Below are 144,179 nucleotides of genomic sequence, written 5' to 3'. Positions count from 1 at the left end.
GATTGGATTTCCAACAAATTTTTTACAACTTTTTAATTCCATTGGCTTAATGAGAAGATCCTGCTGGAACCAACCACTAGAGAACAAAAGAGGCTAGGCTTTATAAGGTGGCCTTACAATTCGGGGAATTTCATGAAAACTTCCTTTGTATGTTCTTAAGCTAAGTTCCTCCAGTCCAAAGACACACTCCACCTTCTCCAACAAGGGTGTTATGGTATTCCACCCCACAAGTCAGTCCCAGGATAAAGAAGAGAGAATCTTGGGGGAAAAAAGAATCCCGCATATTCTTTTCCTAACCTGGACACAAGAGGATTATTATCTGAACACTTCTTCAAGTCTTTCAGAGGCAAGAGGATATTACCAATGAGCATCTGAGCAGTGTCTAGGCACATGTGGAGGCCCCATGCACGGTGGGAAAGGATGCACTCATTCCCACAGACCTGCTTTGACTAACCAATGCTCCAACCAATGCTGCCTCCCCTGACCTCAGGGAGCAGAACCAAGTGGATTGGGAACTTTTTATCCACACTTAATTCCCTGTAGCTTCACCATTCCCAGCTGCTGACATCCCTCTCCTGTGGGGAGACTGTGTGCGTTTAACATAGCTAGAGGCAAAAAAGAAGCAATTACAACTGCCCAAATCTCTCATTCCACAAAATAGCCTTCCCAGACTTGGCTGGTGAAGTCTCAGTTTCTTTAATATCATCTCAACAATCTCCTTTCACAGCCCAACTGTGCTCAGCCACCCCCGCCCCACGCCTTTATCATTTTGTCTTGCCCCTTGACAGTGACAGAGCTTCACATGCTCTCTGCCGATGCCTGTCCATCCATTGCCATCTAGCGTTTGCACGCTGTCACATCTGCCTAACTCTCAGGGAGCTGCTGAGAGCCTGTCTTGGAGATATTTTATTCATTGCCCTGGAAATATAAACTAGGAGTGGGTTTGGCTCTGTCCGCCCTTGCAGGGAAATCTCTGTTTCTGATCCTGGGGACATGCTAACATAGAGGTTCTTGCTGTTATTTCTGTCCCAGGAGTTCTAAAAGAAGCCCCTTTCAACTAGATTTCTCAAGCTTTTCTGCTAGGAAAGACCTCTCTAAAGCAATGCCTCTCATATTTTTCTGTGCCTTCAAATCATAAGAGGGTCTTGTTAAAATGCAGGTTCTGGTCTGGCAGTGGGGGGAGAAGGAGGCTGGAGTCTTATTTCTAATAAGCTCCCAGGCAGCACCAAAGTTCCAAGGCCACACTTGGGGAGCAAAGAGCTAGAGGAGCAGCAGAGGCTCACCAAGCTTTAATTAGCAAATAAGTAATCAGAAGGATCCTGAGCTTGGCCTCTAACCAGCACAAGGACCCTGCACAGTCCATAAGTCAACCCTGCAACAGCTTGCTCCTGCTTCAAGTATGTGGCAAGCCCACTCCATAAGCAGGACAGGAACAGGTTAAGTGCTTGAGGTTTAAAGTCTGACCCTACCACTTTCAGTGTGACCTTGGGAAAGACATTGAAACTCTCTCATCCTCGTCTTTCTCCTCTATAAAATGGGGACAGTGTTATGACCCACTAAGAACAATCTGCCCGGTAGCCAGTTCTGAGTGGCTCACTGTTACCATTTACTGATAGGAAAGCACAAAGTGCCCCTTGACTGTTACTTTATTCTATGAGAGATGATGAATATTAGGATAGACAAGGGCTTCCCGAGGCCACCAGAGCAGACCCTTATGCTAAGAAAAGCTGGAAGGTGGAAAGGAAGAATGCATAGAGCAGACAAGGTAATAACTGCTGCTGCCTTTTGATCTCTGCTGAAGCCTCTGAAACCTGCTTGTCTGCTGTAAATTGCTCTCCTAGGGAACGTAACAACTGACATCCCAGTCTGGGGCTGTCATCGGGCCATGCACACACAACCCCTCCCCATCCCTTTACTTGATGGCAATGGTTTTTATTTCTGCAAGACCTTCCTTGTACCCATCTCCTGGGCATGAGCAGATGGTCATTGGTCCTGGTCCTGGGGGCTTTCTTTGTGCCCTCAGGTGGCAACAAAGGGATGGGTGTCATTTGGAACACAGGTTGATGATGGACAATTCTGATGGGTTCCCAAACTAAGTCCCCAAACAGATGACAATGTGAGGAGAAGGATTATTTTATTTACCCAAGATGGTGGTTTTACCCAGTCTAATTCTGTACTAAAGTTCCCACCTAGAGGAATGAAAATTATAAACATTTTCTAATAAAGTTTATTCCTAATTCTAACTTCCTCAATCTGATAGCTAAAAAGTGTTTCCTGCCTGCTAAATCCCTTTGTTATGTGAAGCCATAATCATCCACGAGAAGCAGCCATAAGCTAAAGCTTTAGAATCACCAAGAGCTGAATACATTTGAATTGTTCTAACGTCCCAAGGCCTATTCTGTTCTATTTTTCTACATTTGAATGGCAATTCTAGGGGAGAAAAAAAAAAAGATTTTATTTTTTAAACATTTTAAGAGGCAGCAAACCTTTGAAGGGTTGGGAATATTTTACAACAAATCTCCAGAAAAACCTTGGGGGAAAAAATGACTTTGGGGGTCTCAGATGAAAACCCTGAGGGAAGTGTTTTAAAGAGCTGGTGTCAGAACTTGCAGTAGAGGTAATCTCCGAGAAGGACGCTGTCACCTTGCTTCCTAGAAATGTCATAGAGCAGTCTTCTGCCTGGGAGCTTCTGAGTCACCTAGAGCCCCCCCCCCCCACCCTGTTTAAACTATACTTCTGCCAACTCTAAGACATCTTCCCCCATCCTTACCACCACTAAGAACCTTCTGAAGATACTACACTGGAAGATACTTCCATTTGTCCCTCCCCAGTGGCCCCATCTTGTGACCTGAGGGGCAAAACAAAACTCAGGCTCCTGACAATGAAGATAAGAGGAGACCCCTCTCCACCTCAAGGACTTTCTGAAGAGGAAAAGAAAAAGAGGTCACAGAGGTGCCAAGCACACGGCAGATGCTTAATAAATTTGTGTGGATTGAATGAATGCGTGAGTGAGCCAGGTTCAAGACCAAGCCCAAACCCTCAAATCACATCAATCGAAGTGCTGGGTGCTGTAAGGATGCACAGTCCCTGTTCCAAAATGCCCAGTTTTACTTGGAAAATAAATCATAAGTGTCAGGAAAAGCTAAGTAGTAACAAAAGATTTATCCCTTTATGCCCCATCTGAATTTTATGATCTGAGACAAGGTTCTTATGGCCTAGGATGCTAAACTCCTAGAGATTTGCTACCCACTGAAGAGTCCTCTACTCTCACTTCTCACAAAATGCCAAAAACCTCTTAATGAGTACATGAGGCACTTTCACATGATAGGACTAGTGCATCAGTCAAGCTGCCAAAACAAAGGAAAATACCCCAATAGTGCCGTCTAGGATGTGTTCAGTGAGAATTTAAAATCAGCATAAAAGAAACGCCATGAGTTAAGTACATTATATTATTAACCACGTGGATTCTAGAGAAGGTTATTACCAAAGGAGCCAAAGGAAGCAGAGGTCATTTAGAGTCACTAAAAACAGGACAGGTCAGAGAGGAAGCCTATTTGAGCCAGAGACTCAGTTTTCCAAGCCAACTCGAATACTGCCATGAAGAAACCTGCATGCTCTCTTTTGGAAGAAATGGAGGGATTTCCCAGAGAGGGAAGGAACCCCTCTGATCACCAAGGACTTCACTAAACTACAGAACACCATGCTCTGAAGGTTTGACCCACGAAAGTACCCGCCTCTCTCAGAAGTACCTTGATAACACATCTGCAAATTACAATCCACTTGGAACACCAATGCTGTGGTTGGTGTCAAGGAGATGCTTCGTTTCCTAGGAAACTTCCCTCTTGTCCTTGCACCTAAGAAATGCAAAGCCTCAGGGTGACTTTTAGGACTAATGCCTTACTTTCACCCACAGCTTCACTTACCATTTGTCATCTGTAAGTAGCTCCCACCCTCACTAACAGGCTCAAGCAGTCACTGCTTGGCGAGGTTTTGTTGTGTTGGAAGTCTACAGATGTGAGCAGGTGTCATACTCAAGGGAGAGGAGGAGACAATTATCTATTGAAATGTACAACCACCAAAATAGCAAAGCGGTGAGTCACTGACAAATGCCAACCTGGAAGATTATGACAATGATATCATCACATTCGAAGAGGGGGAAAAAATGAGGGGGAAAGAGGAAATAGTCTCAAATTCATCTTCTCCTTCAAAAAAGGAATCCGAATATAAAATGGGGGTGAAAGAGCAAGAAATCGCTCTCAGCAATGAAGATCACTCAGTAGAACATGACAGCCCTCCTCCCTCCCTAACGCCCCCTCCTGGGTCCTTGCAGCCCTGAGGGAAGTTCTTGAGATTGATTTGGCAGATATTTTCTGAGTACTTACTAATGTGCCTGACTTCGAGCTAGAATGAATCAAGAGAGCATCAGACCCATAAGAGCTCAAGTCTTTGTCAGGGACCCTGAGGTCTGAGTTCCAAATTCTTCCCTACAATCTCATCTCTGGCTGTTTTCATTTTCAAACTTGTCTAAGAAAGAGCTGCCACCTAAAAATCAATCCTACTCAACTCAGTATCCAAAGAGAGCAGCCTTATTGGCCCCTTTCGTGGGTCATAACCTATATATGACAACACAGAGCTGGGAGGGGAGAGAATGTTCCTTTTAAACCCAACTGAAAAGCTATGCCTGTGACAGCTCTTTGACCCTGCAGGCGGTAGATTCCACCTCCATCCAGCTGCCCCCTAGCTGTCCAAGGAGTAAGACAGCAGAAGACAAAGCAGTGGGAGAGTTAGGCCTGAGAGTCACCATCCCCCTTTCAGGAATATCCTGGAGGTCATCATCACCCTCTTGCTCTCTCATTACCTGATGAGTTAAATACATCTCTGATGCATTTTCATCTTATATTTCTAGGAGAACTACGTTTTCTTTGGATTTGAATCCTTTCACTTGAAGGGGCAGGGATCGGGGCAGTGATGATGATGCAGCAGAACTGCTTAGCTGGGTCACGGGGAGGGGTGTTGGGTGTTAACTTTGATTGTGGCAGCTACTTATAATTTGAGATTCATTCTTTGGGTCCTATTGAGCTCCAGTTATTTTCTGTCTTTTTTATTCCTTCCCACCCTGAAAACATCTCAATTTATCCTTTCTCACAAAGGAAAATTATTGTAAGGTCCTGCCTTTTTTTTTCACTGAGAAGAAAAGAAAAATAATATTGTTTCCTGCTTAGAGCTGTATCAGGAAAACCCAGAAGACAAAATTAAATCTGAAATCAATCAAAACCTCAAACAAAGAGAGGAGCCAGAATGCAGGACAAAGGCCTCACAGAGCCCTGCTTGCTGTCCCTCTGGGAGGAAAACATGGGACAGAGGAGACTCGGAGGCCAGGAAACTGGCCAGGTGACGCCCAGCTCTCTGCAGGGGTGTCCTGGGCTGCCCTTTCTGTCCCGGGGCCTTCCCTTCATGATGGTATTCATCTGTGTAAACTTGCTGGGATTCTGGGTTCCGATGTGTTTTCCTGGTCTTGACACCTTCCATTCTGCAGTGATGTCAGTGACAAAAACTAAGGAGGTGAGAACATGCTTATTTTAAATAAAGCTGAGGATAGTCTTCTTCGGGGCTTGTCAAAGAATAGCAATTAGCAGCTAAGTGTTGCGCCCTTCCTCTGTCATTTTCCTTAACTTGGTAAGGAATAAGTTAGGTTGATTTGGGATTTTCTTTTTTCATTTTAAATTGCAAGTAGCTAAAGCCTAAAATGTCACAAATACAAAAATAGCTTCCCTTTACACTTTGCAGCTTAAAAGCACTTCCCAGGGAGAGCTATATGTTCTGTTTCTCTGCATTTGTTTGGCTTACATCATTCCTTTCCTTCCATGTCCTGTTGATAAATCACTGATTTCTTTCTTATCCCTCTTTTTTTTTTTCCCCTGCTAGTTTCCTGATCTTCTGCAGTACTTTTCCTCTCTCAGCTTCCCTCTTGCCTCCTCTGACCTGCTCTTTGGTCTCCCCAGCATCCTGGGCATAGCCTTTGGCCTAGGAATGCCCTTCATCTTATACTCAGGACCCAGTTTCTTCAGATTATGGAGTCTTCCTCTCTGCTTTCAGATTGGACTTGTCTCTGTACTGATGCTCTTATAGGATAATCTTTGGAGCTGGGGCTCAGGTGACTGAAGACCTGAGCTCAGCTTCAACACCTTCATTTATCAATTAAATGATAAAAGCAAATCACTCATTGCCTGGCCTGTGCAGTGTGAGTGATGATCAGAGCCACATCCCAGGGCTGTCATGGGGACCGCTGAGATGATTTGTGAGAAGACACCAGGAAGGGTCTGGAAAGCGCTAAATAGATGCCAACTCTGATTTTCTTTCTCCAAATTCTTGACCACAACATCTCTCACTCAGAAATATTCTGTAAGGTTTTCCTAAAGCAGTGCAATAGGACACCTGCCCCCAGAGTAAGGAAGAGGGCCCTGACTGAGCCCTAGAGTACATAAGACTTAGCCTCTTAGCACCTCTGTGGCCTTAAACTAGTGTTGAATGTCCCACAGCCTCAGTTCCTCATCCATAAAGTAGGGATAACAAATGTCTCCCCAGTCTTTCTCAGAAGTGAACAGGAAGACATTTTTAAAAATATTTTTTTTAGTTGTTGATGGATCTTTATTTTATTTATTTATTTATATGTGGTGCTGAGAATTGAACTCAGTCCAGTGCCTCACACACGCTAGGCAAGTACTCTACCACTGAGCTACAACCACAACCCACATGAACATATTTTTGGTATCAATAAATTGTACAGAAATGAAAGACATTATCATTTCTTAATCTGGAGAAGAAGGGCAGTCTGTGACCTCTGATCAAACCTTTTTCTCATGACCTCCTGACTCTCCTTATAGGAAAATTTGACTCTCAGACAATTTTCTCCAAGAAAACTCATTCAGTCAGTCAGTCAGTCAATCCACTGACAAATATTCTCTGAGCACTTGCAGCAAAACAAGATCCTTTGCTAGTTACTAGGCACCAAAAATGAAGTAGTATGGTGTTTGCTACATAGATCAGAAGTTAGCAGGAGAGACAGACAAATACCTGGTGAGATGAGCTATAATTAAGTGGGACAGGGAGCTTCAAAAACATAGAGGAAAGGTAGTTATCTCCATAGGGGTTGATCAGGGAACCCTGAGCCCAGGTCCTTGGCTGACAGAGGCATAAAGGCATGGACTCAGGCCAGTTACTTCTTTCCCTCTTTGGGCTTCAGAGGAGCCCATGAAAAATGAGGAGCTGGAAGTCGACAATCTCTAAGGTTCTTAAGTCCTATTACCCAAAATCCTGTTACCAAAAAAAGTTACAGGGCAGGGGGTAGGGGGGATGGTTCTAACCTTCAGGAGGCCTGCCTACCTGCTCTAGTTGAGTTGAGATACCACACAAAAAGTTCCTCTCCCCACCCTCCTCCCGGACAGGACTCTCTCTCTCTCTCTCTCTCTCTCTCTCTCTCTCTCTCTCTCTCTCACACACACACACACACACACACACACACACACACAGCTCCCTCAACACTCACTCAAATGGGGACCTAGCACATAATTCATAATCAGTTAACCTTTCATCCTTTCCGACCCCCCCACACACACTTTCTCTCTCTTTCTTTCTGTCCGTCACTTTTTTGGTAATGGCTGAAAGATATTGCAGGGGTTCTTCTGGATGCAGCTTGAATAAATTCAAGTTGTAGCCTAGCCTAGCACAATGCTGCCAAAGTTAATATGGAAGATATCACAGCTTCGGGAGGCAGTTCAGGACTTTGAGCTATTTATAGAGTTTTCAATATGCAGAGCTGTTGCTTTACAATTTTCATTAACCCCTCAGAGGTTTTAACCATCAGATTAATTTCCTAGTTCCCTGAGGAATGCTGACCTTTATTAACCCCATTAGGCCACTTTCTTTTCGGGTTCAATTCTCTATATGTGAAAAATTCTCAACGTCTTGATAGTCCTGCTCAATTTACCTTGCAGTTCTTAGGCCAAAAGAGTAACAAAGAGTTTCAATAGTATAAAAATCCCAAGCATCCTTCCCCAGATACCTTTTGGAGCAAACAAAACTCAACTAGAAGACATTATCCATGATTTGTGAAAATGCATGGTATCTTATATACCTACAAAAATGGGTCTATGTTTTATAAGTATTTACTTATACATTATACTTCCTTTGAGTTCTAATTCCAGCTGTGCAATCAACTATCTGTCTGACCTTGAGTACAGATTTCTGTCTTTGGGCCCAAGCTGCCTTTTGTATAAGAGAGTGGAATGAAATCAGTGATTTTCAAAAATTTAAGCACCAGAATTATTTTTTTTGAATGTTATTGCAGAGGAAATGCTCCAATATATAAGGGAGATGCTCCATGGGCCTTGCAAGACCTGAGCCCTACCTGTTTGTCCTCCTTTCTCCCCATCTTGAATGCCCCAGGGCCTCCCATGGAACCCTCAAGAGTCCCTGAATCACAGACTGAGACTTCTTAAACTGAATGAGTTTTAAATCCTCACCAAGTCCCAAGTTCTGTTATTCTCATTGCCAAGTTCTTAGCTCCATCAGCCCAACCCTCATTCTGGGATACCCTGCTGTTTAAAACAGTTCTAAATCTACAAAAGAGAAATCTTCCTGATAATAATGGACACTTCACTTGGGTTAACAACACATGAGCCAGTTCTCCCACCCACAGCACCACAGCTTGAGTAAGAGAGGAGCAACAGAAGTGACTCCACATACTAGGAAGATACAGTAGAGTGAGGAAATTGAACAAATCACTCAGGAAGGCACTGGGGATGTGATAATCTAGATCCCCCGGCACACAGCAGAGCAGTTCTTAAACATATGGGCCCATTCCTTGTCCATCTACTGATAGTCACTGCAAGAGAAGGCAAAGAGCAAGATGAATCCTCAGGCGAATTCACCATCCCCTGGAAGACATTCAGTTGAGTTTAAGTAACCCCAGTGGCAGAGCAGGGAGGCTGGGACTTCAAACCCAATGGTCCTGGATGGGGAGAGGCCACTTTAATTTCCATCCTAAAGGCAAGATGCATGTAAGACAGCCTTCCAAACTCTGGAGACTTCTTAATCCCAAAGAGTCTTTACAGCTTCCATACTTACAGCTAAAAAATTAATTTGAGGAAGTGCCTGAAGTATTCCATCACCCTTTCCATCAGGCAGATAGTCTTCCAATGGATCTGATGAGGAAAGAGGGCAACTCATCATTCCTTCCTTCAATAGATATTGAATGCTACCATGTACCATGAAATGCAACAGGAGTTGATCAGTAAGCAAGACAAATGCATGCCTTCAAGCTACAGACATTTACCAGTCTTCATGTTAAGAACTTTTCAGCATTTGACACAATTGACCACCCTCTTCTTGAATCATATCCCAAGGTTTCTATAGACAAAGCTCTCCTCGTTTTCTACCTACCTCTTGGGCCTCTCTTCTGCCCTGTTGCAACCTTGTTCTCCTCTTTTTGGTCCAAAACTCCATGCTAGCATCCTACATTCTCTCTTGCTCTCCCTCAGTCCAGGGGCCTGACCCTGGGGTAGGATTCTCAGAGGGAGGAGCCTTAATGAACTTGGGTGAAAAACAAGCTATATCTGCATTTTCATTTACCCTTTAGTGAAATTTAGCAATTTCTTCAATTATGAATGAAGACCAAAAAAAGCACATAGGTATTAGCAGAAAGTATGACTTTGTCCCCAACAAAAATGCATGGTATCTTCATTCCACACAAGAGTTGTAGCAGAGGTCTAAAAATATACTTTCACTCTATTTTGAATGTAATTATTAGAACAGCCACTGGGTATTTAATGAATTAAGAAAGAATCATATATACTTTTATATCACAAATTAATTTTAATTTGGTTGACTAAATTTCAGTGTAACCAGTTTCCACTGCTATCTTATGCATTTTATTGTTCATTTACCATAGGCCAGGGAATATTCTGTTTTCTCTGCCTTAATTCTTTGCATTCTCATAACCAGGCTTAAGATATAAGAACTATTATCAACCCATTTCACAATTCAGGCTAATAATAGACACATCTGGGCTCCCAGAGCCCAGCACATAGCCTGAAACACAGTAGAGATCAGTAAATATAAGGCTGAACCAATCCAGCAAAAGCATATTCTTGATTCATAAAAGGGCTACAGCTGCAGAGTATACAACTCCTCAGACAAGGGTCCCTGAAAAAGGGAGGAGACCCTGAGACTTCAGGAGGTAGTACCTGTGCCATTGTCTTCTTCCCTCCAGCCCACCTACCCTCTTTCCTTGAGCCTCTTTGGGGAGCCACTCCAAATACATGCACCTGTAAGTCCTAATGCACCACTGGGATCTGAAAGATCACTGTAGTCTGGCGTGGTAGTGTCATGACTCGTGACTCAGGCTTTTCCCTCATTCAGATAACAAGGCGTGGCCCTAGGAGAAGGCAGCACCCAGAGGGGTTGAGCTACACTCACCTATTCCTTTGTAATCCTACCCCTTGCCTCATTTGAATGGCTTCTTCCCAATAAAAGGGTTCAGCACATGCTCCTTGCTCTCTTTCCGTGGACCTCTAAAGTCAGAGGAGCCATCACAGGACCCAAAGAAAAAAGGTATTTCTCTGTCTCTGTTTGATTATTTCGTGCCAGCCCTGTTCACCTGGAGTGACCTTAGTGTTTAGTCATGGAAGCGACAAGCCTCCTCTGTACCACTACCCAAAGAGAGCAAGAGGGAAGCTACAAAGAAGCAAGATGAGGAAATGTCTTCAGGCCTTTCCAACTAAGTGGCCTGTGTTTGCAGGTTTTCTGAGACTCCAGACCAATCCTTAATGAGTTGGCAAGAAAAGATTTCTCATCCCAGCTTGTAGCTCCTGCCTGAATCAAAAAATGCTAAATGGCATCTCTCTGCTCCAAAGGGAAGGAGGGTCACGCTGGGCCTGCTGTGTTAGATAACACTTCAGCAAGCTGGGATTTGTGTGAACCTGGGTGTACCTTGCTGTCACTTGCTCTCATGGTAATTGGCCAAGATTCTCCAAGCCCTGTCCCTTGTGCTAATATCCTCACAGCCTGGCAGTACCAACAGCTTTATGCACTTTACCCAGTGCTGCCCACACATGCTCTGAGGGCTCTCCTCAACCATTAATTCAAAGTTCCTCCTGTCCACACAGACCACAGGGGGTAGGCCTGTCCTATTAACGGTCTCTCAGGCAAAACTGCTGTGTAGAAGTGATAGGTAGGCCATGCAGGAAAGGGCAGAAAGGTGTTCTCTGTTTTCTTTTTAAAAACTTACACAAAACAGTAATTTATCATTTATTCATTTATTGTTTAAAAATTTACTGAGGCACCCACTATGTGAAGTGCTATAAGTGGTAGATCCACAGCGGTGAACAAATCAGATCTGATCCCTGTTTATTCCTGTGAAACTTACGCACTGGTGGCATGTAATCAAGGAAAGACAACCACAAGCTGAGAGTAAAAGGATAAAGAATGATATTCTATTCAAATGATCCTGAAAGAAAGTAGGAGTAACTACTCTCAGATCTGACAAAGCAGACTTCAGTAAAAACTAACCAGAAGAGACAAAAGCCACTTCATACTGGTAAAGAGAACAATCCAACAAGAAGATATAACAATAGTAAATATTTGTGTCTCGAAAGTTGGTGCACATCATATTTACATAAAACAAACCCTACTCAACATAAAGACTCAGAGAGACCCCCAGTACAATAATACCTGGCGATTTCAACACACCTCTCTCACCAATAGATAGGTCATCCAGACATAAAATCAACAAAGACTCTTCAGGCCTAAAAAAACAAATATTAAATGAAATGGAATATAGAATATTTTCATCGAATAACAGCTGAATTCATTTTCTCTTCAGCTGTTCATAGAACCTCCTGTTTTTTTTTTGGGGGGGGGGGTTCAGTTTACATATGGTTGTTTCTGCAATGCGGGTGTTTTTAATTTGTTTTTACTTTATGTGGTCAAATGCATCAATCTCATTCACTATGTCATCTGGGTTTATATAATTCTTAGAAAAGTCTTGCCCAAAAGTTAATAAATGGGATGGCATCAAAATAAAAAGCTTCTGCACAGCAAAGGAAACAATTAAGAATATGAATAGAGAAACTACAGAATGAAAAAAAAAAATACTTGCCGGCTACTCTTTTGACACAGGAGTAATATCCAAAATATATAAAGAACTCAAAAAACTTAACACCACCCTCCCACACACACACACACACACACACACACACAATAACCAAATTAATAAATGGGCAAATGAACTAAACAGACACTTCTCAAAAGAAAAAATATAAATGGCCAACAAATATATTAAAAACTGTTCAACATAATTTGCAAGTAGGAAAATGTAAATCAAAATTACACTGAGATTTCATCTAACTTCAGTCAAAATGACTGAAATTAATTATTTAAAATTAATTTTAAAGAGAGTAGCCACAAAGAAGCAAGATGGTTTGTATTCTTGTTGGAGAGAATATGGAGGGGAAAAGCACACTTTTACACTGTTGAGTTGTAAGTTAGTACAACTGCTGTGGAAATCAGAGTGGAGGTTCCTCAAAAGACCAGGCATGGAACCACCATTTGACCCAGTAATATACTGCTCCTCAGTATTTATCCTAAAGAATTAAAGACATCTGACTACAGTGATACATGCATACCCATATTTATAGCAGCACAATTTATAATAGTCAAACTATGGAACTAGCCTAGTTGTTCATCAATGGATGAACAGATAAAGCAAATGTGGTATGTATACAAAATGAAGCTTTATTCAGCCATAAAGATAAATGAAATTATGTCATTTGCAGGGAAATGGGTAGAACTTGAGAGCATTATGTTAAGCAAAATAAGACAAACTCAGAAGGTCAAGGGTGATATGTTTTCTCTCATATGTGGAAGCTAGAGATAAAAAAAGTAAAGAAAGGTGAGGGGGCAGGTCCTATGAAAATCAAAAGGATATCAGTACAGTCAAGGAAAGGGACCAGGAGAAAGGAGGAAGAGAGAGAAAGAAAAAATATTCGGGAATGCTATTATACAAATTACATCGTTATCTTGTGTGCCCATGTGAATACATAAGGAATCTCAATATTATGTACAACTATAGTGCACCAATAAAAAAATAGAAAAATATTCAAAAAACAAAAAGTCTTGCCCAATTTGAGATTAAAGTAATTCCCTCATTTTCTACTATTTTATGACTCCATTTTTAACACTTAAATCTTTGGTCTATCTGGAAATTATTTTGGTGAAAGAAAAGAAATACAACCAAGTTTACTTCTTGTTTACTGTGAAATAAGTGAACCAGAGCGTGTTCAGAAGAAAAAGCAACCCCCACCTCTGATTCTAGGACAAGAACCTGCTCCTGACTACAAGAAACAAACAGTCCACACTGGTCAGTACCCTCTCTTCAGTACCAACCTTGAGAACCTACACACAAACTGTGAGTCTCAGTGCTTCTCCCACTGCATTTAAGATAAAGGCCCAAAGCATGGGGCTGGGGTTGTGGCTCAGTGGTAGAGCCACATGTGTGAGGCACTGGGTTCGATTCTCAGTACCACATATAAATAAATGAATAAAATAAATGTCCATCAACATCTAAAAAACTTAAAAAAAAAAAAAAAGATAAAGGCCCAAAGCAGACTGAAGATCCTGCCCTGATTTTCATCCCAGTCTGGCTGGGACCCCAGAACATCCTAATAATAAGGATAAAATGCCTTATGGTTACTGAAATTCACTTTTTACCAGATTTTTGCATGTATTACTCATTTTTCAAAACTAAACCTTTCTATTAGCCCTAGAAAACTTGCCTTACACAACACACACACACACACACACACACACACACACACATATACACACATACTACTACACATTTATGCATGTTCCCAGACCCCTTTTTCACACATTATACCACCAAAGCAGGAACCACACTCCACATTATGTAATTCACTTTTGTATAATTTCCCTGCTAGTCTATGAACACATGTGCCTGATGCTTCTGCTATCCCTTCACTTAGAGCAGAGGGGCGTTGCATGAATGATTCCTGAGTAAGTGAAAAATTCCAACGCTTCTCTATTAGTACTTTTCTAATGCCAAGAATGGTAAAGTCCCCAAGAAGAATGTGATGTTCATAGCAGTGCTAAATGCAATGTCCAAAAAAAGAAAAATGCAAGTTATAAATGCTTAATTTGCAACAGAGCTTATATTCAGCCAGCCATTCTGGTATGCCACGGCATGGCAGATTTCTTACCAAAATGGAGTTCAAATTATTATCCTCCCTGTATGCATACTTCTTTTCAATGTGACTTTGCAGCTCCTCCCAACCAGAAGTGGAGTCCATGCTCTGACCCTTGTATATGACTTTAGGACTTTCTTTATCCATAAGAGTAGCAAAAGAAGCCACATGGAGAAGTACACACTGGTAAGCCCAGTTACTCAGGAGACTGAGGCAGGAGAATCTCAAATTTGAGGCCAGCCTGGGCAATTTAGCGAGACCCTATCTCCTGCAGATGTAGTTCAGTGAGAACCCATTCCTGGATTCAATTCAGTACCACAGGGGAGGAAAAAGAAAACAAGAGTAGCTGGAGAGAGATTATGACAAATTCAAGCCCATACCTCAAGAATCCTTCTATGTTTTCTTGGAACTATATTCCACCATGTGAAAAGTCCAAGCTAGCCTTCTAGAGAATGGAAACACATGACCAAGTCACTCCCACTCTCCAGTTGACCCTGCAGGAAGCTTACAGCTTAACTGGCCAGCATCAGACTACAAAAAAAAAAAAAAAAAACAGAAGAATCACCCAGCTGATCCCAGCACAAATTGCTAACCCACAGAATTATGGTTTAAATACATTGAACTGGTTTTATTTTGTTTTGGTTTTAAATCACTAAGTTACACAGCAAAAACCAATTGATAAAACTTATTATTACATGGTTATACTTCCTCCTTATCAGCAAATATTCACTCCCCAGACACTTACCACTATATTCTCCCCTACAATTCAGCAACAAGAAAGTTAATGTCAGGTCCGGCAGGGGTCTCCAGGACATGTTCTGTTTCTGTTGCCTAGCCTGTTTTGATTGATAAATGTCAATGAAATATAATTTATTAAGTATTTTTGAAATCACCTCTGATCAAAGGGATATGGCTAAGCCAATTATAGTGTATCAAAATATCATGAGGGGCTGAAGTTGTGGCTCAGTGTTAGAGCACTTGCCTAGCATGTGTGAGGCAATGGGTTTGATTCTCAGCAGCACATAGAAATAAATAAAGAAAGGTTCATCAACAACTAAAAATTTTTAAAAATATATCATATGGATACTAAAAATAATTATATGAACTGTCAGTCCATAGAATCATGCCTACAAAATAAGCTAAAGGGAAAAGAATAGATCCCTGCAAAATGATAAGCACTTATTATAATGAAATGCCTATGTGAACATTGACAAAGATGAGAATTAAAATTATAATATCAAGAGCTTGGTGGGATTTTTTTCTTGCATTTATTTTATTTTAATTCACAAAAAAGAGAAAAAACAACTATAATTTTTCCCAAGTAGAATGTAGTTGGAATTTTTCTTCTTGGAATTGAGATTACCTTAGAGTAAAGCCTTGATCTTGAGTATAAGGTATTACAAAAAAAAAAGTGTTCCATTTCCTATAGGCAATATGTCCTAAATGTCAATATAAATTTCTATTTTTAAAGGCTAAAAAGTTGCAGAGTAAAAACAAATCGACGTGTTCTAGAATTGATCCTACTCATTTAAGTTAATATTCATTCACTTATGAATAATTTTGCTTAATCAGCTTTTCTCCCTCACCCCAGCATGGAAAAGGGCACTGGGTTTTTTGTTGTTGTTGTTTTTGTTTTTGTTTTGCCATATCAGCCCCCTTCAAATCAGCTAGATTCTGAATCACAATCTAGCAGACAAGTATGGCAGACATTGATAACTACCCAATATCTGTTCTTCCCTGCTCTAGTCTGAGAACCCTGGGTTTTTTTTCCTCAAGGTTGCAAGATGATAAGTTATTGATAAAGGTTCAAGATGATAAGTTATTGATAAAGGTTCCCAGGCTCCCTTGCAACTAGTAATTTCATTTCTAGCCAATGAAATATAAGTGGAAATCTACTAGGTGGAAATCTATTCAGTGAGGCTTCCAGGAAAGCAATTGGTTTTCAGACAGAAAGAGACCAATCAGCAGACACGTGCTTATAACATTTAGCCATTCCCCTTCTTTTGGCCTGGAAGGAAAGCAGATACCTAATGGTGCCCTGGCCAACTATGGGAATAAAAAGGTTAGCCACCACAAAATCAGAGGAATTGCTCCACCGGCCATGGAGCACTTTCCTATGGACTTCTTCTTTGGGGAGATAAACCTTTTACTTTTGTTAGTCACCATATTGATGTTTCTGTAACTTGAAACCAGACACTACTGTGATTGACCTAGCCAGGAGATGGGTCCTGAGAAACAAGGAATCAGGTAGGCAGAGTATGGGCAGAGAGACCAGGTTCATCTATTTAATGAAGAACTAGAAGAGAGAAAAGAAAGGCCAGAGAAAACTTGGCCCCAGATTGTGGTTAGAGAAGCCACTTGGATATTCACACAAGAGAATATTGGGAGTGGCTGAGAGTAGAGCGGAGGAAAGGGTCTTTGAAAAATGTTAACTACAGTTCATGAGTCCTATTCCCTTACGGTTTAACAGAGTCATGAAATGAATGGAATTCTCAATGACTTCCAGCGGCTGGATTTTGCTCTCAAGTATGCGGGTCTCTTTAGAGACTGAACCTCATGCAGACTCAAGACATACCACGGTCATGTAAGAATTAATTTGGGAAAGGTAGTAAGAACGGGTACAAGGGTTGCTGTAGTACAAAGAGCAGAGACAAGGAGGACATCTGAGTTCAAGTGCTCATTCTTTCACAATCTACTGTGGGACACGAAGCAGGTACTTAGTGCTTCAAGGCCCCCTTTGTGAAAGGACAGAGAAGAGACAAACCAAATGTGCAGTAAGAACCCCAGGATTACAGTATTCCAAGAGTTACTGTTAAGAAAAGGATATCTGGATTCCTAGAAGAATATCACTCCCTTGCGTAGCTTTTACTTTTGACTTCGATTGGGAGGAATGTACAAGGAAAATTAGGTCCAATTCAATAAACAATATTTTAATTCAACAAATATTGGTTGATCAGCTACTCTGAGTTTAGTGTTCAGATAAGCATGGATAAATACAGCCAAGAAATTCAGCCAAAACTCCTTAGCCAGACTCCTAAACCCTTCAACATCTGGCCCTGTCTGGCTCCTTGGCCTTGCACCCCTTGGCTGCCCACACACACTACCCACACACACCCTTGCTCTTGGCATCCAGAGCCACTCACAGTGGCCACAACCTCCTGGGATACTCAATGCCTCCCTCGATCTACTCCAGCTATATCCTCTGCCTGTTTGAGATGCTTTCCCTGCTTGATCTTGAAAACTCCTACACATTCCTCAGTACCCAAGCCAAGCATTTTCACAGGGTTATAAAAAAAAAAAAAAAGCAGCCCTGAGACCTTTCCATTGGTAGTCAGCGTAGTTGCCTCCTGCTAAACTGCGATGCTCCCCTCATGGACGGGAATAATTTCACAGAATTTCAACATCAGTTGAGAACTCCCGTAAGTCAAAAACAAGGACACTCCAGAGTCACACCTGAAGAGAGATCGAAACAAAGACACTATACAACAAGAGGCACCAAACCTCTCCCTCCATATCTCATGTGAGTCACTATTGCCTCTTTCTGGGATATCTCTCCCCTACTCCAACCTCCCAGTCCCTGATCTACAGTGTTCAACTGAATACTATGACTTATAAGATGCTCACTTACTGAATTTCCCTACTTCATGAAGAAGCACAATCCAGAAGGAGCCCCACTTCATTATACACCCCCAACTACCAAACATGTGCCCACATCTTCTGATACGCTCCTCCCAATTCCCTCTTGCCCAGATGCTCCATGGTTCTCAGTGGGGTGCATTATCCTTTGGTGCAGCAAGTTCAGAACCAGAACCCAACCCTTACTACAGGTATATATTCCTGGTGGCCTCCGGTGGGTGGTCCTTGACAATCTCTTCCTTCTCCAAGTCAGCAGACCACAATCTACCTCTTACACATGTCCACAGTACTTGTGCAGAGGTCCAGCTTCCTCAAAACATTTCTGGAACAAAATTCTGCAGCAACACTTCCTACTCCGTCCTGCACTTTCTTTCACACTTAACCACTGAGCCACAACCCCAGCCCTTCTTATTTTTTATTTTGACAGACTCTCATTAAGTTGCTTAGAGCCTCACTAAGTTGCTGAAGCTGTCCCTGAACTTGTGATCCTCCTGCTTCAGCCTCCCAAGATGCTGGGATTACAGACAGGTGCCACCACGCTCGGCCCTCGTATTGTACTTCCTAGGACACATATGTCTCCACCCCTCTCCCCTAAAACTGTTTACTCCCTGATGACAGAGTCCATGTCCTCTTGTCCTTGTAGCTCCAGTATCTAGCCCAGGGATTGGCACAGAGCAGGCCCACAAGATGTCTCTGTTAAATAAACACCCCAAGATACTACACCACAAAGCAGCATGGACAGTCTCTTGAGAATCTCAATGCCAAGCACCAACTGGCTCATCCCTCTTCCTCCTCCACAGCCTACATTCATGTGGATGTATTCTCAGCTACAGGATGGGAACATTAGAAAGTTGCCCTCCATCAGCACTTCATATGGCTTCTCAGTTTTGCCTTATGTGCTGTTCTTAAATTTGCAAAGTTGCCATTACCATTGATCAACCACTGAGGCCACCTCTGTGACTTGGACATCCCCTGATGGTGCTCTGCCCCTTTATTGAAAGCAGAGGACTGCAACTCCAGGCAAATAATGGGAACACGAGTTAATGAGCTGATAACACCAAGATCCTTCACCAGAGGGAATAAAGGGAGAGCCCCAAGGTTTAAATCACCTCCATAAAACATCTACAAATAGGACACAGTGAGGCTGCTGGGAGCCGGTGGTTGCTGTTTAACATGCACAATTAGCATTTTTTTAGGAAGCAGCCTTTTGGAAATCAGTATGTCCTAAAGAGCACCATTTTATTCATTTTTCAGTTTAAACACATTGGCTCAAAGGCACACTCCATTTGTCCTGGCTCCTGCACCAACAAAACACTGTCTAGGACAGGAATGGTGGCAGCAAATGCAAAAGGAATTCTAGAAGAAACTGCAGCTGCTTTTACCAAGGAAAATGTGGTTTTTCTCAGCTTTACTGAATGAGAAGCAAATGGGTTTTGGGGGGTTTGTTTGTGTTTTTTTTTTTTTTGAGTGGTCATAAACAATAGAAGTTTTTGGGTTTGGGTTTGGGTTTTGTTTTGTTTTTCCCCTACTTTCCAAGATGCTTCCCAAGGGTGGTGAGGGCAATACAAACGCCCCTCATTCACCAAAGCTTCACACTCCACTCACATGCTCTGCAGCGCCAACCCCACTGACTCCTGCTCCTGTCAGCAAGGAAACAAGGTCACAGACACATGCATAGGGAGGAAGGCACCCAACCTGGCTCTCTAAAAAGAGAAAAGAGGCAGCCTTTCTTGTCATCTGCCTCTCCAGAGTAGAGGGGAAGTTGAAATGTAACAAAATGTCCTTTTTTCCCAACAAAAATTAATTCTGCCAGCCACGGGAAGGGTCTTAAAACCAGATGCCACCTCTCAATGGTTTAAGGAACATGTGACCTGGAGAATTACCTCAATTTTGTTACCTGTAAAGCGAGGTTCTTTTAGCTGACCCCAACATCAAAAGGATGTTATAAGAAATATTTGTAAAATATCTTTTAAAATGCCTGTGGTTTCTCAGAGAAACATCTGGGGCATGAGATGAAACTATAAAATAAAGTACGGGCATGTCCATAAATGAATGAAGCAAATTCTAGGACTATAAGCAGAAAACAGTATTGCTGCTGAGAATTCCAGCACAGCCGGAACTGACCCTGGCTGAGGAAACACTGGGGCCATTTGAAAAAAGAGTTGGAACCAAGGAATCACCCAGGCCTGAAATTTCCTACTGTGGTAGTCACAGCAAAGACGGCCTCCAAGTTTCCTCCAAAAACTAGGAATGGAACTCCCGAATGGCCCAGCTCTCCCACTGTTGGGTATTTAACTAAAAGAACTAAAATCAGCACACTAAAGTAATAAAACCTACTTCAATGTTTACAGCAGAACAATTCACAACAGCCAAATTATGGAACCAGCCCAGATGAATGGATTAAGAAACTGTGGTACATATATACATGATGGAGTTCTACACAGCCATAAAGAATGAAATTATGGCATTTGCTGGCAATTGGATGGAAATAGAGAACCGATTGCTAAATAAAATAAGCCAAACTCAGAAAATCAAGGGTCTAATATTTTCTCTCACATATGGAAGCTAGAATAAAATAAGGGAAATAAGGCAGAGAGGGGGGGATACACTATTATAAAGATATAGGGATGATCAGTAGAATAGAAGAAAGAGATAGGGAGGGAGGAGGGATTGGAAATGGGAGAAAACGTGGAATGACTTTAATAAAATCACTCACTGCATGTATAAATAGACCACATGAGCTGGGAATGTACAACTGTAATCCCAGCAGCTCAGGATGCTGAGGCAGAAGCCAGACTCAGCAAAAGCGAGGCACTAAGCAACTCAGTGAGACCCTGTCTCTAAATAAAATACACAAATAGGGCTGGGGATGTGGCTCAGTGGTTGAGCACCCCTGAGTTCAATCCCCAGTACCAAAAAAAAAAAAGTGTGTGTGTATGTGTTTATATATATATATAATGTGAATTTCACCTTTATGTATATGTATAAAGCACCAATCAAAGATACATAAATAAATTAGTAAAAAAAAAAAAAAAAAAGATCAGTAGAAAGAAAGGAGAATAAGGAGGAGGAGAAGGGAAAGGGACTAAAATGATATAAATCAAATTCCACACATGTATGATTTTTTCAAAATGAACCAACAATTATGTCTAACTATAATTATTTTTTTTGTACAAAGGATGCAGTTCTGGGTTCCAACTTACCAGTGGCTCCAAACTTACCGGTGGCTCAATAGTTAAGCACCAGGAGTGCTTAACCATTGAACCACATCCCCAGCCATTTTATATTTTTCACTTTGAGACAGGGTCTCACTAAGTTACTTAGGGCTTCACTAAGTTGCTGAGGCTGGCTTTGAACTCATGATCCTCCTGCTTCAGCCTCCCGAGCCACTAGGATTCCAAGTATGTACCACCATACCTGGCTCTATGATACTCTTAAAAAAAAAAAAAAAAAAAAACCTGCCTCTTTAAAAGAAAACAAAAACAAAAGGTATACAGAAAAGGGCCAGTCCTCCTACCTCACTGCCACTGCCAGGACCCACACCCCACAGTGTTGCCCCACAGCTCCATCACGTACCACCATCTACTCCATTATCACTCTCCACTGCACCACTACCACATTATCACTCCACCAACACCCACTATCATTCCATCAACCACACCAGCCTCACCTGACCATCACTTCATAACAAACAACAGCTGCCCCACCACCCGACATCACCCCATCAACCCAGTAGCAACTCTCCACCACCACCCCACAACATTCCATAAGCAACAACCATACCCACAACACTGCCCACCACCATCACCACCCATCTTCCCAACACTACGAGAACCAACCCTAACAGCACACCAACAACTCCACTGCCACCCCCTGGCCATCAACACCACCACCACCACCATGCCTATCACTCCACCTTCATCCCCACCACCATCCCACGATATCCCACAACAACTTCAGGTATGCTGGTATCCCACCCCAGATGCCTGATCCCCAGTCCACCCCCAATCCCACCAGCATTCCACCACCACCTCTACCATCACACCACAACTGCTCATCCACTATCCCATCCTCACCCCATCACCTGAGCACGGTCTCCCTGGACATAAGATCACTAGCCTACACTGACCAGTAGAGTCATGCAACCCTAATTTGTCATCAGAGAACACTTAACAAGTTGCCTAGGCCAATAACAGCAATAGTAACAGCTCATAATTTTGAGTCACCACAATACACCAGGGATAAAGTGCTTTTTATGTACCAACTCATAAGAATTTGATGCAATGACATTATTGCACTTATTTTAAAAGTTGGAAACTGAAGCACAGAGAACCTAAGTAACTTGCTCAAGGCCTTGCAGCTAATACCTGTCCTCCCTGGGACTGAGCCCAGGTCAATCAGCTCCAGAGTCCATGCTCTTAACCAATTTGTCATACTGTCATCTCACAAAATCAATCCTGGGCACCTTAATAAAGAGCATGTATAAAGATCAGCAGCCACTGGGGTGCTGGTGCCTGCAGTGAGGCAGATGCAGCAGCAACTCGTGCTCTTGGCTGCTAGCATTTGCCTGGCCCAGGCACACCACAGGCTCTAGGGACAAAGAAGCTCTTTCTCATAAGAAAAGCTAGGCACCCTGCTAACTACGTATACTGTCTGTTTTCTTAACTCACAATAATCTTGTGAGGTAGATTGTTCCCATTTCACATCTGAGTGAACAGAGGCTCAGAGAAAATCCACAATGTGCCTGGTAAGTATAGCTGAAGGGACCCCACTCAGAGGAATCACATTTACCTAACACGTGCCCTGCATCCTGAGCAGCACAGATCCACAGCCTTTACAGCTGCTTCTCTCCTAGGGCCCCAGCATCCAGGATGGAGTCTATAAAAGAGCAGCTGTCAATAGCAAGTTGTTGAATGAGTGAATCAATGAATGAATGAAACAACAATGCTCGTAATTAAAATTGGAGGGAAAAAAATCCTTAAAGTTCAGAGAAATGGACAGTGTAACAAATGTTAATTTTAGAGCCACTGGTAAGGTGGAACCCAGAACTGCATTTGGTGATAGGGACTCTGCCCCCATAAGCATTTTGCTGCATTTTCTCTAGCCTGACCTACTTCAGGGCAAGTGAGGGTGTGCAGAGCTATTCCTCCAAACAAATGATGCTGACTTGTAAAAGTGGCTGCTGCCCTTTGCAATTAGACACTCTTAAGACCTCTATTTTGTGCCCTAAAATATATCCAGTGACCTAAGTGCTGATGTGGCCAAAGGACTACAGAATGCATAAAGTTGTTCCCATTAAAATCAACCCTAGGGGCAATGGCTCCATAACCAAGAAGAAGGCCTGGCTAGGTCCTCAGAATTTTGTTATATGATCACAATTTCTCTCCACCTAGAAAGTTCTGAACTCCCTCCTTCCTGCACCCACTGTACCTCTGCACACTACCCCCCTATTCTCACACACAAACACAACATATCAGCTATGCTTCTATCTTGACAGAAGATCTATTCCTATCAGAATTACATAGCAGGTAACCTTTCTGCTCTACAAGGTTTTGGACAAGATGGGGTAACAACAGCAAACAAATGGTGGACAGTAAACCCAGTGTTCTCCTCCAGTGCCTGGAGACTCCCTTTTTCATATCACGCCTTTTTGGATTCACAAGACAAGGATATTTCAGCTCTTGGCCAGGTATCAGCTACAGAGCCTCATCACTGGCCCCAATTACACTGCTAACAGTAAAGAAAACTTCAACGAATTTTAAAAGAGCTAAGAGGGAATAACAAAAATGCTGCTGTGCTCTTTTAAAACATAAATTATGAAATACTTCCCTCTTGTGGTTAAGATTGAAATTGCGGTTCTTAATAGTAGGCTTTCCAATGTCCAGAGATTAATACTCGTTTCTGGGTCAAGAACCATCTTGAGGGGCTGGAGTTGTGGCTCAGTGGTAGAGCACTTGCCTAACATGTGTGAGGCACCAGGTTCAATTCTCAGCACCACATATAAATAAATTAAATAAAGGTCCACTGACAACAAAAAAAAAAATTTTAAGTACTACAATGATAATAAGGAAAAGCATGTGAACCTTTTCCCATATTTATAAGGTAAAACATATAGAATTATAAATAATGTCAATTACATTTCAATTTGTGTATCCAGTTATTAAGTGAGGGCCATACAAATATGTGGTGGGTGTGGGTGTGAACGTGTGGGGGGGTTGTTTTTGTTTTTGTTTTCTTGATTTGGTTTTGGTTTTTGTTTGTTTTGTTTTTTGCAGTGCTGGGGATGGAAGCAAGGACCTTGCACATGGTCGGCAAGTGCTCTACCACAGAGCTACACCCCCCCATCCCAGTGTTTGCTTTTGTTGTTGTTGTTGTTGAGGGACATGATACCTTTATTTATTTTTATGTGGTGCTGAGGAGCAAACCCAGTGCCTCACACATGCTAGGCAAAAGCTCTGCCACTGAGCTACACCTGCAGCCTTAGTGTTTGCTTTTTTAATATAGCAAATAGCAAGACCTAGAGGCAAGTCTAATTACCATAAATTCAATGTATTGAGGAACATAAATGAAATTTTAAGAAATGAGCGTCAATTATAATGAGACATGCAAATAGCAGGGAATCCAAGAAGTGATAAAGTCACAGGTTCTGGTAATACTACAAAGGTTAGTTCAGCGCCATGTATAACTGAAGGAAATTCTAAGTTTCAGTTAGAAATGAAGCGCTCAGCCGGATACAGTTGCTCCCAGTGGCTGGGGAGGCTGAGGCAAGAAGATGGCGAGTTCAAAGCCAGCCTCAGCAAAAGCGAGACACTAAGCAACTCAGTGAGACCCTGTCTCTAAATAAAATACAAAATAGGGCTGGGGATGTGGCTCAGTGGTCAAGTGCCCCTGTGTTCAATCCCTGGTGCCAAAAAGAAATGAAGCACTCATCGTTTCCACTGATCTCCTGATTTCTGTCTGTGGGTCTCTTGGGGTTCATGGAATCCAACTATTCTAATCCAGCTTCATCCATGCATTGAGCCGTCTCTCCTCAGGAGGCAAGGATGTTATCAACTTCACAATATTTCACGGAGGTGGGAAGTGCCATTGTTCTCTGCAGGGTGTGTGGAACTGGAGAAGGTGAATTAAACAGCCAGTCCAGTACATTGACTCTAAGGGGTCCCACCTCAGAAGACGCCACCGACAGCCAGCACCGGCGCTGACCAGTTGAAGGAGAAGCCGGTCCACAGCGCAAACCTCCGTCCTCCCACAGCCTCTGCGACAGGCGTGTGAGCAGGGCTGAGGGGGCCACCAAAGGCTCCTCAGCCACGGACAAAGACCTTCACAGCGTGACAACCCAGGACCCTGGGCTGGAGGGCCTGGCCCCCTGTCCACAGGCTCTAAACTGCCACGCGGTTCCGCCTCGAATCCAGAGGTGTCCCAGCTCCCTAAGGAGCGAAATCTGCCTCATCCCGCCACATGGCTACCCCGCTTAGAAGCTTTTGTCTTTTTATTGTGCACTGAGGTCTCCTACCTGCACTGCTTTCCCACCTCTGCAATACCCTGTATTTGTCTGAAACACTCCGCGTCCAACCAGCACCCCCACCACCTTGCCCACTTCACGCGCGCACGCGCACGCGCACATCCCATCCACATGCCGGCAGCCGCGGGACGGGGCAGGCTCCTCATCCGAGGGGTCAATCTGGGAAGGTACGCTGCTATCCCACCCCAGATCCCACCCCCAAACCCCCTCAGCCATTATCACCAACTGCAGATTCTCCCATGACTGAAAACTTAGCGAAGCTCTCCCATGCCCCCCCCCCCACCATGCTCACAGTGGCCTCCTCAGGACCACCCCCCTCTGAGGCGGTGTACACCTGGCTCACCTAGCTGCCTCTCCAAGCAGGTCGCTCCACCAAGGGCAGTTGAGGGTGGGCCTTTACTGATCCAGGATCCATAACCCACCTCCCAGGAGTTTAGGAGACTCCTTCAGGACATGTGTGTTGAAATGTCTGCAGTTGTTGGCCTGAGTGGCAAGACCTAGGCTGGAGCTAACCCCGCCCCCCCAAAAAAAACAATCAGCTGTTTTCTAGCTTCAGCTTCTAGTATCCATTCTTTACAGTGATAGGTTAGAAGTTGTAGGGAGGAGAGAGCGTCTGTCAGAGCTTGTCATGAGGCTAGCCACCCGGCTTGTCAACACCTGTGCTGGAGCCCAGGTCTTGCTTGTGAAGTCCAGAGCACTCTGATGAAGAACTCTGAGCATCTCTCTCCATGCAGGCTAAGTGGAGACACCTTGCTGCAGCCCCCTGTGTGCTCATGGTGGCCGCAGCTCCCTGAAAGTCTGCCCTGGAGCACTGAGGAGCTGGGCTCAGCTAAGATGCCTCCTTCTGTCTTTGCACCTTGAAACCTCTTGGGCTTAACCTTTAGGATGTTACTGAGTTCTGCAATATCTCATCCACCAATCTGCTGTATCCCAGGAACAGGCCACAAGACTCAAATGCTCTTATCTAAGGATCAAGTGAGAGTTTCATTTCCATCAAAACAGTTTCTTGTGTGTTCATTTCCACCATGTGAAAAATAGCTGTGACTTGAATGTGTTCCCCCAAAAGTTTACATGTTGGAAATCATCCCCAAATGCATGTTAATGGTATTTGGAAGTGGGGCCTTTGGGACATAATTAGAATTAGATGAAGTCATGAGGGTGGAGCCTCCAACATGGCACTAACAGCTTTAGAATGAGGGACACCCAACCTAGCACACTTGCTCTGTCTCACTATCTAATGCCCTCACGTTACAATCTAATGACTAAGCTTTCAGTCCTTTGGACTTCCCAGACTCTGAAAACATGAGGTACATAAATCTCTATTCCTTATAAATACCCAGTCTGTAGTATTCAGTAATAGCAACTGAAGATGGTCTATACAACTGCCTCCCAATAACTGAGACAACCCATTTACCTAGGTCTTATGTGGCATGACCAGGCCAGGGCCTTTGTAGCAATATTCTTGAATGCCACAATTCAGGCACTTCTCTCCCATATATGTGGTACTTTTTGATGGAAATAAAAAGTGAATTGCTTCAGCATTGTAGAATAAGTGATTCACCTCCTCTCCATTCTGGTGACCCTCCCATCTGACCAGTGGGTGGAAACATTCAGACTATTCATTCAAACTCAATCTCATTCCACAACCAACAGAAGCTTCTGAGAGACTATGACTTCTACTCACCAGTTCTCAAGCAGGGTATGAATCCATCAGAATGAATGCAACTGCAGCAGCAGTAGACCACAAGTGCATATTCGCACAACATAAACATCTCTGCCATTCCAGAGATGGCCCAAATGCAATGGGTGACATGACTTGAACCTCACCAATCTAGAGACCTTCTGTCAGAAGCAACAGGATGCAGAAACCTGAGCCCCAGCCCAACTGTTTGACAGCCATGTGACCTTGAAGCAGTAGCTCAACTTCTCAACAGTTGACTCTTCTCTTTAAAATGAGTATGAATACAAGTAATACCAACTTTGTAAAGTTCTTGTCAAACCTAAACATTTTATTATTCAAAGACTTGCCACAGTGCTGACAATTAGTGCATGGTCAAGGTTGATCAAGTCATATGAATGCAGTGGCTACCAGGATATCAATGAAACAGAGCAGCAGTTAACTACAGGGGGGGATTAGAGGTCAGTAAAGATTGCAAAATATTACAGTCACATTTTAAAAATGCTCTAGAGACATTGTGTGGCAGACTGAACACTGCAGGACTATGAATCTGAATTAGAAGATTATTTCAAGATACTCCTCAGAATCAAGAAAAAGATTAAAATAATAGGTAAAGGTGCTGGGGTTGTGGCTTGGTGGCAGAGCACTTACCTGGCACGTGTGAGGCACTAGGTTCAATTCTCAACATCACATAAATAAATAAATGAAGGTATTGTGTCTATCTACAACTAAAAATTTTTTTAAATAATAAGTGAATAGCTAACATTATGGAATGATTATTATACACTATCTACCAGATAATCTATGTCTCTACATAGAAAACTTAGAAAGATCTAGTATCTATAACAATAGAGATTCCAGAATCAAGAACACATTAGAGCGGGAATAAATTCTCCGAGCTTAATAAAAAGTTTCAGTATTTCTATCAAAACGTTTATCTGGACTTCTGATTTTACTGACCTGTGAAAAGCTTGGATGTCATCACTCCGTTTTTCTCACAAGAAAAAAAGTTAAACAAATTGAAAATCAACAACTCTTAGATCCATCAGAAAACTGAAGTCACAGGTTAACAGACACAAAACTAAAGGAACAAGAAAATATGGAACTACTGAATTCTGGGAGCAAGAGCTACTGGAACCAAGATTGGGGGGGGGGGCGGAGCTATAATGGATGAACTACTAAAAATTCACTGTGGACCACCTTAAGGGTGAAAAAACTCCAGCATCTGGATCTTAGGGAGTCCCTCACATTTTTATGATATTTACCCCCAGGCAGCTTACCAGGTTCTCCTGATGAAGATTTGAAAAAAAATTCTCTGAGCTTCCAACAGGGGAAGGTGAAAGTGACCACCTAAGTTGCTGCTGTCTGCCTCAAAGGAAACTACCAGAGCCTCAATCAAGCATCAGGGAAGGGAAATCAAACTCCAGCCCTCTCCAGCCTTGCTGTCAACCTAAGCAGAAGACTTAATGCTAGGAAGCACTTTTGAAGGTCACAGCCCCTTTAAAGACTAAGACCTTGTCATAAGATTATAGAACATTTCTGCCAACCCCACACCTCACTACCACAACAGAGCTTCTGAAAACGAAGGACTACATCTGGAATAACTGCAAGGTGCTTACGGAGTGTCCAGGGGAAACAAAGACACTACAGGGAACTGAAGTCTCAGACCCCATAGTTACACTGAACAGTAAACATGGAACACAGAATTTATGTACGTGATCCTAAAGACTTGTTTATCTGAGTTCCTTTTACCCAATATATCATATCTGTCTTTCGACAAAAAATAATGACAAGACATGCCAAAAGGCAAGAAGAGACAATGCAGGCAACAGAACCAAACCCACATACAGCAGAGACTAGAGAAATAATCAACCCAGAACTTCAAATAACTGTAATTAATGTGCTAAAAGTTCTAATATAAAAGTGAACATGCGGGGCTGGGTTGTGGCTCAGCGGTAGAGCGCTTGCCTAGCACATGCGAGGCCCTGGGTTCGACCCTCAGCATCACATAAAAAATAAATAAATAAAATACGGGTATTATGCCCAACTACAACTAAAAAATAAATTAAAAAAAAAAATTAAAAGTGAACATGCAAGAACAGATAAGCAAATGTAAGCAGAGAGACAAAATTCCAAAAAAAAAAAAAACAATCAAAAGGAAATGCCAGAAATCAAAAACCCTATTATAGAAATGAAGAATGCCTTTGATGGGCTCACTAGTAGAATAAATATGAATAAGGAAAACTCAGTGAGCTTTACGATAAGTCAATAGAAACTTTCCAAACTGAAACACAAAGAGGAAAAAATATGAAAAATTAGAATAAATTGTTTAAGAACCGTAAAACAACAGCATTAACAAGTAAAATATGAAACACCAAAGGTAAAGAAAAAGAAGAAGAAATATTTTAAATAATAATGCATTAGAATTTATGGCAGACATAAAATCATAGATTCAGGAAGCTCAGAGAACACTAATCAAAATAAATACAGAATCAAAGGAAGATGAATAGAAGAAAGGGAACAAGAGTGGGAGGTGGGGAAGAAAAAGAAATTGATATTGACCAAAGTGTACTGTATGCTGTGTGCATGAATGAATAAGTAACAAATGCCATCATTATGTATAATAATAATGCACCAATAAAAATGTGGAAAGAGAAAAATAAATACAGAGTTGGACAGGGTGGCACACCTGTAGTTCCAGCTATGTAGGAGACTGAGGCAGGAGGCCCACTTGAACCCAGGAGTTCAAGTCCAACTGGGTAACATAGCAAGACCAAAATAATCAAAATAAATATAGAAAAATCTGTTTCAATGTTTTATAATCAAACTTCAAAAAAACTAAAGAGAAAAAAATTAAGATTTTTTTAGTTACAGATGGACACAATATCTTTATTTATTTTTACATGGTGCTGAGGATTGAACCCAGCGCCCCACACATGTGAGGCAAGTGCTCTACCACTGAGCTACAGCCTCAGCCCTAAAGAGGAAATTATGAAAGAAGGCAGAGAAAATCCCACCCTATAGAGAAACAAGAATAAGAATTACATTGAAATTTTTTTCACAAGCCATACAAGCAAGAACAACGTGGAGTGAAATATTTAAGGTGCTGAAAGACAATAAACACAACCTAGAATTCTGCATTTGGTGAGATTATTCTTCACAATGAAGAAGAGGATCATAGACTTAAATGTAAAACACAAAATTATAAAACTTCTAGAGGATAAAATAGGAGAAAACCTAGCATTAACAAGTTATTAATTATGTCCACACAAACTCGCTCAAGAATGTTAACAATTGTCAAAAACTGGAAGCAAAAAAGATGAATGGATAATCAAACTGTGGTATACCCCATATACCCATAAAATGAAATATTAGCATCAAAAAAGAAATAGGCTATATCAAGCCATGAAAAGACATGGAAGAAACTTCAAAACTAGAAACAATTAAAAAATCAACCGTTGAAATGAGTTGAGGAGAAGGAGGGAGGAATGAATAGGTAAACACAGGGTTTTTTAGAACAATAAAACTATTCTGTATGATATTGTAATATTATATATTTGGCAAAACGCCATACAATGTACATCTTATAGAATGAATCTTAATGAGAACTATAGAGTCCAGTCAATAAAAATTAACTGTGTATTTGTTTATTAGTTGTAATCAATGAAATACACTAATGCAAGATGTTAACAAGAAAAACTGTAAAGGGGTGTGGCAGGAATATATGGGAATTCTGTGCTTTGTGCTCAATTTTCCTACAATTGCTCTAAGAAAAAGACTGTTGATGTTTTAAAAGTTCATATATCATCAGGTAATTTTACTAGATTAAAATATTAATGTTAATGGTTAAAATTTCTATTCATTACCTATATGGGGGAAAAAAAGATTTAGCAACAGACAACTCTTACACAACACCAGATCTACAAAATACCTGCCTTGTGCAGAGTCCCCCATTTCTACATGGTATTTCCATTCTGAAAATTCCAATAGTGAAGAAATGGATAAAAACCTTCTTTGAGAAGATAAAATATGAAGGAAGTGAATCTTCCTTTAGGAAGCAAATACTATTTCATTAAAGAGAATGATGAAGCTGATAGTTGGGCCTGTGTGTCCTTCGGGGAGTCACCACTGCAATGTAAATCTCTACACTTCTGTTGATGAGAAACCAGAGGATACATCCTATTCAGCACAACCCAGGGAGCAAAATGAGGAAACTATTTGTAAATATGGTTACATGGCAAAGGGAAATTAAGGTTCCAAATAGAATTAAAATTGCAAATTAGCTGACCTTAAAATAAGCAGATTGTTTTTGATTATGTAGCTGAGTCCAAGTGATCAAAAGTTTCCTTCTAAGTAGGAGAAAGAAAAAGGAAAAATAGAAAGATAGCAGCATGAGAAGGAAGGATATTAAGTGCTACAGAACTGATAGAAATAGGATCCCTTACAGGCAGGAGTGCCAACGAGCAAAAAAGGTGGACAACTTGAATTTGCCTTGGATTACTGCATACAAAGACAACTCCAGGCAAGTAGGCAGGGACACTGGGAGGCAGTAGCCCATGTCCTGTGGCTCATGGCCTGCAGCACACTAGGGCCCTAGTTAAATTCAGTCTGCTCACAGGTAGTTCCTAAACCAATCCTGCCCTGCAATAGTAAACAGTGGTAAATTCTAAAGCAGCCCCACCTTGCAGGCTTCTTAGCCACTTTTGTTGGGGGCACAGCAGAACTCAAGTCCCAGGGAAGGTTCCTTGGGTGCCCACTATTCCTTCACCTCACTCCAAGTTCCAAAACCCCTCAGTGTGAACTCTCTATATTTTCCAAACCATATGCTAAACAAGTGAAAAGAAAAACTGATTTAACAATGCTCAATTGTTATATGTTAGAATAGAAATAATAGGAACATCAGACTATTGATTCATTCCTAGAGATAACTTGTTCAACAGATTTTAAAGATACACATCATCAACACATTTTCTGATAAAAATTGTGTATACTTAACTACATAATAATATATTTTCAAATATGACCTTAAGATATGGGAGAAGAAGGAAGAAAATGTTTTTTAAAATGAGTACATTTCACCATTTACCCCTTCCAATCAACTGAATATTATGGTAACTTTGCTGATCATTTCCAAAAATTAGACTAAAAAATGGCTCTTAAATACCTATCTGAAAGAACTGGGGTAAATTATAAGTAATGAAAAACATGGTCCACCCATGACAGTTAAATTATAGAGTTCACAGCTGTTAAAAAAAAAAATTTAAACAACATTGTCTTTGTTTTGTAGTCTCAAGTTTTATCAAAGTGGGTGTTTTTTTATTTCCCAGCCCAGCATTTATCAAAGAAACTATGGAACTATAAAGCTGAAGGATAAACACTTTAAATAAGAATTCATACTCCAAGGAAGTAAGAATCTTTCAACTTTTATTTCTACGATACATTCATCTGGAACCTTTTTGTTTCTTTACAATTTTCCCCCTAAGAGAAATGAATACAATAAAAATATAATCCAACCACCAGCAATGTTTTTAACCAGAAAAGAATCTAAAATCTCTGGTGTGATAATATAGGATTTTTTTAAAAAATATAAACTTCATACCAGAAATAAAGCCTGAATATTCTCTTTCTTGAAAAATATAATTTCCTTCTTTGCTTTTCCATGTAAATCTTATAATCAACCACTTAGTTCTAAAGTCTATATTTAACCAGCAATTGTAACACTATAGCAGGTTTTTCCTGCTTTGTATCCTCTCTTATACTGAGAATCAACTAATTGCAGAAGTCTAAAAAAATGAGATGCCACTGGGTTGTAGCAAGACTATTCAAGGTATACCAATCATTAAAAAAAAAAAAAAATCCCAGAGCAAACTGAAGCCTACTTAACAAATTATATTTTATCCTGTTTATGAAATTAGAAAATGTGTACAAAGCACTTTTGCAAACTGTAAAGCTTTAATGGAAAACGTGTTTTAAAATTGGTTTTGATTAGAAAGGCTGCTGACTGGGATACAACATTAGGGACACCAGGCTCTGTGAAATCTGTTCTTTTTTTGTTGTTGTTACTCCTCAGATTTGTCAGGGGTGGGGCCAATTATAAATTGCAAAGATGATGGGGCATGGGTTCAGGGATAGCTTACAAAAAGACTGCTTTGCAGTGATAAATGATATTTTTCTTGACTGAGTATAAAGACCAAGGGGCATGAGAATTAGCTCTCTTTAAACCAATGTTTTGCACCAGACTGAGAAGTCAGGCCATCTGTCTCCAACCAGGAACAGGAAATAGAAGGAAGACAGTTTTACCCCTACTAGTTTCTCTGTGTAGAGCTTCACTGTTACAAGTATAATCCATTTTAAAACAGAATCCCAAAGCCAAATATAAATGGCTTGGGAATCACTCCTTTAGTTTAAGAATATAACAAAAAAGCCAAACTATTTACATGGGAACAACATACCTGAGCCACAGAGTGAAGCCCCCCTACCTGTAAATATACAGCATTATCCATTGCTTTTTAGGGTATTTTGTGGAACACAGGAAGCTAAGCAGCAAATTTAAAAGTTTCATAATAAAAACCAATCTGAGTGAGGGCTTTCTCTATGTTCGCTAGAATGTAAAATACATATAAGAGAAGGCTTCTTTTCACGTCACTTCAATGCAACTGTATCAGCCTATGAAGACAAACCCAGCACTCAAGGGCTACAAAGACAGTTTTTTGAACCTAAACATGGGTGACAAAAAGAAAGTATATTTAAAAACCTACAAGATAAGTGAACTGACAAGACAATGAGTTTGGGTCACTATATAAAAGAGGCTTTACTAACACAGCTGAGGAGTCAGGTGAGCAGAGAGAAGCGGCCACAAGGAGCCATGGAGGCTTCTTTCCTAGGGTTCCTACATCATCTTTCTGTGGCTTTCTGGGAGCAGGCCCAGCTTTGCATACAGAATGGGCTAACTGCCCTTATATTCCTTGTGGCCCTCTAATGCACTTACCCTTTCCTTTAGTGCCCTCTTTCCCCAAGAGAATATTCAGGCCAATTTTGTTTTTTCCTTGTTTCTACATTAATAAGAATTATAAACTAGCAATTTGGGATATCACTAACTCTCACTGGGTGTCTTATGTTAGTATAAGATACCTCAAGTGGTAAAAATGTAGAACTTAAAGCCATTTACAGAGGAGTCAAAAAAACCCATCTCACACTTTGGTAAACCCATAAAATTTAAAGATACGTTATAAAAAAAAAAAAAGCTATTTTTGCCAATGTTTAATTACTGGACTTTAACCCAATTTCAATATTCCATGTAATTGAAGGTCAGTGAATTAACATGTCTTTCTGTTTTCTACATACAACAAAGATTCTTTAAAATACACATATATTTTTAAGCCAGTATACTCCCTTTTACAATCATACCTTCAGTCCAACATTCAAAATATAAACCTAAATAGTCAATGAAAACAACAGTGGACCAAGTGACAGTATCATTAAATGAAACAATAATGCAAGAAAAAGTCACCATTAAAACTCAGAAAATAAACCCAAATTTGCTGGAATTCTGTTTGTAACCTAATGTGTTCAGAACAGCCCACACTGTGATGTTGCCCAACTCACACCTTTCTTCTTTTCTCTTTCCATGGTGCATCTTCATTATTTTACTGAAGTTTATACAATGACTATCCTAACAGCAGAGGCTAATGCTAAATATACAACCTATTTCAGAACTGGTACATGTTCCCAACAATTGTTTTGTGTTCCCTCCATATTATAAAATGGTCCAATCCTTCAGGAGAAAAAAAAGGGAAAGGGCTAAGTAAAATATATCCATACACACTATGCATTAAATATTACTAGGTTAAGACAGTAAGGTGGAAAAAAAGGAATAGAGGGGTACAGTAAATTTTCTCCAAACAATTCTATTACATTTGACAGAACTGTCCATGACTTGTATTTATTTTAACCATGTTAAGGAAAAAAACTAAAAGAATTATTACCAGAATTTGCATCAATTTCTTGGAGAAGCTAACAATAAAACATTATATAGATTTTTATATATAATACTTGTATATTTATTTGAAGAATCTTTGGTAACAATTGTGTTTCTTCCACATTATAGGACTTTTTAAACAAACGTCAAAAGTAATTTAATAATCAGCATATGAAAGATAAATTATGATACTATTCTTTCAGTCTTCCTATAAAAACATCCTTGAACCTGACTAGTAATCTGCACTACTTGTGCACTTAAACACAGCATCTGTTTTAACTTGTGAACATACAAAATGAGAGACTAATACCAGAAAGAAATTAGACAATAATAAGAATCAATGACAAACCATAACAATGACAACTGTTCTTAAGTAATTTATTTTTAAATTATAAGATTTACAATGCCTTGATTATGTAAAATATCATAATGGAAATTAAACCAAATCAACAAACCAAAAGAGAAAGGAGATTTCCTTGAATATCAATACTTAAACCATCTTTATAAGTATCTGATGTCCCAACCGCATCTTATGTAGAAAGTATACTAACTTCAAACGTTTCATTTGCAGGTTTAATTTCTCATTTTCAACTTTTATGAACTGTAATGTAATTTATTTCAAATCCTATTATACCTATTATTTATACTGCAATAGCAGCAAAATCTCACGTGTGCAATCAAATGTGGAACTGGGGCACAGCTTTTAGCTTTCAGCCACAGACAGAAATTATACACTGCATTCAGTACAGTAACATTATATTAACCGGAGCATAGAGTTTAGTATACTTATTGCAGGGTTGGTATTTCTCTCCCTCTGAACTGAACCAGCTGAGCTTCTGAGCAGACATTACTGCTGTGGATAGTAAGACTGCTGTGGGGGCTGAGGGAAGGGGTATGAAGGCTGCTGGGGTCCTGGGTATGGAGCCTGTCCAGGGCTCTGGTGATACACTGGTGGATATGGCATATTATACTGGCCGTATGCGTAAGGATTATAGCCCATGGGCATGGGCATTTGGCAATACCTGATGGGGAGAGGAAACAAACAAAAAAATGGGTTGGTAAATAAACACTAGAAAATGAAACACACAATAATTATTCTAAGCCCACTTTTTTTCATTTTATTTTAAGAAAGCCATTTTTCTCTATTATTTTTTTTCCTGTATATTAGAGAACAACAGAAATAAAAAGGAATTGTTTCAAGGTACATGTTAAAGAAAAGCATTCTTGGGATGGAGTGGTGGCTCAATGGTAGAGTGCTTGCCTGGCATGTGTGAGGCCCTGGGTTTAATCCTCAGTACCGAATGCATGCACATACATACATACATACATACATACATACATAAAAATAAAGGATCCATTGACAACTAAAAAATATTTTAAAAAAATAAAAGCAGGGCTGGGGTTGTGGCTCAGCGGTTGAGTGCTTGCCTAGCATGTGTGAGGAACTGGGTTCAAACCTCAGCACCACATAAAAATAAACAAAATAAAGGTATTTGTAAAAAAGTTAAAATAAAACAAAATTTAAAAAAAAAGAAAAGCATTTTTATCCTATTATTAAATAAAAGAATATCAAATATTTAATACTATTCAGAAAATAATACCATTAAAGGAAATAAGATCAAATATTCCACTATTATAAAAGGAATAAAAACAGAGTCCTTTCATTTTGATGTGGCAAAACTAATACTCTAAACACATTTCTGGAGGATGGAGATATAGCTCAGCGGTAGAAGCACTTGCCTAGAACACACAAGGTCCTGGGATCAGTCCCCAGTACCAGGAAAATATACATTCTTGTTCAACAAGAATCAATATTTACTATAATGGACAAATATTTACTATTTATAGTTTTTATAGTTTGAAGAGAGTGTACTTATTAAATAGAATTTAGACCATATTTTTTTAAAAGTAGTCAAGTGTCTGGATTTTTAAAATTAAGAAATTACCATAAGACAGCAGCAATGTAGCTCAGTGGTAGAGAGCTTGCCTGGCATGTACTGGGTTCCATCCCCAACCCTCCCCCCACCAAAAAAAAAGAAAGAAAAGAAACTGCCACAAAGAAGACTAACCTTTAAGTAAGCACATTCTTAACTATGTAAATTTCTACCTAATAGTTTATTAAATTCCAAGATTTCAAAATATAGATATAACAAGGCCTCATCAGTCTTGCTCAGAAAAGGCACCTAAATAAAGGCAGCCAATTCAACACATACTGAATTTGACACAGAAGAGATATGTTTAATGTAACATGCAAAAAAAAAAATAAAGTATGAATTTTTAAAACCTAGAAAATTACTGAAAACTACTCAAATAAGTATCTGTGATATTATTTTAATTTTTGGATAAGCTGCCTATTGTAGCTCATTCATTCATGACACCTCCATTTAGGAAAGTTAACCAGAGGTAGAAACAACATTAGCCACTTCAGTGTGATACATGATGCTACAGCCTTACCCAGGATATCCAGGATAGGTGGGGTAGGGTGGTCCCTGGGCCTGTGGAGGAGGAGCTGAGCCAGGGACTGGTGATGGAGCTGGGGCAGCAGTCCCAGTCCCCACTGGAGCTGGAGCAGTAGCAGAAGGAGTTCGATTTGCTGGAAGCACAGGAGGTGGAGGCCGGGCTGGTGGCTGGGGCTTAGCCGGCTATAAGAAAAAATAAGCACCGACTACAAAATGTTTCTTGTTTTTCTCAAACTGCTATTAATTAAAATAAATGAGAGCAAATGACAAATTCTAGCATCCAACCAAATATATGTCTAACTTCCACTCCTGACCCTAGAAATGTACCATAGGAGAAGAATAACTGTCCAATTTGTGAAAACTCCACAGCCACTGCTCTTTTCTTGATAACTAATATTTCATCATTTACTATTCCCAACAATGTTTAGACATTTGAGGTAGAAAAAAAGCAGCACAAGTATGATTTATTACTGTAAACTCCTTTCACTCCCCAAACTCTTTTTAGAAAAATTTGAAACATTGAAAACTTTAAAAAACAAAAGTATTTCAAAACAATCATATATCTACCAATGAAATTCAGTAGCTATTACCATATCTGCTTCATCTATAACTGCATCCAAATATTTACCTACATAACTGCAGAACCATTTGAATATAAATTGCAAACTTCATGATACCAGCCCTACAAATTTCGGCACTCAGTCCTAACAATGGTATTTTCCTACATAATCACAATTGCATTTTCACCCTAAAAATATTAACAATTATTCCCCTATATCAACAAATATCCACTCTAGATTCAAGTGAGAAATTGGCTAAAATGTGCAATAATTATTCTGATGTCACTATTCACCACAGAAAAGCTCTTATAGCTGTTTTTAGGAACCAAAATCATTCAAGGTCCATGAACTGCATCTGATTATAATGAATCTTTCAGCTCTTTTAATCTAGAATATACCCTCCCCTTGTTTTCTATTTTAGAAAAGACCAACTTAGTAGAATAATAAAATACTTCCAATTGTCCATTTTTTCTAAGTGGCACATTTTAGCTTCTTATTTAATCACTGTATTTGCTGTCAACACAAATTTAGTTCTAAAGACTTGATTAGACTTAGCTTACACATTTTTTTTGGCAAGAACTCACAAATGATGCCATGCTCTACACACTGCAAAACAACAGAAGTTTAATCACCTGACACAGGTAGTGACCACTAGAATCCCTCCAAAGCAAAGTGTGTTTTATCATTTAGAGCAAACAGGTTGTCACTAATGTAAACCTTCTACTTTAAGAATATACTTGGCTTACTAACCGGCATGGTTCTTGGAGCTGGAGTTGGAGGAGCTGGTGCATGTCCTCCTGCTGGAGAGGACTGATACGCAGGTGTAGGAATTGAAGGAGCACTAGGTTCTCTAGCAATGCTTTGTTGCAAGTCCCTTATTAAAGACAAGAGTATTATAATTTAACACAAAGAAGAAATTTTTAAAACCCACAAATAAAGTACCATGTATTTTCTCATTTTTCTTTTCTTCATATATGAAACAGAAAATGGTACCCAAACAGGGATGATATTTTAGAATATATGACATTTCTATTCTTGACTATAACATAAATCTTCTTTCTACTTCCTATTATTTAATAAAATTAAGTTAAATCATATTCTATTTCTGAAGACTAGGAAAAAAGGTAAACTTTTTAAGAAATCACACAGTCATGGCTCAGTAAAGAATGTATTAAACCAGGCAAGCAGTCCTAAAAGACTGCCCACTCTCAAATAAGTTATTCAGGAAATGAAAACTCCTACCATAATCTATCCAAAAGTTATCAAAAACCACAACCAGGGGCTGGGGCTGGGGCTTAGTGGCAGAGCGCTTGCCTAGCATGTGTGAGGCACTAGGTTCGACCCTCAGCACCACATAAAAATAAACAAACAAAGGTATTCTGTCCATCTACAACTAGAAAAAAAATTGGAGGGAAAAAAACCCACAACCATTCAGAGCTGCCTCATGAATATTTTAATCAGTGTATAATATCAATGTTTATATAGAAAATAAAACAACAGGTGTGAAAGCTAATGATGAAAATTTATGGATGAACAATTTCTAAAGATATTCAAAGAAATTTGACACTGGGATATTTTTATATTAAAAGACAACTCATGGGCTGGGGATATGGCTCAAGCGGTAATGCGTTGGCCTGGCATGCGTGGGGCGCTGGGTTCGATCCTCAGCACCACATAAAAATAAAAAAATAAAGATGTTGTGTCCACCGAAAACTAAAAGATAAATATTAAAAAATTCTCTCTCTCTCTCTCTCTCTCTCTCTCTCTCTCTCTCTCTCTCTCTCTCTATTTAAAAAAAAAAAAATGACAACTCATATCCTGGCACTAAAGTGAACTCACAAAAGATAAATTGTTGAAAAGACCATTTAAATATTATAAGAGCCAGGTGCAGTGGCGCAAACCTGTAATCCCAGAGACCCAGGAGATCTATACAGGAGGAATGAAAGTTTGAGGCTAGCCTCCTCAACAATTTAACAAAGCCCTAAGCAATTTGGTGAGACCCTGTCTCAAAACAAAGGGGGTTAAGGGTAGTCAGCTGAGGATGTATCCCAGTGGGTAAAGCACCCCAGGGTTAAATCCCCAGTACCTCCCCAAAAAAAGAAAAATTAGAAGAGAATTTCAAAATCTCCTCCTGAAATCTACCCGAAAAAACTCATTAAAACAATACCTAAGGTAAAAAGTACTCTAGTAATACATGGTATCAATCAACCTCTCCCAGCACTGATTAATATACACAAACAAGCAAATACATGTCCCAAAATGTTTGCAACAATACCTGCTGCCGGGATATAACAATTAACAGCCACCCTTCATATCTGTCACCCACACTTTCACCCTCAGAAAAAGCCCCATTTGGAAGATAAATTTGACACTGCAAACACAAAGAAAACTAATATACATTCCTTAAAAAAAAAAAAAAACTACTTGACATAAGTAAACAGTTGCTTGGAAGATAAAGTTTTTCATCAATATTAAAATTGTGAAAGGGGTCTGGGGTTATGGCTCAGTGGTAGTGCACTCGCCCAGCATGTATGAGACCCTGGGTTCAATCCTCAGCACCACATACAAAAGATAAAATGAAGGTATTATGTCCATCTACAACTAACGAAAATTTAAAAAATAAAATTGTGAAAGGTTAGATGATTTTGAAATATCTAAGAAATATGTGTATATTTTATAATATAAAATATAAAGCCCTAACACAAGACCTTTCTTTTCCTTTGATAAACACCAGAGATGATTGTAGCAAACAATACAGCAAATGAGCCCAACCACTTACTAATGATGTAAATCAAAGCTAATAAATCATAAGATCAATAATAAAAAAGTAAAAATAAAATGATACCAGAATTTATATTCCTGACATTAGTATTTAGACCCTTAATGAAAACAAAATATAGCTCAAAGTAAAACATTCTTTTTGTACTCTTTAAATTTCTGATAAAAGATTTCAATGAAAAGACATATTAAAAAATCAAAGTATCCAGCTAATAGAAATATAAAAAGGACATATTAGTTATCAGGGAAATAAAAATTAAACGACAATGCATTAACTCCACACACCCACCAGAATAGCTAATGGCAAAATATTTATCTTCTAAACCACTATTTACTTGCATTAAGTAGTGTTTTGTTGAGGTTTTGTTTTTTGTTTAAGGACTATATATTAGTTTTGTTTGAACAAGAACTCTTATATATTGCTAACAGAAATATAAATTAGAAAAACCACTTTGGAAAACTGGCAACATCAACTAAAGCTGAACATACACATACCCTATGACTCAGCAATTCAACTCCTAGATATGCATCCAACAACACTGCATACACATGCTCACCAAAAGCCCATACCATCCAATATAGCAACTGTCCAGCACATGTGGCTATTAAACATTTGAAATGTGGCTAGCCTGACTGAAAATGTCCTTAAGTTGAACTATATACTGCTTTTCTAAGACTTAGTGTGGGGAAAAAAATAAAACATTCATAATTTTTACATTGATGATATATTTAAATTATAAATTGGATATACTCAGTTAAATACATTTTTGAAATTAATTTTACTTATTTCTTTAAACTTTGTTACTGTGGCTACTAGGAAATTTTACAATTTTAATTGCATATGTCACTGCATGATAAGTATTTTACCCTACAAAAATGTACCTTTATTTTATTTATCTTTTTTTGAGGGTGCTACAGATTGAACCCAGAGCTTTGCACATACTAGGTAAACGTTATACCACTGAGCTACATCCCCGCACTTAAAAAAAAAAAAGACAGGGTCTTGCTAAACTGCCCCAGTGGCCTTCAGCTTGCAATCCTAAGTATCTGGGATTACAGGTATATGACACTGCATCTGGCTCAGAACTAGCTTTAATTAATTAACTAGTCCCAGACATTTGTTTCATAGTAAAACAGCTGTGTTCTACTATGCTCGTGCCAACACTATTATAACTAGAAAACTACTCAAATACTGGTAAAATAGAATAATTTATAGTATATTCACATGAGATAGATAGATAGATAGATAGATAGATATGGATATAAGGGTAAAACAATCTACAAATACACACAACTGATGAATCTCACAAATACAATGTTGAGTAAAAGCCAATCACAAAGGAGTACATATGATTCTATTTACATAATGTATAGAAAGAAGAAAAAGTAATCCATGCTCTCCTAAGCAATAGAGGTTGTCCTGGAGAAAGAGGATAACAATGGAGTAAATGCCTGAGTGATCAATTCTTGTGGTACTGAGAATTTCCTATGTTATGAATGTAATCGCTGGCTACCTGGGTAATATCAATTTGTAAAATGTACCGTACATGTACCTTTTCGGTGTACATTTTATTCAATAAAAAAAACTTTTAACGAATTTAGGTCTTGGGTATCAACAATGATTATTTTAACAAAATAAGCCCTCAGATTTTTTAAAATATTATGTTATTATATGGTCTACTTTTATATCATTCATTCATCTTTCAATCACTGAGCCGAAAACACTTGAAAAGTTTATGACCACCTCAGAACTAATTTTGTTTACAGTACAAACACAGAAATACATGTGCATATAATAACAAATCTAGTTTTCAAACCAGAAATTTGAAATAAGAAATACTTGAAAATAGCCAGGCACAGTATACACTGTAATCTCAACTCAGAAGACTGATCACAAAGTTCAAGGACAGACTCTACAATTCAGCAAGATCCCAAACAACGTAGCAAGACCTAGTCTAAAAATAAAAAATAAAAAGGGCTAAGGATGTAGCATGATGGTAAAGCATCCCAGAGTTCAATCTTAAGTACCAAAAAAAGAAATATTTGAAAATATTTCTTCCAAAGAATACCCAAAGCTTCCTTGTGCATAAACAGACCAATTTAAATATTTATTTCTTTTAAAAAAAAAATATATCTTAGTTGTAGATGAACACGGTGCCTTTATTTATTTATTTTTATGTGGTGCTGAGAATTGAACCCAGTGCCTCGCATGTGCTAGACAAGCTCTCTACCACTGAGCTACAACTCCGGCCCTTAAATATTTTTATTTTCTCCCTTCTTACACAAAAAGCATACTCTGTACTCTTATCCTATATATTACTTCTTCCTACCTATTTATCTCAGAGATCTTCCCATATCAGTAAATTGAAGATATCCCCCTTTTTAAAATTATTTGCATAGTATTTTGCTGTAGAGATCATAGTTTTATTTATTTCACCAACCCTAGACACTTGATTAATTTCTATTCCTTTACTTGCTGTAAGCAATGCAGAAATAAGCTCATAAATATATCATTTCTAGTACATATAGCCTCAGAAGCTTCAAAACCAGAATAGCAAGATTAAAGGATTGTTTGAATCTATAATTCTGACCTTTACAATTAAATTACCCTATACAAAGATTGCACTATTCTGTACTCTCACAGCAATATATGAGATCTATTTCAACAAAGCACATTATCAAACTCAGATTTTTGCCAAGAAAAAATGTTACCTACCCCAGAGTAATTTTAACTTTTATTTTATATTGGATAAATATTTAATTATAAGAGTAAAATGTATTCCCAGGTTTGCAAAACTTATGTTCACATCCTTTTCTTAGTTTCCTGTTTTTATTTTCTTCTCATTAATTTAGGAGTTCTTTATAAATAAGGCAAATTTATTTACTGACTGTGAATAAGTTTCAAATACTGTTTTCCCCCAGAGTTATATCTTGTCTTTGCTTATCAAGTTGCAGGATAGTTGTTTTAATCCATGATATCTTTGTTCAAATTTTTCATATATCCTGTGACAATTTTTTGGTGAATATTCTTCATCTATTAAGTTATGTTCAATTTTGTTCATTTTTTTTTCTTTTTTTCCTTTGTATCAATGCTGGGTCAACTCTATTTGATTATTCAGCACAAAATAAGTCCTATGTATCAGCCCACTTTCTCAGTAGTCTCCTTCAGAAGGGTATTTTGCTGTTATTTTCTGAGATGTTCACCCTGTCTTTTCCATGTTCTATACTTGCTGTCCTACATTAAGAAACCTATTTGCCACTTCAAGATAAACTTTCTATTCATTGGCACTTCCTAAAATCTGCCACACTGAATTGTTTTATTGTCACGTCTATGACCTTACTATACATTCCTACATTTAGTTTCTGATGGTTTTCATTCTTTCATCCCAGATTATGCAGCCATTGGCTTGGTGCTTTCTAAGGAGAAAAGAAGGGAAATTCCCATTTCACACTACCAAGTTCACCCTAAATGTTTTTATAATATTTTTAAGACAAAATATTTTAAATAAATTTGATGCACAAAACAAACTTACTTTAAGAGTTCATCTCTTTCTGTCTTCCGTGCAAACACTATGTCACTGCATTTGTTCTGGAACCTGACCAGGATTTCAGTCAACTCATTGTAAAACTATAAGTAAACAAGAAAACAAGTAATAAACAATAACAATTTTTTAATCTAGGGAGTAGCACCATCTAAAGCTAATTTGCCAATGATGGTACAAACTTAAGAACTGAATCCTCTGTACAAGACATATTCACAGCACTTATTAAGCAACAACCTAATCTTAAATATAACCTAAAACTTCATTAAAAAATAAAAACAGTAAAATCATTTTTAAAGAATACCATCATAAAAATTTAAGTGGCAATAAGTTAAATTTCATGATTATGAACATGTTCCCAATTCCTAGAGAAAACTCTACTACAACATAATGATGACACTAAAACTAGTTAAGAGGAAGGATTAAATGTATACATTCACTAGAGAAATGTAGGGATCATTTCAGATAATCTTCAAAGAATTTCTGAAGGCTCTCTGCTAAGTTTTCTCTGCTTATCTATTTGAACAAAGTATTTAAGTCAAACTAAGATGGCATTTTACTATCCTCTGTTTGGAAGGCAATGTAGTATTTTCCCTCTCTATTCAGAGGATTTTACATTATACCTTCTGTATCTCATCAAGACCACTTTATTATGTGATCTTTATGGAGTTGAGTATCAAAGGTTCTTATGCATATGAGAAATAAGTTATTGGGGGCAAAAAATAAAATAAAAATTTTTAAAAAGGCACTTTCTCAAACTTAAGATATAAGGCAAAGAAGTACTTAAAATATATTCAGTAAGCCAAGCACAGTGGCATGCCTGTAATCTCAGCAAATCGGGAGGCTGAGTCAGGAGGATTACAAGTTTGAAACCAACCTCAGCAACTAAATAAGGCCCTAAGGACTTAGCAAGATCCTGTCTCAAAACAAAATATTAAAACAGCAATGGGGATATGGTTCAGTGGTTAAGTACCCCTAGGTTCAATCCCTGGCACCAAAAAAACATACACACACACACACACACACACGTAAACCATATACATATTTTAGCACATTGATGCTCGTTTGTGTTTGTGTGTGTGTGTGTGTGTATTTTTTTTTAAGTGAGCACTCTGATGGTCAAGCAATCACAACTCTACCCTCACCAAATCACCATCACAAAATATAAAAGCCTCGTCTCCATTTCACACCATAGACCAGACTTCATTATTCTGTTCCCTCATAATTCACTCAAAATGCTCAACATCCTAACCCTTAAAAAGATATTTTGACATCTCTGTACTAACTCCTGCTACCTAGAATGATTATATCACTTTTTCTGCCAGGTAAAATATACAATCCATTCTTCCAAATTCCAGTGAAGGTATCAAAGCTAACAAATTCAAAGCAAAGAAATTTGGTCTAGCTACAAATACCAATTAACTTCCCAAACTATACTTTCATATCTATACTTGTTAGCTATTACTTCTTTTGTATTATTTCATACCTTTGTGCCTTCCTTCAAATTAGCTACAAGTTCAACGAAGTTGTCATATGCAGTAGCTAAATTCTTCAAAACCTCTTCTCTTAAGTTAGCTTCATTGTTAGATTGTTTCATTTTTGAAAATTCCTGGTGTGAGACCTTGTTAAAAGAAAGATACATGTACTTTATAATTGCTTACAAAATTAATGTACTTTATAATATGTTTAGATACCCTTTTCAGCCATAAAAAGCAGATATGATAATATATGCTTGCAGAATTACTTGAAATACCTAATAATATTTGTTTTTGAGGTAGTAAAATGCTTTAAAATCTTTTCTTAGGTAAAAATACCACAAATCCAAAGGATGTCAAAACATAACCAAAAATGATTATAGATTTCTATTAATACATATCACAAAAAATTATTAAGATGAAACTTTGAACTTTTCAGATTATATATAAATATTCAAAAGTGAAAAAACATAGTTTAATGCTGCATATTAACTACTAAAAGAGGAAATATTCAAATCTTACTAAACAGTTCAAACTATTTATTTATAAATAAAAATTCTGACTAACTTCTAACATTTAGTTTGGGATTATTTACAAAGCCTGACTAATGTCTGTATGTATTAGCCATATAATTGCAGGAATCAATAATTCCAACTAATTTTTATTTTTTCTCACATCTTTTAAAAATTTGGAAAAACCCAAAATATCTGATGCATCACAGCATTTCTAAATAGCATGTACCATCTTAGTAACAGAAGAATGGCTTTGTTTCATAGCTTTTTAAAATCATTGTGCCACATTAAATTTTACAAAATATAGTACATTGCACTCTGAAATTTGTTTCCAATTTCTTTTTCCTAAATGAATACAGGTATTGTGCATGGGTATCCTGTCTGTAATTTTTACAACATATGTCTTATTAAATAAACAAATTTTACCTGAATATTTTTTAGAAGTCCCTCCTGTTTCTTTAGGGATTCCTGAACCTTAGTTGTAAGACCTCCATAGATTCGATCCAGTTCAGTAACAGAAAGAGCTTCTTCATTTATCACACCATCTTGAGCCAGAGCTGTCAAAAACTTGCTTGTCATATCAAAATTCACTGACTTTAGGTCATTCTCAAGACTTTCTCTTTCCTTCTTTACTTCATCAAGATTTGTCAATAAGGATTTTAAGACATTTACAACCTAAATGATTTAAAAAAAAAAAAAAAAAGACACCTTCATTTAATTGCCAAAGAAAGAAAAAAGCAGCAGACAATGTCAGGAAGGAAACAATATACAAAGGTTAATTCATGGTCAGCGAAAGATGATTTCTCAGAGAGTAAAATATATATAAATTGAGCATCAAGTTTATTTAGATGTCATCATTATATACTTTCAGTTGCCTCCAGTTACAAAAACAGGGATAACAACAGTAGTAACCACTATAATGTACTCCACACCTACTATGTGCCAGACACTATTAAATGTTTCACAAATATAATGTAACACGTTTCTTATAATAGCCTATAGGGTATATATTTATTACCTCTATTCCGAAGGTAAAGAAACTGAAGCTCAGAAAAATTATTAGGATCAAGAGATAACATACTGAATCTTAAAGGAAACACCCCCACCAGCCACTAAGATGCAGAAAGCACAATTGTAAATCTTGAGGAACATGCCCTTGTAAAATGAAGGAAACACAAGCACAGGGAAATTGTGTAGCTCCACCCTGGCTCCACCTCTGGTCCAGCCTGATACAGCCCATCTATAAATGTTGGACCCCTAGCCCAAACCTCTAGCCCGCATTCTCCCTTCAATGTGTATCTTCCTTCCTAAATAAACCTTTGTCTGATTCAAGCTGAAATTCCTTTCTGTCACATATACCAAGAACCCTTCTGGTCCTGAGCTAAGTACCCTCTCTCCTCCAGGAACTCCTTGGACCTTTCTCCAGACACAGTTCTTCTCCCATGAAAGGACTTTATGTGAAATTTGAGACCTAACTATGCCTAACTCCAAAACCAATCCTCCCTTCTGTGAGAGTACTGGAGATTGAACCCAGTGCCACACATGTACTAAGCAAATGCTCTACCACTGAGCTACATCCCAGCCTTTTTTTTTCCCCCACCCCTCTTCTTTTTTGACAGGATCTCACTAATTGCCCAGGCTGGCCTCCAGCTTGCATTCCTCGTGCCTCAGCTCCCAAGTAGCTAGGATTATTGCTGCATGCCACACATCAGCAGCAAAACCCATCTCTTAACCACTCTATTCTACAGAGCCTCCCTGTAATGGCTTTGAGATAAGGTAAGATCTGACTTAATTAAGTAAAATACTCTATTTTGTCTACAGTGAGAGAGAGAAATATATAGAGACAGACGTGAAGACAGAAACAGAGATATGAAAAAAGTATGCAAGGTGGATAAAGGGGTTGAGGCTGGGAAACAGCACACAACCAAGGAGACTATGTACCATATATTTATTTTATATGAGGAGGGGAAAGATGGTTACATATATGTCTATTATTAAGAGTTTTACCTCTTCTATTCAATCCAAGCAACCTCTAACTTGCATCCATATAATTCACTGTATTAACTGTGTTCTAATACCACTTTCAAGCTTCCCTTTTTTCTCATATCTTGCTCTCTTTGCTAGGACTCCAAGGAAGATCACCAACCACAAGCCCTCTATTCTGCTCATCTCAAGAATGCTCGCAGAAAGAAAACATAAGGAAAAGAAAAGGAAAATGCCCATGAACTCTATTTCCACCCTTTTCTTCTCACCAGCAACAATCCAACTCTAATGGATCTCTCCAACTGCCTATTACTGAGAATTCCTGTCCTCCTCTTCCTTCCACAGTCCCAGCTAACTCCCTGACACTAATATCCAGAGTAACATTCCTTTGTAAAGGACAAAGACCTGAGGAAAAGTCCAAGTCTTCTTCTAAATGCAGATGAACTTCTTTTGGGCCTCTGTTTACCACCCATATCTCCTAAGTATCCTAATCTTAATTTTAAAAGTATTTAAGAAGAAAAAATAAGTTCAATTCTCAGCACCATAAGGGAAGAGAGGGGAGCAAAGAGGAGCCAGGGGAAGAGAGGATGGCTGCAAAAGCATATATACAGTGTACTCATTTTGAGTGACAGAAAAGGGAAATTAGGATATAAATATACACACATGTGTGTGTGGATATATATGTATTTTTTGCAAAAAGAAAATCAACAAGGACAAATCAGAAATTAATAAATATGGTTACTTCTAGGGAATATATGAGAATGAAGTAGAAGGAATTAATAGAAACGAGATTCCTTTGCACGCACCTTGGAATCAACATTTTTACATATTCAAAATACAAAATTAAACCAAAACAATACAGAAACAAATGAACCTAACTATCAAAATGAAATGTAGTTACATATAAAAAAATATTTCAACTACGACTATACTCCCTTAGTGGATATAATGGACTTAGTTATTACTATGTAACCCAGGACAGCTTGCTTCCTAGAAAACTTCCTTTTTGCATTTACAAAATAGGAATAGTACCTAGTACCTATTCCAGGACCACTGTGAAGACCAAGATAATCCATATAAAGTGTTCAACATAATTTGTAACATAGGGTAAGTGTTTAACCATATTAATATAATTTTTAATTTATTGAGTTTTATTATTTAATTCTATATATGTTGGGAACATATGGCTAAAGGGGATTAGACATATAAGCATTCAGATATGGATAAAAGATTTGTTATGGGGCTGGGGTTGTGGCTCAGCAGTAGAGCACTCGCCTCACACGTGCAAGACCCTGGGTTCGATCCTCAGCACCACATAAAAATAAACAAGTGAAATAAAGGTATTTTGTCCATCTACAACTAAAAAATAAAAAAAGTTTTGTATTCCCTGTCACTTTTATTTATTTATGGTTTTTAATTTGACTTAGTTTCTCCTGTGGTTGACTATTCCTTTAGTGAGATCCTCCCTTTGCTGGTTTTCACTCTTTTCTTTTCACTTCATCCTCATGGAATATTTTGTTGAGAATGATCTGATAAGCTTTCTAGTTGTGAACTCTTTTAATTTTTGTTTATCATGGAAGGTTTTAATTTCATCCTCAAATCTGAAACTTAATTTTGCTGGATATAAAATTCTTAGTTGAAATCCATTTTCTTTCAGAGCTTGAAATTTATTATCCTAAGACCTTCTAGCTTTGAGGGTCTGGGTTGAGAAATCAGTTCTGAGATCTGAATTGGTTTCCCCTTATACATAATTTGATTTTTTTTTTCCTCTCACGGCCTTAAACATTTTATCTTTATTCTCTGTGTTAGTCATTCTCATTATAATGTGTCTTGGTGTGGGTCTCCTGTAATTTTGTACATTTGGAATACTACTATCTTTAAACAGATGGTATACTTTTTTAAATATTTTAATATTTTTTTTAGTTGTCAATGGACCTTTATTTTATATGTTTATATGTGGTGCCGAGAATTGAAGCCAATGCCTCACATATGCTAGGCAGGGGCTCTACCACTGAGCCACCACCCCAGTCCCAGATGGTATACTCTTAGAATTATGGAAACTAAGATTCTCTCATCAAAGGATGGTCCAAAGTTGCTGTGGTAACACCCCAAAGTTAGCTAATCACAATAAATAGTATGAGAAGATAAAATGGTTCAGGCAGATACAACTTCCTCTTCAGTGAGGAACTAACTATACACAGGACAACAGAAATGAGGGACTAGAACCCCTAAGGATTTAAGAACCACAAGTTCTCCTACCAGCTCTAGTTACAAAGAAAAGCTAACCTCCCAACTTACACCATTTTCTTACCAGAGCAGTAAGGAACAAACCAGTATTATTAAATAAGTTCTGTGCTATTTCAAAATGCTATGATTTAACGTCTCTAAAAGAAATGCCATTTTAAACAACTAGTCTATAAATGAATTTTTTGGACAGCTACACAAAGATAGCAAGAGACCCCTTATATTAATATATTAATATACAGATCCTCTTTTTCTTTTTAATAATCATTTATTTACACTAGTTTAAATATATTTTAAGTTGTATGACTTCTGGCCTAATTTTAAGAGTGAATGATGTAGAAAATGAATAAAACTACTTTCACAAATAAATGACCATGATAACAAGAAAACTGCCACCTAAATTTTCTTATAAACTCAAATTTGAGACTTAAAATGTTACCAAATCAAAGTATATAAATAATTGGAAACCTATGGTATCTATTTCTGTGTTTTATAAACACTTTCAATTAGTTTTTAACTTCAATTAAATGTATCACTTATATACTTTCTGAACGATTATGTGTTGAGTACTGTTCTAGATGCTATCAACAGTCCTGCTGGGGATGTAGCTCAATGGTAGGATACCTGCCTAGCACGAGTATGTCCCTGGCTTGATTCCCAGCACTGCAAAATAATAAACAAAAGGAGGGGAAGGATTTAAAACAAATACACAACAACAGAGTAATGTGTTGACAGTTACAAAGATGGGGAAGATAAGCCATCTGAGATTAATGAAAAAGAGGTGGTCATAAAAAGGGAAGCTCCCCCACCCCCACCCCAAGAAAATATAAATATAAACATCTTGAGGCAAGAACAAACTTGACAGGGACAAAGGAAAGAAAAAAGAGCCAACTGTGTCTGAAGCACAGAAAGAACAAAAGGCAGAGTGGAGGGAGACAAGGTCAAACAGAACAGCAGGAATAAGATCACCTAGGGTGTCAATACTTCTGTTTCCAATCAGGGGCTGGAAAACTTTTTTGGGAAAGGGCCAAACAAAATATTTTTAGTTTAGCAGGTCACATTCAATGTTGCAGCTATTCAACTCTTGCATTTGTACATATGAACACAGCCATAGGTGATATGCAAATTAAGGGGCCTTGGCTACATTCCAACAAAAACTAATCTATGAATACTAAAGTCTGAATTTCATATAATGCCCACATCATGAAACATTTTTCTTTTAATCTTTTTCAACCATTTAAAAATGTAAAAACAAAACCAAGAGGCCTTCTTTATCTGGCCCTCTTTCTAGTTTGTTGTACAGAACTCTTTATGGCATTTAACAGTACCAAATACAATTAGGGACATAAGAAATGCTCTCAATGAAATGTTCAACTTTACCTTTAGACCTCTCCATTTTATTCTCAGAAAAGGCAAGCATGAGAATATCTCTACAATGAAATGTTCAACTTTACCTTTAGACCTCTCCATTTTATTCTCAGAAAAGGCAAACATGAGAATATCTCTACAATAACAGAAAAGCAGGAACCTGATTCAGTTTCCTGACACTAAAGCTAACAAAGAGGTGAAGACACCCCTTTATTAGAGACCACATGCTCAGATAGTTGCTGGCATGTAGTAGGCCTTCCACAAATGTGTAGTGAACCAAATGAATGGATTCCAGTCATTCTGAACACTTGCCTATAAGCTTTTTGATATGAAAAAAATCAAGATTAAAACCCATGTCTACAGATTCTCTACTCATCTACAAGATGCCTTTGTGTGATTTAGGAAAACAAAAATCCTCTCAGGGAAGGTGCACTGCTTTGGACAGTGCTCTTCATGCAATACCTCTCATGAAATGAAGGTTTTTTTAAATGCATCCCTCCATTACTCCTGGCCAATATTCTTATAAAGGGGGGTAAAATAAAAGATGCCCTTTACTCTGGCCAGGTTCAACTCCATGGTAGGGCCAAGGCTGTACATAGATGGTTTCAGACTCCAGTTGATCAGAGACCCACAATCACAAGCAGTGGTCCAAAGTATTTAATGTAAGAACATTTAAATATAAACTACCAATAATCTGCACTTTTTTCAGAATATCTCAATATTTAAAACTAGATGCCCAAAGAGATTTAAGATAAATAGTAGGCTTCTTCATAGTAAGATAATAAAATATCTCACCAACAAGCTTCGATTTCTTAATAAAACATTTATGCTGTATCACTTCAGGAAAATCTAGCTTCAATAAAATAACTTCATACTAATTATAAAAGTTTTCTCCCCTGTGAAATACCACTAAAAATTAACAAAAGCATCCATTTTTATAATTTAATAATATATAAACAAATCAGTGCACACTAATTCTGATTTTGCTCAGCACAAATCATTTTTGCTTTTTTATTAAAAATAGGAAAATCAAAGGACAAAAGCTGGATATATTCTGGGTCATATATGAGACACCAAAAAGAACCAAGAAGGGATACTTACAGATCTTTTTCTAAAATAGAAAAGGTTATCAGAATTTATTGCTATTCCCTGGGTCCACAGTCTCTTTTGGGGGTTTTTTGTTATTCACAAATTAATCTTCTAGTCATTTCCTTTTTTTCTCCCCCAGGTCAACCAAGGATCTAATTCCCTGTCTATCAGGTTTCCCCCTTAGATTCAGGTTCCTTGAATACCTAGCTTTCTTTTCTCTTAAGGAAGCTACCCAGCACCCGTGGCTGATTTTTACCGTACCTCTATAGAAACTACTCAGAACATACCCAATAACTCAGTCCTTCCAAGATCCTATATAAGTCCACTTTTCCTGCTTATTCACCCAGTTGTCATAATATGCCAAATTCTTAAGAAGCCTGCAAGAGGGGTGTTTCCAAATTGCTGAAAATGAAATCCTTGTAGCATACTTTCTATATTGTTCCTGTTGTATTTTTAAACTTCTACTCTTTGCTACAGTTATCTTTGTACACTGAACAATTTTCTACATTGAACCATAAATTGAAGTAAAGGTTTTGTATGTTTTGTCCATTAATTTTTCAAAGTACCTATTATCACAGTACCTTACAGAATAAGTCTTGTTCGAATAAGTATATGAAATTATTCTATATAAAGACCAATTTGATAACTTCTAAAATCTACTACCCAGGAAACTCATCTTTTTACAGAAGTTTTGAACAGTATTTCTTGCCCTTTGGCTTATTTTCCTATGTACTTTGGAGCCTCTATCTGATCCTAGTATATTACCCTATCTCATAGTGACCAGCCATTAATTACATCTGCACTTTTTCCTCTTTTTAGGACTTTTCAACCCAGATACTCTACTATTGATTTTCTCCTTCCTATTATCATTAGAAATACAATGATAATGTTATCCACTTATTAACATGCACACAGAGCTAATCCCAGTGGAATATGATATAAAACAATATAAAATCATGCAAAAAACAAAGAATTGTTGGTCAGAAAAGTATCTAATCAAACTCAGTTGTTTTGTTTTGGTTTTTTTTTATTTTGTTTTCATTTCAGGCACGTTTCTATATTTCTAAGTCTCTCCCTTTTATAAAACCTGAAATAAATACTGTGACCATATGTAGTACCTAGAATTTAGTACCTAGATTATAAAAGGCATTTGATAAATGAAAAATATTACAGGAAATTAATATTAGAACAATAAACTGTCACACAATGTGTATATGGGTATAACTTTAAATATAATGACCCCAACTAACTCCTCTGTGTGTGTGTGTTTGTCTCTCTCTCTCTCTCTCTCTTTTTATTTTTTATTTTTTTTTTTTTTGTGGTGCTGGGAATCAAATCCAGGGCCTTATGCATGCTAAGCAAGTACTGTGCCACTGAGCTATAGCTCAAATTTCTGCATTTTTTAAACTATGACAATAAGACATTATCAGTTCTTTGTATATAATAGCTCAAACACAGTTTTCTTAAGCAGATGACCACCCACAACAAAATGCACCCTCTCACCTCACTGCCCTGCATGGTCTTGGCTGGGTTAGCAGAGGGGATGGCAGCATTCAGCTCAGGCTCCGGCTTACACAGAAGAGCAATGATGTCACGATGAGACTGATAACGTTCTTTCACTTGCCCATCTGCTTGCACAGCTTTATCTAAAACTGTCCTGAAGTTGGTTCCCTCTGGGAAGCAGGGGGGAAAGTTTCCAGAGCTCAGTAATGATTGTAACAGCAATGTTTATGAGGTGGCTGTACTTTTAGTTCTGGTCTTCAACTTTACTTATGCTCCTTTATGACCCCAATTTACTAGATAATAAAAACTCAATTCCTATCAATCTTTGCATTTTTGTCTTTGGAAAACTGACAAAATCATTTGTAAAATCAAGGGCACAGCTACATTTTAAAATATATTTGGTGATCAGTGTCTGCCAAATATAACGCAAGAACATACAAAGAAATCAACAAAAACAAATCACTCCAAATATTTGTATAACTTATTCAACTAGTATTCTCTCAAAGAAACAACCTGACTAGAAAGAATAACACGTTTTTAGAAAAATTTCAATAGTATATACATCCATTTTGCAGAGAGAAATAAAACAAGTCTTGTTGAGTGAATGAAGACATCTACTCAACAAGCACAAAATCTTAATAATCAAAGTCTAATAAAAGTATAATTTTTACTTCAAAGTAACTCTTAAAACTCATTTTTTCAGCACCCAGGATTCACTACCAAGAGGGAAAAAAAAAATCATCATACATATAATATGAGTTCACACCATTTTAAAAGATACAGAGTTTGGAGAGTTGATAGATCATTTTAATTTTCACTTTATACCTTCTTAAGAATCTGAACTTAGGCTGGGGTTGTAGCTCAGTGGTAGAGCGCTTGCCTACCATGTGTGAGGCACTGAGTTTGATCCTCAGCAACACATATAAGTAAAATAAAGGTATTGTGTCCATCTACAACTATAAAAAAAAGAAAAAAAAGAATCCAACCTTTTAACAGTGAGCATGGATTACATTTGTTACTTTTTACCTTTATCCTAAACTGAGGGGAAAAAAAATCTGGTTTTACAAACTGTCAGTAAAAATGAGCTTACAACTGAGTCTAACTTAAGCAAAAAGGTGGGTCCAAATTCAGAGTTTGAGTAAAGGTCATTTATACCCATTTTTACCTGCTCTTAAAGGCTTATAGAGTTCATTAGATGGTGTCCTTTGCCAGCGTTCCTTGAATTTTGCTCTTAAATCATTATCAGTTGCTTCTTCTTCATCCAAAAATCTTAATGACTTAAAAAAGGGGGGAAAAAAATCAAGATATTATTTTCAGCATAAAAATTTTAAAGCAACTTTAAAATAATTACCCCCACTATAAATGAGTTTAGTGAGATTGAAATACTCCTATACTTCTGATTAGAAATAAACTAGTTTTTGTTGTTGCAGAAATCCAAGGTATATGTTTAACAAAAAGTAACAAAAATTTAAGATTTTTAGCCGTTTTCTCATTAAAATAAAAATGAAGAAAAAACAAGAGATTACTTATATCCAAATACAAGAGTACTTTAAAGAAAATTTTACGGTTAAAATAAAGAAACAGAAGCCATAATAAAAACCTTTCAATTTCAGAAGCCATAAATAAAGCAAAAGGGAAAAGTGATTAACTACATGAAAATAAAAGACTTAGACTTCCATCCCAGTACAAGAGACTGAACACTGTGTTTTTAACATATTTTTTAAAGTGTTCTTTTAATGTTTAGCTGAAAAGAAACACAAGGAAGTGCTAATTTATCAACGGACACAAATGCTAAAGTCAGTAGTATCTCACTATCCCTGATGGCTTAGGGCAGAGAACAACAAACTTTTCTGTCACACATCAGAAAGCAAATATTTTGGACTACATAAGTTACATACAATTTGTCACTTATTCTTGTTTTACAATCCTCTGAAAAACAGCAAAAATCATCCTCCAAAACAAAATCAAAATGAACCAAACAAAAATGGGCCAAAAATTGAAACTGGCCCACCATCTATGCTTTGCCAGATATGTAGTTCTTCACAACATAAAACAGGCACTGAACACAAAAGGAGGAAACACGAATAGGTGGAGTCAACAAAAGTGAGAGGTCAGATAAAAGGCACTCTCCTCCATCAAATCAGGACACTTCTAAACTCTCAGGAAATTAATTTCTAAAAAGCAAAACAGTCCAACAGAAGGAAACCTGACTGACCAGATTCTGGCTCTAAATAGAAAAGTGATATCACCTGAGAGTCTTAATCAAAAGCCTGCCCATCAGACTAGAAATTACACATCTTAATAGGAACTTCCTTCAAGAGGAATCAGATATATCAGTTATATCTCTGCAGCTTTTAGGTACCCATTAATGTCCTAATTTTATTATGTTTTTCATCTCTAGAAATTCTATTTGGCTCTTTTTCAGTGTTTTGCTTTTTTTTACAGCAAAATTAAACATAAATCCTATCTAAAAGAATTCACTTTAAACCCAGACCTCAAAGAATTCCCACCAGTTACAGCAAATGTGAATTCACAAATAAAAATCATTCAACACTAAATGTAATGTAATATTTTGTACTGAATCATGGAACAGAACATCAGTGAAAAACCAGTAAAATCTAAGTAATAATATTATGCCAATGCTTAATTTCTTAGTTGTAACAAATGTACCATGACTACGTAAGATTTTAACGTGGGAGGAACTGGGTGAAGAATACATAGGAACTCTGCACTAAATCTGTTAACTTTTCTGTAAGTCTAACACTATCACAAAATAAGTAGTTTTTAAAATTACAAAATATAGACAAAAAGAAATTGAATGAGAAAACAATCCCTATTTTTTTTAAAAAAAATAACAAATTAGAGTCAAACTCATAAAGATTGGAGATACTAGCATAATAAAATGAAAGAACATAAAATATACTTAATATATTTTAAGAAATTAGAAATAAAGGTATAACATAGGAGAAAGAGACTAGGAAACACTGAAAAAGAGCCAAATAGAATTTCTAGAGATGAAAAACATAATAAAATTAGGACATTAATGGGTACCTAAAAAATGCATTCTCTTCAGTTATATCTCTGCAGCAACTGGAAGATTCTTAGACCAAAACAATTGTGAATGAAAGAAGCACAATGAAGCAGAGTACACAAAGTGAGAGGTTAAGAGACATGGAAAATTAAGTGAAAAGATTCAACATACAAATAATCAGAGATCCAGAAAGTGAGAGAATAGGGGAAAAGCAATAGACAAGGAAGTGAAAACTAAAACTAAACATTTTCCAGGATAGATAAAAGATATAACTCCTTCAATTCAGTGCATCCAATGAAATAGCAAGCAACTTAAACGAAACTCAGACACATTATAATAAATTTCAAAGAAAAGAAATAACAGTGTGTAACTTCAATGCCACTTTCCAAAAAAAAAAAAAAAGGAATGAGCAACAATAAAACAAAAAAAAAGCAGGAGAATGGAATGGGAAAAGAGGCTAGAACAAAGAAAACCATAGAACTCTAAGTGAGACAAATATAAAATACAAACTATAGTAGAATGATTCTGAATGTATGGATATAAGCAGTTAATACAAATAGACTTAACCCTCCAGGTAGAGACAAAGATTTTCAAACTAAATTAGAAAGAAAAATACTGCTATGTGCTATTTACAAAACACATAACTATAGGTTGAGCATCCCTAATCCAAAAATCCAAAATCTGACATGCTCCAAAATTCAAAACTTTTGAGCACCAACATAATACCAGAAATGGAAAATTCCATAACTGATTTCATGTGACAGGTCAAAATAAAAACACAGTCACACTAAAAATATTGTGTTGAATTGCCTTCAGGATGTGTACACATTACATATTAAACAGATGAATTTCACATTTAGACTTTGGTCCACTCCCCACAATATCTCTTTATATATGTGAATATTCCTAAATCCAAAAAAAAATAAAAACACTTTCAGATAAGAGATACTCAATCTGTGTAAGGACACACAAGTTAAAAGCCGGACAAAGACACTACGAGAAAACTAAAGACCAACATCCCTCACAATATAGTGCAAAATCTTCAACAATATACTATCAAACCAAATCCAGCAGCACATCAAAGATTATATACCATGACCAAGAAGAATATCCCAGGAATGCAAGATGGTTCACATCTGAAAATCAATTAATGTAATATATCATATTAGTAGAATGAAGACAAAAACGTTATGATCATCTTAAGAGATGCAGAAAAAAGTATTTGACAAAATCCATCACTCTTTCATGATAAAAAAAACATTCCACAAACTACAAATAGAAAGGAACTCTCTCAACCTGATAAAGGCCATCTATGATAAAAACCCACAACTAACATCACACAGACATGTTCCATAAACCCATATTTTGGTCAATGACAGAATTACAATATACAATGGTAGTACCAGAAGGTTATTTCACCTAGTGATGTCCTAGCCATTTTAAGTTTGTGTAAGTAAATGCTATGATGTTTGCAAGATAACAGATTCACCTAGCAAGTATTTCTCAGAACATATCCCTGATATAAAGTGATACATGACTGTACTGAATAGTCAAACGCTAGAAGCTTTCCCCAGAAGATCAGGAACAAGACCAGGATGTTCATTCTCAATATTCATAACTTGCCAAGGAAATTAGGCAAGAAAAATAAAAGGCATCCAAATTAGTAAGAAAAAAGTAAAACTCTCTCTAGTTGCACCTCACTTAACCTTACACACAGAAAATCCCAAAGATTCCACAAAATAATTATTAAAGACAATAAATGAATCCAATAAACTCAAAGATAAATTCCACATACGAAAATCTGTTGTATTTCTAGCAATGAACAATCAAAATAGGAAATTAAAACTAATAGCACCAAAAGGAATAAAATATTTAGAAATAAATTTAACCGAAGAGGTGCAACATTTGTATACTGAAAACTATAAAACACTGGTGAAAAAATTAACGACATTTTTATAAATGGAAAAATATCCTATGTTCATGAATTTCAAGATTCAATATTAAGACTGGCAATACACCCCAAATTGATTTAAAGAATCAATGCAGCCAGGTGTGATAGCGCACACCTGTAATCCCAGCAACTCAGGATGCTGAGGCAGGAGGATCCAAAGTTCAAAGCCAGCCTCAGCAACTCAGCAAGGCCCTAAGCAACTCGGCAAGACCCTGTCTCAAAAAAAAAAAAAAAAGGATGAGAACGTGGCTCAATTTAAGCACCCCTGTGTTCAAAAAATAAAATTAAAAAAAGATTAAATGCAATCCTTATCAAAGTTCCAATCTTATTTTCCGTAGAACAAGTTGATCCTAAAATTCATTTGGAATTGCAAAAATTACCCAAATAGAGAAAACAATCTTTAAAAAGAGCAAAGTTGTACAACTTAAGATTCTCTCCCCCCCATTTCAAAAAATACGACAAAACTACAATAATAAAACAATGTGGCACAGGCTTAGACATACCAAGTGATTTTCCACAAAGGTGCCTAGGCCATTCTCTTCAATAAATGATGCTAGAACAGAATAACTATATGCAAAATATGATGTTGGACATTTACCTCACGTCACCATTCAAGATTTATTTCAAAACTGAGCAAACACCTAAACAGAAAAGCTAAAACCATGAGACTCTTAGAAGACCACATTAATGGTAAGTCTTCATGACCTTCAATTTTTTTCAATGGAATCCTAAATATGACACCAAAAACACAAGGAACAAAGGAACACTAGATAAACTGTAATTCATCAAAACTGAAAACTTTTCTGCATCAAAGAACAGTACCCAAAGACAGAAAAGACAATCCACAGAATAAAAGAAGGTACCTGTTAATCATACAGCTGATAAGGTCTAGCATCCAAACATGTGGATATAAAATTCACTATTAACTTCTATAAAGTATATGATTGAGTGGCTTTTAGTACATCTAAAAGTATGTTAAAGAATTCTTACAATTCAACAAAAAGACAACCCATTTTTTTAAAAAGGTCAAAGGTAAATAGACATTTTTCCAAAGATATACAAAGGGCAAATAATCACAGGGAAAGATGACCAATATCATTAGCCATTAGGAAAACGCAAATCAAAGCCACAATGAATATGTGAATGCATGACCAATGTGATTGTGCAACCTGTATACTGTATACTCAGAAAAATGAGAAATTATATCCCATCTGATTCAATGTATGATGTCAAGGTCATTGTACTGTCATGTGTAACTAAAACAAATTTTAAAAAATAATTTTTTAAAAAAGCCACAACGAGATACTTCATACACATTAGGTCAACTATAATTTTTTTTTCTTAAGAAAATTATGATTGGCAAGGATGTGGACAAACTGGAACCTTTATGTACTGCTGGTAAAAATGTAAAATGCTGCAGCTATTTGGGAGAGTGTTTAGCAGTTCCTCTAAAAATGAGACCATATGACCCAGCTACTCTGCTCCCAGGTATATATACCCAAGAGAAATGAAAAATAGTGGTTAGATAAAAACGTATCTTCATATAACAGTACTATTCAAAATAGATAAAAAAGTGGCAATAATTTAAACATTCATCAACTGAGGAATGGACTAACAAAATATGGTATATCCACATAATGGAATATTACATGGCCATAAAAAGAAATGAAATATTAACACATGCTATAATGTGGATGAACCTTGAAAACATTATGCTAAGTAAAAAAGAGCCAAACTCAAAAAAAGGGCCAAATATTGTAGGATTCCATTTATATGAAATGTCCAAAACAGGCAAATCTACAGGCAGAAATGGGATTAGTGTGGTTGCCAAAGGCAGAGAGAAAGGGAAAAAAGAGAGGTGACTGCAAATTCTCTGGGAGGAAGAAAAATGTTCTGGAATTAGGTATCAATTTTCACAGAACACTGTGAATGTACTAAAAGCCACTCAATTGTACACTTTAAAAGAGTTTAATAGTGAATTTTATGTTATATGAATTTAACCTAAAAAATAAAACAGAAAAACGAATATGGATGTAAAATAGAGGCTTTTTTTAAAAAAACAGAACCAATAAGGCATCTTGGAAATAAGATCAAATAAATCAAACACATACATAAACACACACACACACACACACACACACACACACAGACAATGGCTGAAGAACCAAAAAACACAGCTGATTTGTCCCTTAATGAATTAGAAGAATGACCTGAGATAGTCTCTCTGAAAGAACAACATAAAGAGAAAAAATAAAATATACAGTAAGGTCCAAAACCATCACCATCAGTCTACAAGGAACTCATAAGGAAATAATGGAAGGGATGGGAAAAAAGAATCTAAAGAAATAGAACCCCCAAACAGGAATCTAATGTGTAAAGAACCCAACAGGTCCCAAACATGATATATTATTTACAAAAGAAAAAATAGATAAACACCTCAAATTTTTGAAATTAAGATTAAACAAAATGATTAAAAGCTACCACTGACAAAAACAACTCAAATCAAGTACCAGCTTTACAACTTACTTCACAACTTATAGCTTACTTAAAATGAGATTCTTCGAGTACAAATGGCAAACAGTAACCCTAAGTCATAAGGCTGTTAGAAATGTCAAGATAAGTAAAAGCACTTCATTTTTATAGACAACATACATACAATATACACCAATGTCTGGGAGGAACAAAAATGTTCTGGAATTAGGTATCTAATGTCTGTATAAGATAAACTTTTTTTCACACAGTATTTTTTTTTTTTTTTTTTTTTTTTAATTTTTAATATTTTATTTTATTTTTTTTAGTTTTCGGCGGACACAACATCTTTGTTTGTATGTGGTGCTGAGGATCGAACCCGGGGCACACACATGCCAGGCGAGCACGCTACCGCTTGAGCCACATCCCCAACCCACACACAGTATTTTTTAAGGAGATGCTTCTCACAACTAATATATATTTCATCAGGCAATGTCCTTATCAAAAAAAAAAAAACTTATTACAAAATCAAACACATCTTCCAATAAATGACATCTCAAAATCAAGGAAATACAATAGTATTTAATATTTATATAATTACTAAGTAGCAGACATGTGTGTTATCCCACTTTACAACTCTACAGGCTAAATAAACACTATTATTATTACTATTTTCTGGGTGAGTCAGCTGAGACATGAAGATGTTAAACACTTTGCTCAGAGTCACAGCTAGATGTAAGAGGTAAGAATCAAATCCAAATATAATTCCACACTGAGACTTTAACCACTGACTGAACTATGTGCAAATTATGAAGTATCAAATAAAAATTTATTCTTATAACTTCTATTTACTAAATGCTCCTGGAATACTTTCTATTTGACTCACCATGTCTGCTATTTTTCAGGGTTTGTCTGCCCCACACACAAATAATTTGATGCCATCACTTACATGTGATTTCTAACAACTCTTCACTTTCTTTTCCCTATGTCTACCTGCTATTTCTAGTGTCCATTCAATTGCAACACAAGATGACAGCTTGCTTGGCCCACAAATCAGCAGTACTGAAAGGACTGTAAGGTATTATGATTATAAAGTCTATAACCTCTTTTAATGGACATGTAAATGACTGGAAACCTGATTAAGAGTAAGATTTTGATTCAGTAAATCTGGAGTGAGGCCTGAGATTCTATATTTCTAACAAGCTCAACACAGCAATGATCTAATACTAAAATATGTAAACACTCAATTTACTTGAGTTTTTCAGATTACTGACTCTGTCTACATAGATAAGGTTGGTGATGACTTAATAATTAATGTAGAATCCCTCATAAATAGCAGCCTTCCAGAGTTGATAATGCAGTAAGTTTCCATCCTAATCTTTTTCAAAAGTTGATTTGCACTGGAAAAATGAATAACAATCATCATTACCATCAACAGTTATAAATGCAATACTATCATCAGATTAGTAACATAACAGTAATAACAATTATAATTTATTAAGCACATCCTATGTGTCCCTGAGCGCAGGCATTTCACCGTTTTAATTTTATCTTTTAGGTAATCCTGGGAGGTAAATATTCTCATCTACAAGATCCATACTGTTATCATAAGTATCATAAGTATTTAAATGCTCTGCCTCTCTCCCAATGTACTTGGAAATTATGTAAATGTAATATCCTCTGAAAGTTAAATGAAAAAATCAAAACATCAAGAACTGATAAGAGAGGTCACCTAAAGAGAGGACTCCAAAACTGGCCAGACCTTATAATTAGTTTCAAAGTATCTAGAGCTAAAGAAAGAAAATGTATCAATTAGGGAAAAAGATGAAGGCACCATAAAAAATTTACATTGGTAAACAGTAGGCTTTAGTTTAAAAAAAAACTTTACAAAATGTTTTATTCCTGTTAATAAAATTCCATCTTTACTGGTAAATAAACGTAGAAGTTTTATAAAACATTTGATGGCCTAACTTCCTTTGTCTGACTCCATATTCCTCAAGAAACCTGATCTGCCTATATAGAAATGAAATAATTAATTACAAAGACTTCAGTTTGTGTGATAGTGCTTTCATACAGCATACTAACACTACACAATAGTCATATGAGTTTTATTAACATGCGTTTATTTGCTCTTAAGGTAAGAATGAACTCATTCAACCAGGATTCCCCTTGAGAGTTAGGAGCAAGCCTTGGCACCACAGTAAATTCTGGGGCCAAGATGATGAGTATTATCCTGTGAAACCTTCCAGGCCTCATTTCTGTTGAACACCAAGAGATCAAGTTTTTATTAGAAAAGTAAATCTTTTAAAACATACCTCATCTAAAATTTCTCTATTTCTTTGTAGTAGTTCAGGTAGTTCTTTAATCAACTGATCAACAGTCTGGATACCACCCTGTTCAATTACTGATGTGGACTTAGTTAATATAGATTGAGGTACAGTATCTCCAGACACATCTTCAATTGCTGCTGGAAGATTAAGGGAAGCTAACACGCTGAAAAAAATGAAATATTATGTCATGTTTAAGTCTAAACCACTTTTAAAATCTTAATTGCCTATATCCAAATCAATGGCAATAAAGTTAGCATCTAAAAAATGCAGATAACCCCAACTAACAGAAAAATAAAGCAAAGATAAAGGAAAAGACAGATTTTTTAAGACAAAATCATTACAAAATTAAGTTATTTAAGTTCATAGTTCACAAGTATTAGCCAAGAAGAAAAATTATGACAGCATTAAAATATACTAGATATCTTTGGCCTGTAGCTCAAACTTAACTTCTCTTAGTCTAAGTAATTAAAAGTCAAAAAATCCTTCTTTTTCAGTAGCACACGCATATAATCCCAGCAACTCAGAAAGCTGAGGAAGGAGAATTTCAAGTTCAAGACCAGCTTTAGCAATTTAGAGGCCCTAAGCAACTGAGCAAGAGACCCTGTCTCAAAATGAAAAATTTTTAAAAAGGGTTAGGGATGTGGCTCATTAGTTAAGCACCCCTGGGTACAATCCCTGGTACCCCTACCAAAAAAAAAATTTTTTTTCTTTAAAAAAGCAGTCTTTTATGACACTTTTGATGGTAACACTGTCACTAACAAACCAGAAATAATAATAGCTAAATTTGATATTATTTAAGCAAAATATCAATAGAACAATAGGAAAGCTAAGTATTAATTACAGTATTAATTAATTCACCTGTTCTCAGCTTTGTGGCACAATAACAATTTTTCACTTACTTCCTTTACATGATAGGGATGGGGGACTTACCCCTTCCTACTATTCATAAAGACAATAAAGCAAATAACATGATATAATGTAATAAACCGCTCAGAAAACAAGTTCTGTATAAACTCAGGGTGCCTCTTAATCATATGGAAGAGGAAATTATTGTTGCCTTCTTGCTAGATAAAGAAAAATGATGTCAAATTCTATGCATTCATCAAAATGATAAATCAAGACTAGGTCAAGTCTAGGATAATATGCTCTCAATCACATATATCTACCAAAGACCTTGTCTCCAAAATATATAAAGAACTCTTTAAAGATAATTAAGAAGGAAAAACTAAATTTAAAAAAGGAGCCAAATGACTGGTGTGGAGCTCAGTAGAAGAGCACTTAAGCTAGATGCACAAGGCCTAGGTTCCATCTCCAGCACCATAAAAATAAAAAGGAATCTGATGTTTCAACTGACCACTTCATAAAAGATATATAAATAACTACTGAACACATGAAAAGTTGCTTAACATCATTGGTAATTAGAGAATGCAAATTAAACTCCAATGAGATATGGCTACATATACACTAGAATGGCTAATATTAAAAAGTTTAAGTGTTGGTGAGGATGCAGAGCAACTACATTTTTCACAATAGTGCAGGTAGAATGTAAAATGAAAAATCCACTTTGGAAAACAATCTGGCAATCTCATATAAAGTTAAACAAATTCAAACTATAAAACTCCAACTCAAGGGGCTGGGGCTGAAACTCAGTGGTAGAGAACTTGAATTTTAATTGTGAGGCACTGGGTTTGATCCTCAGCATCACATAAAAATAAATAAATAAAGATATTGTATCCATCTAAAACTAAAAAAATTTAAAAACTCCAACTCAAATGTCACTTCTAGGGCTAGGGATGTAGGTCAGCGGTAGAGCACTTTCCTAGCATGTGCAAGACCCTGAGTTCAATCCCCAGCACTGGAAAGAAGGCAGGAAGGAGGGAGAGTCTACTACTCAGTATTTACCAAAGAAAACTAAAACATGTCCACACGAAGATTTGTGTAAGAATGCGAAGCAACTGAAATGTTTTATCAACAGGCAAAAATTAACTAAAAAAAAAATTAACAAACTACTATTGACTATAAAACACTATTCAGACAAAAAAAAAAAAAACAAACTGATACACATGACAATACATATGAATCTCAATAGCAAACTGAACGAAAGAAGTAGAGAATATACTATACATACTGAAAGTACTACATATTGTACAACTGTAGCAATATTATACTGTGCATAATGTAATTAATTATATTCATATTAAACTGTATAAAGAGTAAAACCAAAAAAAAAAAGAGTAAAACCTATAGTTACAGGGAGCACATGATTAGTGACCCGGGACCAGGGGAAGCGGGATGGAAGGGAAGAGGCATAAGAGAATCTTAGGGTAATAGAAATATTTCCAGTCTCAATCTTAGGGGTGGTTACACGGACACAAAGGTTTACCAAAACTAACTGAACTATACACTTAAAAATAGGTGTATTTTATTATGTACAAATTATACCTGACTTTTTCTTAGAGCATTATGTTACACATAGTAGCTGGGTTCATTCTGACAAAATCATATATGCATGAAATTTTATTTCAGTTCTCATTCGTCATCCTTCCTCCCCCTATTATTCTTCCTCTACTTATCTTCCTTCCACTCACTTATTTATTTTTGATTGGTTCTTCTTATTTATACATAAAGGTAAAATGTCATGGCATATTTCTATGTGCACATGATTTTATAAAATTCATTCTCCCCTTTCTCAACCCTCCTCCTTTTTTGTCTTTTACTCCACTGATCTTCCAACTTTATGATCTCTGGTCCTCCACTCCTTCTTTCCCTTACTTTTCTCTAGATTTTATACATAGGAGAGAAAACATTCAACCCTTGGTTTTCTGAGACTAGCTTACCTCACTTAGCGTGATGTACTCCATTTCCATCCATTTACCAGAATGCCATAATTTCATTCTTTTTTATATAAGCTGAGAAAAACTCCATTGTGTATATACCACATGTTCTGTATCCATTCACCTACTGATGGGCAACTGAGCTGATTCCATATTTGGCTACTGTGAACTGTGCTGCTATATACATTGAGGTGGCCATATCACTATAGTATGCTGATTTTAGTTCTTTTGGAAAAACACCAACGAATGAGATAGGTGGGTCATATGGTAGTTTTATTCCTAGTTTGTTTTGTTTTGTTTTGTTTTTTGAGGAATCTCATGCTGCTTTTTAGAGTGGTTATACTAATCTGCAGTCCCATCAACAACATACAAGTATACCTTTTCCCCACATCCTTGCCAGCATTTATAATTATTTGTGTTCTTGAAAACTGCCATTCTAACTGTAATGAGATGAAATCTTTGTGTAATTTTGATTTCCACCTCCTATATTGCTAGAGATGTTGAACATTTTTTCATTTATCTGTTAGCCATTTGTGTTTCTTTTGAGAAGTATCTATTTGGGGTTTTTGCCCATTTATTGACTACGTTATTTGGTTTGCTGTTGTTGTTTTTAGTACTTTATATGCTCTAGTTATTAATCTCCTGTCAGATGAGCAGCTAGCAAAGATTTTTGCCATTGTATAAACTCTCTTCACGCTCTTGATTATTTCCTTTGCTGTGCAGAAGCTTTTTGATGTAATGGCATCAACTTATCGATACTTGGTTTTGTTTCTTGAGATTTTAGGGGTCTTGTTAAGGAAGACAGTGCCAGCACCAATATCATGATGAATTGGCCCTATGTTTTCTTCCAGCAGTTGCAAGATTTCTGGTCTAATACCTAAGTCTTTGATCCATTTTGATTTTACTTTTGTGTAGTGTGAGAAATAGGATCTAGTTTCATTCTTCTAATATGGATATCCAGTCTTCCTAGAACCATTTGTTAAAAAGACAATCTTCTCTCCAACATATATTTTGGGCATCTTTGTCAAGTAGCAGATGGCTGTAAGTATATCAGTTTGTCTATGTGTTTTCTATTCTATTCCTTTGATCTTCGTGTCTGTTTTGATGCCAATACCATGCTGTGTTTGTGACTGTAGCTCTGCAGCATAATTTGAGATTAAGTATTGTAATGCCTCCTGCATTGCTCCTCTTGTTCAATATTGCTTTGGCTATTCTGGGTCTCTTATTCTTCCGAATGAATTTAAGCACTGTTTTTCCTAATTCTGTGAAGAATGTTATCGGTAATCTGATGGGGACTACAGTGAATCTACATATTGCTTTTGGTATATGGTCATTTTGACAATACTAATTCTGCCTATCCAACAATATGGGAGGTCTTTCCATCTTCTAAGTTCTTCAATTTCTTTCATAAGTGTTCTATAATTTTCATTGAAGAGAACTTTAACCTCCTTGCTTAGATCAACTTCAATTATTTTGTTGGTTTTGGTTTTTTAAGTTTTTATTTTGTTTTGTTCTGTTTTTTAGGTTACTGTGAATGAAATGGTTTTCAAAATTTCCTTCTCATCAGAATCACTGATGGAGGAAAAGAAAGTTATTGATTTATGAGTGACGATATTGTATCCTGCTATTTGTTGAATTTGTGGATCAGCTCTAGAAGTTTCCTGGAGTAGTTTTTTGGGTCTTCTAGATATAGGATCATGTCATCAGGAAACAAAGATAGTCTGACTTCTTTTCCTATTGGTATCCTTTTAGTTTCCTTCTCTTGCCTGATTGCTATAGCTAGTGTTTCAAGAACTGTATTGAATAGAATGGTGAGAGGGGACATCTTTGTTTTGTTCCTCATTTTAGAGAAATGCTTTCAGTTTTTCTCCATTCAGTATGATCTTGTCTCTGGGTTTGTCATATATAGCCTTTATAAAGTTGAGGTAATTTCCTTTTATCCATAGCTTCTCCACCATTTTTAACAAAAATGGATGCTGGATTTTAGCAAAAGTCTTTTATCCATCTGTTGAGATGGTCAAATGATTCTTGTCCTTAAATATATTTAAGAGGTGAATAACATTTATTGATTTGCACATGATGAATCAACCTTACATCCCTAGGATGAAACCCACTTAATCATGGTATATTATCTTCTTGATTTTATACCTAAATTTTTTTAATAAATGAATTATTTTGTCTTTAATCCACCAGAAACAACAATTGGTTTAGAATACTTAATGTACCATATATCACAGAGTTCACTGCTACTTCCCATTACCCTCAAATAAATCTTTCTTAAAATGCAAGCAAGGAGTCAAATGTTCTCACCTCATATCTATAATTAAATTTCTTCTAACTATAATTTATTTGCTAGGGCTTAAAACAATGTCTGCAAGAAGTCTTATAGATTGTGTGTGTGTGTGTATATGTGTGAGAGAGTGAGAGTGTGTGTGTGTGTGTATAAGTATGTGTTTATCTACATCTGCTGAATCATATAGACTTTGACATTTTGTTCCAAGTTCAGAAAAACTATATGTTCATAAACTATTTATTCAAAGAACCACCATGGGAAACTTTAGAGGCTAATTTATAAAAGTTAAGCTCTACCTACCCATTTGCCAAGGTGGTGGCTTCTCTCATTTGAGCAATTGATCTATTAACTAAATCAGCTTTCCTCTGATTAAACGCAGCCAAAGACTGTTGCACTGACACAGGAACCATCTTCTCAAACAGATCTAAAATTATAAATGGACATTTCAACAAAATTTTAGCACAAAAATTCAAACTTCTTTCTAATATTCATACAGTTTAGAAACATTTAAAGGTCAAAACTAAATCATGGATTGCAGATGTAGCTCAGTAGTTAAATAAATAAGTAAATAAATACTAGAAGTATAATGATGAAAAAATTTTTTAATATCTTTTAGTTACAGATGGATGCAATATCTTTATTTTGTTTATTCATTTTTATGTGGTGCTGAGTATCGAACCCAGTGCCTCACATATGCAAGGCAAGCGCTCTGCCACTGAGCCACAACCCCAACCCCATGATGAGAATTTTTAGATCACTATATACAAGATCAGTGGCAATAATGAAAGTTTTTTTTTTTTTTTAATGTTGCTAGAGATCAAACTCTAGGCCTCACACATGCTAGGTCTCACACATGCTGAGCTACATCCCTAACCCACAAAGCTTTCCTTCTTGAACTCTATTTTAATTTAACTTTTGAGATGCCTTGTCATTGAGTAAGAAAGATCTTTGGTTAACATTGCTCATTTATGGATTAAATTGTGCAAGCCACAGTGCCAGGTTCAATTCCAGCTCCACCACTTCCTCGCCATGTGACCTTGGGGAAATGAAAACTCTGTCCATCAGTATCCTTACTGGTAAAATGGAGATATTAATAGTACCCATCTCATGGGTCTATTCTGAGAAATAAATGAACTAATCTTTATAAAATCCTTGAGTCCCTGGCATAGGGCAAATATTTTGTATTTGCTAAAATAATAACTCTTTCTCAGGAACTTAGAATATTATCTCTGGGATCTCAGCTAGATCCATCAAATACATATTACATATATTAATGATAAACAAAGATATTATAACATTTATTTATCTAACACAAATATGATTCCATAAATCTACATTTTAAGAAATAACTATGTCTGCTGGGGATGCAATTTAATAGTACAGCATTTGCCTAGCATGTGTGAGTCCCTGGATTCAATTCCCAGTACCATTAAAAAAAAAAAAATTACATGTTTATTTTTATCTGTTTACTTTTTAAGTGCTTGTTTAAAATCTTAATCATTCAAACAGTTTCAAGCTTTCTGTTGTATATTTTATGCATGCTTTAACATTTATTTTCCATCTTAAAATGCCATTAAAGCTAGGCATAGTGCAGCACACCCTGCAATCCCAGCTACTCTGGAGGCTGAAGCAGGAGGATAACAAGTTTGAGGCCAGCCTTAGCAACTTACCAAGACCCTGTTTCAAAATGAAAAATATAAAGGGCTGGGGGTGGGGAGGGGTTGGGGGTGTAGCTCAGCGGTAGAGTGCTTGCCCCGCTTGTGGAAGGCACTGGGTTTGATTCTCAGCACCAAATAAAAATAAAAGTATTGTGTCCATATACAACTAAGAAAATATTTTTAAAGGACAGGGGGCCCACTGGGGATGTAGCTCAGTGTTAAGAAGAGCTCCCCTGGGTTCGACTCTAGTACCACCTGGGAGGAAAAAAAAAAACGACTAAAGATACAATACTTAATTTTTATTCTCACATTCACTTCAAACAATATGCATGCAAATATATCAAAATACTAGAGCAACTGTGTGATTTTTAGTTAAAAATAATACAGATTAAACTGGAGAAAAGATGAGAAAGATTAATGTGCACATGAGTATCAAACATACCAGTAAACTTCTGGCTGATGGGTACATTGACTGGGGTAGATTTCACAAGTGTGGCTTTGCCAATAGGATCTAGATCTTTAAGGTCTGGAACACGATCATGATAAATGAAGTCATTATCCTTCTTTGCTGCAGTAAGGGCACGGCTGATTTTGTCAGAAAAATCCTTTACGTTGACATATTCATCATAGCGAGATGCCACTGTCTTAATCAATTCCGCTGCATGCTAAAAAGAAAAATGACCAAAAACAGAAACATTTTCTTTCTCTACGTAGCATTGATTTATTTTTTCCATTTCTTAATTGGTTCATTTTAACTGTACTTAATAGCAGGATTCATTGTTACATATTCTTAAATGCACACAACATAATAATTGGACCATTACCATGCCTAGCATTGGTTTAAAATAAAAACTTTAATTTGAGGGCTTTACATTTCCAGCATTATGGGTAACAGAATAACCTGGAAATTCTCCCATCACCAAATACCCAAAAATTGAAGAATAATATATACTAAAAATCCCCTTTACACACATGGGTAAATTACCAAGGTAGTAAAAGAAATCCAATGGTCAATCAAGATAAACTGACATTGAGAAAGGCTGGGTGTTGAATTATGTCTATGAACCCAAAGAATTCACACGTAAATTGTACGTATAATTGTATTATACCCCTCACAGAAACCTAAGACATGAATCTTGAAACCATACAAGTGTGAGATTCACCTCCATCACAGCCCCTCACATGAAGGAAGGAACTCTCAATAAAAGGAGAAATCAGGAAAAATTTAAACAGAAACACAGAAAAATACTGTGTCATTTCAACATCAATAAGAAAGCAATTTTTAAAAAAGGTTTGGCCTTGGTACAGCGCTTGCCTTGCATGCATGAGGCAACTGAATTCAATACTCAACACCACATAAAAAAATAAGTAAATACAATAAAAAATATTTTTAATAAAAAAGGTTTGGACTTTTAAGATGAATAAATGTCTCACACAAATTTAACGCTCAAACTATATTATTTAGGTGGCAAAAATGTAGCAATGTCAGGTAAAATAGACAGTAAAGCCAAAAACACAAAAAGAGATAAATTCAGCACGTTTTAATATTTGCCAATTTGCCAGACAGATACAAAACTTCTTAAATTTTGCATGTAAAAACCTCTCACTATATAAGCAAATTTTTTTTGAAAGAGAGAGAGAGAGAGAATTTTTTAATATTTATTTTTCAGTTTTCGGCGGACACAACATCTTTGTTTTTTGTATGTGGTGCTGAGGATCGAACCCGGGCCGCACGCATGCCAGGCGAGCGCACTACCGCTTGAGCCACATCCCCAGCCCCATAAGCAATTTTTTTAAGGGTGGGGGGTAACAGGGGATTTAAGCTTTACCACTGAGCTACATAACCAGCCCTTTCTATTTTTTTATTTATATATGATAACAGAATGCATTACAATTCTTATTACATATATAGAACACAAATTTTCATATCTCTGGTTGTATACATAGTATATTCACACCAATTTGTCTCTTCATACCTGTACTTTGGATAATAATGATCATCACATTCCACCATCATTAATTGCCCCATGCCCCTTCCCTTCCAACCCCTCTGCCCTATCTAGAGTTCATCTATTCCTCTCCCCATACCACTATGAATCAGCCTCCTTATATCAAAGAAAACGTTGAGCATTTGTTTTTGGGGGGATTGGCTAACTTCACTTAGCATTATCTTCTCTAACTCCATCCATTTACCTGCAAATCATATGATTTTATTCTCTTTTACTGCTGAGTAATATTCCATTGTGTATATATGCCACTTTTTTTATCCATTCATCTATTGAAGGGCATCTAGGTTGGTTTCTTCTCAGCAAAAGAAACAATCTGTGAGGTGAATAGAAAGCCCACATCTTTGGAGCAAATCTTTACCCCTCACACCTTAGATAAAGCAATAATCTCTAGGGTATATAAAGAACTCAAAAAGCTAAACACCAAAAAATAAGTAACCCAATCAATAAATGGGCCAAGGACCTGAAGAGACATTTCTCAGAAGATGATGTACAATCAATCAACAAATACATGAAAAAATGTTCATCATCTTTAGCAATTAGAGAAATGCAAATTAAAACCACTCTATGATTTCATCTCACTCCAGTCAGAATAGCAGCTATTATGCATACAAACAGTAAGTATTGGCGAGGATGTAAGGGAAAAGGTACTCATACACTGTTGGTGGGACTGCAAATTGGTGCCGCCAATATGGAAAGCAGTATGGAGATTTCTTGGAAAATTGGGAATGGAAACACCATTGCACCCAGCTGTCCCTCTCCTCGATCTATAACCAAAGGACTTAAAAACAGCATACAACAGGGACACAGCCACATCAATGTTTAAAGCAGCACAATTCACAACAGCCCTTTCCATTTTTTATTTTGCTTTTTGTTTGTCTGTTTTGAGACAGGGTCTCAATAAGTTTTTGAGGGTCTTGCTAAGCTGCTGAGGCTGACCTCAAACTTAAAATCCTCCTATCTCAGCCTCCCAGGTAGCTGGGATTACACATATGTGCTACAGCACCCAGCACTACATTAGTAATTATAATAAGACATTGCTAGATCTATCCATGTCAAAGTAAAATTCTAAACTCCTTTCTCAGCAACAGCTGGACCAAGTACATAAAAAATATTTAAGATCATACAAGAGTTGAACAACACAATTAATGAGTTTGATTTTGCAGACATGAAGTACCCTGGGCTCCACAATCAGAGAATATATAATACTTTAACACATTTAAAAAAAAAAAAACAGCTATGTAAAACAATCAGATAAGGAGACAGAGCAAATCTAAAATGCCAAAATCACAAGAATACAAAAATGGGCTAGTAGATTTCATACTAGCAATCTACTTATTCCATTCTCTAGAGCAATGAACTTAAATTAAAAATCAAATACCTCCATAGGATGTTCTTCAATATTTGCTATAATTTGGATAAATGTCCCCATGGGTTAATGCTGGGAGCCATTAGCCAAGTAGGTATGACAATTTCCTTGCCAGCGTACCCCATGTTGCTTAGTGGAAGGACTCGTGGAAATAGGACATTTTGCAGTGACATTGCATGTAGGTGACCTTGCTCAAGGACCAAGGCGGATCCGGGTTTAGGGTGGTTCCAGGTTTAAGGTTATTCCTGCTGGGAATAGGGCGTATCCTGCTGCCTGAGTTCCCCTTGAGTTCTCACGGGATTCAGACAGTTTTTTGGGGGAGACAGAAGCCCAGTGGGGGTGGATTTTGGGCAGAGAACGTGGATTTCCCCAAAACGTGATTGTAGACGGCTGGTGTGAGTTCGGGAATAAAGAGTTGCTGTTTGAATCTACAAGCTGTGTGGTGGCTCGTGATTTTGTGCCCAGCCAGACTGCGGCAGGTTAAAGGCTTGATCCCCAGCCCATAATCCTACTGGGAAGTAGTAGAAACTTTAAGAGGTAAAGTGGGAGATCTTCTAGTCATTAGGGGCATGTCTTTGAAGGGAATAATGGAATGCAGACCCCTTATCTTCCTCTACTCACATCCCAATCAAAGGTTTTGCCGTGTGCTGCCACCATATGCTGCCTCATATGCTGCAACAGGGTCCACAAATCATGTGCTGAAACCTCCAAAACTGTAAGCCAAAGTAAAACTTTTCTGTTTATAAAGCTGATTCTCTCACATATTTTTAACAGAAAGCTGACTAGCACTATATCTTTATTATTTTTTTAATCTCAGTAAAATAGAAATATGTAGTTCCTTAATATAATAAAAATCTTAACCCCAAAGTTGATATTATGCTTAGTAGAAAAATATAACATCCCTAGAGCAAATGAAAATTATCAGTATCATTACAACCACAAACATGTCAAAACAACAGTGTGATCAGTGGTATATAATTTAGAACACGAAAAAATATATATTATTTACAAGTGACATATTTATATACAAAAAAACTTTGAAAAATCAACTGAATTCTAAATAATGAGGAAGTTAGCTTAGATACAAAATTAATATAACAGGGCAGGGGTTGTGGTTCAGTGGTAGAGCACTTGCCTATCATGTGTGAAGCACTAGGTTTGATCCCCAGCACAAGAAACGAACGAACGAAAGAAAGAAAGAAAGAAAGAAAGGCATTGTTTCCATCTACAACTAAAAAAGAAAACAAAAATATTTTAAAAATCAATATAACAAATACACGTAAATAATCATCAATTGAATAAGTAGCAGAAGAAACAGATCCACTGCCACTAGCAACAAAAATACAAAATATACAATAACAAATTTTGGACATATGTAAGATCAATATGAAACTGTAAAGAAATAAAGATAAACAAAATAAAATCTTTATCATCAGTGTAACTGAAAAATAGGAAACTGCACAAACTTAAATCATATTATAAATTTGCACTACCTAAGAACAAATTACTTTAACCAAATCTGAAAACAATGAGAAAATAAAAAAACAACTGCCAGCTTATGAAAAGCAACCAGGAGGTCACGGAAAAAATGGGATGCTGAGGGACATCAAGCCAAGAGAGTTACTAGGAGCAAGAGGCAGATTAATCAAAAGAACAGGATTGCTAGGGAAAGTAGAAAATAGGAAAGACTGAAAAGCAAAGAAGGGAGAAGAAAAGGCAGTGAGCACTGAGAAAATGCCAGCAAAATACAAACTTAAAAGAAGATGCACAGGAAGCACATATAAATAGTAGAAGTAAATAAATAAAAAGTAGAAGCAGTAGGAAGCACAGGTACATAAAAGGCCAGGTTTTTAGGACCAGAGAAGCAGGGCTACAGAGAGAGCCTTTCCACAATGACGCCTGGAAAAATACCCAGGTCCATTCCCAACCCAGGAACCTCCTCTAAATCAATATCCTTCAAACACAAAGGTAACTAACTCATCTACCTGAACACAAAAACCAACCACGGAAAAGGATGAACATGAAAAGCATAATTTTCAAATACATAATGAAAACTCACCAAACATTGCCACAAAATAGATGAAAACAGTATGCTAAAAAACTAAAATAGGCTTAAGGACTTAAGGATGCAATCACAGTACTAAAAGAACACAAAGTATGAACAGAGGACCATATGGCCCTGACAACAGTGGGTGATGGATAGTAAGAAAATGTGAAATGGGAACTGACAGAAATCAGGGAAGGAAGTGAACAAAAATACAAATTCCTTTAAGAAAGAAAGACTGAAAACATTTACATAAGGAGCAAAAGGCAGAAGAGACATCACAAAAATCATATAATAAGAAATACATAAGCACATGCCTGTAATCCCAGCAGCTTCGGAGACTGAGGCAGAAGGATCCAATATATGAAGCCAGCCCCAGCAACTTAGCCAGGTACTAAGCAACTTAGTGAGATCCTGTCTCAAAATAAAAAATAAAGCCAGGCACCCTAGCACCTCAGGAGGTAAAGGCAGGAGGATTGCGAGTTCAAAGTCAGCCTCAGCAACTTAGGCCCCAAGCAACTCAGTGAGTCCCTGTCTCTAAATAAAATATAAAAAGGGGCTAAGGATGTGGCTTAGTGGTTAAGCATCCCTGGGTTCAATCTCCAGTACCACAGATAGATTGACAGATAAAATAGGGCTGGGGATGTGGCTAGGTGGTAAATGCCCCAAGTCCAATCACTAGTACAAAAAAAAAAAAAAATCAACATGCAGTTGAGAGAAGGCTACTACAAATTAGTTCTAAGAGATGTATCAATTAAATGCAATCTGAGGCCTCTGTATGAATCCTGATTTGAATAAGCCAAGACCCCATAAGAAAAACAATCAAGGAACACTAAACTAGATTGGAATAATATCGAATTGTGAATATAATTAATATATTAACATTGAAGTAGGAGAGAATAAAAATAGGTAAAAAGAAGACATAAAAGAAGGAAAAGTAAATAAGATTTTAATTCAAAAGTTTCACATACCTTTCCAAGCATGTCACTCCCTAAGCCAGTCTCCTTTGCAGGCCTAGTACTCCTAAAATTCCTGGAAAATCTGTAAATCTACCTGCACAATGTTAATTAACTCCCAAATAAATAAATTAAGCAAAGAGAAAGATGATATCTTCAGGAACTTATTATCTAAGGGATTTCCCAGCACCATCTACTGATCAGATGAAGAAGACCATATAAGGATAAGGATAGATTAAACATACTATCTTGAGATCACTGGACTGATACCATTCCTACATACCTTCCTATCTACCCCTCACCAAGTTTCTTTTAAAAGAAGAGCCAGGAACCCCCGAACCATGTCTCTCACTCTCAAGATGGCCTACATTCCCCTTGAATACATATTCCTTGCTTTATCCCTAATGTACTTCTCTCTTTTTTTTAATATTTATTTATTTACTTTAGTTAGGTGGATACAGTATCTTCATTTTATTTTTATGTGGTGCTGAGGATCGAACCCAGTGCCTCCCGTATGCTAGGCAAGTGCTCTACCTGAGCCACAACCACAGCCCAGTATTTCTCTCTTAAAACTGCCTCCATTCTTCCTTGAATATGTATTCACTTCCTAAATAAAATTCTGTCTATGCCTTTGATGGGCACATGCTGAAATTCTTTAATGCTGAATTAAATGCCAAGAATCCTGATGGTCCTGAGTCAAGTTCCCCCTTCTCTCAAAGAACTCAGGGACCCCACTTCAGAAACACTCTTCTTCCATGACATCATTAATTTTGCTAGAAAATGGCATTGTACTGTGGTTTCAATTTTTTTGATCTTCAGCTATTACAGATACATATTAAGGTGCTCACAGGTAAAATGTATGTGACATAGCTATAAAATATCACAAAAAGATAAGAGTGGGGAGATGAAATAGATGAAACACAAAACAGCAAATACCGACAGTTATTGAAGCTACGTAATGGATATTTAATGGTTTATATTTATATGTTTGAAATTTCCCACAATAAATAATTTACATAAAAAGGTAAAATAATTCCAAAAAACTCAGGCAACAAAAACAGGAAATTTTAAAAAATGAAAGATGAAAATACCTAACACATAAATAACTAAAATGGTATGAATCTGAGCCAATGAAACAGAATGAAAAATTCAGAAATAAATTTAAATATATGTGGTAGGTTTAATATGTGATAAAGTGAGAATCTCAAAATCAATGAGGTGAAGGAAGTCATTATAACAAATGGTTTGAGGACAATTAGGTAGCCATTAATAAAAAAGAGAAAAACTGAATTCATGTATCATACATGAGGATAAACGTCAGTGAATCAATGATTTGAACACAATATACATATTACAGATGTATTTGTACTTTGATATCAGCAATCCTATTCCTAGGAATTTAACATATACCTGCTGCTATAGACTGAACTACATTACCCAAAATTCCTATATCGAAGGCCCCATCTTTAACGTACACTATTTGTAAATGGGGCCTTTGAGCTATAACTAAATGAGGTCATTAGAGTGGGACCTTCATATGGGATACTAATTCATACAGAAGAGATGCCAGAAATATTTGCTTCTATTTCAAACAAAAAATACTGAAAAGATTAAATAAGAAACTAATGAAAATTACCCACGGGGTAGTGGTAAAAAAGGGAACAGGACAAAGGAAAAGGGCTACAGTTGAAGTGGATGCCTTTATATATACCTAGTTTTTCTCAATTTTGATTTTAAACAATGTCAAGCCCATAAAAAATTTAAAGAACAGAATAACAAATAACAATATGCCCTTTATCTAGATTCAGATATTGTTACCATTTTGCCATATTTGTCTTATCTCTTACTTTCCCATATGTATGTGCATATTCATGAACTTTTTTCTTTTTCTGCAGAGTCATATGAAACTAATGTTCAGATGTCATGACCACTCATCCCAAAACACCTCAGCCTAGATCACCTAAAAAAGGACAATCTCCTTAATATCTGTAGTTTATTATTTTCACTAATAAAAAAGTATTATCTATATGAAATCAAATTTGTCATCTTGCTAAATCCCTCATTAATGAGTTAAATAAATCCAACATATAAATAATTTTAAGGAATCTTGTTTATATATCTTTATATCTATATGTTTTTATATCTTTTTGAAAATTATACATTGGTAGCTTGAAAATTCTACCAAGAAAAGAGAACCTTCAAATAATGCCAAATAAACTGCATTATCTAAGGGGTACAATTCATGAGCTGTATTAAGCCCAGATACAACCATTCTGGGTTCAAGAAGTAATTCAAAACAGCAATTTTACCTTTACTACCACTTTACTTATTGTTTTGATTTTCCTAGCTGTGGCTTTGTTTTTGTTTCTGGCTTGGACACAATGAATAGGTTACTCCCCTTTGTTAGTAGCAATGACTAGAAACTTGGTTTAATGGTTTAACCATCTAATAATCTGTCAGGATCATTCAGTACTCCACAAAGTAAGAAGATACAGAAAATATGTTTTGTTGCTCACCTTTCTTTGTTCTGTTTGCCTATTTGTGAGTTCAAATTGATTTTTTTTAATATTTTATTTTTAGTTGTAGTTGGACACAATACTTTTGTTTATTTTTATGTGGTGCTGAGGATCGAACCCAGGGCCTACCACGTTCTAGGTGAGTACCCTATCGCTGAGCCACAACCCCAGCCCTCAAATTGATTTTTTAAATATTCTATGCCTACTAGAATAAGGAACTGCCAGGGACTGGTGTTAACAGTCTGTGTTAACATTTGACCTATAACTAAAGCTGTAAAACTTAAGTTATAAACTCTGTATCTACAACCGAGAAATGTCTTCATTTTATTTCACTGTACAAATTTGACATTTTCCTTTTTACAGTATTTAAAAATTAGGTTAACATTTCAAAACACATCTTCTCTGACTAGTTTATAGAACCCCAACCCTTTAAATTTAATAATCCTAAAATTCTCAGGGAAAAAAAAGAAATTAAACTTCTAATAACTTAAATATGCTAGCCTTTGGGGGGATCCTTCCAACAGAAATTCTTTGCTCAGAAGCGGTTTTATGTAAGAAAATAAGTTATTATAATGAGAGTGAATCCCTAAAAAAATCAGACACACTTAAAAATCTGGGTTTATCGGTTTTATCAGTATGGGTTTATCTTCTTAAGAAAAGAGTAATTTGAACATCAGTTCCATAGTATCTTCTAATATCCAATCAATATTAGAATTCCCCTAACAATCCTATATTTTCCATTTACAAAAACACGAAACATAAACAATTCATTTATATAGCTCTTGCCCCTGCTACAAAGTGTCCCCAGATGTCACTGCAAGTTTCTGGCAACTCTAATGCCAGCACTATGGATACAATTGCCATGAAGGTACTCTGCTGTTTACAAGATTTGTATATGTGTGTATAACACTGTTCTCAAGCTTTGGAATTACATGCTCCAGTTTAGACCAAGGCTAGGCCACAAGTTATGTCCTACACATCTTCCTGAAGCACTATAATCAATTTAGACTATTTTTGCATTAAAATAAACATGCAGGTCTAGGGTTGTGACTCAATGGTAGAGTGCTCACCTAGTATGTGTGAGGTATGAGTTCAATTCTCAGCACTACATATTAATTAATTAATTAAAGGTTCATTGACAAAATACATATATTTTTAAAAATAATTAAGAAATATGGGTAGGGGCTGGGGATGTGGCTCTAGCGGTAGCACGCTCGCCTGGCATGCATTCGACTCGGGTTCGAACCTCAGCACCACATACAAAAACAAAGATGTTGTGTCTGCCGATAACTAAATAAATATTAAAAAATTTATCTTTCTCTCTCTCTCTTTAAAAAAAAAAGAAAGAAAGAAAGAAATATGGATAAATAAAAGAATTGAAGGCAAATTTCATATGAATTTTTTGGGCAAAATATGCCATGCAAAAAACATTCTGACCACATCAAAAAACATGTAGTAGGTAAAGCCTGACAACAGAAACAATCACTTATCTCTGATAGAGGCAATGAATGGGAAAATTTAATAAGTAAACCTGGGAGTCTCACTAGGGAAAAAAAAAAAAAAGGACAATGGAGTTTTATCTATCACCAAGAAACTCACCTGTAACCTTGCAATCTCTTCCCCAAATTTCTTCTGCTGTTTAGCCAAGATAGACTGGTGGTACTCAGCGTTGGCCTGCATGATACAGTGTTTTGCAGCCAAGACAGGGAACACCTCCTGGAAATAAAAATACTGACCAGGGGAAAGTCCAACCAAACAAACCATCACAGACAACACGGGATGCAGGAAGAAAAAGGAAAAGGAGACAGAAATTAGCATCACCCCATTAATGGTTTAGAGACAGGTTAGTCATGAGGTATAAACAGAGAAGACCACATGAATTTGCAAGGACTGAAGGCTATAAATTCAATTTTTTTCTTCCAATTAAAATTACTGTTGGTTCTTTATTTTAAGTGTTAACCAAAGCCAATTTAGGTTTTTACAATTCTCTTTGAGCCATGAAGTCAGCATTGTGTTTACAAGGAAGAAAGGAGAGCATGCATTAGAAAAAGAAGTAGAATGTATAGTCACAGAAGAATACCAAGCACAGGGCTTTAGAAGCTTTATTATAAGCCCTTACCCAGCCCTTGGAGTTGACTAAATCACCATTACTCACATATACTAATGAAACTGTTCTATAGCTGACTGTTTCATCATGTTTAAAAGACAAAAGACAGTAAAGTAAGTTCTCACTTAAATTCATATGCTAAGAGACTTCTTAATAGATTATTTTAGACATATAAAATGATTTAGTGGTACACAAACACTAACATATCAGTACCATATAAAAAACACATCACAGACATACAAATACACTAAGTTAATGACTAATGATAAAATGGTGTTACTTTGCCCTTGTTTTTAAAGTAATTCCAGTCAAAATCAATTTTAAAAAATCTAAAGACATGACCCAGAAAAGCCATAATATTGGTAGAGGCTCCTCTAAACAACCAAATCCTAACTTGCAATTTCATTGCTTTTAGGAAGTACATGATATAAAAAAATCCAAGAAATATACTAGACAATCACTGTCTAGACAAAAATATAAGAGAATCAAAAACTGAATTACTACCTTGAATGTTTTCCTGTCTCCCAGTGAATAATTTCCTAGCTTCCTGGATCACTACTTGCAGATATTCCAGTTTTATAACTAGAATATGAAAATACCTTATGAGCTTTATTAGAAAAAGTAAAAATTAAAGACATCTAAATCTCAAACTGTATTCATGCCAGTCAGTACTCAAGGTAAGGCTGGAGTAAAACTTGGTACTTAAACGGGAGATTTTCAAGGAATACCAGGAATGCTGCAGAAGTAGTTTCCAAGTCTTTGTAGGTGACATTCTTCTCTCCGTGACAGGACTGAACTAATGGCCCAACAGGATGTAACGGTACACTGTGCAGCTGAACATGAGGTCTTTCAGATGAAAAAAAGGTGAGAGGAGATCCCAATTCTCTTTTAAGAGTTAATCTACTAATACCCAAGAGTCCTGGGCAAATTTCTACTAGGCTCTTGGTGTATTTTAAATTCCCAGGAATATTCATCTTAATTCCTTATTACTTGTTTTCTGACTATTGGGTACTGTTGATACACTTATGTGAATTTTAAGCTTACCCCAAAGCTCTCTAATATAATTTACTAAGATTCTGAATATGACTTAAAAATTCATTAACAAATATCATCTGCTACCACAGAGATGAAACTAATCCTTGAATATTTATGAAGTAGTTGAAACATAATTCACTCAATTTTAAAGTTTTCTTTTTTAACTATTCCAACACTTTGTTATCAGCTTTATCATTTACAAATGATCATCTCTGAATAGTCTTTTAAATTGCCATTTCAAAAAAGTTTACATTAAAACATAATACTTCCTGTGTTATGTGGTTTAGATGGTTGCTTTTCTTTAGCTGTCCATTAGCAGCCCAATTTTCTATACCTGCTGGCAAAACTTAATTCTAATCAAAGTATCAGATGAATTTGTTATGTTTTCTTTTCCTTTTTTCCTTTATGTCTGTTTTTGCGCTTTAAGACTCATCTCTAAGAAAACAGGACAATAATTAAAAATGTGAATAATCAACATGCTCAAGTATTCATGCTAGCACCAAATTACCAATGATTCATAATGACACAATGCCTTGAGTTGATAAAAATCACTGAAGATAGATGGTCAAAGTTTTCCAGAAAGAGTTTTAGCTTGGAAAAACAAGTTTAGTAAATAAAGACAAAGGCACCCCCTAAATACAAAATTATTCATGCATCTTAAATTAAAAAAAAAAAAATTTCTATAAATACAGTCTTCAAATGCTCCTATTAAAATTTCTCATTTCTTTATAATCTGTAATTTTCAACTTGCTGCTTGTACACAAAATTATTTCCACATGCAAAATAACCAAGTGATTATAAAAACAGTAACTGACCTTAGGGAGAGTATCTTTGTACTGACACTGTTTGAAAGCATCACCAAAATAATCTGCAGCCTGATTAGCCAATTTAGCTATGATGGCATCTTTCATTTTATCTGGAATAAAATATTAAACTGACAGTTATAATTACAATAAATGAGAGAATCTAATAGATGACTCAGTGCCTAGTTTATACATATATATATATATACATATATATATATCCTCAGTGATGAAATTACGTCTTCTGCATGAAACTTAATTATTCTACAGGCAAATCCAAAGACTAAAAACAGTTTAATGATTGCCAACAACTGGAACAAAGGGAAAAAGAAGTGTTCCTTTTTTGGGTGATAATAATCTAAAGTAAAATAGTGTCAAAGTTTCAATAATCTTTGAATATACTAAAAAACAATGAACTATAAAGCTCAAAAGGGTGAGTTTGGAATATATGAATTCTATCTCAGAATAAGCTTTTACTTAAAAAGAAAATTATTCTAGTTCATATCTCTTCCACATGATAATTGCTCTCATTTTCAATTTCTCTACACTTAAATATTGAACCAATCTCTCATACCAAATACATATGTCTTACAAGAATTATTCTTATTCTTTTATTCACAAAGGACTTTGCCTAGATGGCTTTTTCTGGTCACTTAAGTCTAATTTAAACAGGACCTCCTCAAAGACACCCTTCTTGATGAAGAGATCTAAAATTAGCATGACTTGCCTTACGTCCCTATCACAGAGTCAGGCCACGTGCCACTATCACATCATCCACTCTTATTTCCTCCAAAATTACCTTGACTACTTAATTTCTTATTATCTCCCCGCACACTAAAATGTAAGATTCTTACAAAAAGAAGCCTTATTTGTCTGCTAATAATCTAGAGATTAGGACAATGATGGCACACAACAAGTACCCAAAAAACATTTGAATGTTTGACATATTACAAATAAACATATGTATTACTCCAAAATTCAGTGTTTTAAAATAATAGCCTTCAAACGCAGCCTACAACTCTTGTAGTAAAGGTTCAAAAGAGGAAGAGATGAAAATTTTAATAATCCATGCACCAAGTTCAATAAAAGAAAGCCTATACAGAACATCTTCTATCACCTTATAAATTTAAAAGCCTATCACTTCTTTTCACATGCCAACAAAATGAAAGAAAATTTGCAATTACCTCTTGTAGCTTTTAAAAAAAAAACTTCTTGGGCTTGTGCCAGCATAATAAGGCTGAGGGTCCCAACAGTATCTGGAGATATGTCCACGGTGGGCTCTCGATTTAAGGCAGATAAAACCGTCTCTTTAATATGTAAAAAGGCACCACTAGCAAACTAGATAGGGAAGGAAAATAAATTTCTTTCAAACCCATAGGAAATCAACAAGATGTAATTTTCTACTGTGATACACAAAACATATTCCAAATGTTAACTCAGTGAACAGTTACTATACTGTGCAAGACTAATCTAAAACTTCTGACTCAAAGACAATACAGATGTATTTCCAAAACTCTAGAGTAACAAATAATTTAACAAAAAATAAAAGTAAATTCCAAGGAAAAAAATAAATTACTGACAAAAACTGATTAGGCTTACTTTTAGATATAGTTCTTTGAAACAACCTAAGAAAAGAGGGAGGGACTATAACATTATTAAAGTGTTTCAGCAATGTAATGCTCTTCTCTTGGTCCCAAATTCACCTTTCAAGTAAGACCAGCACGTATGTCTAGTCCTATAAGGAATAGCTTTACTATCCACTCTCAATCATCTTTGTTTGGCCTTCAGAGCTCCCTAGTGAGGTGTTCCCCTTTTAAATTTTTATCCTGATTCTATCTTGTTGAGGTTGATACTAAAATAACTTTGCTTTTACAAAATAAATTATATTGAGAAAAAGAAACCAGTCAGTCTAGAATTTAAAGGTAAGTTAGATATGTAGGCTTCCCAAAGATAACTCAAAATTAACTGTATTAAAATGAATATCACATTATAGTTAGTCATAAAATATTATAAAAATTGAATATCTTCAAGGATTAATCAGCTGGCCTTATTTAGTAAACCAAGAGAATCACATTCTATCATACCCAGATGAGGAACTAGAGGTCTAGAATGGTGAAAGAGCTCTCCTACAGGCACATAATGGCTTCTGGCTAGCAAGTGGCCTAGACAAGGAGCTAAGTTCTTTTTCCATCATTGATTATAACCTAAAATATAGGTATAACCATTCCATGTCTGACCACATTTAAATATAACCTCTCCACAAGTCTCAGAATTAAACTTCTATTTTCTTGCCAAAATCTTATTATCATGACACCAGTGAAAATGTAGGTGTTTCACTCTAAGAAAACATACAAAACTAATATACAAATGTTTTAAATGAAGTCACTTGTTTAATGGATTTCACTCCATACACTTAATCATTTCTGTTCAGTCAATATTTACTGAGCCTCTATTACGTGCCAGGCACTGTGCTAGGTCCTGGGTATACAATAGTGGGGAAAAATAAAACTGGTCTATAATGTTTTAACTAAGAATTTCAATAACAAGAATCAAATCATGTAAAAAGTGCAGTACTTTTCAAGAAAACACCTGTTTACAAAGAAGCATCTATAAATTTAAATGTAAATTATTTTCAATTTAATGCAACTTTTATGTAGTTAACTACTTTTCTGCATACCTGGTAATGCTTAGCAGCGATTTTCAATCCTTCATCATTATCCAGGTTCTGTTCTGCTGCAATCTGGCTAGCTAAGGCTGCACAATTGAACAACACACAGCTCTTTTCATATCCTAAGCTTGCAAGAGCTGTAAAAAATTAAGAAAGAAAAATGTATCAGTTTTTTTTTTTTCTAAAGGAAATTAATGTTTCAAAGCAAAATACTATTACCTCTATTGTAGCTCTCACAAGAAAAAAATTCCATACCTGTTTTCTAACCTATTTCAAGCTGACCTGCTAAGCACTTATTTCCACAAAAATACGCCCATCATCAAAAACTCAAAAGGTGGGCTGGGGTTGTGGCTCAGAGGTAGAGTCTAGCATGCATGAGGCATGGGTTCGATCCTCAGCACCACATAAAAATAAAATAAAGGGGTTGTGTCTACCTACAACTAAAAAATAAATATAAAAAAAATCAAAAGATCAATAAATTATTCTTTCCTTCCTTTTACTTCCACATTTTTATTATAGTCAGGTTCAAAATGTAAGAATCATTCTCGATGTTAATTCTCACCTAACTTTTTAAATCCAAACAGATTCTTCCATTTTTCCATCCTCTCACAAAATTATATCCTCCCACCACATTTAAACCAGTTCTTCATTACTACAAAGTGGAGTCAATGCAAGCACCTCCCAGCTGGCCTTCCATTCCTCACTCTTTCATGTCAATACATTTCTCAGAGAGTTAGCAGATTCCTTTGGCTGAAATACAACTCTGATCAAGAACCCATATACCTCCTATCCATTAGCATAGCTGCTATTTGAAAAAAAGAAAAGAAAGAAAGAAAATAACAAGTGTTGCGGGTACAGAAATTGGAACTCCTGTACACTGCTGGTGGGAATGCAAAATGCTGTAACTACTGTGAAAAACAGTATGGTGGAACCTCAAAAAATTAAAGCCAGACAGATTAAAGCATGCCTGTAATCCCAGCTATTCAGAAATCTGAGGCAGGAGGATGATCACAAAATGAAAGTCAACCTTGGCAATTTAGTAAAACCCGTCTCAAAATGAAAAGTAAAAATTGTTGAGGATGTAGCTCAGTGGTAAAATACCCCTAGGTTCAATTGTAAATACCAGAAAAAGAAAAAAATAATCTTAATAGAACTACCATATGATCCAGAAATTCCATTTTTAGGTACATGCTCAAAAGAACTGAAAGCAGAGTCTCAAACACATATTTGCACACCCTTGTTCATAGTCAAAAGGTAAAAGAAACCCAAGTGAACACTGACTGACAAATGAACAAAATGCAGTATACACATGCAATTAAATATTATTCCTTTAAAATAAGGAAATCAAATACCACAAAATGGATGACTCTGGAAGACACTATATTATGCTAAGTAAAATCAGTCATTCACAAAAAGACAAATATTGTACAACTCCACTTATATGAAGTTCTCAGAGTAGTCAATGCACAGAAACAGAAAGTAGATGTAGTTACCAGGGAGGGGATAGGAAGCTGTTGTTTAAATGTGTGCAGCATTTCAGATTTGCAAGATAAAAAGGTTCTGAAGATCTGTTTCACAACAATGTGGCTATACCTAACACTACTGAACTGGACACTTAATGATCAGCATAATAAATTTCATTTAATTTTACTTTTATAAGGTACCTACAGTACTAAAATACAAAGGAAGAAAGCAGAATAGTGATTACCAGGGGCTAGTAGGGAGGGAAGAATGGGAATTTATTATTTAATGGGTACAGAGTTTCAGTTTATAAGATGAAAAAGTTCTAGAAACAGGTGGTGGTAATAGTGCAAAATAATGCGAATATCCTTAATATAACTTAACTACACCTATTTAAATGGTTTAGATGGTACATTATGTGTATTTTATCATAATTAAAAATAATTTTCAGAAAAAGAATCTGCAATAGCTCTCTATGACCTGTAGAATTCATTAACAGCATACTTAAGGTCTTGCATCACATGCCAGGCATTGACTGCCAGGCAAAATAATCAGAAAGCGTCTTACAAAAATCACTAGACAAACCATCTAGAAGAACCCAAACAAACAACACTACAGTTGTTTTTTTATGCTACAGAGTGTTGTCATAAAGTAAATCAGTAAATCCCTTCTTGTTACAATCTCTTAGTAACCTCTCATTTAATAATGGCCAGTTTTCAACTTGATTCCAAACCAATTCTATCCTCCTCACTGAAAAATTTGGCAGTCATACATACCAACTACTCCAACGTACTTTCATAAATACGTACATGAAAAATCTAGTGTAACGTGACTATAGAATCATATGAAAACCTACAGAGAAACAGAAGATTAAAGTAACTGAAAAACTGAGCCCAGCATAAACAAAGATAATTCTAGTAATAAAAGGTAATATTCCAAAGACTGCAATTAACATCCTTAAAGAGTTCCAAAGAACAGTATTTCCATAGAACAAGATTTTTTTTTTTGGTACCTGGGATTGAACCCAGGGATGTGTAACCACTGAGCCACATCCTCAGCCCTTTTATATATATATAATATAGAGACAGGGTCCCCTCAAGTTCCTTAGGGCCTCACTAAGTTGCTGAGGCTGGTTTTGAATTTGCAATCCTCCTACCTCAGCCTCCTAAGCTGCTGGGATTAGAGGTGTGCACCACAGTGGCAAGATCTTATTTTTTAAAAGTCAGTGGCTAATAAAAGGTGCCTCAAAATTAAAAACTTGATTACTTAAATGTTTTCAAAAGTATTAGAAAGTAATATCTGGTGAGTTTCCAAAAAAGTAGAAAATTAAAGAAATTAAGAATATAAGAATTATGAGTGAATAACTCAAATAACCAACACACAATTAATAAAGCATTCCAAAGAGAAAAGTGGGTGAATAAAAGGGAAAATGATCAAAGAAAATTTCCCAGAGCTTAAGAAAAATACTAGTATTTCAACTAAAAGAGCCAACGATAAGTGCCACACTCAAAACTTTAATGAGATTCTAAACACAAAGAACAAAAGGAAAACTGTAAAAATCTTCCCAAAAGAAAAGAAACAGACCACCTACAAAACTTTTCAACAACAACTCTGGATAACAAAAAGCAAGGAACAATGCCTTCAAGTTCTAAAGAAATATAACTTGGGGGGATAGTAGAGGATAGGAAAGGCAGCAGAATACAACAGACACTAGTATGGCAATATGTAAATCAATGGTTGTGTAACTGATGTGATTCTGCAATCTGTATACGGGGTAAAAATGGGAGTTCATAACCCACTTGAATCAAAGTGTGAAATATGATATATCAAGAACTATGTAATGTTTTGAACAACCAACAATAAAAATTTTTTAAAAAGACAAAAAGAAAAAGAAATATAACTTAAATTAATTTGACTACTATATATTGTGCTCAGTATGGGTAGAAAGGAGAGAACAAGGAACAACTTGGTAAAGCAAAGACATAAAAAAGGTAAAAAAGAGCAAACTCATGCTATAAAACCTTTAGCTTTTACTGAGTGAGGTGAAAGGTTGACAGTTTCTAACAGAATCACTCAGCCCACATGTGGGAAATAGACCACAGGGATTCAACAGACTGGAGAATAGATGCTGTAGCAAAATGAGAGCTGACGGAGGCTCAGGCCAGAACGGCAACAATAATAGTGAGAAGGGTGGGCTGGGGCTCAGAGGAAGAACGCTTGCCTAGCATGTGAGGCACTAGGTTCGATCCTCAGCACAACAGAAATATAAAATAAAAGGTACTGTGTCCACCTACAACTAAAAAATAAATAAATAAATATTTGGGGGGAAAAAAGATGGTAGGTAAGAAGTGACTGGAATTTGAATATACTTTAAAGTAAAATCTGAGCCTTTCCTGATGAATCAATTAGATGTGAAGAATGAAGCGAAACACAGTCAAAGATGACTTCTTTTTACCTAAGCGTCTAAGTGCCAGAATTTCAAACCAAATTCATGTAATGACAGAATATAGACATTTTCCAGAAGAGATTCAGAAAGTTGACCTTTTCTTGGAAAGTTACTTAGGAATATATCCAAGCAAAAGAGGAAGACATAATATGCAGAAAACAATGGTTTTAACCTAGGGGAGCAGTGACAGTTCAGGAAGACAACTATGCAATATCTTCGGAGAACCAACTGTCCAAATTCAAGCAAGAAAACACAAAAGGCCATGAAAAGAATCTCTTAAGAAAAGGGAACTCTGGAGAAATACGAAAAAGCATTAGGACATTTTGGAAAATTTGGGGAATATGATAAAAGCATAGAATGTGTGGCAGTGGAAGAGCAATTAAAACCTCTAAAACACACACACACACACACACACACAAAGCAGCTGAGCAAGAGGGCGCACACCTGTTAATCTCAGCCACACTGGATCCTCCTACAAGGCAGGAGGATCACCAAGTTCAAGAACAGCTCTGCAACTTAGCAAGACCCTGTCTCAAAACAAAAAATAAGAAGAGAGATGTAACTCAGTGGTTAAGTCACCCTTAGGTTCCGTGTGTGTGTGTGTGTGTGTGTGTGTGTGTGTGTCTGAGAGAGAGAGAGAGAAAGAGAGAGTGAGAGTGTCACACAGAGCAATAAAAGAAAGTCATGATTTAAATAAAAAGCAACTGGTTGGTCTACTATGTGACAGAAAATCGGAGGGCTTCAAAAATAAATGAAATATGTTCCAAGCAAAAGATAAAAATAAACTATTTATATAGATATATATGCCAGTCTACTACATTCCCATATTATCCCAGGCTGAATTCTTTTTTTTTTTTTTTTAACAATTTCTCATGTCTGAGAGATTTTGAGAACTTTTTGGTTCTTATAATTATATTTATATTATAATTATATTTTCCTTTATGATTTCTTCTATCACATCTAAACTTAAACCAGGTATTCTTGTAAATATTTAGCACTTCTTTCTTCAAAGAGCAATTTTTTTCTTAATATTCAACTCTTATTTTTCATGTAATTGCTCCTTTTTCACTAAGTTTTTCAAAATGGGTAACTTACCTATAAATATTCTAACATTTAAACAATTGTTTAAAATAAATTTAAAACCCCACCTCCTAGAGTTAACCAGTTAATTTTAAAGTATTTTCACAAACAGGTACACATACGTTCACATGGAACTTTTCACAAACTGGATACTACACCATACTTGAATTGCCTGGAATGCACAAGTCCAAAGAGAAGGAATCACACTGGATTCTTTTTTTTTTTTTTTTTTTTTTAAGAAAGAGTGAGAGAGAGTGAGAAAGAGGGAGAGAGAGAGAAAGAATTTTAATATTTATTTTTTAGTATTTGGCGGACACAACATCTTTGTCTGTATGTGGTGCTGAGGATCGAACCTGGGCCGCACGCATGCCAGGCGAGCGCACTACCGCTTGAGCCACATCCCCAGCCCCACACACTGGATTCTATATGAAGTATGATCCAAGCAGCCCAACTCAGAGGATTCAAGGCTGTGCAAAGCACCAACTCTGATCTGTAACAGGCTTTTTATTTAATATTCCATGGCTTTAAATGTCAACAAATATATACATTTGCATTATTGTGTTCAGTCTTCTAAAACTGCACAATGTTTTTTAATACTTTTAGTTGTAGATGGACACAATAACTTTATTTATTTTCTTATGCGGTGCTGAGGATCAAACCCAGTAATCAAACCCACACATTAGGCAAGCACTCTACCACTGAGCTACAACCCCAGTCCTAAAATTGTGCAAGATTTTAATAATAGGTAACAAGACATTACTGAAAGACACTTAATTTTCAATTCTTGCCACTAGAAATGCCTTAATTAACCACTTCCTGCTTTATTTATGCTCTTATTTTTTTTGCTTTTCACTTCTAGGAATTTGATTCATCACTCAACTTATCTTACTCAAGAATCTCCTAGTCTCCTGTCATCTGCTCTTATTCTCAGTCTAACAATTTGCGTAAATCACAACAGCACTAAAATTTCTTTTCTTCACTTTGCCTCCCTTACGGTATAATGCTCCCTTGGTCCCTAGATCTTTCCTTCAACTTTTCATAACTGAGCAACTCATATTTGCTGTATTCACTTCCTCACCTCTTATCCACCTCTCAAATTGACGCAATTTGGCTTTCTTTAGCATGCTTCTAGTAAAACCTTTCTCTCTGCCAAATTCAGTAACTTCTCCAACCCCGCTTACTTCTGCCACAATAACTTAATGCTTCAACCTTGATGATCATCAGAGTCACCTCAAGATACATTCAAAAACTCTAAATCCAGTGCACCAACTTAAAATCTCCTATCACATCCGTCAATCTGTATCTTCATCTTTCAAGATATCCTTGTTTCTTTAACATTCCCCAGCAATTCTAATATGCAATCAGGTTTGGGAACAACTGAACTACTTCACCTTTGAAATGCTTCCAGAATTCCCTTTCTTGTCTCTATTCTTTACTGGTTCCTCCAATATCTGAAAGCTTTTTCTCAACCTCATTCCCAGAACCTCTTCCTTTATTTCCCTGAAGATCAAATTCTTTAGCTCTGGCTTTCATACTTTTCTATTATCTGCCAGAGGGGATAAATTATTAGCACCTAATGACAACTGTTCCCAAATCTACATCTCTTTTGAGCTTTAAATCTATTGTTTACAAATGCAAGAGAAATTTCTACCCAGAAATAACAGAAAATTCAAATCCAACCTGTCTAATAAAGGGAATAAATACCAATATGTGAAACCAAATTATAAATCTCAGCATCAACCCAATAAGACTTTAGAAAGTCAATCTTTGTAATTACTAAACTGGCAATAATAGTGCTTTTAATCACTGAGCTACTGGGGAATTCAGTAAGATAATAAAGTAAGCCCCTCCAACAATGCCTGGGTATAGTAAATGCTCAATAAACATGAGCTATTAATATACAATAGGGGAGGGCTGGGAGTGTGGCTCAGTGGTAGAGCACTTGCCTAGCATGTGTGAGGCACTTGGTTCTATCCTCAGCACCACATAAAAAATAAATAAAATTAAGTTATTAAAATATACATATGAATGTAAACAACACATAATATATACAATACATAATAATACATACATATATAAATACATAAACAATAGGGTAAAGTACCACCAATTCAGGACTATAATGTTTACAATTCTTCATAATTTATTTTCCAATATTCTCATCCTTCATAATCCCCAATTCACCTTATGGTTTTGAGCAATAGCCTTAATTATTACAGTATGTACTACATATAATATATATTATTTTACATATTTCCATCTCCTCACCTATATAAGTATATGCCTTATAGATACCTTACATTAAGATAGTTATATAATATACAATATGTAAATATATGAGCGTATATAATAATATCTTTTAAGATACTTAGTATTTACTATATCTGATACAATGAGTATATACCAAAGAACTTCTAAATACATATGCCATGTTAGGTTATAAATATCATTTTCTGGGGATGAAGCTAAAGATATAGCTCAGTGGTACAAAATATATATAAACATTATGTGATGTGTGCATGTATCGTGTTATATTTTTTATTACTCATTGCAGCTAATATTTATTGAGCACTGTCCCAAGGCTCTGCATGTTTTCATTCTTTTAAGCCACATAAGAACTCAATGAGATAAATAATATTAGCCTCACTTCACTGATGAGGAAATTAAGACACAGAGACAAAACCTTGCCTGAGCTGGCAGATCAAAAAGCCTTCACCTTCTGACCTTTGGTTATGATGTTGTACTTGTAATACTATTTTTTACCTGGAAAAACAAATTCATCCTTTAGGATCTAATTTAAACATTGTTGCTTTAAATAGGTAAAATTAACTTCTTCCTCATCTATGGTCCCAATTTGTACACAGGATGATAAACAGTCATTTCTCATTTAACAACAGGATACATTCTGAAAAATGACTCATTAAATGATTTCACTGTTGTATGAGCATCATACTTACACCCACTAAGACAGCTACAACATCACTAGGTGGCATAATCTTATGGGACTACCATCACACATACAGTCTTTCATGGACAAAAACATCACTATGCAATATACATTATATATTGGTAGTACATACAGAATGACCAACTATCTTCCCAATCAGACTGAATACAACTATCTTATTCATTTTCATAACTAGGACAGTGCCTGGCAAGGCAAAGGCTCTACAAATATTATGAAATTGCACTTAAAGTTGAAGTTTAGAAGAAAATGACATGTAAAAAACTTTAGTATTTAACAAAGAGTCATTAGGAGACAATTTTAAAAGTCTAAAACAATACAAAAATGTTTAGGACAAGTTTCCTATCATTTCTATTAAAACTACATACCCAATTTTACAGATCCTCCAAAAAGTGAACCTTTATCGAAAGCATCCTTCCAGGTAAATGTTAAACAGATCTGGACAGAATGGGAAAAGACAGAAAATTATTTTGTCATCATGGATTTCATTAAATATTAAGTCTCTTTCTTTGGTACCAGAGATTGAACCCAGAGGCACTTAACCACTGAGCCACATTCCCAGTCCTTTTTAGTTTTGGGGACAGGGTCTAAGTTGCTTAGGGCATTGGTAGGTTGCTGAGGTTGGTTTTGAACTTGCAATCCTACTGCCTTAGCCTCCTGAGTTGCTGGAATTAGAGATGTGCACCATCCACCTGGCTCTTAAGTATCTTTTGAAGAAAAATCCACAATGAAGAAAAGGACAAAAGTTCAACCTGTGTAAAACATTATCTCCTTATAACCAACCCAATTTCTTTTCCCCCTCTGGACAATAATTTTCTTTAAAGTAAAGTACTGGCACTAGGTTATTTCAAAATGGTCATTCTATATCAGTAATCATAAACACTATCATTCATCTTCATAAACACACAATGAGTTGACAGAACAAGCACTACATGTTTGTCAAACAAGCAAAGATAAACAAAGGCAATAAAGTAAGTACTACAGGTTTTCCAGAAGATAAAAATAAACACAACTATTACAAAAGTAGGAAAATGGTTTCTCAAGAGGAGGGGATGATATTTTACATTTTGATCTGAGTGGTTGTTAAATAAGCATGCACACTTTGTGAAATTCAAACTATACATATGATTCATCTTCCTCTCTGTAGAATACTACACCTAAAATTTTACTTAGTGGAAAACTACATCTATCTCTGCTTCTAAACTTTTGAAGGTTATAAAGAACTTAGCCTCATTTAAATTATTTATTACAACCTAATAAAAAAGTTAACTCTGGATTAGGTAAACCTTCAAACATACAGAAAAATAAAAAGAATAACATAATGAATTTGCATGTACCCAGCAGCAGCTTTAGCTTTTTACTCTTTTTAGTTCATCTCCTCCCTAACTCTTCCTCCTACCACCACCACCCATTCACACACACTTTTCTTCCTGGAATATTTTAAAACAAAATCTCAATACCTAATTATTTCACCTGTAAAAACTTAAGTACAAGGATGTTAAAGTACTTTTCTTATACTGTTTTAAAACTCAGAAATACCCCAAAGGAACAGGGAATATAGCTCAGTGGTATACCACTTGCCTGGCATATATGCCTGGGTTCAATTCCCAACACCACCAAAAAAAAACAAAAAGTACCACAAAGTTTAAAACTTTTATAAAACTATAAGAAATTACAAACATTTTAAATTTCCAACAACTAGTCTTTAAGAGAAAATAAAGCTGACATGTTTGTAATGTAATATCAATCGTAACAGCCATTGCAACTTTTATATGCAATTGTAATTTGAGCTAATAATTTTTAAGGAACTGAGACCAATACTTTCTGAATTATACAGCTTACTTCTTAGTCCTGTAAAAGGGTAAGGACACAGAATATTAAATCAATCAATAAACAGTTCTTCTTTTTATATAAAATGAACTCCACTGCTCTACATGAGCCTCAGAAGTGACGGGGGAACTACATGAATCAAATTTCAGGAGTCTTGAGAAGCACATACGTTCAGATCAGACAAATCTAAATACTTCTAGTTTATATAAAACCACCTAAGCATAGTAAAGAGGTATCATTGATCTCAATAAAATGATATCATAGGTGGAAGGAAACGGGTAATTTGCCACACAACTTTAAAACAAAATTAATGGCTTACCTGATTTTCAGAAAATGGGAATTTGGGTTCAATGGAACAAATCTGATCATAATATCTAAAAAATAGAGCAAAATTAATAATTAGCGGAGGTAAACATGACATACATTTATATAAACACAAGTGATTTAAAAGTATACAAAAATTCATGTTTATGCCAGGCGTGATGGCTCACACTTGTAATTCTAGCAACTTGGGAGGCTGAGGCAGGAGGATCACAAGCTTGAGACTAGCTTCAGCAACTTAGTGAGACTGTTTCTAAATTTTAAAAAGGAATAGGGATATAGCTCAGTGGTAAAACACCCCTAAGTTTTATCCTCAGTACCACCAAAAAAAAAAAGAAAGAAAGAAAAAGATTCATGCTGACTTTAGTAGCCCACAAATTCAATTCAATCAGCTATTTTAAGGTTCATGAACATCCTCTCAATGTGTAAACCAGGAGCTAAAATATACAAAATGAAAAACTGTGAGAAAAAAACGATACCCACCACCACAGACAATATTTATCAATTACTATTGCCTAGAAATAAACTAACATCTTCCCAAGAAACTATGTATTTTTTATTAAGATACTTAAGTTTATACCCATTGGACAAATTACTGTCTCTGGCAAAGTGATTAAAAATAGGTTTACAAACTCTCAAAATGTTTCAGGTATGTCCATTTCTTTAGGTTATGTCACCACTACCATATAGCTCATTAAAGTTCACACAGCTCATCTCTTTCAGGTAAACTAATCTAGAAGTTTCCTAGACAACTCCCATTTCCTTTCTCATTTTTTCCTAACTATTCCAGCATCCAGAATGATAAATAAACATAAAGCAATCTTCTCCCCTTGACAGAGTGAGCTTTTAGCCAAGAAGTCTGAGGAGAAAGAGAGTTAAACCCAAGCTTTCTAAATGGTCTCTAATCTTTCTTCCTTCATTTATTCTCTTCTATCTTTCCATGCCTTCATGGACACTATCTTTCCAGTGTTTATTTCTGGGGGTGAATTTTCAGGAGGTAAGCAAGTAGGAGAGGCAAGCAACATGTCTAAGACAAAGCTTTTGATTAGCATGGCCACAGTTAGATTACAAACAGGAAAAACTGGGCAATTAAGTAAAAACATTTAAAGATTGGAGCCAGGTTTCTTTCTGTCAGAAAAAAAATTATAAATATGTGAAGAGAGAAGGCTAAAATTAATTCTGTGGGTCTGAACTAGATTGGAGGTACCAACGAGAACTCTTTTTTTTTTTTGGTGGTACTGAGCTACATACCTAGCCCTTTTTATTTTTAGAGTCTAAGTTGCTGAGGCCCTTGCTAAATTAGCTGAGGCTGCCCTCAAACTTGTAATCCTCCTGCCTCAGCAACTGAGTCACTAGGATTACAGGCATGCACCACCATGCCCAGCTGTGAGTTTTTTTTTTTTTTTTGGTTGTACAAAGACAGAATACTTTTATTTTATTTACTTATGTTTATGTGGTGCTCCTGAGGATCCAACTCAGTGCCTCACGCATACTAGGCAAGCACTCTGCCACCAAGCTACAGCCCGGGCCACTTAAACTTATTTTTTAATATCACTGAGATACAAGAACATATAAAAATGTCTATGTATTTCCTAAATATATGTGCTGAGGACCTAGAAGCAATTATACCTCCCAATAGCAATAATCTAGTACCCAAATAATATCCCACATTAAAAGGAGCCACTGCTCATTAAAGAAATAACTGATTACAGAGCAGAGACTGAGAAAATTCAAGAGTCAAAAAACTAAACTTGCTATGCCAAAAAGTGCTGAATTACTCACAAAATGATGGGGACATCTTTCAAAAAACACAATTTTAAGGGACTCCTAATAGTCAAGTTTAGAATAGTTTAAATAAAATAAGTAACAGTAACAAATCATAATCCATTGAAAAAATAAGAAAACTATTCTGAAGTAAATAAATAGATGAATACAGAATAGAGGTCTACCTTACTGAATAATGCCAACTAATAAATCTAGAAAAAATGGTGGAGTTAAGGGGAAAAAAAATCACCATTTGGCATCTTTCAGAGCAATATCTGATTCTGGTAAGATTCATCAATGGATACTAAAAATAATGAAAGTTTCATGAGAAATAGGGTAGCATATAGTCTCAAAGTAGCTCTCTACAAAATACTTATTAATTACAGTATAATCATTAACTGTAAAGTCAATGAACCTGGCAAACACCATCCTATTGAAGTGATAAAAACTAATACTACCATCAAGAGGACACAACATCATCACATATCATCAAGAAATATGACACAATACCCTACTGTGGACATTCTACAAAGCAACAAAACTATATTCTTCAAAAATGTCAAGGTCATGAAAGACAAAACTAAGAAACTATTCCAGATTGAAGGAGACTAAATACCCTAGATTAGCTCCTGTATCTATAAAAAAAAAAAAATGGGAAAATCAGCAAAATGTGAATGAAATTTGTAGTTTAAATGGTAATATTGAACTAGTGCCAATTTCCTGATTTTGAAAGTTCTAAGAGTTATGTTACATAGGATAGTATCCTTGTACTTAGGAAATAAACTTCAAAGTTTTAAGTACTGAAACCCTTTAATGGAATCCCTTATACTTAAAAGTGCATTCAAAGTTTCTGACAAGGTCTTGAATTATCTGCCCATCATGCTTATCATGCCTTATCTCAGGATATTTGCTTCATATTCAAGTCACTAAATCATACACCCTCCTGTCTCAGGACCTTCACACACTTTTTCATCTGTACCTGAAAACGTTCTTCTTCCCATTTCCCACTTTTTCTGTCTAGATTAATGTGCCTTCAAAAGAAGACTTCATGCATTCATTCCATGTATCTAACACTTCTAGGACATGAGAATTCAGCAATAAACATTTTAAAAATCTTTGCCTCTGTGAAAGTTTTAAAGGGAAAGACAAGATAAATGTTAAATATATATACACATACATACATATACGTGTGTGTTTCTATGTGGTATAGTGCTAAGTGCTATGGAGAGATAAAGAGGTAAGAGGGTGTTATGGTTTAGATATTAGGTGTCCCTCAAAAGTGCCTGTGTGAGAAATGCAAGAAAGTTTACGGGTGAATGATTATGAGAGTTTTAAATAATCAATGTATTAATCCCCAGATAGGGATCAACTGGGTGGTAACTGTAGACAGGCAAGTGTGGCTGGAGGAGGTAGGTCCTTGGGGAATGCCTTTGGAGTATTTTGTACTTGTAGAATGGAGCTTATGCTCCTTCTCTCTCTCCTCCAGTCCCTCATTCTCTCCCCCTCCCCCAACCCCCTCCCTCCCTCTCCCTCCTTCTTGGGTGCCAGGATCTGTCCTGAAATGTCTTCTTCCACCACACCCATCTGCTCTGATGTTCTCCCTCATCTAGGGCCCAGAGCAATGGAGCCACGCCACTATGATCTGAAACCATGAGTCCCAAATAAATCTTTCCTCCTATAAAATTGTTCTTGTCAGGTCATTTAGTCACAGCAACAACAACAAAAAAAAAAAAAAAATTGACTAAAACAGAGGTATAAAGTATATGTGATGGAGTGAGGTGAAAAAGCTACTGTTTTAAGAAAGTAGTCATTTGACTACATAACTTTAAAAAAAAAAAAAAAACAGCATGAATAAAGGCCTGAAGAAAGTGATACAGTGAGTCAAGAAAATAAGAAAGTAAGTCTAAGGAAAAGCAAATCCAAGACCCTGGGACAAGAGTGTGCCTGAGAATGTACCTGGCATGATAAAAAGGCCAAGAGGGCCACCATAGAGCAAGGACGGAAGAAAATAATAGATGAACTCAAAAGAAGTAATGATGTTTGGAGTACAACTGTAAAACTTTTAGCTTTTACTATATGCAGTAAGAGGATGAACCATTAGAGGGTTTGGACAAAAGAGTAGCATGATCAAGTTTATTTTCATAAGAGTCACCATGACTATTATGTAGAAATCTGACTGCTAGTACACAAAAGCAGTAGAGAGGTCAGACAGTAAGCTACTGCAGCTACCCAATCAAGAAATGATGCTAAAACATGGCGGTGGCAAAAGTTAATAAAAATCAGTCAATCTAATCCCCTTTTTTTAAATATTTAATTTTTGGTTGTAGATGGACACAATACCTTTATTTAATTTTATATGGTGCTGAGAATTGAACCCAGGGCCTCAGATGTGCTAGGTGAGCACTCTACCTCTGAGCCACAATCCCAGCACCAACCTAATCCCTTTTTAAAACTAGTTCCCACAGACCGGGAATGTGGCCCAATGGTACAACTCTTGCCTAGCATGCAAGAGGCTCTGGGTTCAATTTCCAGCTCCACAAAAACAAAACCAAAATTAATAAATTAGTTCCCCTTCCATTTATAATCTCTTAAACCCTAAACATTTCTTTCATAGATTTATCATAGTTTATATTATTTGTGAGATTATGTTTATGTGGGATTACTATTATATCTTTTCTCTTGAAGAATTCTAAATTCCATGAGAGCAGATGCCAGGTACATTTGCTCAGTTTTGTTGCTAGTCCCAAGGAAATGAATTAATAAAATGCAAAGTCCCTGAAAAAACTAAACCTAGGATTAAGATTCTCTGTTTTGAGAATGAACAAGAGCTACCAAAGTATAAGCCCATAAAAAAAGAATAGCAGGTACCAATGGACTGAGTCAAGAAAGTACCTGCCTGGCAGAGCAAAGAGACCAACATGACTACAGAGTAAGGTCTGGCAAACCTTGTTTTGCCAAAGAAAAAGCAAAATCAATTTTTTTTTTTTTCACTTTAGACAGTATCCGCCCAGTACCTTTTTTACCTATGTTGGGCTACCTCGGATGCTAAGTGTTCTAGGTACACAGCTGTTCAACTGCCATCAGCTAGAGACATTCTCCAAAGGAAAAGTGCCCAGTCTGTTAGAGGGGAACCATGAGGAAAGGAAGGAGTGGCCAACATGATCAGTTTCATTCTCTGCTCCAACAGCACCCAAATTTGAGCATTCTCTTCTCTCCTCCAAGACAGACAGACATTTTAACTTGGCTACCTGACTCAGCTGGCTGGAGGCAAGGTAATTTTCTGAGTTATCAATTCCCAGATTAAGATTCCACTATTCAGGCCTGGGGTTGTGGCTCAGCGGTAGAACGCTCGCCTCGCATGTGCAAGGCCCTGGGATCGATCCTCAGCACCACATAAAAATAAATAAATAAAAGTTATTGTGTACAACTACAACTAAAAAATAAATAATAATAAAAATTCTTAAAAAAAAAGATTCCACTATTCAATGCCAAGCCACTGCCAAACAGAGCACTCAATGTGTGGGTGGCACTACAGCAATGCTTGGTATCACTCAAGGACAGAATGAAGCACAAGCAAACACCCCAGCTAGGTCTATAAGGCTTTCAGTGTTAGACCACTGGAGTGGAACCCAACAAAAGCTGCCTAGCTGGAAAAGCCTTATTTTGCTGACCACTACTATAAAGTAAGCAGGGAAGGAAGTAGCAGAAAATGAAGATATTTGCTCTGCGAAGAAGAGAAGAAAGAGGAAGAAGAAAAAGAAGTAGAAGAAGGAAACAGAAAGGACAGTTATTGGAAATCAACAATGTCTGGCCAGTATGGAGCAAACCCCAACAAAACAAAAGAGATCAACTAAGGCTTTGCAAAAGAAAACAGTGGTTGCTATCTGCGGTTATCACAGGCAAAACACTGCTCCTAGAGAAACAAATACAATAAGCTACTCCTTTGATATAATTCCTCTATATATCAACCCATCATGGTTCAGCCTACATCTCAGGTATCAGAGTCCCTAGAAAGGGAACCCAGAGAAATCTACCACATCCTTTTCCTTATCATTTTAATGGGCTTTTCCCTACCAGCCTAGAATACATATCTCACAAAGTAGACCTAGACTGTAAGTTGTCCCTAAGTAGGAAGGTGGAAAACCAGTATGCTAAGCCAGGAAGGTGACCAAAAAAAAAAAAAAAATATATATATATATATATATATATATATATAAATAAAATATATATATAATTTAAAATGTGATATAAATAATAATAAATAATGCTAAGAATTTTATCTTTATAGAGTTTACTTTAGAAATAATTAAAATTTTTTAAATGTTTATTTTTTAGTTGTAGGTGGACACAATACCTTTATTGTGGTGCAATACTTTTATGTGGTACTTAGGATTGAACCCAGTGCCTCACACAGGCTAAAGACGAGCACTCTACCTCTGAGCCACAACCCCAGCCCCAGAAATAATTTAATTTGAAACACTTATTTAAAATTTAAAAACCTAAACAAATGGTATGATGCCACAATATGCAGAACTCAAGTCTTCAAGTCTTTAAGTCTTGACAACCCTGAGTTTGAATTCCAACTATGAGTTTTAATTCCATTTCTTAGAGGTATGATCATGAACAAGTTAATCAACCTCTCTAAAGCCTTCCTAAAGTAAAGATAATTATCCTCCCTTATATGTGAGGAACAAATAAAATAATACAAATAAAATGCTTGAAATAGTGCCTGGGTAAATAATATGTATGTGATAAATGCAGCTATAAATTATTATAACTATGTAAAAGTAGTTTTATATGCAATCCACTATTCTATAAAACTCATGCACTTCAAAGCAAATATATCACAGCTTAATTTACAAATCTCATAGGGAGGGCTGGGGGTGTGGCTTAATGGTAATGCTCAGGATGGGCACATCCTTGGGTTCAATCCCAGCAACACACACACAAACACCCAAAAAAAAAAAAAAAAACCCTCATGGGGGGAAAGAACTAGGAAATAAATACATTTCTTTGAAAGTAACAAAAATGGAAATAGTTGAAATTACCATCAGAAGTTCTAGTTTTAAAAAGTTTTAAGAGAAAGATATAAGGATTAAGAAACACCAATCCATATAAGGATTAAGAAACACCAATCCACATTAGCCAAATTCCTATAACTTTATATAGCTCACATCTGTATTAGGTCTATGTACTTCTGACCAGCAACTACAGGGAGAAACAAGAGACCAGAGAAACTAAGCTGGAGTTATGAACTAGAGTTTACAGAACCTTCCTGAATCTTATTTTCATACTTCATTCTTCACCCAATTTATCATCTGAAAAATCATTAATGAAGCACTGCTGCAGGAGAATATGAATAGAAAGCAAACAGAGAGTCAGGTCCTTAGCCAGCTTCCACCATAAAGTCAATATAAGAGTTTAAACCTTTTGGGTAAATCAAAGGGTTATATACAATGATAAGATAGTCCTGATAGGCTACTTTATTTACCAACTTTCAGAAAAAATTAAACACACATATCAGACTTCAAGGGGAAAAAAATACATCAGACTTAAATCTTAAAACTTTCTTTAAAATTTCATGTTTATTCATCTATGCAAAATAAAATTACTGGGCCAAATTAAGGTATAGCAACCTCAGATATTCCTTGAGATTGGGATCAAGTACAATACATCTTTATATCCTCTACACTATCTCCGGCAATGTGGCTCATGTAGGACTCTCCATTAAGATTTTATAAAGAAGTTGTTACAATGTCATTAGTATAATATATCTCAATATCTTCACCCCAAATCAAGAATCAGAATGTGAGCAAGAGTTGTGAAGGAAAATAAAACAACAACATTTTCTTTCCCGATCTATAAAATATTAGAAAATTATTTTGGAAATTATAAAACTAATTCTATCAACTTCATTTTACAAATTAAAAAATGAAACATGAATTAAAAATTTTACAAAGCCATATAAATGAATCTTGGATTAAAAAAAACAAAACAGGGCTGGGGTTGTGGCTCAGCAGTAGAGCATTCACCTACCGCATGCGAGGCCCTGGTTTCGATCCTCAGTACCACATAAAAAAAATAAATAAATAAATGGTATTATGTCCAGCTACAACTAAAAAATGAATATTAAAAAAAGAAAACAAGGGCTGGGGATGTGGCTCAAGTGGTAGCGCACTCACCTAGCATGCGTGAGGCACTGGGTTTGATTCTCAGCACCACATAGAAACAAAATAAAGATATTGTGTTCACCTAAAACTAAAAAATAAATATTTAAAAAAAGTTATCAACTATTTAAAAATAAATATCAATATTTCAAAGTCAGTAAAATACAGCCAATACAGATTGAGAAAAAACATAAATTTCCAAAATAAAAGTATTGCAGGGCATGGTGACACATGCCTATAATCTCTACTTCAGAGGCTGAGGCATGAGGATTGCAAGTTCAAGGCCAGCCTCAGCAATTAAGCTTGGCTTTAAGCAACTTAAATAAAGAATTGGGGATGTGACTCAGTGGTTAAGCACTCCTGGGTTCAATCCCATTTACCAATAAATAAATAAATAAATAAATAAATAAAAGATGAACAACTAATCATTCAAAACAAAAAGAAAATAAACAAATGAGCAACTAAAATTATATATATATTTGATTTTAACAAAGAAAAAGGTGGCCCCAAATCTTTAGAAAATCTGCTGGTGAAGGTGAGGAGAGGAATCACACATAACAAATGCACAACATTAATAAGAAAAAAATTGTTACTATAATAATGAGGAGACTAAAACATTTTTGCAAAGACTTATATATAACAAAAGATACCACAAATATAAAATTTAGTAGTAAATGTTAAAACTAAAAAAAGAAATAGACCAGACAGTTTTAAGACATACATAATGGAAAAAAAGATAAATAACCAAAAAATGTAAGTAACTTCTTCAAATCAGTTTTAAAAAAAAAAAAAAGCGAACAACTTGACAGAAAATGGGACTCAAAAAATCATAGAAAAAGAAACAAAGTGACTAATAAACATAAATGTTTAATCTCAGCAAAATAAAGGCAATGCATACTAAAATAAGATACCACCCCACACCCATCATTTTGGCGAAAAGTAATGATTTAAATTTTTCATCAGTGAGTACCAGGAAGAATGTAGAAGAATAAAAAACATATATACTAGTTACTGGGAATATAAATTGATAATAACCACTGTAGAGAGCTGAAATCAGATACCCACCTCTTCCTGTTAAACAAAGAGATCTTTAAAAACCCTTCTAGTCTCTCTCCTGAAACCTAATTAAAAAAAAAAAAAACCTTAAAAATCTAAAAGGATTTGGGTGTAGCTCAGATATAAAGCAATTTTTAGCCTGTGTAAGGCCCTAGTAGGTTCTATTTCCAGTACCAAAATAAAAGTAAATGAACAAAGAAAAAGAGAATGGGAAAAGGCACAGCAGCATACAAGAGGTTTCAACAAAATGTTCAAAAAGGTGAAAAGTGAATAAAAGAAGCAGAAAACTAAAATCTAACTGCATAAGCAAGGGAACCAACAAGCCAAATCATATCAGAGAAGTCAGAAAAGATCTGAATTAAGAAACATGAGATACCTCTAACGACAATAGTTCAATCTGAGGCTGAAAAGATAAAGATGTGGTTGAAAATCCCTGAAAGAAACCGTCAGGCCCAGATCCTCAACTCTGAGGGTAGGTTCACTCTCAGAAAAATGTTAGGAATATCATGTACTGTGTAGTGGGGACTGTGGGGATGGAGAGGCTGGGGCTAGAGTACAAATTACCTACATTATTAGCAATTCTCCCCTTCTTCCTTATTAACAAAACCTCTGATTTTTTTTAGCTGGGCATAAGGCCATCCATAATAAAAACTCCTTTTCCTAGCATTTCTTCTATGAGATGTGAACACACATAATGGCCAGTAACATATAAGTAGAATGTTGTGGGACGGGTTCCAGATGCCCTCTTCCTCCATTCTACTGTCTGGAACTTGGGTATGCTTGTCATCTTGGACTATAAGAACCAGAACCATACTCTAGCTTTTACAGAGCCGAAAGCTGGAAGGAGTCTGAGCTCCAGTGAACTCCACAGAACGACCACCCCTTGACTACCACAACTACCTACCTGCCAACTTTTTACACAAGAATAAAATCTTAGGGCTGGAGTTGCGGCTCAGCAGTAGAGTGCTCACCTAGCTCGTGTGAAGCACTGGGATCAATCCTCAGCACCACATATAAATAAATCAAATAAAGGTATTGTGTACACTTACAACTAAAAAAAAGTTTTAAAAAAAGAATAAAATCTTAATTTAATTCACTGGTAATTTGGGATCCCCCACATAAAGTTGAACCTAAACCTTATACAGGTGCCATTTGCAGATTCCCAACCTCCATTCACACTGATCAAATTTTAGAAAGCTGATGGCAGACTTTTTCATGGAAGGAAACAGGACGCTTTCTTTCTAAAGAAACTTATCACCACAAAGTTTGTGGTGAAATGCTGAAATGTGCAGCTTCCAAAATAAAAGTAAGGCAAAACAGCAGCGTCATGCTGAAATGTACAGCTTCCAAAATAAAAGTAAGGCAAAACAGGAGCGTTCCCATGTGATCACCATACAGTTCAACATTTTCAAGGCTGTTCTACTCAATTTTTAGTAAAAATCATTTTATAAAGGATAAAGTACCTTTAATATAAATGATTTTTAAGTAAGCATGCTCATTAACATTGTACAAATAAATGTTTATCTTACAACATTTAATCCAGCATCTACAAGTCAAGTATATCATTGGAGTTTTGTATGTGGAGCTGTGTACCAGCCCTTATTAAGCTACCTTCTACTCTTTAGGAATTAGTTTAAAACTTCTTTTTCAAAGTTCATTAGTTTAAAAGTTCATTAGGCTAAAAAATAAATGTTCAGTTTATACAATTATCAAAAATAATCATAAAAATGAGATATTCTGCTTAATTTGAATATCTCACAACTGTTTGATTCAAAACTATCTTATTTTACAGTGTATACACCCAAGGAATTTTTGTACACATCTCCATTAAAAATTTTAGCAGCCTGGAGTAAGTTTATCAACTTACCCTAATTCCACAAAAAAAGGAAAAAAGGGCAAAAAAAAAAAGTTAAAAAACTTAATAGCTGCAGTAAGAGAAGACCATACAAAAGTGACTAAAGAAACACAGTTTCAAGGAAAAAGTCTCTGCAATAGCTCCACTACCTAAGAACAGTTTCCACAAACATGCCTGGTTGGAAAATAAAGGATCCCAAGTTCAACTCAGCAACTCAGCGAGGCCCTAAGTAAGTTAGCAAGATCCTGTCTCAAAAAATAAAAAGGGCCGCAGATGGGGCTAAGTGGTTAAACACCCCTGGGTTCAATCCCTAGTACCAAAAAAGGAATGAACAAATGTTTTTTTAAAGTTCCTACCAGCATCCTATCTGAAGCATTATCCAATATCCTCCTTTGTCAGTCTTAAAATCCTGTGCCAACTGCCCCTGAAGACACCAAGCTCCTTCACCACTGGAACCAAACCTAGTCAACAAGGTTTTCACAGGTTCACTATACCACAAGTATGCTTTATTAATAATACTAATTGGGGCTGGAGTTGTAGCTCAGCGGTAGAGTGCTCACCTAGCATGTTCGAGGCACTGGGTTCCATCCTCGGCACCACATAAAAATAAATAAAGAAAATAAAGGTAATGTTTCCAACTACAACTAAAAAAATATATATTTTAAAAAAATACTAATTGAAAATCCTCATTAAATCTACATGTAAAAACAACTTTGAAGATTTTTTAAAATAGGTTAATTCTAGAAAAATGGCCCAAGTATACCTAGGTTAACTTTAAAATTGTTTAAGTTGCTGTGTGCGTTGGTGCACCCTGTAATCCCAGCAACTGGGGAGGCTGAGGTAGGAGGATGGCAAGTTACAAGCCAGCCTCAGCAACTTAGGGAGGCCCTAAGCAATGTAGCAAAATTCCTGCCTCAAAATAAAATATAAAAAAAGGGCTGGGGATGTGGCTCAGTGGTGAAGCATCCCTGGGTTCAATCCCCATAACAAAAAAAAAGTGTTTATGCTAAGCATCAGACTAATGATCCTTACAGTCCAACAGTCTTGGCTCTAAAATTGACAGCAAGTAGTCATAATCTCTGAGCAACTGTTTAACATCTCCTCCTTTGGGGAACCAACCCTTCCTCTGTCCAAACTTTTGCTTTGATCTATGAGGGATGGAAAAGTTAAACCAGCTGTTTAACCCAAAAGTCATTAAATTAGCCTATTTCCCACCACCTATTTCCCAAAAAGGGGTACAAACAGAACAAATAAAAGGCCTCCATGGACTTTCAACAGAGCTAGGAGAAAGTCTACTAAGTGTTATGGATCATTACATTTACTATAAGAGCTGCTACTGGCCATCTCTCTCTAAACACATGAACAAAGCTCACCTAAGACGACAGCATCACGGAAACAGATGATCTCCAGTGATGTCCAAACATAATGAATACATTTAGACATTTCAATTACCAGAGTCTTTTCTTAGGCTGGTTAAACCTGGATTTCTGCTATTCTACTACTTGCACCCTAATATACTTCCTCTTCTCCTGTGAAACGAGAATGTTAGAGGAAATGAGGTAGTAAAGTGCCACGAAAATGCTGTCATGGTTAACGTAAAATACCAAAAAAAAAAAAAAAAAAAAGAACCTTTCTTAAATACAGAATGAGGTCAATATGCATTTGCTAAAACAACAACTTATTCAATTACTGTGCATACCTGTTTGTAAACAGATTTTAAAACGTACTTTGAATGTTCCATTATGCCACTCAAGTTTTACTTCAAATAACTGTAGCTCCTAACTTCTAGAATTATTCATCCGTCGTTTAATAACTTTGAATTTAAGACTGCCCATTTCAAGTGAACCATGTAATGAGTAATAAACAGACACTTGCTCCAAGTGTCCCGATTCCCCCACTTCCCTCAAGCAACTACTATTATGAAACCTAAATGTGGATCAAAAAGTCATAAGACAGTGACAGGAAAACGGGGGGAGAAAGAAGTCTTCAGTCTGAGACATCAAAAAGTGAAAACTAGTTGAGTAAAGGTGACAAGAGAAATCAGTACGTGGCAGACTATTCCTCCCAAGTATCCAGCCTTGGCAACCAAAGGGCAGGGTTACCTCCCGGCCGCGGGGCCGGTGCAGCTCACCAGGAAAGAATGCAGACCACACCTACGCTCCTGCCCAAGCCGGGGCGGGGCGGCTCGGCCTGGGCCACCGGCTCCGGAGAGTGAGGAAGGAAGGAGGCGGCTACCTCAAAACCTGACTTCAACACCCGCCCCCGCCCCCGCCCCCGGCCCCGCGCCCACCTCAGGAGCGTTTCCAGCGCTCCCTCGTGCTTGTCCAGAGGGCGGCCGAGGGCGGCTCGGCGCAGCTTGCTGAGCTCCTCCGCGGCGCGGCAGTACTGGGCCTGCTCCTCTCCGCCACTCGGGTACGTCTGCTGGATGAACTTCACCAGCGGCTTGGCCAAGTCCACCTCCGAGGTCTTTTTCAGCTGCACCGAGATGAACGTCGCCATAATGACCACCCGGCCGCCGTTCGGGCCAAAAAGACGGCGGGACAGTGATGAGGGCCGAGGCGCGCCGGGCACCGGGCGGCGGACGAGCGGACCGACGGGCTGACGGACGGTCGGTCGGCCGGCGCTCCGAGTCTGTCCACTTCCGGGAGCTCCGGCGCAGGCGCACTCAGAGAGACGCGCGCGCCGCTCGTGGTCACGTGAAGGAGTTGCTGCGGCGACACTCAACCTGGTTCCCGCTGCGCAGTGGGGTCCTGGCATTCTTAACCTATGGAGGTCCCCCCTTTTTCTTTACTGCCTGGATGGGTGGACTGGACACTTTCACGTAAGAATAACTACTGTTCCACTCCCTGGTGAAGTACGCCTGCTGTACTTCCATCTGCGAGGCTTTTCAATTACCTGCCCAAGACCTTGCAGCCTCCAGGTTATTTTGACCAATGATATTTCATTGAGCCACTGTTGACAGTCTGCTGTGTACATGTTCTTGAGTGTACCGGGAACCTGAGTAGATAAGATTCCTGCTTTTTTGCAGTTTACAGTCAGGTAAGGACACTGACGGTAAGGTAAATTATCATAAAGATAAAAGGGGAGTTGGTTGCGGGAGCTTGAAATTTAGGATATGAGGTCCCTTGGAAGAACCAGGCTTAAATGAGAAAAAAGGCTTTCTTTACAAAGGTGAACTTAAAAAGACTTGCAAAGTTCCCACCCTAACTTGGAATATGAAAGAATTCCACTGCCCTTCTTAAGCCCACCCTCCCCCACTGTAGTAGTGTAGCCCAGTGGTTCTCAGACAAGTGATTGTGCACTTGAAGGGACATTTAGCAGTAACTAGAGACATTTTTAGTTGCAACTAGCAACTAACAGGTAGAGGTCAGAGATGCTACTAAACATCCTATAATGCACAGGATAGTCCCCATAACAAAGCTTATCTGGCCTAAAACATCAATACCAAGGGTGAGGGTCTCTTGAAAAGCATACTGTTATGAACAAGTTCCAAATTTTGAGAAATATACTGCTGGGGTTATAGTCTGATCCATTTGGAAAAGGTAAATTGTTCCAAAGAATGAATGAAGGCTTGTCTTGAGAAGTAAGAAGAAAGCATTGTTGGAGAGATATCACTGCCTAAGAATAAGGGGAGAGAAGTGAGGAATGGGATAGACCAATGAGGATTGACTTTCTTGACAACTTTTCCATTAAAGAAAGGAGAAAGTCTTTGTAATTTTCTTTGTTGGCCAATCTTCATTAAAGGGAAAGTAAAGGAACAGGACATCAAAAAATATGAATGACCCCATACTCAGACCTCTGCTGATCCCATGGGAAGAAGCTACATGCTAGGAACTCTATCCAGAGGTTCCAAGTTGTGACCAGCAGCTGTATGATTAGAGAAACACACAAGTGAGGAGCAAATTTAGGTGTAAAACTAAGGGATTTAATGTAAGTTGGTGTGTCTGGTAATGTTACAGTCCTCCTACCTCCTTCACCCTTCCCTGATCTTCACCTTGTTATCCTCAACTCTCTTTGTTTTGTATCTTAAGGCTGAAGAGATAAGGATGTGGCTCAGACCTTAGATCATTAGTGTAATGCATTCTCAAGCACAAGTAGGTTTTATTTAATATTTATTTTTTAGTTGTTGGGCACGATACCTTTATTTTATTTATTTATTTTTGTGTGGTGCTGAAGATCGAACCCAGGGCCCCTGCACATTCTAGGCGAGCACTCTACCGCTGAGCCACAATCCCAGCCCCTAGCCCAAGTAGATTTAAAAAAAAAAAAAAAACATAGCACTATTTTGGCTATTGAGCTATAAAAAGGTTTGCCCAAGATATCAAACTCACCTCTTTGCTGTTTTGAGAGAATTTTGAAAGTCATCTCTCTTTCCCTAGATGTTGATGAAGAAACATATCTCTGTATGTACACAATAGAAATGAACCATGGATAGTTTGAATAGGAGAAAGTTTTTAGTAAAGCACATCAGGGGTTCAGAGAATCAAGCCTTAGACCCACACAGCTGAATATACCATATTACAGACTGCTTCAGAGAAAACATCTCTGCTGCCCCATAGAGCACAAACACCCCACTGCCAGAGGTTGCTGGGCCCTAAGGGTTTGTACCTGAACCTCTGCAACTGCTGCTTCTGGAGATAGTACTTCCATCTTGGCCAGAAGGGTTTCTGCATGGCTCTTGGAATCTTCATGTCACTGGATTCCACAGAGCTGCAATAGAATCTTGGAAACAGAATTTCTGAATTCCATATTGAAGGAAGTAAGGACTTCATCTGATGAGATGGAGAATTGCATATCGGAAAGGTTTTCAAAGAAGGCTTGCTGCCATAAATAGTACATGTATCAAAAAAAGAAAGAAAGAAAAAGGGCATGTATCCACTCTACACTGGGAGTTGTGGTCAGCCATCTTGTAGTATTGATGGAGAATTAGCCTGATGATAAAATTGACATACCAGAACTGAGAAAGGACAGTGGGAAGAAACTGAGTGCTTAAAATCCTGCTTCTCACTGGTTAATTTGAGAGGAGGGGGATGTCAATGGAATTAAACCCAGAGGCACTTTACAATTGAGCTACATCCCCAGCCCTTTTTATTTTTTATTTTGAGACAGGGTCTCTGGGCTTGGGTTGTAGCTCAGTAGTAGACTGCTTTCCTATCATGTGTAAGGCACTGGGTTCAATTCTCAGCACCGCATATAAATAAATTAAAAATAAAGGTCCATCAACAACTAAAAAATATATATTTAAAAAAAAGATAGGGTCTCACTAAGTTTCTTAGAGCATTGCTAAGCTGCTGAGGCTGGCCTCAAACTTGTGATCTTCCTGCCTTAGCCTCCCAAGCCACTGGAATTAGAGTTGTGTGTACCACTACTCCTTGCTTGCCCCTTTGTGTGTGAGTGTTTGTGTGTGTATGGTGCTGGGGATTGAACCCATGGCATTTGGGCTAATCAAGCACTCTACCAACTGATCTACATCCCCAGTCCTGCCCTTTTTATTTTTTGAGATAGGGTCTCCCTAACTTGCTGAGGCTGGCCACTGGGATTATAGGTATGTATCACTATGCCCAACTGAATTATAACTGGTTATAAAAAAGATGGAAAGCTGTTCTAGTCCACTCAGATCCCAGTCTCTGTACCTCTACCCCACAAGGTGTCACCATTGAAACAGAATGTTAGACCTTTGTCAAGACCTTTGACAAGATGGAGCTATTAAAACTTTATTGCTGTTAAGTCTATGGTTCCAAAGTTTACTAACACAAAGGGCTCTTCTTCCTAAAGACACACCTGTTATACTAAAGTAAACTTGGTAGGAGTTGAACTAGAAACCTGTTCCTCGACCAATGATGTTAGATCCGGGTAAGCAGTCCAAGCTCCCCTCTCCTTTGTGTTGAATTTTTCCTGCTTGACTCCTGGTGTGTCTTTTGCTGCCATCTCAGGTCAGGACCACTCCAGTCCCCCTGAAGTGCCATAGTAACATTGACCTTCCTAAAGGTGTAGTTGGATCTCAATAACATCCTTTCCAGAAGGCTCCTTCATCTTTGGGAAGAATTTTTTTCTCTCAACAAACTTCAAGTCTTGAACTCTTTGTAACAAAGGACTTGATGAAAAGAGCCATGTTGTCAACTCCCTTCCCTCTTTGCCCTACATCTTCCTAATTGAAAGGGATCCCTCAATATGTCTTCCAGAACAAAGGTGATCTCCACTAGCAGGGATGCTGCTGACACCTGTAAATGGTAGTTTCTCTGCTAATAAAAATTTGAATTACTGCCTCGCTGAATTCTACCTTGTTTATTTTATGGAAAAATGAGATTTTACCACACATGCAATTTTGGGGGGGAAGTGGGTACTGAGGATTTAATCCAGGAATGCTTTACTACTGAGTCACATCCACAGCCCTTTTTATTTTTTGAGACAGGGCTTTACTAACTTTCTGAGGCTGGCCTCAAACTTGTAATCCTCCTTCCTCAGCCTCCACCTGTAATCCCCAATCGCTGGGATTACAGGTGTGCACCACCTCCCCCAGCCACATATGCTATCTTCTTTTTTAAAAAATATTTCTTTAGTTGTAGATGGACACAATACCTTTATTTTATTTATTTTTATGTGGTGCTGAGGATCAAACCCAGGGCCTCACACACACTGGCCGACCACTCTACCACTGAGCCATAACCCCAGACCCACACGTGCTGCCTTAAAAACTGTTTTCTTATAATAAGGCAGTTCAGTCAACTGGATAAGAATGTCTAGAATGCAGTTGCCAGAATTTGAGTTCTTTTTTATTTTTATTTTCTCATTTAGAGTTGGAACTCTTATCATTAGCTGTATGATTCTGGGCTATTTACTCAATATCTCCAAGCTTCATGTTTAGCAACAATGTGTCACATACAAGGAATCATAATAAAACTGATTCTAACCTTCTCATTAATACTTGAAGGAAGAAGAAAATTATGTCTTTGTTGACCATTGTGGCCTGCAATCCAGCAACTTGGGATTTTAGCTTCTGGTTATAGTGGAACTGGGTATTTCAGACCAACCCAACCACCAAACACAAACAGGATATTAAATAAAACTAAAAAATAATAAGATAGGCAAGCATGCAAGAGAGGACTTGAGTGTAGAAAGGTCAGCATATTATTCAAGTCACTTTTGTCCTAGGCATTGCTAGTCTGAAAGAGTGGCAGAAAGGCTGAACTTGTGAAATATTTCCCGAACTAGAAGAATAAAAGTTAGAATTCACAACCTAGTGAGGGTAGAGTACCCTAGTAAACCATCTCTGGCTTTAGACTAGCATCTCAAAGGGCTGCACCCTAGAACTATAAATGAATTTAAAGTAAAGCCACCTTCACACAAATTGCCACTAGTTTAAAATTACTTGGTGGGCCCAAAATCTCAAACCCTGAATTAATGATCCTAGATTGCTAGTGATCCCAGGAGCCTGGTAGAAGCAAATACAAGTCTTCTTTGGAGGGAGATAATAACATCCTAAAGTTTAATTATTTATACAACTAATTTTTGAAATACATTGTTTAGCAATCAAGTGTAATTAGTCACATGCTATGTCAAGAAAACATGAATAAGAACCAATAGAAATAACTGACATTAAACACAGTCCTGAAGGCCACAAATATTGGAATTATCAAAGACAAATAGTTAAAATCTATTTGCCATGTTAAAAAAGAGACAAAAAATTCAACTGAAAATTATAAATATTGTCATGGCAGCTGGGTGCAGTGGTACACTTGTGTAATCCCGGTGCCTTAGGAAACTAGGGCAGAAAGATCACAAGTTGAAGGCCAACCCAAGAAACTTAGCAAGACCATGTCTCAAGATATAAAGGGCTAGGGTGTAAGTGGTAGAGCACCCCTGAGTCCAATCCCCAGCACCACAAAAAAAAAAGCAACATAACATTTTAAACAGAAACCAGATAACATTTGACAATAGAACAATACTATAGACCAAATTTAGGATTAGTGAATGGGTTTCCCAGCAGATAGTAAACTGGAAGATAAGTTGAAGACATAATCATAAAACATTGACACTTCTGGGAATTATATTTGCATATATAATAATATAAACACTGAATATTGATTTGAACAACTATTGTAAATATACTGAGAAGATCAAGGATAGTAGGGAAGAAATTAGCAATGCAAAAGAGAGAAACTCTCATCTGCCATAATATGAAGTTGACAAGTAATATCTAAAAGTAATATATAAATATTTGCATATGTAAGTACAAGAAGAGGCAGCTAAGAGTAATAAAATAGTTGCTTAAAGAGAGGAGTAAAAAAAAGTAAGGAGGAATAAGGAAGGGAAATGCTGTATTTTATCATAACTTTTTCAGTACTGCTTGACTTTTTAAAAATGTGTATGTATTACGTTGGTAAAATTTAAATTAAAAAAATAAAGATAAAGCCATAGGGCTGGATGAGATCATAAGGTAGGCAGAGAAAAGAAGAACTAATATCTGAGCCCAGGATGGCTCCAGTCTTTCAGGGTCAGATGAATGAAGAGGAGAAAAGGAAATGGAGCAGCCCAAACCATAGGAGGAAAACAAGAGAATCGTATCCTAGAAGCTAAGCAGTGACAAAATTTCCAAAAGAAGAGAATGACCAACCATGATGTTATGGTGAAATTTGACCGTTAAAATTGGTATCATCGGGGCTGGGGTTGTAGCTCAGTGGCAAAGCGCTTGCCTAGCACTGGGTTCAACGCTTAGCACCACATAACAATAAATAAAGACATGCTGTTCATCCACAATTACAAAAAAAAATGTTTTTAATTGGTATCATCAAGGATGGCCTTCAAGAGCAATTTTAGTGGCATGAAAGTCAGATGTAGGATCCAAGTGAGCCTGTCAGGCTGAAAAGTGAGGATGATTAGAATAGCAACTCTCTGGTTATAGAAGGTGAATGGCATTCTCATGTTGAGAGGATTTTGGACTGAGGAGGGAGAACAGAATGCTGTGGCTAGAAGCCAGTGAGGCAGAGGAGCGATGTTCCAATTGAGGGTCTTGCACTGAAGCTGGAACAGAAGAAATGAAGCAAAAGATGTGCAAGGACATGATCTCCTCCTATGGAACTTGCTCATCTATGAGGAGCCACTCCACTTCTCTTAAAGAAATTGGACAGCGTATGAAGATTGGACATCACATGTACATGCATGATATGAAGAACCTGGTTATAGTTTCTCTTCCTATCTGCAAATGAATGGGCCCAGAATGGTGTAAGAGACTGATTGAATGGACATAAAAATACTACTTGTTTAAAACAAGTTGGGCTATGGTAACTGAACTTTATAGCTAAAATGCACAACTATTTGGAAAGTATGAAAAGATATCTTGTAATTATAGTGTGCCCTTATGTTTATGATACTTGATCTCTGTGAATGTTGATATTGTAAATAGCAACAAACTTTGTTTTGTTAATTATAAAGGGATTATGTCTGAAATGGCACTGTCTTGTCAGTCACTTCTGTTTACATTTTAATTCTGTCCAGAGTGTATTTGTGAAGAGTCCCTTACTTGTCTTATGAAGTCAGCACCCAACCACAATTACATTTAATCACACAACTATTAATTAGTCTGTATTTTTAATAAACATACCAATTAAGAAAAAAAAAAGAGGGTTTTGTCTTGGTAAATGTGAACTTTTTTTTTCCCCAAGGGCATTCGACCACTGAGCCACATCCCCATCTCCATTTTGTATTTTATTTAGAGACAAGGTCTCACTGAGTTGCTCAGTGCCTGGCTTTTGCAGGCTTTGAACTCGCGATCCTTCTGCCTTAGCCTCCTGAGCTACTGGGATTATAGCCATATGCCACCACACCCAGCTGTTGTGAACTTTTGTTTATGGTTTCAGATGAAAACATTCGAATGTTGATGGGAAAGACCTATTACTGTTATTATGATATAGGCCAAATACATGATTTATATCCATGTATCCATAAGGTAAATTCTGTTGGGTCGGTCAGCATCTATCAACTCCAAAAGCAATAAAGCATAGTTGCTAAACATCTTAAAGAAAGAATTGTTACTTGTCATTCTCTGCAGCACACAACACACAAACATTTCTTGAATGAATGAACACTGCTCAAGTAGTTGTATTTGCTCTGCCAATATACACTCCATAATCAGTCAACCCAGAATTTAAACTTAATTATAAAGTTTCTAAATCTTTAAATTTTTTTTATATCAGGGATTGAACCTAGGGGCACTTAGCCACTGAGCCATATCTCCAGCCCTTTGTATTTTTTGAGACAGGGTCTCACCAAGTTGTTTAAGGCCTTGCTAAATTTCTGAGACTGGCTTTGAACTTTCAATCCTCCTGCCTTAGCCTTTCAAGTCACTGGGATTACAGGTATGCATCATTGCACCTGGCAAAAGTTTTTAAATCTCTTTAGGGGAATATATTATTTCTTATGTTTAAAACATAAGCCTCAAAAATATGAAGCAAACCAGGAAAGTATAGTTAACATGAAACAGATTTAAGCAATCATTTATGTTGTTGAAGTAGGTATATCATCAGATTCTTTGAAGAATTGAATTAGAATTATTGCAATATAATTCTTTCAAAATTAGAATTATTATAAGCAAAGTTGCAATAACAAACAAAGGTTATAATCAAAGGTGTCACAGAGTTAGAGCAGAGAAGATGTGGTTCAACAAGTTACAGGAGCTTTGAAGTGAACCGTTTCAACCTAGCTCCAGATAGCATTGTGAAAATGGTTTGACCAAGTGTGTGGTCCCTAGACCTTCCTCATTTCTTCAACTCGTTTTCTAAGGATTGTCAGTTACACTGGTCTGTCTTCTTCAAAAATTAACAAGAAAATACAATGGTGGTATTATGAAATTATCCCCAAAGATACCCTTAATTCCAGTATCATGGTAGCCTCAGGGCAGCCTTCCCAGGCTACAGACAAAGAATGCACCCTTGCTGAGTTTAAATAAGCTCTGTTATTTTCCCTGAAAGAAAAAGACTTGACTGGTTTCTGGCCTTTATGTTTTGCTTTTTCACCCCAGATTTGTGTTTATTGAAAGCCTAGCTTCCTGCTCAAGTAATGTAGTTAGAAATTGACATGGATCTGGTAGAGGAGGTGGTGCAGGGAAGGATGCCTCTTGTTGTTCACTATAGACAAGAAGATAATCTCATTCAAACTAAATTGGGTATATCTTTGGGCAACTTACTTAGAATCCTCTGACTTTAAATAATGAAACCTGTTCTTTATAAAACTATGAGGCACCATGACTGTCATTCTGACCAACATTTTATGTTTCAATGCCAGGGAGGAATGAATATTACATTTTCAACCTGATACATTATAGCTAGTGTATCCAGGTTTAATTACTGAAAGGAATTATAGAAGGCACTAAGTTTACTAAAGTGCAGTGAAATATAAGACCACCTGTAAACATTGTGGGTATGGGTCTGATGTCTGAAACTGCCATAGCTATCTTGTGTCCATAAGGAAAGTGATAAGGGAAATTTTTGTTGAATTTGGAGTTATGTGCCTTGATTTGCTTGCTGCATAACCCTGATCCTGCAATACAGCAAGAAACCTCAGAAGGAACCAGACATTCCAATACTCCTACCATATGCTATTTGTCTCACAGTGCAACCTTGGTATATTGTGTGAAGACGCTGCACCAGGCATGGACAGCAGGAGGCAGGCATGGAGGCTGTCTTAGAGACTGGCTACCACACAAGTTCTGCAGTCAAGGGTTTGAATCCTGAGCCCTGTGTGTCACTTGATATCACTTGCTTCAGTTTATATATATACAAAATGAAATAATAATAGTATCTATTGGATTAAAATAGCTAATATACTTTTAAAGTTTAGAATATAATATATTGATAAGTGAAATACAGAACATCCAACATTTGCTTTAAAAAAATGGGAGAGGGGATGAAAGAATGATGACAGATCAAACAACATATTGTTAAAAAAATGTTGGTGATGTTTGAGAGCAAGTGATGCATATGTGGAGAGTGTTCTAGCTCTTTATTTTTTACGTTTGAAAATTTCCATAATAAAAAGTTATGTAATTCTTTATATAAAATGTTCTTAGCAATACCTGGATCAGTAAGCACTGAAAGAATGTTGGTTATTACTTTTTCAGTGCTGAGGATCAAACCTAGGACTTCTTGCATGATGGGCAAGCGCTCTACCACTAAGCTATAGCCCCAGCCCATATAATTCTTTTTTTATTATTTTTTATTATTTTTATTAGTTGTAGTTGGACACAATTTTTTTTAGTTGTAGTTGAACAAAATTTCACTTATTTATTTTTATGTGGTGCTGAAGATCAAACCCAGGGTCTCACACGTTCAAGGCGAGCACTCTACTGCTGAGCCACAACCCCAGCCTCCCCAGCCCATATAATTCTTGACTAGATAAGTTAACAATGTTCAGTTTAAAATTATCAATCCATATGGGTGCAGTGGTACATGCCTGTAATCCCAGCAACTTGGGAGACTAAGGCAGGAAGTTCAAAATTTCAAGGCCAGCCTGGGCAATTTAGTGGGACCCTGTCTTAAAATAAAATAATAAAAAGGGCTGGGGATGCAGTTCAGTGGAAGAGTGACCCTGGGTTCAATCTTCTGTACCACAGAAACTGATAAATAAATAAATATCAATTTAACTATAATCATCTTTCTACCAATACCCAGGAAATATTTGTAACTGCAAAAATGCAGATAAAATTCTCTATCTTGTATGTCATACATCATATGATCCACAAGAGGGAGTAAGGGAGCCAATGTTCAGAAACACAAGTGACTTAAATTTTCTATTACCAAGAATGGGAGTTCACTGAGCTGTTGCCACCGAGTTAACAATCCCCTGAGATCAGCATTCTCTCCTCCTTCCCCCAACAGAAAGGTCAACAATATTTCTAAACAGAATCTTCCAGTGTGAGAGGGCAGGGTGAGCTGACTTGGTAATGTTGATGTAGGGAAGATTAACAATTCTTTCATGGGCCTGATGGAGTGACCTGTGTTTAGCTTCCTTGCCGTGCCTGGGAAAAGGAACGGAATCTAAGAAGCAATTGGAGCAAGACTCGACGACAGTATTCAGAGGACACCTAAAGTCATTCCTGACCAAAATATCTCATTATTTTTATTCTGATGCCTGTGATTTCTCTCATTAAGGAGATTTGCCCCCTTAGCAGTTGGCCATGCTTAAAATGCACTTAATCCCTAGATGAAAAAAAAAAAAAAGAAGTCTTGGGATTGGGGTTGTGGCTCAGTGGTAGCACACTTGTCTGGCACATGTGAGGCACACTAGGTTCGATCCTCAGGACCACATAAAAAATAAATAAAATAAAGGTATTGTTTCCATCTATAACTAAAAAATATTTAAAAAAAAAAAATTCTTTACTCTCTACCCTCCCAAGGTTTTCAGGTGACTCAGCAGAAGTATCAAGAAAAAAGTAGGAGCTGGGGTTGTGGCTCAAGTGGTAGAGTGTTCGCTTAGCACCTGTGAGGCACTGGGTTCGCTCCTCAGCACCATATAAAAATAAAGATATTGTATCCACCTAAAACTAAAAAATAAATATTAAAAAAATAAAGGGTTTGTCACAAGAAGGCAGTCCTGGAAGAGCCCAAAGGAGACACTGCCAATTTCAGACTGTCCCAGAGTGAGTGTGTGAGTGATCATACTGAGAGACACTGCCTCATCTTTATAATCAAGGACTCCATTGCATTAATTTTTAGCTTTGTGGCCCATTTTTGATGGAAGCTTTATGAAATATGCACAATCTTGTCCATAATGAAACAAACACATTTCCTATGTTATTCATTTATTCTGATCACTAGAAGTTTTTTCTCTTACATAAATATTGCTCTCAATTAGAGAATTATGGACATTACTGTTCTCTGCATTTGTGTTCTCTGTAGGATATGCTTTTTCTCTTAATAGAAATGGTTACCAGTCTGTTTATAGATTTGGATCTAACTTTGATTATAATAGTCCTTGCAAACATTAAGCATATCACAATCCAAACACATTGTACAAATGAACATGTAAGATACACATTTAAGTCCTTGTGCACCGTTAACTCCATGAATATTTCATAGACAGTTTTTAAAGCAAACTATGTGAAGGTACCAAGATGTATAAAAACAGTGGCATTTCTTAGTTTGATCTGCTCTCTTTTATCCCTTCCTTTTTTCTTCTTTTTTGCTTGTTTTGTTTTTATTTGTTTTGTTATTATTGTTGTTGTTTTACAAGAATGGAGGTAAGTTTATGCCAAACTTTGGGATATTCTATACTTCTTTTATTTATATCATCATTAAATTTACAGAACAAAAATCATAGTGATGCCCTGGAACATCCAGGTAAAGTGAACATTTTTCCAAGCAATCAAGCATGTTTATATATTCTTTTGTGATTGATACTTGTGATGGAAACAAAGTTGATAAGAAAGAACAGTGTCAGCAAGCTCCTACTCCTGTACCTGTAGAGTGAAGCCAAAACTGTTATTAAAATCTCCTTGTGGGCTGCGGATGTGGCTCAAGCAGTGGTGCGCTCGCCTGGCATGCGTGCGGCCCGGGTTCGATCCTCAGCACCACATACATACAAACAAAGATGTTGTGTCCGCCGAAAACTAAAAAATAAATATTAAAAAATTCTCTCTCTCTCTCTCTCTCTCTAAAAAAAAAAAAAAAAAAAAAAAAAAAAAAAAAATCTTGAGGGGCTGGGGTTGTGGCTCAGTGGTAGAGCACTTGTCTAGCATGTGTGAGGCCCTGGGTTTGATCCTCAGCACCACACATAAATAAATAAAAAATAAAGGTCCATCAACAACTAAAAAATATTTTTTTAAGAAAATCTTCTTGAATCCAGGTGTGATGGTGCATGCCTGAATCCCAGTTGCTCAAGAGGCAGAGGAAGAAGGTTCATAAGTTTGAGGCTGACCTGGGCTACTTAGCAAGACCTTGTCTCAAAATTTAAAAATTTTTAAAAGGTTGGGAATGTGGTCAGTAGTAGAACACTTGCCTACCATGTGAAAAGCCCTGGGTTCAATCCCCAGTACCACTAAAGAAACAAACAAACCAACCCCTTTGAAGGAAGCTTATGCAGGATTCTCCTAGAGCTAAGGAATGGAATGGACTGGCTTAGTAGGAAGTGATGTCAAGGGAAGAGAGGAGCCCCTAAGGCTGAAGGAGTCATAGTATTTTGTGGGTTCCATGGGATGACCTATGCTTATCTCCTAGGAAGGGTGTCAGGCAAGTCTAACTCTAAGCAAGCAAAGCAATCAACTCCCTAAAAACTTTGAATAGGGCAACTGGCTAAATACCCCAGAACTATCATTGCCGTTCTCTGATGTGATCTTTGTCCTGACTCTGGTATCTCTGAAGTAGAGGAGAGTTACATATGTTGCCTTCCTTGTAGCGTGGTACCCTAGGGAAGCTGAGGAGTTCCAGGACATGAATCCTGTCCTTTAGTTAAAGAAGTTGAGGAGAGAAAAGTAACCATTCATGACAAAGGTATCTTTTTCTTCAAGATTTTTATTAATGTAAATGTAACATGCATTATGTTCATTGAAAAAAATTCAGAAAATATAGGAAAGTATAATCTATATGTAATTTTAATGGAATTAGTCTATAAATACTATTTGATAACCTATTTTTCCCACCAACAATACATTTTTGGACATCTTTCCATGGTAAGTATCAATCTATGGCCACAGAGTATATTCTTGTACAAATATGTCAAAATAAACTTAATGCCTTTTGGCAAACCTTGTCACAAAATAAAAAATAAATAAGGGTCAAGTGCAGAGATGCATGTCTGCAATCCCAGTGGCTCAAGAGGCTGAGGCAGGAGGATTGCAAATTCAAAGCCAGCCTCAGCAACTTAGCGAGGCCCTGAGTAACTTAATGAGACCCTGTCTCAAAATAAAAAACAAAAAGGGCTGAGGATATGGCTCAGAGGCTAAGTGACCCTGCATTCAATCCCCAGTACCAAAAAAAGCAAAGAAATGTAGACTGCTTACCATATGATTTTTTAATACGGAAATAGTGGTACCACGAACACAGAACTTTGCATATTTATTCAGTGTGTGTGTGTATGTATGTATATATATATATATATATATATGCACATATGTGTGTGTATGTGTATATATATATATATACATACACACACACACATATGTGCATATATATATACATATGTATGTATATATATTTGTACTTGTGTATACATATATGTGTGTGTATGTATGTGTATGTTTATGTGTGTATATGTGTGTATGTGTGTGGGGGGTATATAATTTTTTTTTTTGTACCAGGGATTTTACTCAAGGGCACTTAACCACTGAGCCTCAGTCTCAGCCCTTTTTTTAATTTTTTTTTCTGGGGAAAACACTTTATTGTGGTGTTTTGAAGTTCTTAGCATCTTCACAGCATGTAGGAATCAAAAGTGTGACTAATGGAAGCAGCAGAACACAAGTTTTTGAAGTCTGACCAACTTCACTTCAATATCAGTATTAGACAGATACCAACACTTCAGTATCTATCGACAGTCCCATAGAACTTAAAAACTTAAACACAGAAGGACTGCGGGCCTCCCTCACTTACCCACTGAATTCTACAAACATTTCTGAACAGAACAATTATACAAGAGTCCAGGCAGCCTAGGGGGGTGCTGTACTGCTTCTTGGGTTTTTATTAAAGCCAGAGTTTATTTTATTGAAGAAATGCTGAGTTAGACTTAGAGATGGCTGTTTCCTCTTTCACAGACAGGGCAAGAGAGCCTGAGAAAGGTCACATGGGCCGTCCTGGGCAGACCAGCCCCGCCCTCCAGGCCTCCATCCCTGCTGCCCTCTTCAAGGCTTCCACTCTGCAGCACTGGTAGTTCCCCACATTGCAGGGCACATGGTCCTCAGGCTGCGAGGGGCTGCTCCCTAAGGCTGTATGGCATGTCCACACAGAAGCTAAGCATAGAGCAGGTTCCAGGTGCACAGCTGTGCACAGGACACTGGAGATGGCCCGGAGAGCCCTGCCCATCTGCTCCATGGCATGCTGCAGGAGGGCAGCAAGGCACACTGTGGCACAAGGTCTTGTAAATGCGCGGTCAGGTCAGCACAGTGCTGTTTGAAGCTCAACAGCAGGAGAGTGGCCACCTCCAGGCCTCTACACCTGCCACGAGTGGCTCTAGGCCAGGCTGACTCGTGAGCAGCCAGTGAGAGGGCGTTAAACTCAGGCTGCAGCTTGCAAAAGAGATGAGGGTTCCAGGAGTGGGCTTTGCTTCCACTAGAGGATGGCTGTAAGAAGGGCCAGACCCTGGGCACTGTGGGACTGCAGACAGGTGAAAGGGACAAGTGCATTTGATTTTAAATTTGTAATTCACCACTCAAAAAGGAAAATGGAAAAATGTCTTTTTAAATAAAATATATTAAAAGTACGGAACTTCTCAGGAAGTTGAAATAGCATTGTTAAAAGGACAACAGTCTGATCTTGCTGGAGTCATGCCCACACACGCCACCACTGCAGACTGCAACCGGGCCTTAAATATAAAATGGGTTTCGATAAACATCCTGAGAGAACAAATATCCAAACCAGAGAGACAGCACAACCCCAGGAGGAACAGCGCTGGGTCCCTAGGTGAGCCTGCATCCTGGCACTGGCCATCTGACATGCACATAACCACATCATCCCAGGACAGACACGGCTCTATACTGTGATCACAATGTGACTGGGGTGCGATTTGGTAACTGCTGATGTTCACCTTGAACCTGCATCAGATAGCAATCTCCTAAAGCAGCAGCTACACCAAGCATGCCGACCCCTGCACGAGACTGGCAGCAAAGCACACAGCACCACCCTAGTGTGCCCTGCAGGATGTAGGCTGGCTCTGGATCTAGCTTCACCTTCAGGTGTGTTTTCACCTGTGAGCACTGGCCATGTGTAATCCACAAAGTCATCGATGAGGACAGGCCATGCTCCTTCTTCATCATAGTTAGACATATCATCTGCAATCATGTTTCCAAAATCTAGCAGAAGGTTCCAAGTGTCCCATGGAATTGATCTTTTGTGATGTTCCAGCAGGAATGTGTTGTTCCAAAGATCTAAAAATTTAAACCTTCCCCAAAACACTAATTTCCAATATGCAACAGCCATTTCTAAATCTAGGGGACTCGCAGGGTAATGCTAAGTTGATTATCTCGTCCTGTTCATAAGCCTACATCCTCACCACTTAGGAAGAACCCTAAGTGAGGTCTACATTCTACTAGTCTTACTGAGGACAAGCTCTCCCATTGGGAAATGGAGCTGAACCTAGGCTCTTTTGCCCAGGGTTCTTAGCAAAGGTGAAGGTAAACTGGTAGAAGTCCTTGAACTTCACGGAGTCCTGCAGCTCTTGCTCTAGGCTGGGCAGAAAGGTTTTCAGCTTCTCGGTGCTGTCACACCCCAGCTCTGTCATGTGTCCATGAATTCCTTCCTGCTGAATTCACACTGAGTGGCAGCCCTGAACTTCCATGCTATGACCAGAACGCTGATGCTGGTGGGGTCCAGCCTCAGATCGTCATAGAATTGCTGAATCTCATTAATCCCAATTCTGTCTCCATCTTACGGGTCATGCTTGCTGGCTCCGCAGCACCCCCTTTTTAAAAAAAAAAAAAATTGAAACAGGGTCTCACTAAGTTGCTTAGGGGCTTGCTAAGTTGCTGAGGCTGGCCTTGAACTTGTGACCTTCCTGCCTCAGCCTCCCAAGTCACTGTGATTACAGGCATGTACCATCATACCCAAATTATTCAATTATATTCTTAGGACATTTTTCACTTTGAGACAGGGTCTTCCTAAGTTGCTTAGGGCCTTGCTAAGTTGCTGAGGCTGGCCTCAAACTTAGGATCCTCCTGGCTCAGCTCCCCAAGTCATTGGGATTTAAATATAACATTTTTCAATTCAGTAAATGCATTTCTTACTCAAAACTGTAAGGAACTTCCAAGTGTTCCCTACCTATAAAGGTAGAAACTTCAAAACGTTTCTAAAATGGGCTGAAGTTGTAACTCAGTGGTAGAGCGCTTGTCTCCTATGTGTGAGGCACTGGGTTCGATTCCCAGCACCACATATAAATAAGCAAATAAAATAAAAATCCATCAACAACTAAAAATATATATTTTTAAAAAGTTTCTAAAACAATAACAGTCCATCAAACAGCCGCATAGGTTTAAATATACACAATCATCAGACAAAAAGCTTTATTAAAGAAAAAAACATAATAATAACTTCTACCATCTAATTATTTAGAACTATACTGCCATTATGTGTCACTCCATGTTAGCTGTAATAAAACTATAATACTTGTAACTTAGTATCAATTTGACATTGACTCACTCCAAAGTGATCTTTGTCCGAACTGTAAAAAGAGCTTTGTTATGATGTGAACCAAGGGAAGGACTCCAAAGCCAAAAATTACCATAATTTGTTCTTCCATTTTTGAACATATATGTATGTAGAAAATAAGTCAGTCTTTAGGCCAAATAAATCTGAAAATTATAACCATTGAAGTTTCTTTAATGTCCCATAAATTATTTTAAAAACTGCCTCAGATTTGACATAATCACATTAATTAAACATGCTCTAGAATAGAGATTAAGTTTTTACTCTTCCTTAAATAAGCATGGTCATTTAAAGAATATAGAATGATGTATTATAATCACTGTAAGGGAGAGCAGTGAAAAACTAGGAAAACTACATAGCTTTTACTTAGATTTTTTGGGATATGTCAATCCAATTTAATGAATAACTCAGTTACTTAATGAGCTCACCTTAGACAGAAGTGTATACGATCTTTAAACTTCTTCAGTATCTCAAAAAAAGATATAATTCATTATTGAAACGAAATTCATATAACATAAAGTTCACTATTTTAAGGGTGCCAACAGTGGTGTTTGGTATATTCACAAGTTGGGCAATCATCATTACTCTCTAATTCCAGAATGTTTAAATCTCCTCAAAATGAAATTCCACACCTTTGAACCATCTCTCTCAATTCCCTTTTCTGCTATTCTTTCCCTGTCAAACACTAAACTACTGTTTCTCTCTATGGATTTGAGTGGACATTTCATATAAATGCAATCATACAATATGTGATCTTAAAAATAACAACTTACTATATAATTCACACACTTAAAGTATACAATTCAACAATTTTTTTTTAAAGAGAGAGAGAATTTTAATATTTATTTTTTAGTTTTTCAGCGGACACAACATCTTTGTATGTGGTGCTGAGCATCGAACCCGGGCCACACGCATGCCAGGTGAGCGCGCTACCGCTTGAGCCACATCCCCAGCCCTCAACAATTTTTAATAAATGTGCAATCATCATTGCAAACAATTTTAGAACATTTTCATCACCCCCTAAAAAGCCCTGTAGTTTTTAGCTACCACTCTCTGATCCTTCCACTCCTCCCCAGCCCTGAAAAATGAGTAATCAGCTTTCTGGCCAGGCAGTGGCACACGCTTGTAATCTCAGGAGGATGGTAAATTCAAGGCCAGCCTCAGCAACTTTTTTTTTTTAGTTGTAGCTGAAACAATATCTTTATTTTATTTTTTTATATTTATTTTTTAGTTATAGGTGGACACAACGTCTTTATTTTATAATTATGTGGTGCTGAGGATCCAACCCAGTGCCTCATGCATGCGAGGCGAGTGCTCTACCTTTGAGCCACAATCCCAGCCCCTCATTATTTTGTTTTTATGTGGTGCTGAGGATTGAACCCAGGGTCCCTCACGTGCTAGGTAGGTGAGCACTCTACCACTGAGCCACAACCCCAGCCCCCACAGCCTCAGCAACTTAATAAGGTCCTAAGGAACTTAGTGAGACCTTGTCTCAAAATAAAAGATTAAAGAAAGGGGCTGGGAATGTGGCTCAATGGTTAAGCACCCTTTCATTCAATCCCCAGGAGTAAAAATAAAAAAATAATAATTAGCTTTCTATAGACAGAAATGTCTCTTCTGGACATTTCATATAAGCAGAATCATACAATACGTGGTCTTTTGTGACTAGCTCATATTTTCAGCACTTGTTAATATCTGACATTTTGATTTTATTCATCCTAGTACAGGTGAAGTAGTATCTTGTGGTTTGAATTTGCATTTTCCTAATGACTGATTGTGCTGAACATTTTTTCATGTACTATTGATCATTTGTATGTCTACACTTAAGGAGCTCATTTTCTCCAATTTTCTTCCTTTCTTTTCCTTCCTGATTCCTTTGACAACTTTTTTTTTTAATATTTATTTTTTAGTTGTAGTTGGACACAGTACCTTTATTTTATTTATTTTTATGTGGTGCTGAGGATCGAACCCAGGGCCTCACACGTGCTAAGTGAGTGCTCTACCACTGAGCCACAATCCCAGTCCCCTTTGATAACTTAATAAATTGCTTCACTTCATTTGTAAGGTGCTATTCCAGCCTGAAGACTTCTGGTTTCTATTTTTGAGATCTGGGAGTTTCTCTTTCTAAATTATACTCTGGAAAATTTCCTGGTCATTTTGGGACTCTCCTACTCACTATGAAAACAAAAACATTTTAAACTGAAAACATTATCTGCCTAATGGGGTTTAAGTAAAATGTAACTGGTAAAACCAGAGGCTCCTTTTATTAAAAGAAGTGATGCATGATTACAGCAATTCTAAGGAAAAGAATTCAAATTTACATCCATCAATCATGGTATAGGTGTGCCTCTGACATGTTTTCACATGTCTTAGGCATATTTTACATGTGCACATCATTTCATGCTCACTCCACCCATCCCAGAGACTGTAGAATCAAGGTCTGTTTCAGATATAACTGTGATTTGGATAAGGGACAGAAATGGGAGTACATATGAATTTTCAAATGCCAAGACCCACTATTTCATTTACCTGCCTCCTTTATTTTTAAGATTAACCAGTAATAATATGACTATTTAATGAATCTGTCAAAAAGAACCTGGAACATTGCTTAGTCTGTTCTCTTGCTTCAGGGACAGATCTGTACCTGATTCAACTGAGAAATTAATCCTTAGGCAATAACATTCCAACCACCCTTGGTAATTCTTTGCATTGGGACCCATCCCTAAAAGACAAAAGTTTCCTTGTGCCCTTGTGCCAACCCAGAACTTACTTAGATTAGAAAACAAGATAGGACATAAGTGAACAAAAATATTAATGACTGATAAAGAAAATGAGAATGAGCCACATCCCTAGCTCTTTTTATTTTTTATTTTGAGATAGGGTCTCACTAAGTTGCTTAGGGCCTCGTTAAGTTGCTGAGGTTGGCTTTGAACTTGTGATCATCCTGCCTCAGCCTCCCAAACCACTGGGATTAAAGGCATGTACCACTGCACCCAGCTGAGAATGATTTTTTGAAATGAGAACAGAATTTTTAATTTTTAAAATTATTTATTTACTTATTGGTACTGAGGATTGAATTCAGGAGCATTCTATCACTGAGTTACATCCCCAGCTCTTTTTAAATTTGTTACTTTGAGACAGGGTCTTTCTGAGTTGCCCAGGTTGATCTCAAATTTGTGATCTTCCTGCCTCAGCCTCCTGAGTTGCTGGTGTGTGCCACCATGACTGGCAAGAATAAGATTTTCTGAAAAGTTAGATAATTGGATTTTCTGTTAATTATGGTAAATTAACCACATTTCTCTTCTACACCCTGAAATCTCACTAAATAATTATAGTTGAATTTTAAATAGCTTTATTGAGGTACACTTGATATGTAATAAACTTTCAAAGCGTACCATATTGTAAGTACATGGGTGTATATACACAATACACCACTATATATCTATCTTTTGGGAATGACAAAAGTCTCCTTGTACCCTTTTGTAACATTGCTTTCTATCTCTTTCCTACCCTCTCCAAGATAACCACTGCCCTGCTCTCTGGTCAATATATATTAATTTATACCTTAGAATTTTGTGAAAATTAAATCATAAGTCTATAATCTTTTATGCCCTGCTTCTTTGACTCAGCATAATTATTTTAGAGGTACACAAGGTAGAGCATATCAACAATCCACTGTTTTTCATTGTGGAGTAATATTTCATAGTATGGATTTACTACACTCTGTTTATCCATTATTTGTTGGTAGATATTTGTGTTATTTACATGTTTTGTAATTACATAAAGTTTCTGTGCACATTTTTATAGAAATCTTTGTTATGTACTTTCTTTGAATATATACTTTCATCTCCCCTGATGGACTGGGATGGCAGGACCATATAGAAGGTATGTGTTTGACTTCTAAGAAATTGCCTAGTTAGTTTGGAGAAAGTTAATAACACCAAGATGAAATCATTCTTATCAGACCCAGACAAAATTCAAGCTGAGAAATAATGAAGTGTGAGGGCTAATGCCTGACTGTTTCAGATAAGTACTTTTTTTTTTTTAATTTTTTATTGTGGGTTGTTCAAAACATTACAAATTTCTTGACATATCATATTCCACACTTTGATTCAAGTGGGTTATGAACTCCCACCTTCACCCCATACACAGATTGCAGATTCACATCAGTTACACATCCATTGATTTACAAATTGCCATACTAGTGTCTGTTGTGCTCTGCTGCCTTTCCCATCATCCCCCCTCCCCCCTCCCCACCTCTCCCCTCCCCTCCCCTCCTCTCTCTCTACCCCCTCCACTGTATAACCCTGAGGGTCTCCTTCCATTACCGTGCAATTTCCCTTCTCTCTCCCTTTCCCTCCCACCTCTCATCAGATAAGTACTTTTTCAAGGATATTCTAACGACCCACAAGAAATTCCTTCTCATTGTACAAGCACCCCATGCTTTACATGCTTCACACATATGCACAGATTTAACAAAGTCTATCTTTAACATTCTTAAAGACTACAACAATTTAGACAAGATGCTTTTTTTAAAAAAAAATTTTGTAGTTGTAGATGGACAGCATACCTTTATTTTATTTGTTTATTTTTATATGGTGCTGAGGATCAAACCCAGTGCCTAATATATGTGAGGCAAGCACTCTGCCACAGAGCTACAGCCCCAGCCCTAGACAAGATGCTTTTGACAGATCAATTGCCCAGTAATAGCACTTCTACCAATGAACTGACACCAACTCCTGAGTGGGGTCTCCAAAACCAAGAACCCTGTATCCATGTAACTTATGTAAAATTTTCTTTTTGCCTTTAGAAACATCTTGCTTCAGCCTCCTTGAATATGTCCATAATTCACAGTGGCATGAGTATTCCCATTCAATGTTCTGTCATTCCCAAACAAATATTTATTCTTTGGAAAATCTCTGATTGTTAATTAGATTGACAGTTTCTAAAGTGGATAGTATACTTCACATTACCAGAAGTGCAGGAAAATATTGCTTTTTTCACTTTGTTGCTAATAGTTAGCATTGTTAGTCTTTTATCCATTTTGATAGGTGTGCCTGCTAATTCATTTTTATTTTAATTTTCTTAAGGACTAATGATATTGAGCATCTTTTCATTAATATATCTTCTTTGGTGAACTGTTCACAGCTTTTGCCCATATTTTAATTGTGGTATTTAATTGTTCTCAACAAATTCTAGATATAACCTTTAATTATAATTGTACTTTGCAAATATTTTATTTGAATCTGTGGTTTGGGTTTCCATTCTTTTAACAGTGTTTTATTTTGTTTTGTTTCTTGTGTGTTTGTGTGTGGTACTGGGCATCTAAACTAGGGCTTTATTCATGCTAGGCCATTTTACTCAGGCTCATACCACTGAGACCTATCCCCAATCTTTTTAACTTTTAATTTTGAGACAGGGAGCCAGGTATGGTGGTGCATGCCTATAATCCCAGTGACTGCCCAGGCTAAGGCAGGAGAAGTGCAAATTGGAGGCCAGTCTCAGCAAGTAAGCAAGGCCCTCTGCCATTTAGTGAGACTCTGTTTCAAGATTAAAAAAAGAAGAAGAAAAAGAAGGAGGAGGAGGAGGAGGAGGAACAGGAGAAGGAGAGAAAGAAGGAAGAAAGGAAGGAAGGAAGGAAGGAAGGAAGGGAGGGAGGGAGGAAAGAAGGAAGAAAGGAAGGAAAGAAAAAAAGAGAGAAAGAAAGAAAGGAAGGAAGGAAGGAAGGAAGGAAGAAAGAATGAAAGAAAGAAAGAAAGAAAGAAAGAAAGAAAGAAAGAAAGAAAGAAAGAAAGAAAGAAAGAAAGAAAGAAAGAAAGAAAAAATAAAAGTCTGGAGATATAGCTTGGTGATAAGTTCCCCTGGCTTCGATCTCCAGTACCCTCCCACCCACCCAAATTTTCTTTTGAGACAGGGTCTCGCTAAATTGCCCAGGCTGCTCTCCAATTTGTAATCCTACTGCCTCCGCCTCTTGAGTAGCTGGGATTACCCACCCATTTGTTTTGGAATTATTTCTGCATGATTGTTTACTTATGTTAACCTTAACATCATGGCCCTTAGAAACCTAAAATTAGTAATAAAAATATACCCTAAATACTACCTCTAAGACTATCTTAGCTATTCTAGACATTTGTCAACATCACTTGTCTGAACTGGCCTAATTCTAAACTTTTAAAATGGGCATTTAGTAAATATTTCAGAACTTGTCAGATATTCTTTTTTTCTCCATGGCAGTGCTTCTCAACCTTGACTGCACATGAGAACCATTAAGGAATCTTCTAGAATTCCATTCACTAGGCCACATTTCAGACCAGTTATAACTACCATCTTTGGAGGTGGTAACCTGTTGGTATTGTTAAAACTCCCTTAGTGGGGCTGGGTTTGTGGCTCAGTGGTAGAGAGTTTGCCTAGCACGCATGAGGCACTGGGTTCAATCCTCAGCACTACATTAAAAAAAAAAAAATGGAATAGAGATATTGGGTATCTACCTACAACTAAAAAGTAAATATGAAAAAAAAAAAAAAAGCTCCCTTAGTGATTTCAGTGTGCTGCCAAGGTTGAGAACTACTGCTCTGTGGAAAATCACAATGAACAGCACTCAGATACTGCCACATTGGTCGTACTGATGGTATCTTAAGTAACCTTAAATAATCTCATTTCTCCACAGGACATGGTGGTGCATGCTTATAATGCCAGCAGCTAGGGAGGCTGAGGTAGGAGGATCTGGAATTCAAAGCCAGCCTTCGCAAATTAGAGAGGCACAAAGCAACTTAGCAAGACCCTTTCTCTAATTAAATACACATATATTAACGGGCTGGTGCTGTGGCCCATTGGTAATGCACTTACTTGCCTGGCCTGTGTGAGGCACTGGGTTTGATTCTCAGCATTACATATAAATAAATAAAAATAAAGGTCTATCAGCAACTAAAAAAATTTTTTAAAAATTATTTCACCTGACTTTCTAGCTTCACAAAAGAGATATATAATTGTGAAGTGCTTTAACTATCAATGCTGGGATAATTTGTGATGGCCATTGTTGGGGATGAGCTATAAATTTTGAGTTGTTCTTGATCAAAAGTTGCTACCATTTATAGATGAATCATCACCACCTAATTGGTATTATTGGAAACTTCAAAATTCATCAATACCTTGGTTATGTTTTATTTACCATGTTAAGTAAGAAGAGTAATAAAGTAATAACTGGAAAAAAACACAGTCAATTTGCAGTCAGTGCATACATGTCTTTCAATATACATACCTTAAAAAGGGAAGGAGGCTGGGAGTGTATCTCAGTGGTTAGAACGCTTGTCTAGTGTTCATGAGATTCTGGGTTCAATTTTCCACACCACAAAGGGGGGGGGGGTGGCAATAAAATGTATATCAGGAAACTTTACATGCTAATTTTAAAAATCAAAGAAAAATGGAATAAATGCAGAGACAATCCATTTTCACAAATAAGAAAGCTCAATATTGTCAAGATATCAGTTTTCCCATTCTGACCTAGAGAGTCAACATAAACCTAATCAAAACCTTAACATGTTTTGTGTGGAAATCAACAAACCAATTGTAAAATTTATATGGAGAGCCAAATGATCCTGAATAACCAATACAATATTAGAGAAGAGCAAATTTGGAAAACGGACACTACTCAAATTCAAGAACTACTATAAGGGGGTTGGGGTTGTGGCTCAGAGGTAGAGCGCTCACCTACCATGCATGAGGCACGGAGTTCGATCCTCAGCACCACATAAAAATAAAACAAAGATATTGTGTCCAATATAACTAAAAAATAAATATAAATTTTTTAAAAAGAACTACTATAAGGGACTGGGAATGCAGTTCCGTGATAGAGGACTTGCCTAACTTGCCCTGGGTTCAATCTTTAGCAGAAATAAATAAACAAATAGAAAAATGCATTTTTATCAAGTTACAGTAACCAAAACACTTACTGTGTGGTTTTGGCAAAAGAAAAGACAAATAGATTGATGGAGCTGAATAAACATCCCAGAAATAGAGCCACATAAATACAGTCAACTAGTCTGTTGAAGAAGCAAGATTATTATAAGGGAGAAAACAGTCTTTTCAACAAATGATGCTGGAACAACTGGATATCAAAATACAAAAAAAAAATCTAGGCAGACTTTAACCCATAACAGAAAAATGACTCAAAGTGGACCACACCACTAAAAATAAAACACAAAACTATAAAACTCTTAAAGGGTAGCATAGGAGAAAATCCAGATGACCTTGGGGCATCATGATGACATTTTAGATATGACACCAAAGAAATGTTCTATGAAGAGAAAAATTGATAAGCTGGATTTTACTAAAACTTCTGTGAAAGACACTGTCGAGAAAGTGAAACGTCAAACCACAGATTGGGAGAAAATATTTGCAAAAGTCATCTGACAGTCAGGTAAAGTGGTGCATGTCTGTAATCCCAGCAGCGCAGGAGGCTGAAGCAGGACAGCAAGTTCAAGCCCAGTCTCAGCAACGTAGCAAGACACTAAGCAACTTAGTGAGATTCTGCCTCAAAACATTAAATAAAAAGGAATAGGGATAAAAAGAAAGAAAGAAAGAAAAAAGCCATCTGTCAGAGCACTGTTACTCAAACTATACAAAGAATCCTTAAAACTCAACAATAATAAAAGAACAATAGGGATTTGAGGAAATTTGATAGCAAGAAAACAGATAACCCAATTCAAAATGGGAAAGGATGTGAATAGACATTTCTTTAAAGAGGACATACAAGCAACCAGCAAATATTTGAAAAATGGCTCAACATCCTCAGGAAAATGCAAATCAGCAATATGAGGAAATATTATGTTACACCTTAGAATATTATCAAAACATTAAAATTAAATATTGGTGAAAATGCACGGAAAAGAGAATTATTGTACAATGTTAATGGGAATGTAAATTAATGCAACTATTATGAAAAACAGTATGGGGCTTCTCCAGAAAATAGAACTACATATGGCCCAACAATTTCTCTTCTGAGTATATATTCAAAGGAAATAATATCTAAAAAATAATCTTCATTCTCATACTTATTGTAGCATTACTATAAATATATAGTACCAACCTCAGAACTCATGGATAGATGATTGTATAAAGAAAATGTGATACATATATCACAATGTAACATGTAAACATGTATATATGCATACAACATAGAATATTATTCAGCCCTGTTTTTTGCAAAATGTGGATGAACTTGGAAGATATTATGCTAAGTGAAATAAGCCAGGCACAGAAAGATAAATACTGCATGACCTCATGTATATGTGGGATCTAAAAAAAATCATAGAAAAGATTAGAATGTTGTTTTCCAGAGACTGATGGTAGGCAAGGGGAATAGGGAAATGTTGGTCAAAGGATACAAAGATTCAGTTATACAGAATGAATAAATTTTAGAGATCTAATATGCAGCTTAGTGACTTCAGTTAATAATAATTATACTTAAAGTTTGCTAAGAAAGTAAATCTTAAATTTGTTAAGAAGATATCTTAAAAACAAAACAAAGATAACTAAATAGAGGGTCTGGGGCTGTGTCTCAGTGGTAGTGCACTTGCCTGGCATGTGTGAGGCACTGGGTTTGATTCTCAACATCACATAAAAATAAATAAATAAAATAAAGGTCTATTAATAACTAAAAAAAATTTTAAAAACCAAAACTGAGTAGAAAGTAGGCCTTAAGTAACTATTTAAATTTTTCTAAGAAAGTAGATTTTAAATGATCTCACAAAACAAAAAGGTAACTGTGAAGAGACTGAATACATTTAATTAGCTTGATAGTCATTTCACATTGAGTATGTATGTCAAAAAATCACATTGGATACCTTAAATACACACAATTTTTATTTGTCATTTGTACCTCAATTAATCTGGGGGAAATGGACAAAAGATCTGAAAGACACTCAGCTCAGTGGTAGAGCACTTGCCTAGCATGTGTGAGGGCCTGGGTTTGATTCTCAGCACCACATACAAATAAATAAAATAAAGGTCCATTGACAACTAAAAAACTATTTAAAAAAATAACAATAAGACAAACAGCTGGGAATGTAACTCAGTGGTAGAGTGCCTGCCTAGCATACGTGAGGCCCTGGGTTCAATCCCCAGCACTGCTAAATAAATGAAAAAATAAACAAATAAGATAAACACAGATGTCAAATAAACATTTGAAAAGATTCTTCACATCATATGTCATTAGGGAACAGCAGATTAAAACAAGATAGTAATATTTATTACAAAGGTCAAAACACTGATAATACCACATGCTGACAAAGATGTGGAGCAACAGATATTTTCATTCATTGTAAAATGAGACAGCCTCTTTGAAAGACATTCTGGCAGTTTCTTGGAAAATTTAACATATTTTTAGAAAACTATCCAGTAATCGTGGTCCTTGGTATTTACCCAAAGGAGACAAAAACTTAAGTCTACAAAATGCCTACACAATCATGTTTATAGCTGCTTTATTCAAAATTACCAAAACTTGGGGCAGGGGTTGTGGCCCAGTAGCAGAGTGCTTGCCTCACACATGTGAAGAACTGGGTTTGATCCTCAGCACCACATAAAAATAAACAAACAAATTAAAGATATTGTGTCCATGTATAACTAAAAAAATATTTTTTAAAAAGAAAAAGTAATTCCATTTGGGAAAAAAAATTACCAAAACTTGAAAACAACCAAGGTGTTCTTTAGGTGAATGGATGAGTAGTAAACTGTGATACATCCACAAAATGGAATAGTATTCAGCATTAACAAGAATGAACTATCATGCCATGAAAAGACACAGAGGAACCTCAAGTACACAGTAAGTGAAAGAAGTCAATCTGAAAAGGCTACAGGCTCATGATTCCAACTATATGACATTTTAGAAAAGGCAAAACCTTGGAGCCAGTAAACAACAAACAAAGAAGTAAAAAGTCAGCAATTGCCAGGGGTTAGCAGGAAAGAATGATGGATAGGTGACACACATAATATTTTTAAAGCTCTGAAACTGTTCTGTATGGTACCATAGTGTAGATAAATGTCATTATACATTTGTTAAACCATAGAGTGTTCCATACTATGAGTGAACCCTAATATATAAGTATGGTTTTGGGGTGACAATGATTTATAAATGTAGGTTTATTTATTCTCTCTCTCTGCTGAGAACTGGTGATAGATAGGGATGTTGTTAATATGTAGGGTAGTAGATATCTGGGAATTCTCTAATTTTTGTTCAATTTTTTAGTAAACCTAAAACTTCTCTAATAAATAAATAGATAAATAGTTGATTTGTTTTGTTTTGTTTTGCTTACCAGCATCTCCCCAACCTCCTCACCCAGACCTTGCTGGTCAATGAGTACCAAAGTTGTACAGCATGCTGTCTACACAAAATAATACTACATAATATAGTTGAAATTTGCTAAGAAAGTAGATCATAAATGTTTTCAGCACACACATACACACACACATGTAACTATGTAAGGTGTGTTGGGTAATCATTTTGTAATGTATACATATATCAAAATGTCTTCTATACAGTAAGTACACACAATTTTTATTGATTATATTTCAAAAAAGCTCAAGGGGGAAAAATTCCTTTTAAAAGGGTTGGGGATGAAGGGCAGCAAATATGACTGAGTCTCCCCACTGAAGCGTTTCTTTCCTATTGAGAGAACAGGTCTCTACATCAGTCTTTTTAATGAAGGATCGCCTGAACATAAAGCTACATGTCATTCATAAAGCCAGTTTTCAAGTGGCTTGCTCAAATGGCACACCTAGTTGATATATTTACAATCTTCACTTGTTTTCACACGACACGTAATTTTTAATATCAAGGATATAATCTTTCAAGAAAATCATATTGAGAAGATCAATTGCTGAGAATTCAGTACTTTCTCTTTTTTTTCTTAATTGTTATGTTTATTGAAAATACAGACTAGTGGCCCTGTGATTAAGTGTCATTGTGGTTGGGTGCTGACTTCAGAAGACATAATTGACAGGGACTCTTCACAAATACACTCTGAACAGAAGTAAAAAAAATGTACACAGAAGTGACTGACAAGACAGTGCCATTTCAGACATGATCCCTTATAATTAATAAAACTGGAGTCTGATGCTATTTACAATTATACCAGCATTCACGGAGGCCAAGTATGACAGGCAGAGGGCACATTATGGCTACAAACATCTTCTCATACTTCTCAAACAATTGTATATTTTAGCTATGAAGGCCAGTTACCATAGCCCAACTTGTTCTTAAAAAGTAGAATGTCTATGGCCATTAAATCAAAGAGTCTCTTACACCATTCTGGACCCATTCATCTGCAGATAGGAGGAAAAATTGTAAGCGGGTTCTTTATCATGCATGTGATGCCCAATCTTCATATGCTGTCCAGTTCCTTTAAGATAAGTGGAGTGACTCACTGCAGGGTCTCATAGATGAGGAAGTTCCATAAGGAGAAGATCATGGCCTTGCACATCTTCTGCTTCATCTCCTTCGGATCCAGCTTCAGCTCCAGGCTCTTGATCCTGAGCAGGCGCTTTGTCTCATCAGCTTCCAGCTGCAACATCCTCTTCTCCTCTCCTCCAAATTCAAGTCTTTCTTAATAATGAATGATTCTCTGTACACATTACAGACATAAATAGATCACATACTATAGATTTTATTTATAAAACACATGTAGAAGTTATACCTGAAAATGAAGAAATTCAGGGCAGGAAGGTAAGGTTGTGCACACCAATAATCACAGCTACTCAAGAGGTTGAAGCAGAAAGATTGAAAGTTTGAGGCTAGCCTGAGTGAGCAACATAGCTTGATTTTTATCTCAAAATAAAAAATTAAATATAAGGACTGGGCCCAGTACCTCAGGAGGCTGAGGCAGGAGGATCACAAGTTTGAGACTAACCTCAACAACTTAGTGATACCCTAAGCAACTTAGTGAGAACCCATCTCAAAATAAAAAGGGCTGGAGGCTGGACACAGGGGTGCATGCCTATAATCCCAGCAGCTTGGGAGGCTGAGACAAGAGGATCACAAGTTCAAAGCCAGCCTCAGCAATGTCGAGGTGCTAAGCAAGTCAGTGAGACCCTATCTTTAAATAAAAGACACAATAGGTCTGGGGATGTGGCTTAGTGGTTGAGTGCCCCTGAGTTCAATCCCCAGTGCCCCCCAAAAAATAAATAAAATAAATAAAATAAAAAGGGCTGGAGATGTAGCTTAATGGTATGGCATTCCTGGGTTCAATCTGCACCCCACCCCCATCCTGCCACAAACAGGAAGACAGGCCAAATTTCTTTTTACTTTCTTTCCTTTCTTTTTCTTTATTCTCAGTGCTAGAGCTCAAACCCAGGGTCTCACACATGATAGGCAAGTACCCTATCACTGAACTAATTCCCCAGCCCTTAATGATATTTATTATTCTGAATTTTCCACACTTTCAACAGCATTTCTAATATCACATACTAAAAATCATTTTACTCATCTGCTTCATATGGAGTAGAATTCTGTTAAGTCAAATGTGTTTTTTTAAAGACTTTTTTTTCTTTTTAATACCTTTATTTCACTTATTTATTTTTATGTGATGCTGAGGATCGAACCCAGGGTCTTGCACGTGCAAGGCGAATGCTCTACCACTGAGCCAAAACCCCAGCCCCAAGTCAATCATTTTAATGGGACTTTATTATCCAGGACAAGGCAAGGTAGTTTTCTTCATTGGCACTCTGAAGATATCTTCCCTGTTTTAGCAGCCAACATGACAACTGAATGGGATTCCCACTCTCTAGCCTCATGAGTCATAAAAGGCTACGTGGAGAGTGGGAAAAAGTAAAAATGACGTTTCCCATAAAAGTATTATGCAGCATACATAATTTGATTCCATTTTGTAAAAACTAACACAAAATTGAAACATTAAAAACAATAGGTAGGGCTGGGGTTGTGGGTCAGTGTTAGAGCACTTGCCTAGCAAGTGCAAGGCACTGGGTTTGATTCTCAGCATTGCATGCAAATAAATAAATAAAAGAAAGGTACATTAACAACTAAAAAAAATTTTTTTAAATAGTTAACCAGGGTGGGGTTGTGGCTCAGAAGTAGAGCACTAGCCTAGCCTGCATGGGGCACTGGGTTCAATCCTCAGCACCATATAAAGTAAAATACAGACATTGTGTCCACCTATAGCTAAAAAATAAATATTTAAAAAAATTTTTTTTAAAAATAGCTAACCACTTGCTGCATGGTGCCAGACTTTCAGGAATGGAAATGTATGAAGTTCAGTGGTAGAGTACATACTTAGCATGCACCACACCCTGGGTATGATCCAAACAGAACAAGAAAAAAAAATGATAAGTTAATGCTTGCCAGAATTCCAAAACATAGATATCATCATTTCCATTTGATAGATAAAGAAATCAGCACAAAAGTCTTAATTATCTTGTCCAACACCGTATTGAATGTCCCTGGACTATTTCCCTAATTTCATTTGCCTTCTCCTTCCAACTTTGTGTTTGGAAATATGCTATGCCCTCTAACACCCAGCATAGAAAACCCACTTCAAGACCTTTCTGATCACGAAGTTGGGAGCATGCCTTCTCCATCTCCACAAGATAGTGTAATAATTGCATGAATATGTGACATGTGATCTCATACTGTACTATAACTTTTCATGTCTTATCACATCAAGCAGTTCAAACTTCTTGTGAGGGTATGGACTGTATCATACACATAATCATTTAAAGGTGTTTTAATAGATCAAATAATCATATAAATGCTGTTCAGTGCATAACAAAAAATGAATTCCCAGATTGTCTGTCCAACAAAATGGAATACCGAGTATCCTTAGATTGGGTTTTTCCAGAGGCAGAATCTGAGACAAAGTTACAAGTGGAAGAGATTTATTAAGGAAGTGCTACTGGGGCAGATTAGCAAGGGAATGAGGGAAATGGAATAAGGAAAAGGAGATAAACAAACAAGTGTATACATTTACATAAATTTCTAGAGTTGGTCTGATTCTGAAGAGAGCTCTGGAGCAAAAGTTACATCCCTGAGTTCATCCAGTCTTAAAGAGAGATCTGGGCTTCTGTATGCCCTGACCAGTCAGTGGCTGGCTACCAGCTGTCTTGGAGGACTTGAGCTCCCAGTCATCTCCAACCTTCCAACCTGAGATGATTCTATCCAAAGATGCAAGGCAATCCTTCAAAGCAGGTTGGCAGTGTAGACTGAGGAGATTCTGAGGGTGTCTGAGCAGAGTTCCAGTGTATACAATGCACCTGGCAACAGTTTTTTGAGGGCTTCTTTGATTCATTCTGATCAATGTGATCCTGTTGACCCTGTATTTTTGTCTGTTTTTCTTTTCTTCATTTTTGGTCTGTTGGCTAATTTACACCCTACTGGTTTGTGTTGGTTTATACAAAACATAACAAAATTTTTAAAAATTATTCTTAAACCAAAATACCAGAAAATCCAAAGATTTGTATCTAAAAAAAGGAAACCATAAAAGTCCTGGATGAAGGCTTATGGCTGCTTTGGGAAGTAGGAGTTTGAGAAGGTTAAATGGCTCTACAGAAGGAAATGGAAAGAATTTTTTTTTTCTATTGGTTTGTTTTTTCTATTTTGCGAGGGCAAACACAGAGGAAAGAGGAGTGAGTACAGAAACAAGGGATGCAGCCAAATGACTGCTGGGAGCAAGAGTATCTGATGTTTGATTTTAAGATGCTCTAAACATACATTGTACCACCTACTCAAAACCTCCAGTAAATAGGAGTTGGTTTTGGTATGAAAACTAAGGAACGGAATGAAGACAGAGTAAAGATCAAATTGCTGATTACAGAACAAGAATTCAGTCTGAGCCAGAGGACCATGAGACCATGACTCCACAGGGAATACACAGCAGTCTTGGCCAAGGCACTGGGTTTCCTTCTCCCCAAGGCGTGGAATAGGAACACACAAGCCAGTTTATCTAGATCCATCTGATAACTAGGGAAGCTAAAGAGCTTCATACCTTTGAGATGTTTTATAAAATAACATACAATCATATGGGAAAAGATACATGAGTTGGGGAAAAAACACAAAACAAAGAAGAGACAAAGACAAAACCAGAACTTGAGAGTTCAGATTCCTAGTCCAGCCTATACATGATTGTTCCCAATAGCAATTTGCAGTGGTACAGGCCAAGTTGCTGACCAAGTCTGAGGCTTTTCTGAAAACTTTAATAATAAACAGAGCATCTAAAAAATGAGTTCATTTAAATCTTTTCTGTGTCATAGCTGTCTGAGAAGCTGTTCTCCTACTCACACGGCTCAAATCCAAGCTGCTCTATGAACTTGGTAAAACTGCTGGCTAAAATTTCCTTTTCCATGATGCATTAAATTTCTTCCACAATATGCTTTTAAATTTTTAAAGAATTGATTTACTTATTTTCATACTGGGGACTGAATCCAGGGGTGCTATACTCCCAGTCCCCCACCCCCCCTTTTTTAAGTATTTTCTCTAGTAGATGGACACAATGTCTTTTTTTTTTTTTTAAAGAGAGAGTGAGAGATAGAGGTAGAGAGAGAGAATTTTTTGAATATTTATTTTTTTAGTATTTGGCGGACACAACATCTTTGTTTGTATGTGGTGCTGAGGATCGAACCCGGGCCGCGCGCATGCCAGGCAAGCGCGCTACCGCTTGAGCCACATCCCAGCCCCAACAATGTCTTTATTTTATTTTTATGTGATGCTGAGGATGGAACCCAGTACTTCACATGTGCCAGGCAAGTGCTCTGATAACTGAGTCACAACCCTAGCCCACTCCCAGTCTTTTATTTTGAGACAGGGTCTCATCAAGTTGCTGAGTCTGGCCTTGAACTTGCGATCCTTCAGCCTCATCCTCTCGAGTCCCTGGGATTGGGATTACAGGTGAGTGCCCCCAGATCCAGCCTCTCTATTCTTTTTTTTTTTTTAATACAAAATTTTCTTTTGTTTTTGTTTTTGGTATTGGGGATTGAACCTAGAGATGCTTTATCACTGAGTCATATCCCCAGCCCTTTTTATTATTTATTTAAATACAAGTTCTCACTAAGTTGCTTAGGGCCTTGCTAAATTGCTACAACTGACCTCAATCTTGCTTCTTCTTCTTTTTCTGTTTATTTGTTTGTTTAGTCTCTAACTTGCAATCCTTTTGTCTCAGCCTCTTTGAATCACTGGGACTAGGATTATAGGCTTGTGCCACCATGCCTGGCCTTTTTTTTTCTTTTCTTTTTCTTT

The 144,179-nt window shown here is 36.9% G+C and overlaps 1 protein-coding gene, 1 long non-coding RNA gene and 2 pseudogenes across 3 annotated transcripts; all 4 read right to left on the bottom strand.

Moving 5' to 3' along the window:
• Window positions 1-35,439: 35,439 nt before the first annotated feature.
• Pdcd6ip (programmed cell death 6 interacting protein) lies at window positions 35,440-110,240 on the bottom strand. 2 transcript variants are annotated; one of them, XM_046436598.2, is made up of 18 exons: window positions 109,894-110,240; window positions 96,760-96,814; window positions 94,979-95,048; window positions 86,668-86,795; window positions 85,175-85,328; window positions 84,003-84,103; window positions 81,645-81,776; window positions 71,597-71,819; window positions 69,797-69,920; window positions 64,355-64,532; window positions 55,754-55,865; window positions 54,589-54,758; window positions 46,828-47,076; window positions 45,901-46,035; window positions 44,406-44,500; window positions 38,845-38,968; window positions 37,530-37,717; window positions 35,440-36,097 (listed from the first exon to the last, which is right to left on the bottom strand). In XM_046436598.2, the coding sequence occupies exons 1-18, from the start codon at window positions 110,100-110,102 to the stop codon at window positions 35,923-35,925; spliced, it is 2,622 nt and encodes an 873-aa protein (XP_046292554.1). In that variant the 5' UTR covers window positions 110,103-110,240; the 3' UTR covers window positions 35,440-35,922. The 2 variants fall into 2 exon arrangements, with proteins under 2 accessions (XP_046292554.1, XP_046292555.1); XM_046436599.2 differs by having other exon boundaries at window positions 81,645-81,761.
• Window positions 73,335-81,638, bottom strand: LOC131423916 (uncharacterized). Its single transcript, XR_009226070.1, has 2 exons — window positions 75,151-81,638; window positions 73,335-73,476 (listed from the first exon to the last, which is right to left on the bottom strand). It is a non-coding gene; the product is annotated as an uncharacterized LOC131423916 (long non-coding RNA).
• Window positions 110,241-124,366: 14,126 nt separating the features above from the next.
• On the bottom strand, window positions 124,367-139,246 carry LOC124087612 (DCN1-like protein 2; annotated as a pseudogene).
• Window positions 139,247-139,320: 74 nt separating this feature from the next.
• On the bottom strand, window positions 139,321-139,509 carry LOC124087611 (mitochondrial import receptor subunit TOM5 homolog; annotated as a pseudogene).
• Window positions 139,510-144,179: the final 4,670 nt, after the last annotated feature.

The sequence above is a fragment of the Marmota monax genome, unplaced genomic scaffold, assembly GCF_021218885.2.
Source record: "Marmota monax isolate L192 unplaced genomic scaffold, Marmota_monax_Labrador192_F-V1.1 WCK01_AAM20220418_F8-fsc00021, whole genome shotgun sequence".
Classification (NCBI taxonomy): Eukaryota; Metazoa; Chordata; class Mammalia; order Rodentia; family Sciuridae; genus Marmota; species Marmota monax.
The sequence above is the reverse complement of the archived record's forward strand: the minus strand, read 5'-3'. Positions and strand labels throughout refer to the sequence as shown.

What these genes read in the sequence shown, in the direction of transcription:
- Pdcd6ip (XM_046436598.2), bottom strand. Translation starts at nt 110,102, where the DNA reads ATGGCGACGTTCATCTCGGTGCAGCTGAAAAAGACCTCGGAGGTGGAC. An exon ending in TGGAGGATCTGTAAAATTGG is followed by an intron (nt 86,796 to 94,978) that starts GTATGTAGTTTT and finishes AATTTTTTACAG; the next exon opens with CTCTTGCAAGCTTAGGATAT. An exon ending in CATCAGCCAGAAGTTTACTG is followed by an intron (nt 69,921 to 71,596) that starts GTATGTTTGATA and finishes TTATAATTTTAG; the next exon opens with ATCTGTTTGAGAAGATGGTT.